At 29.6% G+C, this 144,179-nt stretch overlaps 5 protein-coding genes, 1 long non-coding RNA gene and 1 pseudogene across 6 annotated transcripts; 5 read left to right on the forward strand and 2 right to left on the reverse strand.

Moving 5' to 3' along the window:
- Positions 1 to 5,895: 5,895 nt before the first annotated feature.
- Positions 5,896 to 76,629, forward strand: LOC110626378 (annotated as a pseudogene).
- Positions 38,602 to 39,912, forward strand: LOC122725118 (receptor-like protein 14). The gene is made up of 2 exons (XM_043961805.1): positions 38,602 to 39,004; positions 39,258 to 39,912. The coding sequence occupies exons 1-2, from the start codon at positions 38,602 to 38,604 to the stop codon at positions 39,428 to 39,430; spliced, it is 576 nt and encodes a 191-aa protein (XP_043817740.1). The 3' UTR covers positions 39,431 to 39,912.
- Positions 41,101 to 52,603, forward strand: LOC110625561 (receptor-like protein 56). Its single transcript, XM_043961399.1, has 8 exons — positions 41,101 to 41,104; positions 41,657 to 41,794; positions 43,890 to 44,027; positions 46,763 to 46,900; positions 48,635 to 48,778; positions 48,860 to 48,934; positions 50,306 to 52,346; positions 52,555 to 52,603. Exons 1-8 carry the CDS (start codon positions 41,101 to 41,103, stop codon positions 52,601 to 52,603), a joined length of 2,727 nt encoding a protein of 908 aa, XP_043817334.1.
- LOC110625560 (leucine-rich repeat-containing protein 45-like) lies at positions 57,340 to 58,200 on the reverse strand. The gene is made up of 2 exons (XM_021771195.1): positions 58,189 to 58,200; positions 57,340 to 58,107 (listed from the first exon to the last, which is right to left on the reverse strand). The coding sequence occupies exons 1-2, from the start codon at positions 58,198 to 58,200 to the stop codon at positions 57,340 to 57,342; spliced, it is 780 nt and encodes a 259-aa protein (XP_021626887.1).
- A 13,298-nt stretch (positions 76,630 to 89,927) lies between the features above and the next one.
- LOC110625563 (receptor like protein 21) lies at positions 89,928 to 101,795 on the forward strand. The gene is made up of 8 exons (XM_043961400.1): positions 89,928 to 90,330; positions 93,062 to 93,205; positions 94,175 to 94,312; positions 95,215 to 95,388; positions 95,572 to 95,727; positions 96,109 to 96,246; positions 101,544 to 101,687; positions 101,770 to 101,795. Exons 1-8 carry the CDS (start codon positions 89,928 to 89,930, stop codon positions 101,793 to 101,795), a joined length of 1,323 nt encoding a protein of 440 aa, XP_043817335.1.
- Positions 101,796 to 118,894: 17,099 nt separating this feature from the next.
- Positions 118,895 to 122,689, forward strand: LOC110608031 (receptor like protein 21-like). The gene is made up of 3 exons (XM_021747239.1): positions 118,895 to 118,913; positions 119,003 to 119,089; positions 120,783 to 122,689. The coding sequence occupies exons 1-3, from the start codon at positions 118,895 to 118,897 to the stop codon at positions 122,687 to 122,689; spliced, it is 2,013 nt and encodes a 670-aa protein (XP_021602931.1).
- Positions 122,690 to 123,867: 1,178 nt separating this feature from the next.
- LOC122725176 lies at positions 123,868 to 125,264 on the reverse strand. The gene is made up of 2 exons (XR_006352628.1): positions 124,962 to 125,264; positions 123,868 to 124,336 (listed from the first exon to the last, which is right to left on the reverse strand). It is a non-coding gene; the product is annotated as an uncharacterized LOC122725176 (long non-coding RNA).
- Positions 125,265 to 144,179: the final 18,915 nt, after the last annotated feature.

The raw sequence follows: 144,179 nt of genomic DNA on the forward strand, positions 1-144,179 counted from the left end.
CCGAGGAGATTGATGACATAAATGGAAATTGAGCTGGCATTGAATGATGAGTGATGCGGGGTCAGCGGGAGAGGGGTGGCATTGAAACAAGAAACGAGGGAGACCTTGCAGTTGCAGGCAGCAGCAGGACTTTTCTGGCTGGTCGTCAGACCTTCGAAGGTTTGTGTGCTTTGTTTCTCTTTCTTTCCTTTTCTTGTTTTGTGTATTATGTGTGAGATCTGACCCGATGGACAGTAAAAATTTTCTTTTTCTTTTTCCTTTTCTCGATCTGTCTTTTAATTTTTTTTTTCTCTCTTCTTTTGCGTGACGGAATTTCGCTTTGACATTTGGGAAAGAAAAAAGTCTTTACTAATGGCAGGCCGCGTTTCAGGTCCTTTTTGGCTGTGTTGTTCTTCGTAGTTTCTTTATTTTCTTTCTTTTTGTTTTTCTTTGCTGGGATGGTTTGTTATTCTGATTCCCTTTTGAAAATTATAATCTAACTTGCTTCGCAAAAAATTCCTATTAAATGTTAATTAGTAAAAAATTATGGTCAAGGGTAAAAATTTCACATTAAAATAGATAAATTTAAAAGAAATAAAGCAATTTTTTAGGATTTTAAAATAAAATAAAATAAAATAAAAATCTATATTAATGTGAATGAAGAGAGAAAATTGATAAGTATGATGATATGGGGAATGGTCCCCCACCCACGTATTTCTGTTAAATTGGAGTAACAACCGTCGTAAGTATATAGTGGAAAATAGAGGTGCTGCGCAGAATAGATCCAAGCTATTCACATGTTCAAGAAACACAGATAATAACAAAATGAAATTAAGTTATTTTCTTTATTTTTATTATTCCTAATTCATCTGAAATTAAAATTTAAGAATGTAAACAGTTTTCTGTTATAGATTCAGATTTTAATAGAGAATTTAAACTAGAAAATTCACAAATCTATAAATAATTTTAATATCATTTACTTCAATTCACTTTCGCAAATGTTTTCTTTATTAATTTTGTAGCTTTTAGCTTTTTTTTATATCTATTTTAAAAGTAATATTACTATATTTTAAATAAATTAAAAATATAGTATAAAAATTTATTAATTATAATATTTGGTTAATTATAATTAAAACATTAATTATTGCTAAAATAATTAATATTTTTTTAAAAAAAAACTTTATCGAATATTAGTGCGTGTAAATTAAGAATTTTATATAGGAAAAGGTTACCAGTATTGCTTGCTTTTAGTCACGCAAGCAATGGCAATGTTTGTTGGACATGCCATCAAGACTTGTCAAATATTACATCACTAGTTAATTATTCTTGCATATACCAAAAATTATATGCAATGAAATCATATATCTCCTTAAAATCACAAATTTTATAAAAATTTAATTTAATATTTTTTTTAAAAAAAATTTATTTAAAATAAAAAATTTAAAATCTTTTCATTATATATAAAAATAAAATCATAAATAATTTTTTAATAATTTATTTAAATTATTTTATTATAAAATTATTTATGCTAAATAAATAGATAATAATTTATTCTTTAAGATTTCGTTTCATTAACATATCAGTTCTTATTGTCTATACTTTAAATTTTTTTTAATTAAAAATTTAGAAATTAAGAAAGTAGAACCTCAAATTTACTCAAATACACTTATTATCAAATTAAATTTGTGAATGATCTATACTCTAAATTACTTATTTCTTTTTAATTTCAATAATTTAATTTATTATAAAAATTTTCTTTGTTAAAAAATAATATATCTTTCCTTTTAAGTAAAGATTTAATTTAAGTAAAATCAAACTCATTTTTATTTTCTGAATTTAATTCAAAATTTTTATGCGCTAATTAAAACATTTACATACTTTTAAACAATTTTTATATATTTGAGTGATTATGAGTTTTACATTTAGATAATTGTAATTATAAAACTAATTAGAATAAATATTTAAATAATTTTTAAAATGTATAACTATTTAAACATAAATTCAATAAATAATTATATATAGGATTTGATTGTAAGAACATATTTATAGTAGGGATAAAAAAATTATAGTAGACTAAATTGTTTCAAATTAGTTCTGTCCGCAATTTTAAAACTAATATCTAATGTTTTAAATCACCCAAAATACTATTATTTATAAATTGTAAGAAAAGTTATTTTTTATGACATTTTATTAATTATTATTAAAATAATTAATATTGGTTAGCCTAACATGTTATTTTTATTTTTGTATTTCTTTCTATTTAAATAAAATTGATATTTTAGATTTTAAACTGTGTAGTTTAATTTAAATTAATTATGTTTTTTTCAATACTGGAGAAAAATATTTATATTAATATTATTAAAATTTAATAATATTAAAATTAGTTAATTATGGTCTAATCCAGTGGATAATGACATAATACTTGAATTCCCATATCTTGGTCTCTTACTTAAAAAAATAAAAATATATTTATATATAATGTGTAATTAGCAAAGCAATCATAATATATATAAGTTATGAGTGATTGCAACTGTAAAATTAAGGTTTTGGTTTAAAATAACTTAATTTTAATGAAATTTAAATTTTATATGATTTTATAATTTTTTAAAAAATTTTTTTTTTCTCATTTCAAACAAGAATATTGTAAAAAGACATGTATTGAAATGCTTCTAAAATCTTTAATTTGAAAAGAAGTATAGGAAATCACAAAACTTTCACCCACCCAATGTCGCTAACCAGTCAATAGCTTTCTCTAGTCCTAGACTTTATGGAATAGGAAAAAAAGACAGATTAGGAACTGGACTTCCAAACGGACATATCCAATTCCCTGTAAGCGATTAGAATAAAACTAAATCGAAATAGTAGTTGCCCTTGCTGTTGATCCCGACCCGAAGATGGCTACAGTCCTACAGTTTTTCTTTCCCATAGACAGTATGGAAGAACAGTTCTTGATAAATGAGAATGTTATTCCAACTCCATGATCTCAGGTTCTTCCTCGGCCCCTTTCTTCTGTCTTTTACTTTTTTTGTTCTAGGTAGGCTTATCTTTTCGTTACTCCAATCTAGTGGGAAGGTCTATTAGATTGTGGTGTTATGACTAATTCATATTAATAAATAGCGCATATAATATATCAGTGGTGATATGATGCCCAGGCCAAAAACTACTGTTATTCATATACCAAAATTTTAGCTGTCAATCATGATTTGGTCAGTTGAGATCTAAGGTTTAATGAGTTTTAAAAACTGAAGTAGTTAAAAATATTCAATTTCATCTTTTCTCTTAAGCAAATTAATCATATATTAAGAAAAAAAGGAAAAATATTAAGAAAAAGCCAAGAATGTACAGAACTAATTTTGGTGAGTTGACATTTTCAATATAGAGCAAGGGCGAAGAGGTCATGACACCTAGGGGTGTGCATCGGTCTGTTCGGTTCGGTATCGAATCGATTAAAACCGATTTAATCGAATTTATTTAAATTGCAGACCGAACCGAACCGAATAAGATAGAAAACTGAATCGAACCGAATCGAATTAGTTCGGTTCGGTTCGGTTCGAAATCGGTTTTTAAGCTTTTCTCTAATTAAACTACAAAAATAATTATAATTTACCACATTGTAAGCGTAGATGCAAGCCGCGATGGTAAGCGGAGATGCGAGCCGCGAGCGACGGCCGTCAGGGAGAAATGCGAGCCGCGAGCGATGGTCGTCAGGGAGAGATGCGAGCCATGAGCGACGGCCATAGAGAGAGACTCGAGCCGCGAGGGATGGAAAGAAGACTAGAGGACTGAGGACAACCAAGTTGCTGACGGTGCGAAGAGCAGACGAACTGGAGAGCGACGGGCGACGATTGCGTGGAGAGTGACGACCGACGATTGCGTGGAGAGCGACGGCCGACGCCAACGATTGTGTGGAGAGAGAGACTAGAGAGCGACACTGAGGTGAGGATGAGTTGGAGTTGCTAAGTCGCGCATCTGCAACGTAGTGAAGAGCGACGACCCGAGTTAGCCGGGATGGTTAATCAATCGATGCCGGAAGGAGAGTGGAGGTGGATCGGCCGGAAGTGGTGGAGCTCAGTGCTCAGAGAAGAGGCACAGGCATTGTGTGTGAACTGTGATATGAGGCGGCGTGAAATGGAGACGCTGTGAATTCTACCAAGTGAGATGGCTTTTAGATTTAGGGCAAATAAGGGTACATTTCAAAACGACGTAGTTTAAGTGATTTCGGTTCGGTTCGGTTTAATCGAAATTTTTGAATCTAAAACCGAACCGAACCGAAATTACTGATTTTTTAAAAAATTAAAACCGAACCGAATCGAATAAAAAATAAAACCGAACCAAAATTTCAAAATTAATCGGTTCGGTCGGTTATTTCGGTTTAAACCGATTTTTGCTCAGCCCTAATGACACCTGAAAATTTTTAAATTATTTAGAATTACGTAAATAGTTTTATATTTATATTTTTAGTGGATAACATTTTTTTTTTAAAAAGAAGTGTAGAAATTTTGGTTGATTAAAAAATTCTAAAATACTGAAGTCATAAATTTATGAACGGGAAGAGTAAATAATTATATGATTTAGAATTTTTATAAAAAAATTTGAGATTAATTAAATATTAGTAAAATTATAAAATATTTAATTTTAATACGTATAAAAATAATTCTCACTCATTATTATATTATTAAAAATTTATTGAAAAATTAATTCAATTTAATTTTAGAGATATAGGTAAAAGGTAATCTTATGTTTAATTATAATTAAATAAATTATTAATGATATTTAGATATATACGTAAGAGGTATTCTTAGCTGTCCGAATTCCAGTCCCAACCTCCCAATAAAAAAGGAAAAATGTGTACACATGTCATTCAAATAAAGCTTCAAACCCTTAATTATTTCTCCTCCCCTTCTTTGGATTAGAAAGAGGAACAATATTATAATATCCTTTTTTAAAGAAAAGAAAAGAAAATTTGAATAAAATAAGATCATGGGATATCACACTCTATAAATAGTATGGAGAAAATGAATTTCAAGAATTTAATGAGTATTAGAGAATAATGTCCTTTAACAGGTTTAAAATTTATTTTTATAATATTGGGAAAGGATGATAATTTTTTTTAAAATTTATATATTTAAAAATACTTTTTAAACTATGATATTATTTCTATCAATAATCAATAAAGATTAATTTATTTTTAAGGATTAATTCATTCTATTAAAAACTTAAAAAACAAAGTTAATGTAAAATCAACTTGAAATATTTAATTTAGTAATTCAATTTAATACTATATATTAATTTATAATATATACGAAAATATAAATTTATAATTTTTTATATTATAAACGAAAATATAATATAACCAAAATATTTAATTTAATAATAAAATATAATTAAAAATTATCGTATATGAGACCGTGGAATGAGTGATATATGACAAGAATTTTAGCTTGTCTTTGTACTGTATTTAGCTCTACCCTTTTATTTATCGTTTGTTTGTGAAAAATTATTTATATTTAAAAAATAAAAAATATTTTTTATAAAAAATATTTTTTAATAAGATAAATTATTTTTTATTATTTTATTTTAATTTAAAAAATAAAATTTAGTAATAAATTTATATATAAGTGTGGTATGAAAAATAATTTTCTTTCATCATAAAAGAAAGTTATTTTTTTTAAAAATGATTTATTTTATTCATCGACTATTTACTGTTAATAAGATTATTTAATTATTTAAAATATTAGAAAATATGAAAAATATTTTTTTTAAAAATATTTTTTAAAAATAAATGAAACTTAAAAATTAAAAGATATTGTAAATAAACTAAAGTTGGGCCGTATAGAGAGCTTTTCTGGGCTGGCCTGCGTCCATTTAAAGCCTATATTTCTGCTACTCTTATTCTCTCCCTTGCTCGCTCGCTATGTATGTAAAACAACAGCCTTTTTCTTCATAGCTTTGTTCGTTTCCCTTCCTTTCCTTTCTCCTCCCAATTTATATCTCTTTTATCGGCCATTGTTTTGCCCTATGCTTCCTATTCTCCTTCAATTCCTGCGGTTCAGTTTTACTTCGTTTGATTTGAGAATGCACGTATGCTATTTTCACCATCTCTCTCTTCTCTTTGCTATTTTAATTTTGATGTTAAATTGAGTTGTTTTCTCTTGTGGATTCAACACTTCGGGAACTCTTTTTCCCTTCCAAGTCGGGTGCCATTTATCAGTTGTAAGAATTATGAATTCCTTGGTATGTTTGGCTATTCAGTTACTGATGAACTGGATGCTCTTTTTCTATATTGATTTTTTTGGCTTGCTAATTGTTTGAATTTCTTACTTTCAGTTTCATAATTCATTTAGATTCTGAGTCATTTTGGGCTAAATGCAGTTTAAATGTACTAAGAGTCATTTGGATTTGAGAAATTGATGAAACTGTGAACTGTGTTTTAGGAAGAGCATTGAAAGAGCTCGGTTATGAAGTGAAATCAGATGTAATGTTCATTTAATCAATTTTGTCTTGGATATATAATGTAAATCTTAAAATCAGTATGAGCTAGTATGTTGGAATGCTTTTAGCTCTTCAGAGCTATATCTGGAGCAATTTGTCACAAAAGCTATCATAATAAACTCTTAAAAGGACAAGCGAACTTTGAATTTTTTGTGTTGTATATATGCTTTCTATATTCCATTTACTTTCACTCTCTTGGTTAGTGTGTTCAGTTAACATACATTTTACTATATGTTTATGCATGTTAAGGTATAAATACTATATGTTCTGGTAGGGTTACTTTGTCATTAGGATTAATTATATTTAACTAATATTCATGTGTTATAAATTATAGGTTCTATGCCATGGATGATTGTGCTGTTCAGTTTGGATTTGGAATTCTTTTGAGGATGCTGGCAGCCCTGTGCTTATACTGTCATCTAATTCGGAAATGGGTTAGTACAGATAGTGCCATTCATGCTTCATAAACATCAGTTCCCTTGGTTGCTCCATTATTAGGCGTGATTTATGGTGGAGAGCTGGTGAGTATTTTTCTAATGTTGATGGGTAATTGAGTTTTGTTCTTTCTATGTCTAAGTTTATTTATATTTATGATTTTCATTTTTTTTCTTTTCTATGTCTTGCGGTGATTTATTTTTTGTTTTGATTGGGAGATTCTGCTATGATAGGTAAGTTGAGGATGTAACTAATGCTCCTCTAATTGTTTGCTTATTTTATTTGTTTTGAATGATTTGCATGTTTTTTATCCTTCATTCTGTTGTTTAACTGTGGTTTCGATTATCTTCAATTTTTGTACATTTTAAGTTTTCTTTTGTTTTATTATCTATTTTTTCCTTAGAGGTTCATGGGTTGTTTATTTTCTTATTCTTTTTCATGTTTTCTTCCCTTCCTTTTGTCATCATTTTCTTCTTGGCTTTTGTGGTGTTCTACTGATTAAAATTACAAAATTTCTATTCCATTGTGATCTAGTGTGTCTATGCTTCTGGTCTTTGCTCTTTAGTTTACCTATTGTGGCTTGATTTATCTTTAATTTGCAAAATTTCTGAAAATTTTCTTACAAAACTTTTGTTATATTTGTGTATTTACTCAATTCATTACCATTCTTATTCCTTTTAAAATGCAATGCTGTCTTTTTTTTTTTTTTTGTCATGTATTTTTTGCCTAGACTTTTTGTTGGTCATAAGTTGCTGCTAAATGTGTGCAAGGAGATATTTCAAATACATTTGGTTCTTATGGTATGGTGTATTGGATGCAAGGCTTACCTCTAACAAAATTTTAGATGCTCAATGTCCTTGCTTTTTTTTTTCTTTCAGGATGCTTCTTCTCTAATATGATTATCAGAAAAAGACGAGAAGCATCTTAAATTGAATCATGTCTCCGGAATTATATATGGAGTTATGGACAATATACTGTAAGTTTATTTCCATTAAGATTTATGCTGCTTTATATGTTACATACTGTAGTAACATGATTATAGATCAGAGGAGTTTGAAACACATATTTCATTTTGTACCTTGTATAGGTCTTTTATCATCCTCATTATTTGCAGTTTAAGCTGGCTTCTTATCTTAAGCAATGGGATATAGTACTGTAAATTACTTTGGTTTTTCAGGCGATTGAGCTTCACATATTAATACTTTGCATTTCATATATTGGAGGGTTGTTTTTGCATACGTAAAGGTGCAGCCAATTTTATATGTTCCCCAAATAAAGACAGTTAGAAGATGCTTTTTTGTACATATTTATCAAGTGATATGGCCTTTGCAACTTTTAAATCTGCTTCAGTTAGATATGTTAAACGCATGCAGCTGCTAGCTTTAGAAATTTGTATATTTGTAGTGCACATAGAAGCTCAATGGTCAATGGAATGGGTGCAAGTATGATGTGAAAAAGCCCTTTACAATTTCTGCTTTCTTGCATAATTCAATGCTAACTTTGTAATGAATTTATTTATGTATTTATTTATTTTTGGTATGTAATTTATTAATAAATTCTGAGAAATGTTTATCTTGATAAACCCCCTTTTTGGGTTTAATTTTTAGTGCTCTATTGCTGTAAGAGGATCGCTTACACTCATCAATGGCTTTGAGTTGATTGGATGCCTTCACTTCACTCCACAGGTATGTAATTAATTTCCTTCCTTTGAGCATACTTACCTAATAATACTTGATCTCTCTCACACTTTCTTACATTCTATTTCCACCCGAGCTAATTGACGTTTGATAAATAAACAACGAAATACTGATTGCCTTAAGAATGGTGATACAGGCCCCTGTTTGTGATCTCGTTAGGGGTCTTTGGAAAAGTGGGTCAGGTTTGGAAGAAGAAGAAGGGTGGTTCTTTCTTCTGCCTATGTTTGCAGACTTAGAGAGGATCTGAAATCTCTTGAGTGTAAAGTACTAAAAAACTAGAGAATTAATTTCCTTCCCATTTTATTGAAAAGGAGTATATATACAACTGAGTTTTAACTGTAACTCCTAAAAATAGTGAAGCAACAAATATGAAAATATTCTCAAACAACAAAAATAAAATCACAAATAAAATAAAAAGATTCCATAAAATCAGTAGCTAATAATTGACCAACAGACTTAGTCAATCAGCATTTTCTTTTTCAATCTGTGAGTGTATCTCTTGTAGACCAACTGCTACTGGTTGCTATCATTACTCCCTCCCATTTTGACGTGCTTGTCCTCAAGCACTTGACCAGCCAGGTTACCAGACATGTTTTCATGAAATGGTTTGAGCAAGGAAACATGAAATACTGGATGAATATGAGCATCAGGAGGAAGATCTAACTTGTATGCCGACTGATAAGCGGTTGTCGAAGCCGTCAAAAATAAACCTATTAAACAATCAACAATTAACTTGTAGATAGTGGCAATAGGGTCGAACCACAGGGATTTGACACTACGGATTTTCCTACTAATGACTTGGACAAGTGAATAATAAGAAATTAAAAGAGGGGGGTTTTGTTTTGATGATTAAAACTAAATAGCAAGAGAAAGCGATAATTTAAATAGATGAGAATTTCAATAGGAGAAGAATTCTAGTTGAAAAATGGATCTATTTCAGTTTGTTTAGAATTGATCATTGATCTTTTCGATACTCCTATTTATTTCAATAAATTAGTTTAGGATGTGGAAGACGCTTCTCACAATCCAAATTCCTCCTTAGTTCTAGTTTGATTAGGAAACGTTCGCTAATCAAACACTAATCAACAAGTTGCCAAGGAACGTCCTTGGGGCATTGTAGCATCGAACAACTGTCAACTGCATTAAGACTTAGAGAAACCTAATTCTAACCTTGCCAACCGCGTGGTCAAGTTTAGATTATGCAACTTGATTAAATGTGTGTTTAAATAATCTAAGCAATTACGGACCTAAATTATTCAAACAATTGTTACTTAAGCAATTAAAAGCAATAGGCCTAAATTGATTCTAAAAGCAAAGCAACAATTATAGAAAGATCAAATTGCATAAATATTGAAAATAAATAGAAGTTTAATAATGGAGATTTAAATCTCCCAATTCATCACAAATCTGAAATTCACCAACTTCAACTAGAAAAGGTTGGATTTAGCCACTCATGGTGGACAAAATCACAAAAGGAAGAAGAAAGAAAAGAAGGATAATTTCTGCTGTGTTGCTGGAGAATTTCCGAGGATGGCAGATGCTGAAAGAGATGCTGAGGTGCCTTTGATGCTGCCCTTTTATAGCTGGAGAGTCCCAAGTCCAATTTGATTAGGGTTTTGTAATCTTAATTTGATTTGGTCTTCTTTGTAGTCTTTGATTCCTCTTTGAATTTTGTGTTTGATTGAGAATGGAACTCTCTAAATGAGGGGCGTGGCTCTTGGGACTGATCTTGTGGTGTTTGAAGTGGACTTGGACTTCTTTCCTTTGAATTTGGATTTTCTGCTCTTTTCCCGCCTCTGCTGTATTTTCTGTTATTAAAGTGATTTGGGCAGATTCTGCAAGTGATTTGGGCAAATCACTTGCTCATTTTGCCCCAATCGCTTCCTGGGGTTTAGTCCAGTTTCTGTCTTTGTTTCTGCGAGCGACTTGGCCAGTTCCTGCGAGTGACTTGGGCAAGTCACTTTGACCCAATCACTTTTCCAGCTTTTTCTTCACTTTTTCTCTAACTTTCCAATTTCTTCCTTTTCTGTAAAAACATATCAAAAACACAAATTAAGCTAGAAAAATGTGTAAATAAACAGTAGAAAATATAATAAAAATGTGGCTAAATTATGCTTGATCACCGACGTTCCAATGCGCTTGAGAACAGTGAATGGGCCATGATATTTTGGAAGCAACTTCTGATTTTTCCTAGCAGCAAGAGACTTTTGGCGATAAGGCTAAAGTTTTAGCAAAACCTTGTCTCCATATTTGAACTGAACATCCCGACGACGAGCATCGTAGTAAGCTTTCATTTTCTGTTGAGCACTGAACAAGTTTTCATGCAAAGAAGAAAGTAATGCATCACGAGATTGGAGAGCAATATCTAGTTCATCCAAATGAGTACTTCCCGGTGAATACGAAAGCAATCGCGGTGGCGGCCTGCCATACACAACCTCAAATCGAGTAGCCTTCAATGAAAAATGGAAGCTTGTATTATAGCAATACTCAGCCCAAGCTAACCATTCCATCCATTTGGTAGGACGATCACTTGTGAAATATCGAAGATACATTTCGATAGTACGGTTAACTACCTCAGTTTGACCATCTGATTGAGGGTGATAAGCCGAACTACAGGAAAGTTTAGTGCCACATAAGGTGAATAACTCAGTCCAGAAGTTACTTGTAAAAGTCACATCACGATCACTTACGATACTTTCTGGTAGCCCATGCAACTTAAAAATACAATCGAAGAAGAGTCGGGCAACACTTACTGCTGTGTAAGGGTGAGAGAGAGGCAAAAAATAAGCTTGTTTAGAGAATCTATCCACGACCACCAATAAAACATTTTTTCCTTTAGATGTGGGTAACCCTTCTACAAAGTCGAGAGAGATTTCTGCCCATATTTGAGTGGGAATAGGCAGAGGTTGCATAAGACCCGCAGGATGTAGTGTTTCAGATTTGTGGCGTTGGCAAACAGAGCAAGTGCGGATAAATTCACGAACATTCTTTTTAATGCCAACCCAATGGAAATCTCTTGTGATGCGATACAAGGTTTTCTGATAACCTTCATGGCCTTGATTGTGTAGAGCAGAAATCACAGATTGAATTGATGGGGAATTGTTGGGTAAGAAAACTCGTCCCTTATAAAGTAAAAGCCCCTTCTTAAAACTCCAAGGCAGTGCTGCTGTTCCACTGTTTACAACTGTGATTAATTGCTGAATTTCAGTATTTTGCAGCTGCTCCCTTCGAATTTCATCAAATAAGTTTAGTTGAGGCTTTGAAATGGCCATAAGAGCTGCAACGTCTTCATCGCGACGAGAGAGCGAACCAGCAACTGTATTATGCTTGCCTGCTCTATATTCAACTGAGAAGAGAAAACCCATTAGTTTGCTAAACCAACGTTGTTGGAATGGAGAGCCAATCGTGGTGCGCCCATATCGATATCCTCATATTCAAAAAGAGGAGATCGAAAAACAATGTTCTAATATGTTACAGCAAGGGATAATCCGTCCAACTGAGGCTTTGAAATGGCCATAAGAGCTGCAATGTCTTCATCGCGACGAGAGAGCGAATCAGCAACTGTATTATGCTTGCCTGCTCTATATTCAACTGAGAAGAGAAAACCCATTAGTTTGCTAAACCAACGTTGTTGGAATGGAGAGAGTACCTTTTGCTCCAAAAGGAATTTCAAACTGTAATGATCAGTTCGAATGATGAACTTGCAGCCCCAAAGATAAGATTTCCACTGTTTGACAGCCTTGACAAGCCCAATTAATTCATTCTCATAAGCGGGCAGATTTCGGTGTCTTATTGCCATAGCTTGACTGAAATACGCCACTGGTCTATTGTTTTGCAGTAGGACAGCCCCAATCCAGCCTCTGATGCATCACATTCTATTATAAATGGTTGAGAAAAATTAGGTAGAATTAATACCGGGGTGGTAGTCATTGCGTGCTTCAATGCTTGAAAAGCTGTGCGGGAATTTTCTGTCCAGTGAAAAGAATTCTTTTTGAGCATAGCTGTTAATGGAGCTGCAATGATTCCATACTGAGGAACAAATTTGCGGTAATATCCAGTAAGACCAAGAAACCCCCGGAGGCCTCGAATAGAAGAAGGTTGTGGCCAATCCAACATTGCTGAAATTTTGGTGCGATCCGCTTGTACCCCGGCAGCTGAAATTACATGCCCCAAATATTGTATCTGAGTTTGGGCAAAAGAGCACTTGGATTTTTTTAGGAACAATTGATGTTGAGCCAGCAGCTGAAATACTGTTTTCAAGTGTTGGAGGTGCTCATCCCAAGTCAAAATTAAGATATCGTCAAAAAATACCAAGATGAATTTCTGCAGGTAAGGCCCAAATACCTCATTCATAAGGGCTTGAAAAGTTGAAGGAGCATTGGTGAGGTCGAATGGCATCACTAAAAACTCAAAATGGCCATGGTGCGTGCGGAAAGCAGTCTTTTTAATATCCATAGGGTGCATTCGAACTTGGAAATACCCAGATCGCAAGTCAAGCTTTGTAAAAAATTTTGCTCCCCCTAATTCTTCCAGTAATTCATCAATCACAGGAATCGGGAATTTATCTTTGACAGTCTTGGAGTTCAATTCCTTGTAATCAACACAAAGGTGCCATGATCCATCCGCCTTGGGAACAAAAATCACCGGAGAAGAGAACGGTGATCTACTTGGACGGATTATCCCTTGCTGTAACATATTAGAACATTGCTTTTCGATCTCCTCTTTTTGAATATGAGGATATCGATATGGGCGCACCACGATTGGCTTTGTAAGTGGTTCCAATACAATGCGATGGTCACAATGACAACTTGGGGGCAGCGTTGTGGGCTCAGCAAAAAGATTTGAGTATTCAGTCAGCAATCCAAGCAAGCGATCATCTGAAGTGCGCTCAGATTGGATGGAGCACAATTTTATTGAAGAGGGCTGAATTCCCTGCAATTGAATCTGCTGCTGTTGCTTAAAAAACACCATAGTCATGTGAGAAAAGTGCCATAAAATTGGTCCCAAAGTCCTGAGCCAATTTACTCCCAGAACGATATCAAATCCAGTCAAGGGAAGAATGAGTAGATCAACAGAGAATGAGTACTGACCCAATGTAAGAGGAACATTTCGACAAGTACCTGGGCTAATTATTTGTTCTCTATTAGCTACTGTGACCCGCAACTTATCCCTCTGGTCTGTCTTGTCTTTCAGGTGTGTTGCCGTCTCAGAGTTAACGAAACTGTGAGTACTCCCAGAGTCCACCAGAACCAGTAGTTTCTGTCCATTCAGATTGACCTCCAACTTCATAGATTGTGGGGAACCAATACCTGTGATAGCATTGAGTGAAATTTCTGGGTTTATGTCATGTGGGCAGTCATTGCTAAGGTCCATGTCATCATCTTCCTCCACTAAATCAAGCCAAAATAGCCTTTTGCATTGATGACCACGAACAAATGGTTCTTCACAATTGAAGCAGAGTCCCCTTTGTCTTCGTTCTTCCATCTCAGCCCGTGTTAGCCTTTTCCCCTTCTAGCAGGTAATGAATTTGATATTGATGGTGCACTAGTTCTCTTATTTTCATGAGAACCATACTGTTTCAAAGCTGCCTGCTTTCGTTCATACAATCGGGACATGCTCATTGCCGTTGCCAAATCTGTAGGATGATGCAGTTCTACCTCTACAGTTATGTATTCTTGCAGCTCGCTAATATAGAGTTGAACCTTTTGCATTCGTGTGAGACTTCCTGCCCTTGCAACTAGGATTTCAAATTGATTCTGGTAACCAGTTTGTTTCAATTTGGCTAACTCTCCCAGCTTGTTGGATCAAATCGAAGGTCCAAATCTGATGTTGCATTGCTCTTTGAACTCTGTCCATGTTGGGTCAGGAACATCATCAAGAAACTGCATGTACCAAGGCTGTGCCACTCCTACCAAATTATACGATGCCAGCTGGACTTTCTCTTCTTCTGGTGTTTGTTGATGGCGGAAGAAGTGCTCACATCGACTAATCCACCCAATAGGATCTTCAAGGCCATTGTACTTAGGAAAATCCAATTTAGTAACTTTGGGGAAAATGGAATTTCCTGATTGAGTCTCAGAACCAGTGGAAATGGCTGGTCCCTTTGCCTTTGATGTACGTTCTTGTGTGCTGCTTCCGGTCACTGCTGTGGCTTCCTTAACGCTTGCTAAATCAAGGGTAAGAGCTTCTAATTTTCTGTTTAGTTCATCTTGTCTAGCTTTATTAGCAACCTGTTCGTCAAGGAACATTTTCATCATTCGTTCAAGCTGTTGTTGAGTTTGATCCCCCAGAACAGCTGGCTCTGATACCAAATTGATACAGGCCCCTGTTTGTGATCTAGTTAGGGGTTTGGAAAAGTGGGTCAGGTTTGAAAGAAGAAGAAGGGTGGTTCTTTCTTCTGTCTATGTTTGCAGACTTAGAGAGGATCTGAAATCTAGTGTAAAGTACTCAAAAACTAGAGAATTAATTTCCTTCCCATTTTATTGAAAAGAAGGAGTATATATACAACTGAGTTTTAACTGTAACTCCTAAAAATACTGAAGCAACAAATATGAGAATATTCTCAAACAACAAAAATAGAATCACAAATAAAATAAAAAAATTCCATAAAATCAGTAGCTAATAATTGACCAACAGACTTAGTCAATCAGCATTTTCTTCTTCAATCCGTGAGTGTATCTCTTGTAGACCAACTGCTGCTGGTTGCTATCAAATGGTTTCTTGTCAACAACAAAAAAAATTCTGGAACTGTCCAACTCAGGGCAGGATCAACCAAAGAATATATAATGAAGTGTGTGTATGCAGAGAAGTTATACAATGATAAAGATATAGGGAAAAAAATATAATCTTTAATCATCCTAATCCATTTCTAAGCATGAAAATTATTTACCTGATCGAAATTTTCTAAGATTTCCTTCACATTAGTTACTTCCTTATTTTGATAGGAGTAGGACTAGAAAATACCAATTCCTCAATTTCAAATTTTTACTACTATGTCTTGATCCACTATTTCACTCATACACTAACATCGTACATACTTATTATAATGTTTAATAACCGTAAGTTTTACTCCACAAATCCTATCTTCGTGTTGCAATTGATTTAGGGTTCATTGCTTAGTGTCACAGAAGAAAAGCTAAAAGCTTCTATCCATCTCCCCTTCAATGCTTTGTTGATGCCATTAGATTGCTGAACTGATTTGATTAATCACCAACGTCTTGAGATGACAGATTTTCTTTGATCTATAAATGCACATCTTGAAACTCACCCTACATTAATCTAGCATTTAAATAATGTTAGAGTCAAAAACAGAAGTATACGAAGTAGAAATTTTATATCAAATTGCTAGCACAATATGGACATTTAATGAATGTCTACCTCAACTTTTCTTTCAAAGTGGTGAAATAATGAAAGAGAGTGCGAAGAATCATATTGAAATGATTATCATTTAGGAATTCCTAGTAGTCTCTCACATGTACAATGCCTTACTGTGCCAATTCCATCCACATACAATAAAAGTTATGTTTACCAAACTGTAAGGAAAACTTTGAGAAAAATGATTTAAAAAAATCCATACACTACAAAACCGACAAACGTGAATATATTAGTAATCGGACTACCAAATTCATTGCTAATTTGTAAGAGAAAAATTGGGTTGATTTTACTAATAGATTCATAATCCGTTGGTAAAGTTTGCAATAAAGTCTCAGATTTTGAAATGTTTCAGGCCCACAAAATAAATGTTTCAAGCTCTCTAAAAATTAGTATGAAGTCATATATTAATATTAATAGTTATTCCTTATATTATAGAACATTGAATAACTACATGAGTGGGCCAATTAAATTGAGGTGGGTATCTTAGGATTGTTGGGCTATTGATGATTACATTAGAATATGTAATATGAGACTCTTGTGATAATTCTCCATTTGATTTTCTAAACTTTTCATTAGGAATTCGAACCGAACCTTACCATGGGATCAGCTAAGAGTGGAAATTTGATTAGTAAAACCTATTTTTTAAAAGAATTAAAACACTAAAATAAGTAGTATTAACAATATTATTGATAATTTGAAATTATAATATTTTGAGAGATAAAAATATGGAGAGACGATTGAAAACGATGGGGAGAAAGGAAGAGAGAAAGGAAGAGACGGAAGAGACAGAAGAAAATTGAAAGAAAAAGAATGAATATTATATATGTCAATAATCATTTTCACGGACCATAATATATGGACTATAATTTTAAAAACAATATATTTTCAATTACTTTTTATTCGAAATTATATTAATTTAATTTCTAGATATTTATTTTCCTCTTGAAAAGTTCCTTCATTAGATAAACTATTTTTTTTCTTAAAAAATATATTTTCAGATTTTTTATTGATTCCTTCCGTTTTTTTAAAAAGAATCCGTAGAGAGATATTAAGTTTTCATTAATAAATTTAAAATTAAAAAAATTAATTTTATTTTATTTTAAATTTTAAAAATAAATTTAAGCATAGAAAAATTTTGAAAATAAAAATTCATTAGTTTTTACTTTTTTTTTCAATTTTATATATTCTAATTTTAGAAGTCCTAATAAATTAAAAAATAATAAGTTTACACAGTTTTACAACTAGTAATTAACAAGAAAAAAAGAAAATAATTGTGAGATGAGAAATTTATAAAATGCTTCAATCTCACTAATAATTTTATTCTATGTATTATGAAAAATAATTAACCTCATTTAGATTAAGATTTGGATGTAGAGATGGACTGAATTTTCTAATTGGGTGGGCCACTTAAATTGAAGTTGATTATGAAGTTTGGCCACTGAATGATAAATAGTAATTAGGAAATTTTGAATAAATATGGGACTGCATTTGATGTCTAAACTTAGGTTCTATACTAATAATATTTTAAATTCATTCATAAATTAAATTATTATTTAATTATTTTTTAAAACGGAAATGTTAAATTTAATATGAAAGTATTTTTAAATATATTTTATTAATGTATTTGTTGTATTTTTTTTTAAAAAGTAAATATTAATGCAAAACAATCCTAATTAAAGTTTGGTCACATTTGATACTGATTTATGAAATTAATAAATTATTGGAATTGGTTATCTAAAAAGAAATTTTTAATAATTCGATCAAATGATAGACTAAAATTTTTAAAATTTTATAATATTATTACTTTAGTTAAAAATTTGGAGAGAATATAATAAATCACTTATCTACTATTAACCTATATAATTTAGGTCAAGTCAATACAATTACTTTCTTTTTGGCTCACCAAAATGTCCTTAGAAATTAAAATAAACGGAAGTGGAGAAAATCATTTATATATATATATATATATACATATACACCTTGTAAAGCACGTATATATATATATTATTCTAATGTTAAAAATTTAGTGTTTGAAAATTATTTTTAATTTAATTATACGATTGATAAATCTATAAAAATTTATAAATTTATAAATTTTATTAAATAAAATTTCATCATAAAATGCATCTGTCACCATTGTTGTTTATTTTCTTTTATCTATTTATTAAGTAAAAAATAAAAAAATTTTATCATTATAATTGATTTCTTTATACAACTAATAATATTTTATTAATTTATATTGAAAAATAAAAGTTATCTTCATAAATTAATATTATATTAACAAAATAATTCAGGAAATATATTTACTTTAAATATATAATTATGATATTTTTTGTATTTTTATTATATATGTTAATTTCACAATGAATAATTACAATCAAAATATCTTTTAAATGAAAATATTAATATTAAAATTAAATTATATAAATTATAAATACTTATTATTTTATTGCTCTGATTAAGCAAAACTTAAATATCCTAGTCAATAAATTTAGATAGAATAAAATTCTTAAAATTTAATAATAATAGAAAATTTGAGAGGAATATATATTACACACCCCTAAATAGAAAATTCATAATAAAATAAAGTAATCTACTAAAAATGAAATAGAAATAAAGATGGAGAATGAGATACAAGATGTGCAGTTATTACAACCTAAAATTGTTTAAAATTATTTCAATGATAAATAATAATAATAACATATATTAAATAGTTTAAAGCACTTTGTAATTAAAATAATAACATTAATTTTAATTTCTAGGCAACTTCAACTCATCTTAGGTTTTGGTAACTTTTGATATATATATATATATATATATATATATATATATATATATATATATATATATATATATATCTTAAATTATTTTTTTGTAGTCCCAAAAGTTTACTTAATGAAAATGGGATCAAAGCATTCTAAATTATCTCAAACTAATTAAACTTGCATGTTCACGTGTTTCAAACTTGCTTTCTACAGCAATAAAATATAGTTTAGATTCATTCATAAAGTAAATTATTATTTAATTATTTTTTTAAACGGAAATGTTAAATTTTAATATGAAAATATTTTTAAATATATTTCATTAATATATTTGTTGCATTTTTTTTCATAAAAAAGTAAATATCAATGCAAAACAAATAGTGGTACTAATTAAAGTTTGGTCATAGAATGATAATTAGAAAATTTTGAATGCATACTGAATCACATTTGATTTTGATTTAAGAAATTAATGAATTATTGAATGGTTATATGAAAAGGAATTCCAATCATTATGATTAGATGGAATAAAATTCTTTCAATTTTGATAATATTATCAATTTAATTGGAAATTTTGAGAAAATATAATAAATCACTATATGATATGGTTGTTAAACATTAATAATTTATTGAAACTATTGTCGGTACAGAAAGACTTAAATATCTCGGTCAAAAGTTTGGGTAGAATCTCAAAGATTTTATGATATATAGCTGTCTTGTTGGAAAATTTAAGGAGAATATTACACATTAAAAATATAATAAACTACCGTGTTTTGAAGTACAAAATATTGGCAATAATGCAAGAATAATATTTTAAATTTATTTATGAAGTAAGTTATTTAATTATTTTGATATTTTTATAAACGGAAATGTTAAATTTTAATATGAAACATTTTTAAATATATTTTAGTAATATATTTATTATATATTTTTTTTAAAAAAAGTAAAATATCAATGCAAAACAAATAGCTATCTTAACTAAAGTATAAGGACTATCATATATACTCATTATAAATTATCACTCATGAAAACATAGAAATTTTTTTTTATCAATTGGTTGTATTTCATGCTTTTATTTTATTAGTGATGTTCTGAGATCCAAAGAGACAGGGTTTTCAATATATCTGTGTAAGTTTGAATGGAGAGGAAGGCGTGCTTCCCCTTTATCCTTTTCCCTCTTGTCCCCTTGTGATGTGTAACGACCCTCCTGCTACAGTGCTACCTTTCCTGTCAAACAGGTCTGTACGTACGGATATTTCAGAGGCCCTTCCGTGTCAGACGGCCATTTAATTCCCTTCGGCGCGCAAGTGGGCAGGGCTGCGAAGTGACTGGGCCTGCTGTCTTTCCTCTTGTCAGATCACCGAGCCTAGTCTCAATTTGTCGGGCTTGGATTTTGGGGTGATCCGGCTTGTCCTTTGTGATGGAATCCGAGCCGAAGTTGCTGGGCAGACCTGCCGAGGGGCGTTCCGGGCTCAAGGTCCATCCTGCCTTTATGGGCCTTGGTTCGACCAAGGGGGCGTGACGCCCGACGGTTATCAATTGCCCATTTATCTCATCAGCAGTTATTACATGAGCGATGAGAGGGTAAATATTGAGGATCCATAATGACCGTGTGGCCCGAGGACGGTTCCTTTCAAAACATATTTTCTCCACTTTACTGTTTTCAAATTCAAATTCTCTCAATCTTTCCAGAACTCTTACTCTCCTTCTGCTTTCTGCATGCTCTGTTCGTCCTGTTCTTCTGCCTCGATCGTCTCCAAGGTACGCTTTTCATACTGCCATGGATAGCCCCAAGCTTCCCGATGTTATGAATCCTGAGAGTACCTGGATACCCCTCTCTTTCGTATTCGGGCTCCTTTCCGTAATGAGAGGATCGTTCTTCCCTATCCTCCTCTCTCTGATCTAATCGACCTCAGAAAGACCGCAGTTTGGTTTTCTTTGTTAAACAACGTGAGTATGACTTAACTTTTCCCTTCTCCCTTTTTTTATCGAGGTCTTCCGATATTTCGGAATAACTCCTCGGATGCTTGCTCTCAACTCCATTCTGTTCATGTGCTCTTTTGAGTCTGTTAGTCTGAGCTGGGGGCTTACACCCATAGCACATCTGTTTGTTACCTTTTTCCGGTTGGTTAGGTTAAGTCAGGGTTTTTACTATTTTGCCCCCTGTGGAGGGCTGTCCATTTTTTCGGGTCATAAAGACTCAATCAAAGGCTGGGTAGAGGGATTTGCCGTAATAGAGCTGAAGGAGGACTCCGGGTTGTCCTGGGAGGTGGACTTCCCTTGGGTGGATGTCCCTTTAGGCTGCAATGATCTCCCCTAGCTAAGCCTTTCAGAGCAGGTCGGCTATCTTCGGCTGACTTCTGTTAAGCAGAAGTATGATGTTGAGAAATCCATGTTTGTGTCCAATCTTCAAGACTGCAAGGATGCTGGTATTTTACTCTATTGAATTGCTCTGTTTTTCCTTCTTAATTTTCTTCGACTACTTTTTTGACTCGTTTTGGTTTTTGTTCTCTGCAGCTTCCACAGCTCCCATGGACAAGATTAAGACTCCCAAGAATTTTGCTTTGACTCGGGAGAGCATGAGGGCTGCACTGGACGCCTTCCGGGCTGGGCGATCAGTGGCTGATGCTACTCGGGAAGTGGCCTAGGTCATCTCCCCCAGGTCCGTGGACCGAACCATTCCCCTGGTCCCGGTTTCCTCTCGTGCCCCTAGGCCGAGCTCCCAGGGTTCTAGGGCCTCCAGGCCTTCTAGCTGTGGTAGGTCCAGCTCTTCTCCTCAATCCCCTCAGGCCTTCAGATCCAAACAGGCCTCCGTTCTGACCTCCCTGGGGTCTAAGATGATTGATGAACCGGCTGAGGACTTGCAGCCTGCGAGAATTGAGGTCGCTCCTACTTCTGAGAAAGCTTTCGAGGAGAGGATCAAGGTCGTTCCTACTAGGGAAGGGGCCCTCGAGGGTGAAAAGGAGGTCGTCCTGGCAAGCGAGGGCGTCCCAGAAGCTGATGTTGAGGTCGCGCCTATTGGTAAGGGCACCTCTAAGGAGGGGGCTAAGTCCAAGTCAGTTGCCGCTGCCCCTCGTGGGAATAAGACCTCGGCTGGCAGTTGGGTCGCTGCCAAGGAGGTTGCAAGCAAGCGAGCTCTGTCCTCCGATGCTCCTGATGCGGCTCTTACCCCTAAGAAGTTTCGGACTTCTAAGCAGCCAGCCCCAGCTCTGCCTCCCCTTGAGAAGGAGAAGACTTCTGTGGTGCCATTACTTTCTGCCCCCAATAACGAGATTTTAAACACAGAAGACATCACCCATCAATTTCCCGCGAGCGCTGTTGCCGAGATATTGCGGGAGCGAATGTTCGGTGGGGCTACTGAGGCCTCAGACCCTCGCCTGCTAGCTCTTACCTGCCTCCTGGCGAGCTCTACTTGAGAGCAGGCAACGTTCTGTTCTCGTACTCGAAAGCAGCTCGGTGACAGTACCAGAGAGATGCTCCTTATGGTGATTTACGTTTGTCCCTTTTCTGTTTTTAATTTACTTAATTTACTTCTGTTTTCTTTGTCTTCTGACTTTGTTGATTCTCCTTCTTGCCGGTTGATGGGCGTTTTAATGGAGATTGACGCCCGGGACCGTTCCCTCAGGGACTCTGTGGACCGCCAGATTGAAGAGGCTCGTTTTGAGGAGAATCTGGTGGCCCCCAGTGACGCCCGGGGTCATCTTGCTGCAGCCCAGGAGCATTAGAAAGCCCTCGAGGAGGAGCTGTCCTGGACTCGAGATGCTGTCAAGAGGGCTGATGAAAGGGCAGCTGCAGCAGAGATTCGTCGTGACGAAGCTTTAGAGCAGCTGTCCTCTCTGGAGAACGTTCGTCGCGAAAGGGATGAGGGCGAACGCGAAAGGGATGAGGCTATGGCCCATAGCGAGGAGGTCTGGTGTCAGTATGAGGCAACCAAGGCAGATTATGATGAGGTCCAGGTCCGATGTGAGACGGTGATGGCCCAGAGGGACGAGGCCCGAGCTAGGATTGTCGTCCTCGAGCAGGAGCTCAACAAACGTACTGAGAATCTGAAAGACCTAACCTTGGCAGCAGAAGAGTCAAAGCTTCAACAACAACTTCTCTGTCAAGAAGTTAAGGCGCTAGAAAGAAGATGTTCCGCCCTGCTTGAGGATGCCAGACATGCTGAGGACAGAGTCTAGTTGGCGTGCGAGGAGCGCCTGCAAGAGTTCAAAGAGTCTGCCGAACTGAAAACAGAGATTGATCAGGCCTGCCAGAAGTGCTTGCAAGAATATAAAGGCTCTTTGGAGCTAAAGCCTGAGATCGAGCAGGCCTGTGAGAATTATCTTCAGTGCTACAAGGACTTTCTTGAGCTGAAAGCCAAAATTGAGGAGGCCTGTAGGGCGCGACTTGCGGAATTCAAAGTATCTGACGAGCTGAAGAATGAAATATGGAACAGAGGCTTCAGCATGTTCGCCTCTGGGTTTAATCAAGGTTTGAAAGAAGCCAGGAATCCCCCTCTACCCCACTAGCTCAGCTCCGAGCTCCTGAAGTGGACTCTGATGGCGAGGAGGTGTGCTGTGGGGAGGATGACAATCTCTTGCCCAAAGGGGTTCCTCGCGCAACAACTGGACCTCGGAGGGGATGCTGAGCCTGAAGGAGGAGGTGAAGGAGAGGGCGGCAGGCCTCAGGGGAGTGATGCCAGGCCTAAGGGAGAGATAGTGCCTTTAGTGGGTGTTGGGGAGCAGGAACCAGAGGGTGTTGGACTTTTGGGGGGCAGTAATGTAGACTATAGTGTGAATAATGATAATATAGCTGCTGATGTAAGTCCTTTTAGAACAATCTTGCCCTGTGTAATCTTTGATGATTGAATAAAATGATGTTTTTGTTCCTTTTCATGTTTGTATTGCACTTTGTTTCCTTTGTTCTTTTACTTTGACGCCTGAGTGTGTGACGACATGGAGATGCTTGTTTTGATCTTGGCTTGTACTTTATCTATACTTAGATTATTTTTCATTCATGTTGCTTTATGGCTTTGCCGATCTACCTAAATTCTTGGGGACCTGGAAATCCCCTCTTCTTTTGATTTGTGATGCTTTTCTAATCTTCAACTTAATCACGAAGAATATAGTGCTGTGGGCATATTTAATCAAATTTTAATTCACTTAACTTTACTGAGTGGACTGGGTTGTCTTTGTGTGAGCTCGGATATGTGAGACTTAATGAAATAATTTACTTGTGTGAGCGTTTCATACCTGCCCTGTTTATGAGCTCAGCCGTTTTAATCATTCCTGACTTGGGCGTTTAACAGTTAGAACAGTCTAGGCCATGTGTCTCGTTGAGACGGCGAGCTTGGTCTCTTGACGCTTTTTATTATTTAGTTGATTTTTGTTAAGTCTTTGTCAGCTGAGAGTTGATCCGAGCTGGAAGCAGGGCTACTGTTTTTCTCAGCTCGGTTTTGTGGCGCCGGGGTCATTATTTGAGCACGGTCACCTATCTCACTGAGATCTTGCGCAAGGTTCAGGCTCTTTTGGCCTTACTGTCGCTTCGTCATCTTAGCCGGTTTTGTAGCGCCGGGGTCATTATTTGAGCCCCGTCACCTACCTCACTTAGATCTTGCGCAAGATTTAGAATCTTTGACTTTATTGTCGCTCTTTAACCTTGCTCGAGATTCAGGCTCATTGGCCTTACTATCGCTTCCAGGCTCTTTGGCCTTGCTCGAGATTCAAGCTCACTGGCCTTACTATCGCTTTCAGGCTTTTTAGACTTGCTCGAGATTCAGGCTCATTGGCCTTACTGTCGCTTCCAGACTCTTTGGTCTTGCTCGTGATTCAGGCTCATTGGCCTTACTGTCGCTTCCAGGGTCTTTGGTCTTGCTTGAGATTCAGGCTCATTGGCCTTACTGCCGCTTCCAGTCTCTTTAGCCTTGCTCGGGATTCAGGCTCGCATCCACTGGAGTCTCTTTGAGATAGGCTTATAAGGCCTTCTCCCCTTTAACCTCTTTCCGATGTGTGATACCTTTGATCCACCTGCATAGGGCTTCTACCCCCTTACAGGCCTGAGCGTCCTCGCTCAGCACACCGTACTCATGAGGCCCAGGCTCTGATACCAATTGTAACGTCCTCTGGGTCCACACCAGTGAATATTGTCCGCTTCGGGTCAAGGGATTGAAACCCTTTCTTCCCTCACAGTTTTGTTTCCGGGTCAAGGGATTTACTACTCTTTCTTCCCAAAACGCGTCCACTGGAGTCTCTTTGAGATAGGCTTATAAGGCCTTCTCCCATTGGCTTTACTGTCGCTTCCAGGCTTTTTGGTCTTGCTCGAGATTCAGGCTCATTGGCTTTACTGTCGCTTCCAGGCTCTTTGGTCTTGCTCAAGATTCAGGCTCATTGGCCTTACTGTCGCTTCCAGGCTCTTTAGCCTTGCTCGAGATTCAGGCTCATTGGCCTTACTGTCACTTCCAGGCTCTTTCGTTTTACTCGAGATTCAGGCTCATTGGCCTTACTGTCGCTTCCAGGCTCTTTAGCTTTACTTGGAGATTCAAGCTCATTGGCCTTACTGTCGCTTTCAGGCTCTTTGGCCTTGCTCGGGATTCAGGCTCATTGGCCTTATTGTTGCTTCATCATTTCAGCCGGTCTTGTGGTGCCAGGGTCATTTTGGAGTCCAGTCACTTACCTCGTTGAGGTCTTCTTTTTAATGCATGTTCTTTTATTTTTAATGGAGAGTAAGACAAACAAACAATAATAAAAGTGACATTGTTTGAATCTCGCTGTCTATTTCATTCTGCATGTTCAGAGTACAATTTCTTCATATATTACTTGTATCTTACAGACATTGTTTGTATTTTAAGGGAAATACCTCTTCAGGTGTTGGATATTCCACACATGAGGCTCTGGATTTCCTTGCAAGTTTTCAATTCAGTATACACCTGGTTTAATGACTTTAGTTACTCTGAAAGGCCCTTCCCAGGTCGGTGCTAGCTTTCCTGTTGCAGCTCTCTTCTTTGTGGCTTCCAGCTTCCCTAGTGCTAGATTTCCTATCTTGAAGCTTCTTTCCCTGACTCTTTGATTGTAATATTTAGCCGCCTTTTGCTGATAAGCGGTTGTACGGAAAAAAAGAGATGGGCTTCGTCTCGAATTTCCTCTAGAGTATCCAAGTTGTTTCTTAACTTGTTACTGTTAGTGTCTTCATTGTTGAACTGGACCCGGTGAGTAGGAACTTGCAATTCAATGGGAACTACAACTTCGGTCCCAAATGCCAATGCGAAGGGTGTTTCCTTCGTCGGTGTCCGAGGGGTGGTTCGGAATCCCATAGGATGCTATTGAGTTCGTCTGTTTAGTTCTTCTTTGCTCCATCCAGTCGCTTCTTCAACCCCTAGAGGATTGCTCGGTTGGTGACCTTTGTCTGGTCATTGGTTTGAGGATGAGCTATCGATGAGAATTTGTGCCAAATGCCCATATTTCTTGTGAATTCCTTAAAAGTGTTGCAGTTAAACTGCTTGCCGTTGTCTGATATGAGCACCATTGGTATTCCGAATCTGCAAATGATGTTGCCCTAGATAAAATCTATAATTTTCTTGGCTGTGATGGTGGGGACTGCTTCAGCCTCTGGCCACTTTAAGAAGTATTCCACAGCGACCACTACAAACTTTTTCTGTCTAGTGGTTTTAGAGAAAGGTCCCAGGATGTCAATGCCCTACTGCGAAAACGGCCATGGGCTGGATATGTTGGACTGAGGAGTGGGTGGGACGTTGATTGCGTTGGCAAACCTTTGGCAGACGTCACATTTTCTGACGAACACTTCTGTATCTTTCTTGACTGTTGGCCAGTAGTATCACTGCCTGAAAACTTTGTTTGCCAGCGTCTCTGCTCCTTAATGAGCTCCGCACATTCCCTGATGAATTTCTTCCATGACCCTGGTTGCCTCTTTTGGGCCTACACACCGTAGCCATAGGCTAGATTTTCCCCTTCTATACAGGGTTCCTCTTATCGCTTGGTAGTTTGCAGCCCGGGCTGCAATTTTCCTTGCCTTAACTTTGTCTTCAGGGAGTTTTCCTTTTTCTAAGTATTCCAGGTATGGGGTCATTCAATTCTCTCATTCTCCAATTTCCATTCTCCAATTTCCATTATTGCGACGTGCTTCTCATAGGCAGGGACGCTGATGTGTTGTATATACACTTCGTCCGGAAGTTGTTCCAGTTCTTCAGATAAGCGGCTAAGCAGGTCTGCTTCTTCATTTTCTTCTCTGGGTATTCTCTGGTACTGAACTGTAACTCCTTGTTCGCCAAGCTCTACCTCCAAAGCTTTTACTTTTGTTGGGTACTTTTGCATAGTAGGGTCCCTTACCTGATATGTCTCTGTTGCTGACCACCAGTTGAGAATCACTATTTATTTCGAGGATGGTTGCCCCCACTTCTTTTGTTATCAGCATTTCGTTTATCAGGGCTTCATACTCTGCCACATTATTGGTGGCTCTGAACTCTAGCAGCAAGGCATAACAAACTTTGAACCCTCTAGGTCCCTTCAGCATTACTCCCGCGCCGTTGCCTACAACACTGGATGCCTTATCTACGAACAGACTCCAGCTAAATTTCTGCGAGGGCTGCTCACCATGCCCCTCTTCTGCGGCCTCTGTTGGCTTTTCTCTGAGTTCTGCTTGCTCCTCATTGAAGGAACACTCCGCGATGAAGTCGGCCAAGGCCTGGGATTTGATGGCAGTCCAAGGTCGGTACTCTAGGCAGTAGGGCTGAACTCAACTGACCAGGCTAGCATTCGTCCTGACGTTTCTGGTCTGTGGAGGATCTTCTTCAAAGGCTGGTCTGTCACTACTACTCCTTGGTGACCCTCTAGGTACACCTTGAACTTTCTTGCTGCCAATAATAAAGCGTATGCCAACTCCTCTCCTGCTACTGGGCTGCTGAGCACGTGCAGTGAGCTGAGGTATTGCTTGAGAACTTTGAAAGCTTGTTGACAGTCCTCGGTCCACTTGAAGTTTGAGACTTTCTTCAGTTTTTTGAAGAATGGCAGGCACCTCTCCGCCGACTTGGACATGAAGCGGTTAAGTGCCACCACTCTCCCAGTAAGTCTTTGCACGTCTCTCACGCAGGTTGGCTCGGGCATTTTCATTATGGCTTCCATCTTTTTCGGATTTGGCTCTATGCCTTTTCCACTGACCATTTATCCCAATAATTTTTCACCCCTGATGAAGAAAGCGCATTTAGCCGGGTTCAACCTCATCTTGTATTTTTCTAGTACTCCGAACACTTCTTTCAGGTCTTCCACGTGTTGTTGGAAGGTCTGGCTTTTCACCATTATATCATCAACATATACTTCCACGTTTCTTTCGATCTGCCTCTTGAAGATTTTGTCCATTAACCTTTGATATGTTGCTCTAGCATTTTTTAATCCAAAGGGCATGGCCCTGAATCAATAAGTTTCGTCTTCTGTTGTGAACGAGGTTGGCATGACCCTGTAACAATAAGTTCCGTCTTCTGTTGTGAACGAGGTTTTCTCCTCATCCGACCTATCCATTGGTATTTGGTGATAGCAAGACATAGCATCTAAAGATGACATATAATCAAAGCCGGCCGTTGAATCTACCATTTTATTAATATCAGGGAGGGGGTAACAATCTTTGGGACAAGCCTGATTCAGGTCGGTGAAGTCTATACACATCCTATACTTGCCATTAGCTTTTTTTTTTACTAGTACAAAATTTACTAACCACTGGGGATACATAACCTCCCTAATGAACCCTGCTTCCTCCTGTTTGTGCACCTCTTCCTTTGTGGCCTGCTATTTTTCTTTTCCTACCACTCTTTTTCTTCTGCTTGATCAGTTTTGCCCCAGGAAGGACGTTCAGTTTGTGAGTCATTACCTCGGGGTCTATTCCGGGCATGTCGGATGGCTTCCAGGCGAAGTTGAAGCATGGCCTCGGATCAGAGCCCTTGCCTCTGCTTTCTGTTCCTCAGCTAGATTGGCGTTGATATTGAAGACCTTGTCCGCTTCTGCTTCTGAAAAGGGAAAGGTTTCTAGCTCTCCTACAGGCTTTATTTTGGCTTCTTTCTTTTCATCTCTGACCTCCATGACCTCGGCGTCGACTCCCTCACTCGCTGAGCTCGGTCCTGCTATTGTGGCTCGGTATATAGCGCTTGCCTCTTCTTGGCGTCCCTGGACTACTCCCACTCCAGCTTCAATTGGGAATTTCATGGTCAAATACCTTATGCTGGTTACTGCCTCGAAGTCGTACAACATAGGTCTTCCCAAGATCGCATTGTAGCTTAAAGGGAGATTTACCACTAAGAACACCGCGTAGTGAGTTCAAGCTAGGGGTGGCTCGCCCAAAGTCAAGGCTATTTTTATCTTCCCTTCCACTGCTACTGGAGTTCCCCCTATTCCCTTCACTGGAGCCTGATCCCTTACTAATTATTCTTCTGGTATCCCCATCTGCTGGAAGACCCTGTATGGTAATAGATTCACCTTGCTTCTGTCGTAAACCAGGATCTTCCGAACTTGGAAATTGTGGATAATGGCTTCAATGACCAGTGCATCGTCATGAGGCATCTGGATGCCATGGGCATCCTCTGGAGAGAAGGAGATGGTGGTCGAGGAGTGTTTTACCACTTGCAAAACTTTGTTGCTGCTTCCCTTCCCATCTCGGCTTCTTTTCTTTCCCCTTCTGCTCATCCGGCCTCCCGTTCCACCTACGATCATATTGATGATTCCATTGGAACCATCATTCACTGGTCCGGCCCTCGACCTTCTGGCCTCTCTGCTGCAGGGTTTTGTGGAGGCCTCTCTCCTTCGGGTTTCTTTACAAAATTTTGAAAGTGTTCCTTTTTTATCAGCCTTTCAATTTCACTGATCAGCTGGTAACAGTTATTGGTGTCGTGGCCATGTGTGCGGTGGTATTGGCAGTATTTGTCAGGATCTCTCTGGCTCACATAAGCTCTCATGGGTTTGGGCCACTGGAGAAACTCCTTGTCTTGGACTGCCATGAGCACTTCGGCTCGAGAGGCATTGAGAGGGCTCAGAGCTTCAGGGACTCGAGGTGGAAATGGTCTTTGCTCCCTCCGGTCCCAGGGCTGTTTGTACGCTTCGGGTTTTTTATTCTGCCTTTTTTCGTGTCTTTTTGACCTCCTTTCTTCTAGAGCTTTTCCTCTATCTGCTGTCTCTTTGGCAAATTTGCTTGTCATCAAGGCATCATTCTGCATTTTGTATTTTTCTGCTCTCTTCATCAGCTCTGCCAACGAGGTGGGGGGTTTTCTACACAATGAGCCAAAGAACTTGGGGGAGGTAGTTCCTTTCTGCATGGCCTCTACCGCTCTGCTCTCGTCCAGCTCTGGGATCTGCAGGGCCTCTGTATTGAAACGAGCTACGTATTCTCTCAAGGATTCGCTCCTCCTTTGCCTTACTGTTTTCAGATAGCTGGTTTTTCTGTTAGCCGGTACCCCTGCTATGAATCGACTGATGAAAATGTTGGCGAGGTTGCCGAAACTCCTTATGCTTCCTACTTCCAGATTGTTAAACCAGGCCCTGGCTGGTCCTGTAAGTGTAGTAGGAAATACCTTGCACATCAAGGCATTCGATAGGGTCTGCAGCTCCATAAAAGTCTTGTAGTTGAGGACTTGTTCCCTCGGGTTTCATGCTCCATCATACATCGCCATAGGTGGCATCATGAATTTTTTGGGGATAGTCTCCTGTTGGATCTAACCCGAGAAAGGTGAGGACGTGGGCAAAAGAGTCTGGCTGTGATCTTTTGCCCCTAACTCGGCTAGGAGATGTTCTCTCATCTTTTTTAGCTTTTGATCTACATCCTCTTCTTCTTGTCTAGGTCTTTTCTCCATGCGATACCCTTTCCTCCCTTCATTGCTCTCTGTCCTTCTGGCTGTCTCAGCAAAGTAACTTTCTGCCTCATCATTTTCTATCAACTCCCTTATCCATGGACTTTAGTCGCCGGTTCTTCCTCTCCACCGGCCCTTCTGCCTCTTTCGCCAGTTTCTCTGCTGCTCTGCTAGGGGATTGAGTGGTTGAAGGTGGGCTGAGGTTCATTGGTTTGAATCCCTTATGCCACTGGCGACACATTCAACGGTATTTGAGTCTCCTCTGCTGCATTATTTGCCCCAGCCAGTGAGCAGTATTTTGTAACTGGAGGGCCATGGTCTGAAGGTATTGGTTAGATAAGGTGGCTCCGGGTAAGTTCCCTGTCGAGCTCGGTGAGGGATTGAAAAGCATCGGTGGTTGATTAATGGGGATTGTAGGACTAGAAAAAGAGAACTGCTGCCCTTCTTGAGCAGAGTTCAGGTCGTTGGGAGTGTTGGTTGTGTGGTTTTCACCATGGTTCGTCATTATGGATCTCAGTGGATTTAGTGAAAGTGGAACTCCAGTGACGAAAATATATCCTTCGTTCCCATAGATGACGCCAATTGATATTCTGAGATTCAGAGAGATAGGGTTTTCAATATATCTGTGTAAGCTTAAATGGAGAGGAAGGCATGCTTCCCCTTTATCCTTTTCCCTATTGTCCCCTTTATCCTTTTCCCTCTTGTCCCCTTTTGATGTGTAACGGCTCCCCTGCTACAGTGCCACCTCTCCTGTCAAACAGGTCCGTACCTACGGATATTTCAGAGGCCCTCTCCGTGTCAGACGGCCATTTAATTCCTTCGGCGCGCAAGTGGGCAAGGCTGCGAAGTGACTGGGCCTGCTGTCTTTCCTCTTGTTAGATCACTGAGTCTAGTCTCAATTTGTCGGGCTTGGGTTTCAGGGTGACCCGGCCTGTCCTTTGTGATGGAATCCGGACCGAAGTTGCTGGGTAGACCTGCCGAGGGGCGTGAGCCTGACTGTTATCAATTAGTAACAGAGTTCTTCCAAAAATGTGAGATTTTGAATTGAAATATTAATTAAAGTCAATTATTAAAAAATATAATATAATAAAAAATATAAAATATAATTTAAATATTTTTTTATTAATGCACCATGTATTCTATTTAATCAAGATTCATATGGCTATATATAGGAGAGTTATTGAATAGTATCCAAAAGTTAAAATTCCAGTATAAATTTAACCAAATTAAAATCTAAAGATAGAATAAATCAAACCAACTAGACAATAAGTAAACCAAATCAAAAAATAAATAGTCATGACTAAGCATTGACTTTGCCAAACTCCATCTCCACAGCAGTGATGACTCCTATCGATATTCCATTGTTGTCGACTAATATGGAAGCGAGCACAACAACAAACAAAGAACAAAGAACGCAATCAACACCAAATTGAGAAAAAAATAAAACAAACATAATAAGAAAATAAAATAACTAGGATGCAGTAAATTGGAGAAAGTTTTTGAAATAAAACAAAAGTGTTGATCATCCAAGCACTCTTATAAAAGGGAGGCATTCAGAGCTAAGCTAAATAATGATATACGGGAGCGGAAATTGCCGGAACGTAACAGTGTGGTTTCGAGAATTCAATATTACTGAAATCAAACCCTCCTTGAAGTCATATAAAAACCCTTAAGTAAATTAAATTTATCGAGCAAATCTCTCATCAGAAAAGACTAAAATATGCAAAATAGAAACCGTTCACAATTGGCAAGAAAAATTAGAGATAGAGGTTAAAAAAATAATTATAAATCTAATAAAATAATAAAATATTTAAAATCACCAATTACAAAATAACTCGGCAAATTGTAGGCGAAATCGAAGATCTTATCGAATTCAATTTTGACGACTAGTGATAATTTACATAATATTAAAATAAAATAAATAAATAAAAAGAAGTCGATGAATCAAGTCATTTGATTACAAGTCTAAATCATTTCAAATACTGAATTTCAAAATGAAAGTGATTGTGGTCCATATACCACACTAAATTGCGCTCCTTTCTATCTCATTCTCTTCTATTTTCGTTTTCCAAGTCCATCATGGCGATGATTTATGATTTATGATTTTTTTTTTCTTTTATGTTCTTAACTTCTTATATTTTTTTGACTTTTCATTCGAAATTATATTAATTTAATTTTTATTTTTTTTTTTCTCTTCGAAAGTCCCTTCATTAGATAAACTACTTTTTCTCTTAAAAAATATATTTTTAGATTTTTTATTGATTCCTTCCGTTTTTTTTTAAATTATTGTAAAGAATTGTTAAGATATATTAAGTTTCCATTAATAAATTTAATTTTTAAAAAATTAAATTGAGATGGGTATCTTAGGATTGTTGGGCCATTGATGATTACATTAGAATATGTAATATGGGATTCTTTTCATAATTCTCTATTTGATTTTTCAAACTTTCATTAGGAATTCGAACCTTAAAATATTAAAATAAGTAGTATTACTAAAATTATTGATGATTTGAAATTATAATATTTTGAGGGAGATAAAAATACAGAAAAATGACCGAAAATATTGGAGAGAGAGAAAGAAACTCAAGGAAATTGAAAGAAAAAGAACTATATAAATTATTATATATCTTAATAATTATTCTCATGCACTACAATTTTAAAAACCTTACAGTTGAAGAAAATAAATTTATATAAAATTTTAAGTCTACTGCTATAATTTTTTTTTTCCTTTTACGTTCTCAACTTCTAGTATTTTTAGAAATTTTTAATAATTCGGTCAATACGTTTAAATAGACTAAAATTTTTAAAATTTTATAATATTATTATTTTGAGAGAATAATCCAGTCAATACGTTTCAATAAATTAATATTCTTGAAATTTTATAATAATATTATTTTGATAAAATATAATAAATCACTTACCTATTGTTTACCTACTGTTGACCTATAATATTGACATCAAGTCAATTACTTTCTTCTTTTTTTTTTTTTTTTTTTTTTTTTTTTTTTTTATGGCTTGCCAAAATATCTTCTTCTAAACGTTTTTAATAGCCTACAATATATAAAGAACAATCATATAACCTTTTAAATTTTATAATATTATTATTTTGATAAAATATAATAAATCATTTACCTACCATTTACCTACTGTTGATCTATAATATTGGCATCAAGTCAATATAATTACTTTCTTTTTTTTTAAAAAACAATCATATAACTTTTTAAATTTTATAATATTATTATTTTGATAAAATATAATAAATCACTTTCCTACCATTTATTTTTCATTGACCTATAATATTGACATCAAGTCAATATAATTACTTTCTTTTTTTTAAAAACAATCATATAACTTTTTAAATTTTATAATATTATTATTTTAATAAAATATAATAAATCACTTACCTATCATTTCACTACCTATTGTTGACGTATAATATTGACATCAAGTCAATATAATTACTTTCTTTTTTCTAAAACCAATCATATAACTTTTAAAATTTTATAATATTATTATTTTAATAAAATATAATAAATCACTTACCTACCATTTACCTCCCTACTGTTGACCTATAATATTGACATCAAGTCAATATAATTACTTTCTTTTTTTTAATGGCTTACCAAAATATCTTCTTTTAAACGTCCTTAATCACCTACAATACATAAAAAATAATCATATAACTTTTTAAATTTTATAATATTATTATTTTGATAAAATATAATAAATCACTTACCTACCATTTACTTTCCGCTGACCTATAATATTGACATCAAGTCAATATAATTATTTTCTTTTTACTAATGACTTACCAAAATATCTTCTTCTAAACGTCCTTAATCGTCTACAATATATGAAAAAAAAAATCATAACTTTTTAATCAAATTTTTAACAAAATATTTAGTAAATCATTGTAATTTAAATTTTACTAATTTAAATTTTACTAATTATACTATAAATTAAATAGATTTTTCACGTCCTTTATCATTTGGAGAAAAAGAAAATCTCTTTATTGGATATTGATTCAAAATTTTTTTAAAAAATATTATTGTAAAGATTCTGCAAAGAGATATTAAATTTTTATTAATAAATTTAATTTTTTAAAAATGTTAATTTTATTTATTATAAATTTTAAAAATAAAATATAAATTTTACTTTTGTTTTTCTATTTTTTTATATATTCTAATTTTAAAAGTACTAATAAATGAAAATATAAGAAGTTCACAAGTTTTACAACTAATTAACAAGAAAAAAAAGGTTTTATACTCATATATATTTTACGGTTATTCCATATATTATAGAATATAATTAACTTTATTTAGATTAAGACTTGCATATAGAGATGGTTTGAATTTTCTCATATGGAGTTGGGTGGACAACTTAAATTAAAGTGATTATGAATAATTTGGCCATTGAATGATAATTAGGAAATTTCTTTTTTTTTTTAAAAAAATTTAATGATAGATTACAACAAGAGGTATATTTTATTCTAATAGCTCATAAAATATTTATTTCTAAGCGTTTTTAGTAGGCCGGTAAATTAAATCAAATTAGTATTAATATTAATGATTCTGTTAAAATTATTGATTCCAGTAAAAAAAAATTAAAATATCCCGGTCAATAAATTTAGATAAAATAAAATAGTATAATCTATTAAAATAAAACCGGAATAAAAATAGAGAATGAGATAAAGATGTGCAGTTATTACAGTGTAAAATTGTTTAAAATTATTTCAATGATAAATAATAATAATAACAGTAATTTTAATTTTTAGCCAAACTCGAACTCATTTAATTTTTGATAACCTTTTAAATATATATCTTTTTTTTTTATTATGTCGAATTTGAGACTTGAAAATCAAGTGAGATGTTTTTAACTTGAACAGATTAAGCATTCTAAACTATCTTAAACTACCCGACGTTTCAAATTTTTAAACTTGCATTACAATAATAATAATAATTTAGATTTATTCATAAAGTAAATTATTATTTAATTATTTTTTAAAATGAAAATGTTAAATTTTAATATGAAAATATTTTTAAATATATTTCATTAATATATTTGTTGCATTTATTTTTTTAAAAAATAAATATCAATGCCAAACGTAGGAATTAAAGTTTAATCACATAATAGTAATTTTGAATGGATGCTCAACCATATTTGATATTGATTTAAGAAATTAATAAATTATTGAGATGGTTACCTGAAAATGAAATTTTGATGATCTCGGTCAATACTTTTAAGTAGAATAAAATTATTATCTGTACCGTAAGACTTAAAATCCCAGTGAACAAGTTTGGATAGAATAAAATTTATCCCAGTCAACAAAGATTTTATGATATAATAGTTGTCTCGATGGAAAATTTGAGAAAAATATCACACATTATTAAAAATATAACAAATTACTATATTGTGAAGTACAAAATATTGGCAATAACATGATTTCAGAGTAATATTTTGAATGTATTTATAAAATAAATTGTTATTTAATTATTTTTAAATTTTTATAAACGAAAATATTAAATTTTAATATGAAATATTTTTAAATATATTTTAGTAATATATTTATTGTATTTAAAAAAAAGTAAAAAATCAATGAAAAAAAATAGCAATCGTAACTAAAGTATATGGACTATCATATATACTCATAGTAAATTATCACTCGTTATTTTTTTATCAATTGGTTGTATTTCATATCTTTATTTTATTAGTAACAGATCTTCCAAACATGTGAGATTTTGAATTTAACTAATAAATTTGAATATTAGTTAAAGTTAATTAATAAAAAAATAAAATATAATAAAAGAATAAAAAATATAATTTACATATTTTTTTATTTATGCACCATATATTTTATTTAATAAGGTTTATATGGCTATAGAGGAGAGAGTTATTCCAAAATTTCAAAATTCAATATAAATTCAATCAAAATTAAGCACTGATTTTACTAAACTCCACTGCTACAACATCGATGACTCCCATCAACATCTCGTTGTTGTCGACCAACACGAAAGCAAGGAAAGAAGGCAATTAATACTAAATTCAAAAAAAAAAATAAAAGAAATATAATAAGAAAATAAAATAATTAATATGCAGTGATTTGAAGAAGACCTTTGAAATAAAATAAGAGCATCGATTATCCAAACAGTACTATAATAGAGAGGCGTTTAACATTCAATCTTCAGCTAAATAATAATATACGGGAGTGGAGATTGCCGGACATAACAGCGCAGTCTCGAGAGTTCAATGTTATTGAAATCAGACTCCTTTTAGAGTTATATAAAAATTTTCAAGCAAATCAAATTTATTGAATATATCTCCAATCGAAGAAAATTAGAACATGCACAATAAGGGATTGAAAATATAAAATAGAAAAATTAAAAATAAAAATTAAAAAAATAACTATAAATTTAATAAAATCACAAAATATAAAAAATTATTAATCACAAAATAACTCAAACTTTAAACAAAGTTGAAAATTCTATCCAATTCAATCCTTACAATTAATGATAATTTGCACAAAGCTAAAGTAAAATAAATAAATAAAACAAACGAAGACAATGAACCAAGTCACGACAAAGTCTAAATCATTCCAAATCCTCAATTTGAAAGTGGCTGTGGTCCCACAATTCACACCAAATGGCACTCCTTTCCATTTCCTTATCTTCAAAGTCCATCTGGATACAGACCATTAACCCAATTAAGGAAATCTATTAATGATTTTTAACTCAATTTGAGATTAGAACTATGCAATCCTAAACCTTTTCTCTCAAATTTTTATTGAAAATATTGAAATTGACAATATAATCTCTACAATTTGATATGCTTTCAACTATGAATTCAAAAAAATAAAAATTATATAAAGTTAAACTGAATCAAAATTAAGCAAAAATCATAAAAATTTGATCCACAGTTAATTTGAAATATGAATTAATCATCAAAGAAAGTTAATCTCATATATAAAAAAAAAAAAAAAGAAAAGAAAGTAAAAACTTATTGATCAACTTTAAAAATTTAAATATATTATTCTTATTTGATTTATTTTTTAAAATTTATTTGATATTTTTTTAAAATTTAATAGTTTTATAAAAAAAGTAAAACATCAATGCAAAACGTTAAAATAATTTGCACAAAGTTAAAATAACAAAAGAAAAAAAAATAAAAATAAAAAAGAAGTCAATGAATCAAGTCATTTGATGACAAAATCTAAATCATTCCACATCTTTAATTTCAAAGTGGAAGTGATTGTAGTTCCACAATTCACACCAAATTGTACTCCTTTTCATATTTTATTCTCTTAAAAGTCCATCGAGGTATGATTAAGTTTGAAATTAAACCATAATTCAAATCCTCAATTTCAAAGCGCGTTCCGACAATTTACACCAAATTACATTCTTTTTCATTTCGTTTTCTTCGAAGTCCATCTGAATACGGTTAAATTTAAAATTAGACCATTAGCTCAATTAAATCGAGATAGAAATCGATTAATAATTTTTAACTCAATTTAAAATTGGAATTATCTAAGATGGCAATCCTAAACCCTTTCTCTCAATTTTTTATTAAAAATATTAAAATTGGTAATATAATTGATATGTTCCAACTATAAATTCAAAAAAATAAAAATTATATGAATTTAAACTGAATCAAAATTAAGCAGAAATTATTAAAAATTGATCCACAGTGAGTTTAAAATATGAATTAATTATCAAAGAAAGTTAATCTCATAGATAAAAAAGAAAAAAAAGAATAGAAAGTAAGAACTTATTGATCAATTTTAAAAATTTGAATATGTTATTTTGCTTTAAAGGTTTATTTAATATATTTTTTAAAATTTATTGAATATTTTTTTAAAAAAATTGATAATTCTATTTATTACACATTTAAAAATTAAAATGACTTATTAATTTATTTATTGATCTAGACTTTAAAAGTTACCTTTTGTTAAAAAGAAAAAATCCAATATTTGTGATTAGGGATGTGATGGGAGACTAATAGTTATGAATGAATATAAATAAAGGAGTGGTGGATGGGAGTATCACATTTCCAAATGGAGTTGGCTAACATAGCAAAATGCTTATTGTTGGGTGTTGTGATTCTGTGGATTCAAATCCATGGAAACAAAGGTTGCTTTGAAGAAGAGAGATTGACTCTCTTAGATTTCAAGGCATTTGTTGGATCAAATGGGTTTGACGCAGACCATCTTCTTCCTTCATGGATTGATGATCCAACTAGCAATTGTTGTAAATGGGAGCGTGTCATGTGCAACTCAACTACAGGTCACGTGACTGATCTCTCGCTCAACAATACCCGACAATATGATCTAGAGAGTGTTATGTTTTGTGCTGATGAAAATAGTTGGTATGTAAACTTGTCAATTTTCCAGCAACTGAAAGAGCTCAAAACTCTTAATTTATCCTACAACTATTTCGATTGTTCCATTGATGACCAAGGTATTACGCTATACTCTTCTAATTCTATTTTTCTTTTCACCTTTATATTTATTTTTTAAATATAAAAATATTTAAATATAGTTTCCATGATATGTTTAGATAAAATTTTCTACTATTAATAACATGATATGAAAATGTCTAGGAATCCATAGACTTGAAATTCAATTATTATCTCAAATAACATGAAAGATGTATGATATCAAAATTTTGATTATTATGGTTTATATATATATTAATTTCCAAAGATATGCAAGTTGTGAAAAATTATCAAAACTGAAGAAGCTTGAAGTTTTGGACCTTACTTGGAATAGATTCAATAATAACATCTTACCATCATTGGGTGCTCTTATATCACTTAAAACTTTGATTCTTGGCAACAATGAAATGGAAGGTTGTTTTCCTCTGCAAGGTATGTTTGATCTTTAAAAATCATTCAATCTTAAAATCCAATTAAACTCACTCAACCATGCTCTCTGTTTTCAAATTTTATTTTCCATTATATTTTTAAAATTGTTTTTTCAGCTTATGCTGTAAGTGCTATTTTTAATTATATAAATTATAGGTAAACTTTAAATTCCTACAGATGAATTGTCTTTACATTTATAAAATAATTATTTTTTTATAAAAAATTAATTGGAATTGTCAAATGATACTTCTGCAAAATCAAATTGTCAAATTAGAGGAGTTGGAATAGTTTTAGCATCTTATCATCATTAGCTGCTCTTCCATCACTAATACTTTGATTCTGGATAATAATTACATGGAAGGTTCATATGCAACTTTATTGTTTATTATTGATTGAATCACTACCATACTCTTGATCTTATTCTCAATTTTTTAAAATTATCCTTAAAATTTTATTTAATAAAATAAAATGGAACAACTCTATATTTAAATAAATATTTCATTCCTCTCATGCTTTGCTTTTTTATATATATTAAAAAGGATAAAAAAGATTTTATTAACTTTTCAATTATATCCATCTTAAAATATTAAATTTTATTAAACACTAAAAGATATTTTAAAAAAAATTTTAAAAATAGAATTATAAGAGCCAATTTATATGTTATTATAGTGTAAAAAAAATAATAATTTTAAAACAATCAAAAAAGAAAAACATAAATAAAAATTATGAGGGGATAGAGTATATGTTATATTTATATTTAAAATATATATAGATATAATATGTCTAAATACAATAAATATAATATTTTTACTATTATGTTGTTTATGTATTGCATTCTAATTTTTTTAGCTATTTTAAAATTATTATTTAATTTTTTTAAATTGTAGTAATATATAAATTAATTATTATAATTTTATTTTATTTTTAATAAACCTCTTAAAATATTTTTTAATATTTAATAAAATTTAATATATTTAAAATGAGGGTAATTAAAAAGTGAATAAAAAATTATATTTTTTAATATATATAAAAAAATAAAATATAAAAAATTATGAAATGGAAGGAATATATATTTTTTTTATTTATAAGTTATATATCTATTGAATATATCCGGTCTGTGAAATAAAATACATTTTAAATAAAAGTGTTAAAATAATTTTATTAAAATTTTCATTATTTATTGTAAAAATCTTCACCAAATTTATTAATGCATTAGTTAATTTGATTTTTTTTACTTCTTTGTACAATTTGATAATTTTTTTTATTTAATTTTTAAGAAAATAAGCAGTAATCTATTGTTTAAGAAAATAAGCATTTATAAATTGATTTCTTTTATACAAAATAAATGGTTTTCTCTGTTTTTATATATGATTTTACAAAATCGTATATTTCTCTTTATTATTTTTAAGATTTTATTATATATATTATGTATATACATAAATTCATATTTTGCATTAAAATAATATAATTGAAATCAAAATTTAAGATAAATAAAATATAAATCATAATTTTATTAAAATATTTTTAACTGAAATAAGTGTCTAACTATGAAATAATTAAAACTTATGCTAAAATGAAAAGTATTTTTTTTTTTTAAATCGTCCATCATCACTATTTTAAAATTTTTGATCTATATACATCAAGTTAAATTAAGAATATTAAAATCAATAAATACTTAATTATATAAATTATGGGTAAATTTTAAATGCTTATAGATGAATTGACTTTTCATTTGTAAAGTAATTAATTTTTATGAAAAATAAGTGGAATTATCAAATGTTTTTAATAGTTCTGCAAAATCATAATAACTAAAAAAATAAAAAATAAAAATAACTGAAAGATAATTATAAACATGTCAAAATAATACAATATATAAGTGTAATATTTATTATAATTGAATATATATAATTAAAAAACATAAGAATATATAAAGTAGATAATTATAATTTGCTTAATATATAAAGTATAATATTTATTATACAATTTGATATTTTTTATTTATTTTTTATGAAAATTTAAGATAATAAAAATATTATATTTAGTATACTCTCGGCTAATATATATTATATTTTTAAATTAATTAAAAATTTTAATTAAAAAGTCCTTTTATTAATAAAATAAAATTTGAGAGATAATTAAGATTACTTTTTATTTCAACATATTTATTTTTTTGCAATTTAATTATGTAAAAGTGATAAATTAATTAATTGTATTATAAAATAACATATAAGTTGTATAATATACAGGTTTTCAAAGATTAGAGGAGTTGGACCTTAGTAGGAATTGTTTCAATAATAGCATCTTATCATCATTAGCTGCTCTTCCATCACTCAACACTTTGATTCTCAGTTACAATGTCATGGAAGGTTCATTTCCTAATCAAGGTATATTTGATTATTGAAATTATTTTCTTCACACTCAAATTTAATATATCACCAAATTAATAATTATTATTAATTTCTTTTATTTAAAGTGAAACAAATTAATTATTAAAGTTCATCATAATATTACTATCGTATTTTATTTTATTTTAATTTTTTTATTAAAATCATGAGAAATTTTAAATATCATTTTAGTTCAAAGGGATACAAATTAGCCATTAAAGTTTGATTTTATTAATAAAATAATAATTTCATCTGCAATTTATTATTAATAAAATAATAATTTCATACTTTTGATCTTATTTTCAATTTTTTAAAATCATTTTTAAAATCGCAATCTAATTTTTAAGAATTTTTTTAAAAAATGTTTATGTTGTACATTATAAATACTCTATTCGTCTCACAATTTTTATTTATTTTTTTAACTATTTCAAAATTATTATTTATTTTTCTTTTTTAAATTATAATAATATATAAATTAATTATTATAGTCCTATTTTATTTTATTTTATTTCAATAAATCTCTCAAAATATTTTTTAATATTTAATAAAATTTAATGTGTTTAAAATAGATATAATTAAAAAATTAATAAAAAAATTATATTTTTTAATATATATATAAAAGTAAATTAAAAAAAAATAGAACGAAAAGAGTATATTTTTTCTCATTTACAATTTATATATTGAATATATGCGAATATGTGAAATAAAATATATTTTAAATAAGAGTGATAAAATTTTTATTATTTATTAAAAAAAAATCTTCATCAAATTAATTAATACATTAGTTAATTTGATTTTTTTACTTGTTTGTACAATTTGATAAATTTTTTATTTTTATTTAATTTTTAAGAAAATAAGCAGTAATCTATTGTTTAAGAAAGTAAACATTTATAAATTGAACTTTTATACAAAATAAATGCTTTTCTCTGTTTTTTATATATGATTTTACAAAATCATGTATTTCACTTTATTATTTTTAAGATTTTATTATAAATATTATGTATATATATAAATTCATATTTTGCTTTAAAATAATATAATTGAAATCAAATTTTAATATAAATAAAATATAAATCATAATTTTATTAAAATATTTTTAACTGAAATAAGTGTCTAGCTATGAAATAATTAAAATTTATGCTAAAATGAAAAGTATTTTTTTTATAATTAAAAAATATAATATCGAGCAACATTATTTTTTTTAAAATCGTCCATCATTACTATTCTAAAATTTTTTATCTATATACATATATAAAACAAGTTAAATTAAGAATATTAAAATTAATAAATATTAAAATTTTTTATCTATATATATATAAAGCAAGTTAAATTAAAAATATTAAAATTGATAAATACTTAATTATATAAAATACGGATAAACTTTAAATCCCTGTAGATAAATTGTCTTTTCTAAAGCAATAATTTTTTATGAAAAATAAGTGGAGTTGTCAAATGTTTTTAATAGTTCTGCAAAATCATAATAACTAAAAAAATAAAAATTAAAAATAATTGAAAGATAATTACAAACATGTCAAAATAATACAATATATAAGTGTAATACTTATTATAATTGAATATATATAATTAAAAAAACATAAGAATATATAAAGTAGATAATTATAATTTACTTAATATATAAAGTATAATATCTATTATACAATTTCATATTTTTTTATTTATTTACATAAATAAGTAATATGAAGTACTAATTATTTTATTTAAAAGTATGAAAATTTAAGATAAATTATTCAATTCATCTCATTTTACTTATGTCTTATTCCATTAAAATATATTTAATAAATGAATTATATATTATAAATATTTTAATAGAATTATTCTTACAAATTGAATGTGTAACTCATATCGAAAAATAATAAAAATATTATATTTAGTATATTCTGGGTTAATATATGTTATATTTTTAAATTAATTAAAATTTTAATTAAAAGGCCCTTTTATTAAGAAAATAAAATTTGAGAGATAATTAAGATTATTTTTTATTTCAAGATATTTATTTTTTTGCAACTTAATTATGTGAAAATGATTAATTAATTAATTGTGTTATGAAATAACATACAAGTCCTATGGTATACAGGGTTTCAAAGATTAGAGGAGTTGGACCTTAGTTGGAATATTTTCAATAATAGCATCTTATCATCATTGGCTGCTCTTCCATCACTCAACACTTTAATTCTTAGAGACAATGACATGAAAGGTTCATTTCCTAATCAAGGTATATTTGATTATTGAAATTATTTTCTTCACACTCAAATTTAATATATCACCAAATTAATGACTATTATTAGTTCCTTTTTGTTTAAAGTGAAACAAATTAGTTATTAAAGTTCATCATAATATTACTATCTCATATTTTATTTTAATTTTTTTAATTAAAATCATGAGAAATTTTAAATATCATCATAATATTACTATCTCAAATTTAATGCACAGCGTATCTAAACTTAGATATGTTTTACTACACTTAATAAATATTTAATAAATAAATTATAAATATAAATATTTAATTGATTTAATGCACCACTTTTATGGGAAGTAATTATAAAAAATTATATTTATCGTACTCTATGCATATTATGTTTTAAATATAAATATATAATTATTTAACAAAATAAAATTTTGAGACAGTTAATTACAATTAATAATAAATTTCAACAAAATATCATTATATTGACGTAATCTATTAATTAGTTTAATAGAAGAAATTTCTATAAAATTAAAAATAATCGAAAGATAATTATAAACATGTAAAAATAATACAATACATATGTATAATATTTATTATTAATTGAATATATATAATTAAGAAATATGAGAATATATAAAGTAGATATTTATAATTTGCTATGTGAAATTAAAAAATACACATAATTAAAAATGATCTAAAATTTTTAAATATGTTTTCAGTGTTTTATCATAAAAATAAAAGTAAACTAAGAATTGCATGATATATATATTTATTTTAAAATTAAAATTAAATAATAAAAAATAAATTATTATGTAAAAAATATTTTTTAAAAATACAAATTATTTTCCGAAAGCCGTAGTTTTATAATTTTTTACTTCTATAATTTTTGTTTATTTTATTTTTTCACACGTATTTAAAAAATAATTTTTTATAAATTTTCTAATTATACACTCTTATATATATTAAATTTTATTATTTTCTACACATATTAAAAAAATAATTTTTTATAAGTTTTCTAATTATATTCTCTTAAATATATTAATTTTATAAAATATTAAAAAATATTGACATAATTAAAAAGTACATATAATTAAAAATAACTTAAAATTTTATATATATATATTTTCTATCTGTTATCATAAAAATAAAAGTAATTTTGGAATTGCATGATATATATACATATATTCAGTGATTTTTTTTGTTAGATTAGAATTAGATAATAAAAAATAAATTATTATGTGAAAAATATTTTTTTTTAAAAATAAAAATTATTTTCCAGAAGCTCTAATCTGATAATTTTTCATTTATTTTATATAATTTAATATTTTTTATTTATTTACACAAATAAATAATGCGAAACCCATAATGAGAAATAATAAAAATATTATATTTATTATATTCTAGGCATAATATATATTGTATTTTTAAATTAAATAAAATTATAATTAAAGAGAAAATAAAATTTGTGAGATAACTAGGATGATTTTTTATCATTTAAATTACCGTTAATAATAAATTTACATAAAGTTTTGATATGAAATAACATTTTTGGATATAAGTTATAGTAATTTTAATGGATAAATTTTAAATTTCTTATATTTACATTTATAAATTATTTAATTTTATAAAAAATAAATGAATTTCTTAAATATTTTTATATATGATTTTACAAAATCATATAGAAACTAAAATATTTCTCTTCATTATTTTTAAGATTTATTATATACATAAATTCATATTTTGTGTTAAAATAATATAATTGAAATTAAATTTTAAGATAAATAAAATATAAATTATAATTTTATTAAAATATTTGTAACTGAAATAAGTGTTTAGTTATATTTATTATATATATTATAGATATACATAAATTTATATTTTGCAGTAAAGTAATATAATTAAAATTAAATTTTAAAATAAATAAAATATAAATTATAATTTTATTAAAATATTTTTAATTGAAATAAGTGTTTAATTACGAAATAACTAAAATTTATGTTTAAAAAGGTATTTTTCTTTTATAATTGAGAAATATAATATCAAGCAACATTAATTTTTTTTTTAACATTGTCCATCATCGCTATTTTAAAATTTTTGATATATATATAAAGAAAGTTAAATTAAAAATATTAAAATTAATAAATACTTAATTATATAAAATGCGGGCAAACTTTAAATCCTCTAGATGAATTGTCTTTTCTAAAGTAATTATTTTTTATGAAAAATAAGTGGAGTTGCCATATGTTTTTAATAGTTCTGCAAAATCATGATAACTAAAAAAATAAAAATTAAAAATAACTGAAAGATAATTATAAACATGTCAAAATAATACAATATATAAAGTATAATATTTATTATAATTGAATATATATAATTAAGAAACATAAGAATATATAAAGTATAATATTTATTATACAATTTGATATGTTTTATTTATTTTTTATAAAAATTTAAGATAAATTATTTAATTGAATGTGCAACTCATATAAAAAAAATAATAAAAATATTATATATAGTATACTTTAGGTTAATATATATTATATTTTAAAATTAATTAAAAATTTTAATTAAAAAGCCCTTTTATTAACAAAATAAAATTTAAGAGATAATTAAGATTATTTTTTTTTGTGATTTAATTTAAATCACAGTTAATAATAAATTTAAATAAAATGTTTATCACATTAATTAATTATGTGAAAATGATTAATTAATTAATTAATTAATTGTATTATGAAATAACATACAAATTATGTGGTATACAGGCTTTCAAAGATTAGAGGAGTTGGACATTAGTGGAAATAGTTTCAATAATAACATTTTATCATCATTGGCTGCTCTTCCATCACTCAATACTTTGATTCTCAGTTACAATCTCATGGAAGGTTCATTTCCTAATCAAGGTATATTTGATTATTGGAATTATTTTCTTCACACTCAAATTTAATGACTATTATTAGTTCCTTTTGTTTAAAGTGAAATAAATTAGTTATTAAAGTTCATCATAATATTATTATCTCATATTTCATTTTAAATTTTTTTATTTTTTATTAAAATTATGAGAAATTTCAAAAACCATTAGCTCTTTTAATTTAAAGCGAAACAAATTAGCCATTAAAATTTGATTTTATTAATAAAATGATAGTTTCATATGCAACGTTATTGTTTGTTACTGATTGAATCATTACTATATACTCTTGATCTTATTTTCAATTTTTTAAAATTATCCTTAAAATTTTATTTAATAAAATAAAATAAAATAACTTTATATTTAAATAAATATTTCATTTGTCACATACTTTGCTTTTTATATATATTAAAAAAATAAAAAAATTTATTAATTTTTCAATTATATGTCTCTTAAAATATTAAATTTTATTAAATACTAAAAGATATTTTAAAAAATTTTTTAAAAATAAAATAAAATAAAATAGAATTATAATAGTGAATTTATATGTTATTATAGTAAAAAATAAATAATAATTTTAAAATAATTAAAAAAGAAAAATATAAATAAAAATTATGAGGGAATGGAGTATATGTTATATTTATATTTAAAATATATATAGATATAATACGTCTAAATACAATAAATATAAATTTTTTACTCTATATATCACATTCTAATTTTTTTAGCTATCTTAAAATTATTATTTAATTTCTAATTTTTTTAGCTATCTTAAAATTATTATTTAATTTTTTATACTGTAGTAATATATAAATTGATTACTGTAATCTTATTTTATTTTATTTTATTTTTAATAAACTTTTCAAAATATTTTTTTAATATTAAATAAAATTTAATATATTTAAAATGAGTGTAATTGAAAAGTTAATAAAAAAATTATATTTTTTAATATATATAAAAAAATAAAATATAAAAAATTATAAAACAGAATGAGTATATATTTTTTTAGATTTATAATTTATATATCTATTGAATATATGCTGGTCCTTAAAATAAAATACATTTTAAATAAGAGTGTTAAAATAATTTTATTAAAATTTTCATTATTTATTATAAAAATCTTCACCAAATTAATTAATACATTAGTTAATTTGATTTTTTTTACTTGTTTGTACAATTTGATAAATTTTTTATTTTTATTTAATTATTAAGAAAATAAACAGTAATCTATTATTTATAATGCGAAGCACACTATTTGTTTATATATAAATTATGAAAATGATGATTAATTATTTAATTCACCTAAACTTACATATGTCTTGTTACACATAACAAATATTTAATGAATAAATTATAAATATGAATATTTATAACTCATATTGGAAAAAAATAAAAATATTATATTTATTATACTCTACGCATAATATATATTATATTTTTAAATTAAATAAAAATTTAATTGAAATACCATTTTATTGATAAAATAAAATTTGAGAGATAATTAAAATTATTTTTTATCATTTAAATTACAGTTAATAATAAATTTAAATAAATATCACCGAAAATAATATAAGAAATTACTATACATATAATATTTATTAGGATTGAATATATAAATAAGAAATATATATATGTATGACAATCAAAACTATTAAATTAAATTGTAATTTTGATAAAAAATTTGATTTTTTTTTTCATTACCCTTACTTAAATGCGAAATATTTTACAGGTTTTGAAAGATTGGAGAAATTAGACATTAGTAGGAATGGATTCAATAAAAGCATATTATCATCATTGGGAGCTCTTACATCACTCAACACTTTAATTTTTAGTGGCATGTTTTATTCAATGGATGGTTCATTCCCTATCCAAGGTATGTTTGATTAATCTTATATTTGTTTTCCTTACATTCATTATATTACAACATTCTATTTCATTCTACAATATTTTGCAGAATTAAAGAATTTGAAGAATTTAACATCCTTGGATATAAGTAATAACCGTTTCAACGGCATCCTATCATTTAAAGGTAAACTTTAAATCTCTTATTTTTGTATTTATAAATTCATTTCTTTTTTAAAAAGTTAAATGAATTTATCAAATGTTTTTATATATGATTTTACAAAACTATGTGTAAACTAAAATATTTCTCTATGTTATTATATATATTATGTATATACATAAATTCATACTTTGCATTAAAATAATATAATTAAAATCAAATTTTAAGATAAATAAAATGTAAATCATAATTTTATTAAAATATTTTTGAATAAAATAAGTGTTTAGCTACAAAATAACTAAAGTTTATACTTAAAAAGAAAAGTATTTTTTATATATATATATGATTGAGAAATATAATCTTTAGTAACATTTTTTTTAATCTTGTTCATCATCATTATTAATTTATACGTTAAGATTTCAAATTAATATAAATATATAAAACAGATTAAATTAAAATAATTAAAATCGATGAATATTTATTATTTGTTATGTGAATTAAAAAAATACACATAATTAAAAATTACATAAAATTTTAAATATATTTTTAAAGTTTTTTCTTACTATCATTCGGTACTTTTACATCACTTAAGACTTTTATTCTTGGCTGCAATAGTATGAAAGATTTTTAATGAATGAAACTATATGTATGAATGTATATATATGACAATCAAAACTATTAGATTAAATAATAATTTTGATAAAAAATTTGACTTTTTTTTTCATTATCTTTATTTAAATGCAGAATATTTTATAAGTTTTGAAAGATTGGTAAAGTTAGATATAAGTGGAAATAGATTCAATAAAAGCATATTATTATCATTAGAAGCTCCTTAGTACCATGTTAAATTCAATGGAAGGTTCATTTGGTTTGATTAATCTTGAATTTACTTTCCTTACCTTCATTTTATCACAATTTATAATTAAAAATTATAATTAAATATTATTCTTTTACTAATATTACTTATAAAACTCGAGATTTATTAGAATAATTATATTTAAAATAAATTAATTAAATAATTTTAATGAATTAAAATTATAATATAATTATGATTATATACTATTTAGTGCTATTATTTTGTACTTTTTTTTAAAAATTAAGATAGTTGTAGAGTTTTATGATCACATTATAAATTTTTTAAAATCAAATTTTATGTATATGGTTTAAAAAATGAGCTTCGTTAATATATATATATAGAGCACTCATAAATAGATATATAAAAAAAGTACTTATTTATATTCAGTTAGGTCAGCTAATAATAGCATAATTAAATATAATATAATAACATTTTGAATGATATCATACACAAAATAATAGTTAAATACATTTTGGACACTAATTAAATTCTAAATTTTTCTTAAAATTTTTTTTCATTTGATTAATATTTTTCTATCTTAGGATTATGCGGACTGAAAAGTTTGGTCGAGTTGCATCTCCAAGGAAATCATTTTTCTGGCCCTCTTCCAGAATGTATTGGCAACTTGACCAACCTCCAATTTCTTGATCTGTCATTCAATCAGTTGAGTGGAAACATTCAATCTATTGTTTCTGAACTCACATCCCTCAAGTATTTGCTTCTTCATGGCAATGAGTTTGAAGGCTCATTCTCATTTAGCGCTTTGGCCAACCACTCAAAACTTGAAGCATTTATACTCTCTCCTGGAAATAGCAGGCTAGAAGTGGAAACAGAAAATCCAACATGGTTTCCTGCATTTCAACTCAAGTACATTCAATTATCAAATTGCAGCTTAAACGTGAGAACTAGAGCTATTCCTAGCTTTCTTCATTACCAGTATGACATACGCTTTATTGATCTTTCTCATAATACGTTGGTTGGAACGTTCCCCACTTGGATCTTACAAAATAATTCCAAGTTAGTAGTTATGAATTTGAGAAACAACTCATTCACAGGAACATTTCAGCTGCCCAATTTCAAGCATGATCTCGTTGAGTTAGATATTTCGAGCAATAATCTCACTGGTATGCTGCCGAAGGAGTTTGGAGAGGTCCTCCCAAGACTGGAATATATAAACATGTCGAGGAATAATTTCGGTGGTAATGTTCCTTCTTCAATCAGTGAGACGACATCACTATCTATTTTGGATTTATCCCATAATAATTTCTCGGGAGAATTGCCAAGAAGTCTGTTCGCAAATTGTACCATGAATTGTGCACTGATTCTATCAAACAACAATTTTCAAGGGAACGTTTTTCCTCAGGGTATGAACTTGAGAAGCATGACGGTGTTGGATATGAAAAACAACAACTTCAGTGCGATGGTAGGTGCAGACTTGTTGAATAGCCGCAGCCTATCAAGCCTCAAATTTTTTGACATATCCAATAACAAGGTATCCGGTCCAATTCCCAGACTTCTATGTAATCTGACCGATCTTGTCTTTTTAGATCTCTCAAAAAATAGGTTGTATGGGTCTATGCCTTCCTGCTTCAATTCTTCATCATTGCTCTTTCTGTTTTTACAAAAGAACAATCTAAGTGGACCCATACCCCATGAGCTTCTTAGAAGTCCTAATTTAGTGGCACTTGATCTGAGGGATAACAATTTTTCTGGAAATATTCCATCTTGGATAGGTCAGTTCTGTGAATTGCAAGTGCTTTCATTGGGAGGGAATGCATTACACGGCCGTATTCCTAATCAGTTGTGTGAATTAAGAAATGCGAATATAATGGATCTTTCACGCAACTTACTTTTTGGTTCCGTACCTGCATGCTTTAGTAACATTTCTTTTGGCAATAACATACCATTTGGGATGATGGAAGTATTTGATATTCCATATTTTGTGGGTTTCCTTTTGAGTAATCCCGATGAAATCGCTTATCTCAATTTGCCATGGGTAGATTGGTATTCTTCAGAAATTGTGGAAGTGGAATTTGCAACGAAATATAGATACAACTCCTACAAGGGTGATATTATCAACTCAATGGCAGGAATAGATCTATCATGCAATGAGTTAAGTGGCAGCATTCCTCAAGAAATTGGAGACCTGCATGAAATTCGATCATTGAATTTGTCTCACAATCATATAATAGGATCTATACCAGTCAGTTTTTCAAATCTAAGGAGTTTAGAGAGCTTAGATCTTGGCAACAATAATTTGAGTGGTGAAATCCCGAGTGAACTAGTTGCGCTGACCTTTTTGGAAACTTTCAATGTTTCATACAACAATTTGTCAGGTAGAGTTCCTAATGGAGCCCAATTTGGAACTTTCGATGAAAACAATTACAGAGGTAATCCTGGTCTCTGTGGAGAACGCATTCATAAGAGCTGCAAAAGTGATGAAGCTCCACAAACACCGCCACCATCTGCTGATGTAGAAGAGGAAGATGAAGGGAGTATTGATATGGTGTGGTTCTATTGGAGTTTTAGTGGAGCCTATGTCACAATCCTATTGGTGTTGGCAGTAATCCTCCGCATCAACAGGTATTGGCGCATGTTGTGGTTTTATTATGTTGATGTTTGTATTTATTCAATTTCCATTTGGGTTTGTCGGAACTGATTTCAAGCAATAGTCTGACGGAAAGACACATTGTAATACAATATATATATATATATATATATATATATATAGATATATATATATATATATTTGGTTTTAATGTTGATGTTGCCCTTATTTTGATTGTGGTAGAATTCTGGTTTCTAAGGATGTTGGTCTAGTGGAAATGGAAGAACCTTAGGGCAATATGGATACTGGTTTCTAGTGTTTAGGAAGGAAAAGAACTCTAGATTGATGCAATTTTAAAGGACTGGTTCTTGGGTTTACTTTGCTGCAAGAATGCTAGGGCCATGAGGTGCTTTCATGGCTTCTGAATCACGGAGTGATGAGCAAATAAAAAGGTTCTGTACCAGATATGTTATTTCAAGCCGAATATCTTATCTTTTAGCTGTATTTTTTTTTTATATTTAACTATTGTTCTAATTTTTGAAAATCTTTATTGTCGTTTGGATAGTGTTGTTAGTACTTTGTGTTTCTTGGAGTTTGCTGCTTGATTTTCTAACATGTACTCTAAATGTTTCCTCTTAATTTATGCAACTTGAAAAACTTGGAATTGCTGTTTCAATGTATTTGATAGCAATCTAATTTTGTTATTTTATTTTTTAAAAATTATTTTAGATGTAATAATTTTTTAATTTCTCTAAAATTAAAATTAGTCATATTTATGAAAAAATTAAATTAATATGTATAATTTGTGTAAAATTTTAAAAAGTCATATTTTAAAAAAAATTAAAATAATGTGTAAAATATATTTTATTTTTTAATTTTTATAAAATTAAATTAGTCGCATTTCTGAAAATAATTAAAATAATATGTAAAATATTTTATTATTTTATTTTATTTTTTAATTTCTAAAAAAATTAAAATTAAAATTTTTATTTTAAAATTAAACTTTTTCTAAAATTTAGAAGATTTAAAAGTGTATAATTTATAAAATTAATTAAATATTTTTTACTTCATTATTATTATTTGAAATTTAATATTTAAATTTAATTATTTTATTTTCATTTAATTTTTTATGATACTTTATGATTTATATTTTTTAATTATGCTTTTATTATATTAATAAATTTATCGTTGAAACTTTGATGATCTTTAATTGTATTTCATAATTAATATATCATTAACTAATATATTGATTTTAATGGTTGATAGAGTGCGAAAATGATAGATGATTTAAATAGTTAATCATTAGTTAACCAATAAAGTAATATATGGTTTGAATTGAATTTAATTATAAAATTATATATATTATAATGAATGAAAATGGTTTGGATTCAAATTTGATAATAAGCAATTAACTCTGATGACCGCTGGATTTTTTTGCCCAGTCTAAGGCCAGGCCCATTAGGACAGCCCATAATCTGAAGGCTTCTAAGTCTCCTCCAAGAGCCAGGTCCAGCCCACTCAGCTCAAAGACCGGGCTCCAGTCAGATTCTTCAATCAGGCCGGCCCAGCTCTTCCGGCCCAATGAATTGATCCCCTTTGGGCCTAGTATTAACCTTATCTTTCGGCCCAACTAGGAATCAGGAAGGAGTTCAGCCCATTCGCCTTGTGGGACCATCCGCATGCGTGTCCGGGGAGAATCAAGGGCCGTTACGCATGGGGCAGCAATCTGATTTCCTCGTACGTCCATATCAACGTGACAGGGACAGGTGGCCCAATGACATACATTATGTTACACGTCACTAGCGGACAAAAGAAAACATATAAAAGGAGAAATACTCTCCTCTAGGTCTAAGCTTTTTTCAGTCTTACAGAACCCATTGTAAAACCCTATTTTCGGGATCTCAGATCATCAAGTGGTGCCATCTGTGGGGACGAAGGAGATCTTTTCATCAGACACTCTCGGGGCCCGCGCGGGCATGGTTTAATAAACTTGAGGCCGGAAGTATCAGCAGCTTTGGAGATCTGGCCATTCGCTTCATCAGTCGATTTATCGTCGGGGTGCCCGCAGATAGAAAGATGAGCTACCTGGAGATGATCAGGCAGAGGAGAGACGAATCACTCAGGGAGTACGTCGCCCGTTTCAATACGGAGGCCCTACAGATTCCCAAGCTCGATGAGGGAAGGGCAGTGGAAGCCATGCAGAAGGGGATGACCTCTGCCGAGTTCTTTGGCTCATTGAGCAGGAAGCCTCCGACCTCACTGGCCGAGCTGATGAAGCGGGCTGAAAAATACATAAGGCAGGATGATGCCTTGGTGACAAGCAGGTTCGCCGGGGGAGCGACAGATAAGGGGAAAGCACTAGAGGAAGGAAGGCCGGAGAGACACGAGAAAAAGCATGACAAGAGGCCTGAGCCTTACAGGCAACCCTGGGAGCGAAGGGACCAAAGACCTCTCCCTTCTCGGGTCTCAAAACAGAGGCCACTCCCTTCGTGGGTTCCAGAAAAGCCGACCCCTCTTAATGCCTCTAAAGCCGAAGTGCTCATGGCCATCCAGGATAAGGAGTTCCTCCAATGGCCCAGACAGATGAAAACGGAAGCAAACCAGCGAGATCCTGATAAATATTGTCAGTACCATCGCACGCACGGCCACGATACCAATAACTGCTTCCAGTTGATTGTTGAGATCAAGAGGCTGATAAAGAGGGGACACCTCAAGAACTTTATAAAGAAACCGGAAGGACAAAGGCCTTAGCCGAACCCAGCAGCGCAGACACTCAGGAGAATGGGAGTAGGGCCAGTGAATGATGGGTCCAGTGGAACCATCAACATGATCGTTGGAGGAACAAAAGGTTGAATAAGCTGGTGAAGCAGAAGAGGTACTTTCCTTAGAATATTTGTGAAAAGAAATTCTTGTACTATGAAAACATGAATAAATGAAATAACACCATCTTATAATAATGCAATGATTATCTCTATTATTGTGAGTATTAACTCTCTCAGGAAAAGAAAAGAACAGATGTCAGAAGACCTCCTTGAGACATAGAGACCTCTTGGAGGTAGAAGACCAGGATCCCGTAAGATCTCCTGGAGCAAAAACGGCCGGCGGGATCACCAAGATCTCCCTGGAGCAAAAACGGCCAGGATCCCGTAAGATCTCCTGGAGCAAAAACGGCCGGCGGGATCACCAAGATCTCCCCGGAGCAAAAACGGCCAGGATCCCGTAAGATCTCCTGGAGCAAAAACGGCCGGCGGGATCCCCAAGATCTCCCCGGAGCAAAAACGGCCAGGATCCCGTAAGATCTGCTGGAGCAAAAACGGCCGGCGGGATCCCCAAGATCTCTCCGGAGGAAAAACGGCCAGGATCCTGTAAGATCTCCTGGAGCAAAAACGGCCAGGATCCCGTGAGATCTCCTGGAGCAAAAACGGCCGGCGAGATCTCCAAGATCGGAACAAAAAACGGCCAGGATCCCGTAAGATCTCCTGGAGCAAAAATACAGCCCGTATAAGGCTCAACAAGAAAGCAAGAAATTAAGTATTGACGTCACAATGAGGAGGACAAAATTCTGAACTCCTGAGCCCGTCACACAGATAGTGCAAAAGCCTAAGCAAAGAACAAAAATCTGAGCTCCTTAATCCGCTGAATGAACGGACTCATGACAAAAGCAAGAGACCTTGCCCACAGCTCGGATTAACTCACAGTGAACAAACACTTGGCAAAAATGACCTTGGGAGGGGAAAACGACAAAAAAAAAAAAAAAAAAGCTGAACTCCCCATCCCAGTGGAGCATACAGCCCAGACCGCACCTACTGGCAATGGGTCACTTCAAGAGGGACCAGATGTCCGAGCTCATAAACCGAAAGAGAGGTAAATTGGTCTAAAATGGAGCCGCACAGTTACAAATAAAGTCTAGGGATTTACCCCCTCACCACTCATGTAATAAATGCTGAGGAGGTAAAGGGGCAATCTGAGGAGAAATCCAATAGGCGTGAGCAGATGACCCCAGCTTCAGTTCTTGTCAGAACAGAACTAAAAACAAGGAGGCCAATCCTGCTCACCATTTTAAAAGGTACGTGATACATCTTGCTTTGGTTATAAAGGGCTACACGCCCAAGCTCGTATATGTGAAATAATGGAAAGAAAAGTTGAAGACATTAAGTCAGTTGTTCAAAACCGAGCTCATAGTAAAAACCTAAAGAGGTCGAAATCTATAAAAGTACAGCCTGAAGATCTTGGCCTTAAGGCAAATCCAGCTCGGAGAAAATTTATAGATAAGAATGCCCTTGTGAAATTAGAAAAGATTATAAGTCAGAGACTAAGTCTCTTGCTAAGTCTTCAGCCCTGATTGACTGAGGGGCAAGGAATGAAAGGCGATGTAGTCAATTCCTTACCAAGTTTATTAGGCACAGTTTATGTGTCTCATTCTCAAATCTTTAAAATTAAACAAGTCAGACTATCTAAACAGAATAAGTAGCCCGATAAGGAGGGAAGAACAAGCAGAGGTAGGAACAGCTCAAGTACGAATAAAGCTAGAGAAATAAATAACAATCAAAATAACTCAAAATACCAACACAATTTGAAAATTAAATTTCATTAAAAAGAAAAAGTAATTACAACCTACTTTACAGCCTATTCTACTGAGGGAAAAACAGTCCTTAAAGGACTTACATGCCTAGGGGCATTATCATCTACATTACCCTCTGTACTATCTACACTTACATTATTTACATTACTATCTATGGGAGGCCCAACATCCTCCTGTCCAGACCCCCCAGTGCCCACGAAAGGCACGATCTCCTGCCCTTGAGGCCCAGCATCGTCATTCCCCAGCTCGGGTTCTGCCTCAGAAGGCCCAGCTGCAGTGCGAGAAGCTCTTTTGGGCAGAGGTCTGTCATTCTCCCCGTAAAGCACCGCCTCGCCATCAGAGTCTTCCTCTGCAGCTTGAAGTTCAGCCAACGGGGTGGAGGGAGCGTAACTGGCTGTCCTTAGGCCCCGGTTGTATCCAGAGACGAACATGCGAAAGCCCTTGTTTCATATGGCTGTCTTCATCTCATCAGAGCCTTGGAACTCCACAAGTCGCTTCTCACAGGCCTCAGCTATCTTGGCTTTAAATTCAGAAGAACTTTTATAATCCTGGAGGCGAGCTTCACAGGCCTGCTTGATCTCTTTTTTCAGCTCGGGAGACTCTTTGTACTCCACCAGGCGCCTCTCACACTCCAGCTGGACTTTGTCTTCAGCTAATCTGGCATCCTCGAGCAAGGCCGAGCATTTATGCTCCAAAGTCCTGACCTCATGGCAGAGCTTTTGATTATGAAGTTTAAACTCCTCTGCCGCTGAAGCCAGGTCTCTGATACGATTTGAACTCTTACTCAACTCCTGCTCGAGAACCTCGACCCGAGCTAGTGCCCCCTCCTTCTGGACCTCCACCTTGTTAAGAAGAGCCTGGACTCCTTCAAAATCAGCCTTCAAGGCCTCATACTGACGCTGGGCCTCATCCCTCTGAATCATAGCCTCGTCCCTTTCACGAAGGGCATCTACCGTGGAGGACAGCTGCTTCAGGACTTCTTCACAGCGGACTTCAGCAGCAGTTGCCCTATCGTCAGACTCTTTAAGAACCCTCCGAGCGTGAGACAACTCCGCCTCTAGAGACCTAGCATGCTCTCGAGCTGCCGCGAGGTTGCTATTGGCATCACTGGTCGCAGACAGGTTCTCCTCCAGACGCGCCTCCTCGATCCGGCGATCAACAGATTCTCGGAGAAAGAGGTCACGAGCGTCCACCTCCATGAAAAGGCCCATCACCTAGTACAAAAAGAGAAAGCTGTCAGAACAAAGAAACAAAGAAAATTGGAATACGAGCAGAAATTGAAACGAACAACTTACCATCAGGAGCATCTCCCTAATCCTATCTCCAAGCTCCCCTCGAGGTAGAGACCGGAAGGCTGCTTGCTCTCATGTGAAGCCAGCCAAATGGCCGGTCAAAGCAAGCAGACGAGAGTCCGAAGCATCCGTGATTCCCCCGAACATTCGCTCCCGCAAGATCTTTGCTACAACGCTCGCCGAAGTCTGATGAGTGATGTCCTCAGCGTTCAAAATGTCGTTGTCAGGAGCAGACAACAGCGGTACAAAAGGAACATCTTTCTTCTTTTCAAGAGGGGGGAGAGCTGGAGCTAATCCCTTGGAAGCTTCTTTTTTATTTCCAATAGGAGGGAGAGTTGGAGCTGATCCCTTGGAGGCCCTGGATTTCTTCCGAGCAGGAGCTGGGGCAGACGTTTTGGGGATGGTAGGACGCTTATCCCCAGACTTTTCTATGACTCCTCCGTCATTAGCAGGACTAGATCCAACATCCCCGGTAGGAGCCTCCTGGACATCTTCGTCTACGAGAATAACCTCCCTACTATTCCCTGGAGCTTCCTCTTCAGTAATGGGGGCCTCGAGCCCCACCTTGGGGACCTCCTCCTTAGCAACAGCGGGAACTTCAAGCCCCACATCAGAAGCATCCACAGGAGGAAGGGCGGGATCCGTCCTCGCCAGCCCGGCGTCCTCAGCCACTTCAGAAATAATTCTTGGAGTCTTTTCCGCCCTCTCAGTAGAAGAGCGTCGATGTAATACCCGGCTAGAGTACGGCATCGGAATTCCCATTGTCCGGTGGAATTCGGATGTCGGAATGCCCAGAAGGGGTGTCGGGTTATGTTTTAATGTTTTAAGTATGTTTTTAAAGAGTTTTAATGTTTTAAAGTGTATAAAGGAAGAGTTTTTGAATGAAAAGCAACAAGGGAGAAATGCAAAGGTTCGGCCGCCGAAGGGCACTTTCGGCCGCCGAACATTGCATGGTTTCGGCTTCACGTTCGGCTGCCGAAGGTGGTTTGGCCAGCCACCTATAAAAGGGCCATTGGTCGGTGAGAGGAGGATATTTCTCTTTCACCAGCAGCCAGAGGTGAGCCAAGACCCCCTCATGTTGACTTTGATGTTTTCCATGATTTTTCACCAAATCTTCCAAAGTTTTAAGAGTTTTGGGATGTTTTGAAGGTTTTGAGCAAAATAATCAAGTTTGGAAGCTTGGAGCTTTGGGAGAGATTTTCTTCATAACTCCACGTTAGGATCCTTCAACCTTGAGTTCTTCAAAAGGTAAGTGAAGATCCTAAGCTTCTAGTATGCTTTTTGAAGGTTTTAAGAAGTTTGTATGGGTAGTATGCATGATTAGGTTTAAGGGAGGTTTTGGTGATCTTGGCATGTTCATGTATGCTTAAGTGTTATTTGTGATGTTTGTTGAGGTTATAGGTTAGTTTTGGACCTCTTTTATGCATGATATATGGTATGTGCTAGTTGGGAGTAGTTGTTTTGCATGTTGGGTAAGTTTTGGGGGAAGTTTGCATGAAGCAGAGCAAGTCTCTGCCCTTTTGGCAAAGCCAGGTTCGGCCGCCGAAGGAAGGTTCGGCCGCTGAACCCCTTGTGGAGGCAGTTTCGGCTGCCAAAGCTTGCTTCCGAAAGTTTGGACTTTTGTCTCTGGAGGCAAGGTTCGGCCGCCGAAAGTGCCGCCGAAGGTTGAGTTTCGTCTCTGGACGAGACATTCGGCTGCCAAAGGTGCCCCCGAAGATTAGTAAGAGGACTTTCGGCCGCCGAAGGTAGAGGATTCGGCTGCCAAAAGTATGTGAGTTTCGTCTCTGGACGGGACTTTCGGCCGCCGAACCTGCCGCCGAAAGTGCCCTGTCCAGCCTTCTTTTGCATGCTATATGTGTTTGTTTTAGGATCTTTTAGAGGGCTTTTGGGGGAGTTTATAGAGATGTTCTAGAGTTGGTTTGGTCCCTCATATGTGTCCATCTGTGTAGGAACAGATCAGAGGAACCAGAGTGGTCAGCAGTGAGCACTGCTACAGAACCTGCAGAGTTTATACAAAGTCAGCCAGAGGTGAGTGGAACTAAACTAAATCTTTTAAATTGAGAAATTAAATGTTTTATCATGTTTCATGCATCATGAATATGTATAGGTTGTTGCACTAGACCCACGAAGATGTTGCATTGCATTTATATTTGTTGATGTGGGTAAATGCTGAGTGATCCAAGCTAGGTCCAGACAGGAAGACCAGGACCCCATTCTACGGCCTGGCAAATGACAGGAAGCCCAGGTGCCTGCCGTGCCCTGGCAATGGTAAGTTAACAGGTGTTATATACACATATATATATATGACAGGAAGACCAGGACCCCAGTCTACGGCCTGGCACGGAATACTGTGACTAGTTGGTGACAGGTTTACCCTTAATGTGGACTATTTGAGTTATGACGCATTTCATGAGATCATGGTTTTATCACCTGTTTTATAGTTCTGCTCACTGGACTAGTATAGCTCATCCCTCTCCCTTAATCCCAGTTTTGCAGGTTCAGAGTCCAGAAAAGGGTGTCAGCAGGGTACAGAGAAAAAGAAGAGTTATGTAATAGTTTAGCTGGACATGTAAATACAAAGAGATAGCTTATGATGTATAGTGAATAGAATTGTGCTTGACTATTATGGAGAGTTGTAGTCCTTTGAGTACATGATCTTTTTATGATGTAAATGATTTTATTGTATATGTATGGAAAAACCAGGCTTAACATTATATGAGATGACCCACCTAGAGCATTGATGAGAGCTCTAGCAAGGGTTTTACAATATAGAAATAGTGCATGCACAGGTTAAGCCTTGGTAGAAGAAAAGTTTTAATTTTTACAGGAAATGTATGATCATGTACAGGATTTCACAGGTACACAGAGTTCACATCAGGCTTACTACGGGTCTAGGCGGCCTTAAGCCGATCTGGATCCTAGTGCCGGTAGCAGTTCAGTTTCCGGGCTGTTACAGAGTGGTATCAGAGCAGTTAGGTTCACATGGTCGGACCTATATAGATAGAGATTGGCTCATAGAGTTTTGAGTAGGTCAAGCACAATAGGGAAAACATGTCCATTAGGATAGGATGTCAGTCCTGTCTTTGTAATGATGTGAAATGCCATGATTTATGCATGTTCATTGTTTTATTATGTGATGTATGCTGGTATGTTGCTGATATGTTATGTTATGTGTTGTGTTTCAGAGAGTTATAATGAGAGGAACTCATCGATCCACAAGATTGACTGGAGTCCCACCAGAAAGAGAAGGTACAGCTGCTCGTCCTCCTGCAATGCCAAGGGAAAGGGCACACAGGTCAAGCAGGGAGGGAACGTCAAGAGACCCTAGAAGGTCTTCTGACGAGAGCAGAATGGGAGTGAATAGAGGAGGAAGAATGGAGGAAGTAAGAGAGGCTATGGAGGTGGACCCGAGAGGAGATGAAAGCATGAGTGTGGGAGGGACGGAGGAAGGTATGGGGGAATCCCAGGGAGGAGCACAAGGCTACGGGTATCCGATGGAGGGTGCGTCGGATTATTCCAGCTATGCCCCATATCCACCATATATGCCCTACATGCCTTATCCTACTTTTTATCCACCCTATCATATGTATCCACCCTCACCTTTCTATCAAAGTCCAGCACACCCTGAACCTCAAGAAACAGCACCTCCACCACCACCCCCTGAACCAGTAGCTCCTGCTATGGAAGTACAGCAACCCAGTTCTTCAGGGGGGAGTAAGGTAAAGATGACAGAGTACTTGAAGCTGGATGCTCCTAAGTTTAATACGGGAGATGATCCATTTGAGTATCTCAGTGCGGTCAGAATGATCACAAGTGAGCTGGGAGCAGATGATTGTAGAGCCATTGAGATGGCAGGGTTTACCCTAAAGTGTAAGAAGGCCAGGGCATGGTTTAAGAGTTATGTAGAGCCCAGGATAGACAGTATGTCTTGGGAAGTGTTTGCTAATGAGTTCGCCGGTTGGGCGTTTCCTGACAGTTCCAGGGAAATGAAAGTGGTTGAGTTTGAGCAGCTCAGGCAAACAGACGAGATGAGCGTGGATGAGTATACGGACAAATTCCTAGATCTGTTGAGATATGTGGGTCAGGCATATGATACTGACCAGAAGAAGGCGAGGAGATATGCCACAAGGCTTCACCCCAGGTATTTCTCCTTGATTCTTCCAGCTGAGAAGGAGAGTTTTCACTCGATAGTGGATGCAGCCAGGAAAATGGAGGCGAGTGCCATTATTCAAGGAATAGTTAAACAGCCCAAGGCACAGTCTTCAGGTTCTAAGATGGAAACTTCTTCTCAGAGTACCGCAGCCACAGGCAAGAAAAGATGGGATAAACCAAGAGGGAAAAGGGGCAAGTTCTGGAGCAGGGTTAAATCAGGTCTGGGAATGGGGAGTAGTTCAAGTTCAGATGCAAGTAGTGCAATGTGCAAGAGATGTGAGAAAATGCATAAAGGAGCTTGTTTGTTGGGATCTACAGCTTGCTATAAGTGTGGGAAAGAAGGGCATTATGCACGAGAATGTCCTCAGGCGACTGGGGTTGCCCCTAGCAGATGACATCTGGCAGTGTAGCACAGCCAGCGGCTCCGACCGTACCCCAGAGTAGTGGCAGAGGAAGAGGAAGAGGGTCAGCCTCTTCATCAGGGATGGGTTCCCGAGGTGCAGGTCCGTCAGCCCCAGCACAGATTTTCACCATGACTCAACAGGAGGCAGACGCTTCGAACACAGTGGTGTCAGGTAATCTCATCATTGGGTGTTCAGAGGTGTATGCTTTGATGGACCCCGGTGCTTCTCACTCTTTTATTTCTTTGAGGGCCGCAGAGAGATTGGGTTTGATAGTCTCTGAGTTAGAGTGTCCTCTTTGGGTTAGTGGACCCAGATGTGACCCATCATTGGCAGAGTCAGTCTGTCGGTTCAGTCCAGTCTGTATAGAGAGTAGATACCTTCCAGCTGACCTGGTGGTTCTAGAGTTGACAGATTTTGATGTCATTCTAGGGATGGATTGGTTATCTACGTATGATGCTACCTTGAACTGCAGAGACAAGGTAGTTAGTTTCAGAGACCAGGATGGGTTTGAGTGTGTCTTCAGAGGCGATAGGAGGGGGACACCTAAAGGGATGATATCGGCCCTTCAGGCTCGTGGGTTGTTGAGGAGAGGTTGTCAGGGGTTCCTAGCTCATGTGAGAGAGCTAGACAGACAGATTAGGGAACCATCCTCAGTACCAGTTGTTAGAGAGTTCCCAGACGTGTTTCCTGAAGATCTTCCAGGGCTACCACCTGATAGGGAAATAGAGTTCGAGATTGAGTTGATGCCTGGTACCAGACCGATCTCTATTCCTCCCTACAGGATGGCACCAGCAGAGCTAAAAGAGCTAAAAGAACAGTTACAGGAGTTGGTAGACAAGGGTTTCATCCGCCCGAGTACCTCACCCTGGGGTGCTCCAGTACTGTTTGTCAAGAAGAAGGATGGATCTATTAGACTTTGTATCGACTACAGACAGTTGAACAAAGTTACTACCAAGAATAAGTATCCTTTACCCAGGATTGATGATCTATTCGACCAGCTGGCAGGAGCAGGTTGTTTTTCTAAGATAGATCTGAGGTCCGGGTACCATCAGTTAAAGATCAGGGAAGAGGATGTACCGAAGACTGCTTTCAGGACTAGATATGGGCACTATGAGTTCCTGGTAATGCCGTTCGGGTTTACTAACGCCCCTGCAGCATTTATGGATCTCATGAACAGGGTTTTCAGGGAGTACCTGGATCACTTTGTGATTATTTTCATAGATGATATTCTAGTGTACTCCAAGAATGCAGAGGAACATGCCCAACATCTGAGAATAGTCCTGCAGACGTTGAGAGAGCATGGCTTGTATGCCAAGTTCTCTAAGTGCGAGTTCTGGCTAAGGAGCATTTCCTTTTTGGGACATGTAGTATCAGATGAAGGTATAGCAGTGGATCCCAAGAAGGTAGAGGCAGTAGCTAACTGGCCTACACCCACTACAGTGACAGAGATCAAGAGTTTTCTAGGTTTGGCAGGCTACTATCGGAGGTTCATACAGGACTTCTCAAAGATAGCTGCTCCTATGACCAGACTGACCAGAAAGAATCAGAAGTTTGTATGGTCAGAAGAATGTGATAATAGTTTTGAAAAGTTGAAGAGACGGTTGACTTCAGCACCGGTATTAGCTCTGCCAGTCAGTGATGAAAATTTCACAGTGTTCTGTGATGCATCCCGAGTGGGATTGGGTTGTGTGTTGATGCAGAAAGACAGAGTGATAGCTTATGCTTCTAGACAGCTGAAGAAGCACGAGCTGAACTACCCGACACACGATCTGGAGATGGCAGCTGTTGTTTTTGCACTTAAGATGTGGAGGCATTACCTCTATGGGGTGAAATGTGAGATCTTTACGGATCATAAAAGCCTGCAACACATCTTGAGTCAGAAGGAGTTAAACTTGAGGCAGAGACGATGGGTGGAGTTGCTCAGTGATTATGATTGCAAAATACAGTATCATCCGGGAAAGGCTAATGTTGTAGCTGATGCCTTAAGCCAGAAATCACTTGGCAGTCTGTCTCACATCAGAGCAGAGAGAAGGCCGGGGGTGAAGGAGTCCTACAAGCTAATGGATGAAGGGCTACAGTTAGAGTTATCTGGTACAGGTGCTTTAATTGCACAGATGAGAGTTACTCCTGTGTTTCTAGAGCAAGTGGCTCTGAAACAGCACGAGGATCCTGAGTTGGTAAAAATTGCCAGGACTGTTCAGTCAGGCAACAATACAGAGTTCAGATTTGACAGTGAGGGGATTCTTCGGCACGGGAAAAGGTTATGTGTACCAGATGACAGCGGGCTAAAGGAAGACATTATGAGGGAAGCTCATAATGCGAGGTATAGTGTTCACCCTGGAGCCACCGAGATGTATCAAGATCTGAGGAGAGTGTATTGGTGGCCAGCGATGAAGAGAGAAGTGGCACAGTTTGTGTCAGCCTGCGAAACATGTCAAAGGGTGAAGCTAGAGCACCAGAAGCCGGCTGGAATGCTTAACCCACTGCCGATTCCAGAGTGGAAATGGGAGAACATAGCCATGGATTTTGTAGTGGGGTTACCGGCGACGTCTAACAGACTAGACTCCATCTGGGTGATTGTGGATAGACTTACTAAATCTGCTCACTTCATTCCAGTCAAGAGTAGCTACTCTGTGGACAAGTTAGCGCAGGTATATGTGGAAGAGATAGTGAGGTTGCATGGAGTTCCAGTGTCGATAGTTTCAGATAGAGGACCTCAGTTCACCTCCAGGTTTTGGCGGAGTCTGCAAGCTGAAATGGGCATAAGATTAGATTTCAGTACTGCTTTCCATCCACAGACGGACGGTCAGTCAGAGAGGACCATCCAAACCATAGAAGATATGTTGAGAATGTGTGTGTTAGACTTTGGCGGTTCTTGGAGGCAGCATCTACCTCTGGTGGAGTTTGCCTACAATAACAGCCATCATGCTAGCATAGGGATGGCTCCTTATGAAGCTCTGTATGGAAGGAAGTGCAGAACACCAGTTTGCTGGGAAGAAGTAGGAGAGAAGGCTCTTGTAGGGCCAGAGATTGTAGAAATTACCAGCAGGTTAGTGCCTATTATCAGAGAGAGGATCAGAACAGCTGTTAGCAGACAAAAGAGTTATGCAGACATCCGTATGAAACAGATAGAGTTCCAGGAGGGGGATATGGTATTGCTGAAAGTGTCTCCGATGAAAGGAGTGGTTCGCTTTGGAAAGAAGGGTAAACTAGCTCCACGATACATTGGTCCCTTCGAGATCTTGCAAAAGGTCAGAAATGTATCGTATAAGCTGGATTTACCTGCTTCTATGGAAAGGATTCATCCGGTATTCCATGTTTCTATGCTACGGAAATATGTGTCAGATCCGGGTAAGGTTCTCAGTGAGCTTGATGTGGAGATCCTAGGAGATCTCACCTATGTAGAGCAACCAGTACGGATCGTCGACACCCAGATCAGAAGATTAAGGAACAAGGAGATACCGATGGTGAAAGTTTTGTGGAACCACCACAATATAGAGGAGTGCACTTGGGAGACACGAGAATCCATGCTTCAGCAATATCCCTATCTGTTTTGAGGTTAGTTTTCCCCTTTTCTTATATGCCTATGTGTTTTATGTTATGTTAGGAACATTCGGGGACGAATGTTCTTAAGGGGGGGAGAATGTAATACCCGGCTAGAGTACGGTATCGGAATTCCCGTTGTCCGGTGGAATTCGGATGTCGGAATACCCAGAAGGGGTGTTGGGTTATGTTTTAATGTTTTAAGTATGTTTTTAAAGAGTTTTAATGTTTTAAAGTGTATAAAGGAAGAGTTTTTGAATGAAAAGCAACAAGGGAGAAATGCAAAGGTTCGGCCGCCGAAGGGCACTTTCGGCCGCCGAACATTGCATGGTTTCGGCTTCACGTTCGGCTGCAGAAGGTGGTCTGGCCAGCCACCTATAAAAGGGCCATTGGTCGGTGAGAGGAGGATATTTCTCCTTCACCAGCAGCCAGAGGTGAGCCAAGACCCCCTCATGTTGACTTTGATGTTTTCCATGATTTTTCACCAAATCTTCCAAAGTTTTAAGAGTTTTGAGATGTTTTGAAGGTTTTGAGCAAAATAATCAAGTTTGGAAGCTTGGAGCTTTGGGAGAGATTTTCTTCATAACTCCACGTTAGGATCCTTCAACCTTGAGTTCTTCAAGAGGTAAGTGAAGATCCTAAGCTTCTAGTATGCTTTTTGAAGGTTTTAAGAAGTTTGTATGGGTAGTATGCATGATTAGGTTTAAGGGAGGTTTTGGTGATCTTGGCATGTTCATGTATGTTTAAGTGTTATTTGTGATGTTTGTTGAGGTTATAGGTTAGTTTTGGACCTCTTTATGCATGATATATGGTATGTGCTAGTTGGGAGTAGTTGTTTTGCATGTTGGGTAAGTTTTGGGGGAAGTTTGCATGAAGCAGAGCAAGTCTCTGCCCTTTTGGCAAAGCCAGGTTCGGCCGCCGAAGGAAGGTTCGGCCGCCGAACCCCTGGTGGAGGCAGTTTCGGCTGCCAAAGCTTGCTTCCGAAAGTTTGGACTTTCGTCTCTGGAGGCAAGGTTTGGCCGCCGAAAGTGCCGCCGAAGGTTGAGTTTCGTCTCTGGACGAGACATTCGACTGCCAAAGGTGCCCCCGAAGGTTAGTAAGAGGACTTTCGGCCGCCGAAGGTAGAGGATTCGGCCGCCGAAAGTATGTGAGTTTCGTCTCTGGACGGGACTTTCGGCCGCCGAACCTGCCGCCGAAAGTGCCCTGTCCAGCCTTCTTTTGCATGCTATATGTGTTTGTTTTAGGATCTTTTAGAGGGCTTTTGGGGGAGTTTATAGAGATGTTCTAGAGTTGGTTTGGTCCCTCATATGTGTCCATCTGTGTAGGAACAGATCAGAGGAACCAGAGTGGTCAGCAGGTGAGCACTGCTACAGAACCTACAGAGTTTATACAGAGTCAGCTAGAGGTGAGTGGAACTAAACTAAATCTTTTAAATTGAGAAATTAAATGTTTTATCATGTTTCATGCATCATGAATATGTATAGGTTGTTGCACTAGACCCACGAAGATGTTGCATTGCATTTATATTTGTTGATGTGGGTAAATGCTGAGTGATCCAAGCTAGGTCCAGACAGGAAGACCAGGACCCCATTCTACGGCCTGGCAAATGACAGGAAGCCTAGGTGCCTGCCGTGCCCTAGCAATGGTAAGTTAACAGGTGTTATATACACATATATATATATATATATAATAGGAAGACTAGGACCCCAGTCTACGGCCTGGCACGGAATACTGTGACTAGTTGGTGACAGGTTTACCCTTAATGTGGACTGTTTGAGTTATGACGCATTTCATGAGATCATGGTTTTGTCACCTGTTTTATAGTTCTGCTCACTGGGCTAGTATAACTCATCCCTCTCCCTTAATCCCAGTTTTGCAGGTTCAGAGTCCAGAGAAGGGTGTCAACAGGGTACAGAGAAAAAGAAGAGTTATGTAATAGTTTAGCTGGACATGTAAATACAAAGAGATAGCTTATGATGTATAGTGAATAGAATTGTGCTTGACTATTATGGAGAGTTGTAGTCCTTTGAGTACATGATCTTTTTATGATGTAAATGATTTTATTGTATATGTATGGAAAAACCAGGCTTAACATTATATGAGATGACCCACCTAGAGCATTGATGAGAGCTCTAGCAGGGGTTTTACAATATAGAAATAGTGCATGCACAGGTTAAGCCTTGGTAGAAGAAAAGTTTTAATTTTTACAGGAAATGTATGATCATGTACAGGATTTCACAGGTACACAGAGTTCACAGTAGGCTTACTACGGGTCTAGGCGGCCTTAAGCCGATCTGGATCCTAGTGCCGGTAGCAGTTCGGTTTCCGGGCTGTTACAGTCGAGGTCGGGGGGCTTGAGAGGACTGGAGAGCCGGGCTCGATCTGCTGCAACTAGAGGGCCGAGATGACTTACTAAGTCGGGAGCTTGGCCTAAGAGCTTGTGAGGAGACCGGAGGAGGAGGAGGTCGGGTAACCGATCCGAAAGAAATAACCTCGGCCACCCTTTGAGTAGCCTCCCTTACGGACTGCCCAGCCAGGAGGGCATCCAAAGTAGCGTCCAAGCTCTTCCGGGACAGTATGAGATTCTTGGGAGGCTTGATCTGATCCATTTTTACCTCGGAAGCTACAAAATTAAAAATCAAAGCAAATCAGAACAGTTCTGAGCAAAGGTCGCGTAAGCAAAAACTAACACAGGCAGATAGAATAAGATACCCGCGTCCTTAATATCCCTAAGGTTGGACGCGTACAAGCACTTTTCGACGTCATACTTTCTATCCACAGAAGTCAGTCGAAGGAATCCGACCTGCTCGGTAAGACCCAACTGGGGCAGGTTGTTGCAACCCAGAGAGACATCCTCCCAGTCAAGACCGAGCTCCCAAGCCAACCCCGTATTCTTGTTCAACTCCACCACCAGAAACCCCTCTACCCAGCCCTTGATGGAGTCTTATAACCCGTGAAAATGGACAACCCTCCGCGAAGGGCAGAGTAATAAAATTTATGGCTCGCTTTGACTAGCCTGAAGAAGCTGACGAACAGGTGAACCGTGGGTGTAAACCCCCAGCTCAGACACACAGATTCAAAGCAAGACATGAAAAGAATGGAGTTAGGGGTTAGCATTCGAGGGGTAATCTCGAAATACTAGAAGACCTCTTTGAAGAAAGGAGAAAAGGGGAAGGACAGACCGTACTCCCTCTGTTTGATGAAGAAGACTAGACTGACGTCCCTTTAATCGGCCGGGGGGAGAAGGATAAGGAAGAACGATCCTCTCATTTCGGTAAGGAGCCCGGATGTGATAAAGAGGGGTATCCAAGTATTCCCTAGAAATGAAACTCCTAATGTTAGACAAGGTGATGCTAGACTCCTGGTTGACGACATCGGGGAGACTAGAACTATCCATGGTAAAAGAAGAGGCGTACCTAGAAAGTGATTAGGGCAAATGAGCAGAGGAAAGCAAAGAGAGCAGTAGAACAGAGAAGAGCCAACGTTCTGGGGAGACTGACGGGAAGTGAAATTTGAAACAATAAAGAGCCGAAAAGATGTTTTGAACAGTTTTGTCCTTGGGCGGCGCAGTCATGATGACTCTCGGTATTTACCCCCTCTTCAGTCGGGCAATAACTGACGAGGAGGTAAAGGGGCAATTGATGACCGCTGGATTTCTTCACCCCGGTCTAAGGCCAGGCCCATTAGGACAGCCCATAATCTGAAGGCTTCTAAATCTCCTCCAAGACCCAGGCCCAGCCCGCTCAGCTCAAAGACCAGGCTCCAGTCAGATTCTTCAATCAGGCTGTCCCAGCTCTTCCGGCCCAATGAACAGATCCCCTTTGGGTGTAGTCTTAACCTTATCTTTCGGCCCAGGTCGGAATCAGGAAGGAGTTCAACCCATTCGCCTTGTGGGACCATCCGCATGCGTGTCCGGGGAGAATCAAGGGTCGTTACGCATGGGACAGCGATCTGATTTCCTCGTACGTCCATATCAACGTGACAGGGGTAGGTTGCCCAATGACATAACATTCTGTTACACCACTAGCGGACAAAAAATTGTTATTTAATATTTTTTTAAAAAAATTTAATAATTTTATTTATTACACATTAAAAAATTAAAATGGCTTATTAATTTATTTATTGATCTAGACTTTAAAAGTTAGCTTTCGTTTAAAAAAAAAAAACCCAATATTTGTCATTAGGGATGGGATGGGAGACTAATAGTTATGAATGTATATAAATAAGGGGAAGGAGTGGTGGATGGGAGCATCGCATTTCCAAATGGAGTTGGCTAACATAGCAAAGTGCTTATTGTTGGGTGTTGTGATTCTGTGGATTCAAATCCATGGAAACAAAGGTTGCTTTGAAGAAGAGAGATTGGCTCTCTTAGATTTCAAGGTATTTGTTGGATCAAATGGGTTTGACGCAGACTATCTTCTTCCTTCATGGATTGATGATCCAACCAGCAATTGTTGTGAATGGGAGCGTGTCATGTGCAACTCAACCACCGGTCACGTGATTGAGCTCTCGCTCAACAATACACGACAATATGATCTAGAGAGTGATTCATTTTATACTGATAAAAATAGTTGGTATGTAAACTTGTCAATGTTTCAGCAACTGATGAAAGAGCTCAAAACTCTTAATTTATCCTACAATCATTTCGATTGTTCCATCGATGACCAAGGTAATATACTATGCTCTTCTAATTCTATTTTTATTTTCACCTTTCTATTTATTTTCTAAATATAAAAATATTTAAATATAATTTTCATGATATGTTTAGATAAAATTTTCTACTATTAATAACATGATATAAAAATGTCTACTTGAAATTCAATTATTATCTCAAATAACATGGAAGATGTATGATATCAAAATTTTGATTATTATGGTTTGATTAATATATATGTATATATATTAATTTCCAAACATATGCAGGTTGTGAAAGATTATCAAAACTGAAGAAGCTTGAAGTTTTGGACCTTACTTGGAATAGATTCAATAATATCTTTTTACCATCATTGGGTGCTCTTATATCACTTAAAACTTTGATTTTTGGCTACAACATTATGGAAAGTTCTTTTCCTATACAAGGTACGTTTGATTTTTAAAAATCATTCGATCTTAAAATCCAATTAAATTCAATCAACCATTCTCTCTGTTTTCAAGTTTTATTTCTCATTATTTTTTTTTTCTGCGCATGCTGTAAGTCATTTTTTAATTATATAAATTATGGGTAAACTTTAAATTCCTATAGATGAATTGTCTTTGCATTTGTAAAATAATTAACTTTTTTTATAAAAAATTAACTGGAATTATCAAATGATAGTTCTGCAAAATTAAATTGTCAAAAGGTCTTTAGGCAACTTAGAATTATGGATTTGAACTTTAATGAATTCGCTTCTTGCAAGTGATTAATTAATTAATTGTGTTGAACGATGAAATCTATGAATGATTCAGTTGTATTGTATTCTTTTCCGGAAAGGAGATTATATATAAATATATTTACAACATAAAATCAAGAGAAAAAAATGAAACAATCATATTTTAAGAAAACAAGATAAGGCTGTACAGGAAACAATATATATCAGATTTATTAATTGTGTAAATCTCTATGATCACGTAATTTACTCCTAATTAGACAGTTTATTTCAATAAATTGTGACATGAAATAACATACAAATAGTATGGTATATCGATTTTCAAAAATTAAAGGAGTTGGATTTAAGTGTTAAAAGATTCAATAATAGCATTTTATTATCATTACTCTTCCATCACTCAGCACTTTGATATTCAATTACATTAAAGGTTCATTCCCTAATTAATAAAATGGATCTTATTTTAAATTTTTTAAATTGTTCCTAAAATTTTATTTAATAAAATGGAGCCCTTTATATTTAAATAAATACTATATTCGTCTCATAATTTTAATTCACTCTACTTTTTTACACATATAAAAAAATAAATTTTTTTTATTAATTTTTTAACTATACCATCTTAAAAATATTAAATTTTCGAAATAAATGATCACCATTGAGAGTTCTTACATCACTCAACACTTTAATTCTTAATCACATGTATGATGCTATGGATGGTTCATTCTCTATCTAAGGTATGTTTGATTAATCTTGGATTTGTTTTCCTTACATTCATTTTACCATAACATTCTGTTTTTAATCCTGCTATTTCTGCAGAATTAGAGAACTTGAACTATTTCTGCAGATAAACTTTAAATTCCTTATTTTTGTATTTATAAATTAATTTCTTTTGCAAAAAATAAATGAGTTTCTCAACTATTTTTATATATGATTTTACAAAATCATGTATAAACTAAAATATTTCTCTTCTTAAAATATTTCTCTTCTTATACGTTTTGAAAGATTGAAAAAATTAGATATTAGTGAAAATAAATTTAATTAAAATACCATTTTATTGACAAAATAAAATTTAAGAGATAATTAAAACTATTTTTTATTATTTAAATTACAATTAATAATAAATTTGAATAAAGAGATCATCACATTAACTTTAATTATAATTTATAAAATATTTTTTTAATTGGAGAAGTTTCGATAAAATTAAATATCATTATCACTTAAGATAATATAAAAAGTTACTATACATAATATTTATTTGGATTTAATATATAAATAAGAAATATATATATGTATGACAATTTAAATTATTAGATTAAATTGTAATTTTAATAAAAGAGATTGAAAAAATTAGACATTTATGAGAATAAATTCAATAAAAGTATATTATCATCATTGGGAGCTCTTATATCACTCAACACTTTAATTCTTAGTTACATGTATTAGACAATGAATGGTTCATTTCTTATTCAAGATATGTTTGATTAATCTTAGATTTTCTTTTCTTACATTCATTTTATCACAATTCGTTCTACCACAACATTTTATTATTTGTCCTGTTATTTCTCCAGAGTTAAAGAACTTGAATAACTTACAATTTGATTATTTTTATGAAAAATAAATGAATTTCTCAAATGTTTTTATATATGGTTTTACAAAATTATGTATAAACTAAAAAATTTATCTTCATAAGTAATATTATTTATATATCATAAATTTCATATTTGATGTTATATATGATGTAATTTAAATAAAATATTAAAATAAATAAAATATAAATCACAATTTTATTAAATGTTTTTTAATAGAACAAGTGTAGCTACAAAATAAGTGAAAAAGATTATAATTTAATAATATTAAAAATAATTTAATTTAGAGATTTATATTTAGATAATATTTATTCTTAAGTTATCTTATACATATAAAAGTATAAAAGTATTAAACAATGCCCATAAATATATACTCAAAATACAAAATAATCAGGGAAGCCAGCCCCACTGATAAGATTTATGGGTTTAAAATATATTAAACCAATAATAAAATGCAAAAATGCAAAACAAAACATATAATAGGTAATTGTCCTATTTTGATTCTCGTATGATTTTTTACTAAGAAACAGAATCGCTCTTTCATTTAATATTAACATTTAAACAAATAGAAAATAAATATAAAAATTATTTGAGACAATTTAAATTGAAGTATTATAATTAATATTAAAATTATTTTAAATAAAAAATTATTCAGAGTTAATGAATTGTACAAAAAATATTAGCGATTATTTTTAATTCAACACGGTACGATTGTGTGATGAGTACCTTATAAAATTATTTAGATTATTTTTTGAATAAACTGTTATAATTCAATAAAAATTGAAAGTAAATTTTTTATTTTTTCATTTAATATTAATATTTAGATAATAATGATATTAATATTAAAATATATTATATATTTAGAAGCACAGTTGCACCATGAAATGGCACAAAATTATTTTAGTTAGTTTTAACTGGGCTGTTATAGTGGGTTATAATTTTAATACGATTTTTGTTAAGAAATAGAATTAAAATTAAATCTTAGTTCTTTCATTTAATATTAACATTTAAATAATATTAATATTAATATTAAAATGTATTATATACAATTCTTAGTAAAAATATTATATTATTTTATATATAGGTATTAATTATATAATTTTAATTAAAAGGTGCATGTGTATTTAATATATAAAAATATCTTACATGATTAATATATAATTCACTCGCATAATTAAAAATTTTAATTAAATATTATTCTTTTATTAATATTACTTATAAAATTCGAGATTTATTAGAACAATTATGTTTAAAATAAAAAAATTAAATAATTTTAATGAATTAAAAATATAATATAATTGTAATTATATACTATTTAGTGCTATTATTTTGTACATTTTCAATGATATCATACACAAAATAATAGTTAAATACATTTTGGGCACTAATTAAATTCTAAATTTTTCTTCAAAAGAAATTTTCATTTGCTTAATATTTTTCTATCTTAGGATTATGCGGACTGAAAAGTTTGGTTGAGTGTTGAATCTCCGAGGAAATCAATTTTCTGGCCCTCTTCCAGAATGTATTGGCAACTTGACCAACCTCCAATTTCTTGATCTGTCATTCAATCAGTTGAGTGGCAACATTCAATCTATTGTTTCTGAACTCACCTCCCTCAAGTATTTGCTTCTTTCTGGCAATGAGTTTGAAGGCTCATTCTCATTTAGCGCTTTGGCTAACCACTCAAAACTTGAATTATTTATACTCTCTCCTGGAAGTAGCAGGCTAGAACTGGAAACAGAAAATCCAACATGGTTTCCTGCATTTCAACTCAAGAACATTCAATTATCAAATTGCAACTTAAATGTGAGAACTAGAGCAATTCCTAGCTTTCTTCGTTACCAGCATGACATACGCTTTATTGATCTTTCTCATAATACGTTGGTTGGAACGTTCCCCACTTGGATCTTACAAAATAATTCCAAGTTAGTAGTTATGAATTTGAGAAACAACTCATTCACAGGAACATTTCAGCTGCCCAATTTCAAGCATGATCTGGTTCAGTTAGATATTTCGAGCAATAATCTCACTGGTATGCTGCCGAAGGAGTTTGGCTTGGTCCGCCCAAGACTAGAATATATAAACATGTCGAGGAATAATTTCGGTGGTAATGTTCCTTCTTCAATCAGTGAGACGCCAACACTATCTACTCTGGATTTATTCCATAATAATTTCTCGGGAGAGTTGCCAGGAAGTCTGTTTGCTAATTGTACCATGTTTTGTGCACTGATTCTATCAAACAACAATTTTCAAGGTAACGTTCTTCCTCAGGATATGGACTTGAGAAGCATGAGGGTATTGGATATGAAAAACAACAACTTCAGTGCGATGGTAGGGGCAGACTTGTTGAATAGCCGCAGCCTATCAAGCCTCAATTTTTTTGACATATCCAATAACAAGGTATCCGGTCCAATTCCCAGACTTCTATGTAATCTGACCGATCTTGTCTTTTTAGATCTCTCAAAAAATAGGTTGTATGGGTCTAGGCCTTCCTGCTTCAATTCTTCATATTTGCACTTTCTGTTTTTACAAAAGAACAATCTAAGTGGACCCATACCCCATGAGCTTCTCAGAAGTCCTAATTTAGTGGCACTTGATCTGAGGGATAACAATTTTTCTGGAAATATTCCATCTTGGATCGGTCAGTTCTCTGAATTGCAAGTGCTTTCATTGGGAGGGAATGCATTACACGGCCGTATTCCTAATCAGTTGTGTGAATTAAGAAATGCGAATATAATGGATCTTTCACGCAACTTACTTTTTGGTTCCGTACCTGCATGCTTTAGTAACATTTCTTTTGGCAATGATATATCATTTGAGATGATAGAAGTAGTTGATATTCCGAATTTTATGATTATCTATTTGAATAATCCCGATCAAATCGCTCTTAATCTCCATTTGCCATGGGTAGATTGGGATTATTCAGAACTTGTGGAAGTGGAATTTGCAACGAAATATAGATACAACTCCTACAAGGGTGATATTATCAACTCAATGGCAGGAATAGATCTATCATGCAATGAGTTAAGTGGCAGCATTCCTCAAGAAATTGGAGACCTGCATGAAATTCGATCATTGAATTTGTCTCACAATCATATAACAGGATCTATACCAGTCGGTTTTTCAAATCTAAGGAGTTTAGAGAGCTTAGATCTTGGCAACAATAATTTGAGTGGTGAAATCCCCAATGAACTAGTTGCGCTGACCTTTTTGGGAACTTTCAATGTTTCATACAACAATTTATCAGGTAGAGTTCCTAATGGAGCGCAATTTGCAACTTTCGATGAAAACAATTACAGAGGTAATCCTGGTCTCTGTGGAGAACCCATTCATAAGACTTGTGGTTTTATAGGTTTTGAAAAATTGAATAAATTAGACATTAGTCTGATGAATTAATTGTTAGGAGCTCTTACAAGTTACATTATTTAAAATTTTAATTTTTAATAACATATTTACTATAATGGAAAGTTTATTCCCTATTCAAGGTATGTGTTAATTTTTAAAATTGATTTTTTTACACAGGAGTGTTAATCAATTCAAACCAATAAATTTAATTAAATGATTATATTGAATTGATTTGAATATTTCATCTTAATTTTTTTTATTGATTTGATTGGTTAATCAATAAATAATTATTTTATATTTAATTACACATCCTACATTTTAATTTTATCTTCTCTTTTTAGTTTTTGTGTTTAATTTGAATATAATACTAATTAGATTTTTTTTATCTTTATTATTAGAAATGTAATATCTCAATTCAATTTTTTTATTTTTATTTTTTAATTTTTAAATAATTAAAATTTTCCATATTTTTACACTTGCAGTATATTTTATTATTTTTTTTTGTTATTTTAAATATATTTTATTAATATATTTGATGACTAAGTCTAAATCATTTGATGACTAAAAAAAAATAAAAAGAAAAATAAATCATTTAATGACTAAGTCTAAATCAAAATAAATATAAAGAAGTCATTTGATGACTAAGTCTAAATCATTCCAAATCCTGAATTTTAAATTCCAAAATGCAAGTAACTGTGGTCCATATAGCACACTAAATTGCACTCATTGCCATGTCATTCTCTTCTATTTTCGTTTTCTAAGTCATCTGCTATGATTTATGATTTATGATTTTTTTTTATGTTCTTAATTTATATTTTTTTTATGAGTTTTCATAAGAAATTATATTAATTTAATTTTTAAGTATTTTTTTCCTCTTAAAAATCTCTTCATTAAATAAACTATTTTTTCTCTAAAAAAATATATTTTTAAATTTTTTATTGATTCTTTCTTTTTTTCTAAAAAAGAATCATTATAAAGAATATGTAAAGAGATATTAAGTTTCCATTAATAAATTTAATTTTTAAAAAATTAATTTTATTTTGTTTTAAATTTTAAAAATAAAATTAAGCATAGAAAAATTTAAAAATTCATTATATTTTACTTTTGTTTTTCAATTTTATATATTCTAATTTTAGAAGTCCTAATAAATTAAAAAATAATAAGTTTACGAAGTTTTACAACTACTAATTAACAAGAAAAAAAAAAATCGTGAGATGAGAAATTTAAAAATGCTTCAATCTCATTTTACTGTTATTCAATGTTTTATGGAACATAATTAACCTCATTTAGATTAAGATTTGGATGCAGATATAGACTGAATTTTTTCATATGCAATTGGATGGGCCACCTAAATTAAAGTTGATTATGAAGTTTGGTCGGTAAATGATAATTAGGGAATCTTGAATAAATATGGGACCGTATTTGATGTTTCAAACTTGTTTTCTATATTAATAATATTTTAGATTATTTATAAAGTAAATTATTATTTAATTATTTTTTTAAAACAGAAATGTTAAATTTTAATATGAAAACATTTTTAAATATATTTTATTAATATATTTATTGTATTTTTTTAAAAAAAGTAAATAAAATCATAATTAAAGTTAGTCACGAAATTGTGAATGAATAGTAGACCACATTTGATACTGAAATTAATAAATTATTGGAATGGTTATCTAAAAAGAAATTTTTAATGTTACAGTTAATATGTTTGAATGGATTAAAATTTTTGAAATTTTATAATATTATTATTTTAATTGAATATTTTAAGAGAATATAATAAACCACTTATCTACCATTAACTTATATAATTACTTTCTTTTTTTTAGTGGCTTACCAAAATATCTCCTTCTAAACGTCCTTAATCTCCTACAATATATGAAAAAAAATCATACTAACTTTTTAACACAACCAACCTTTTTACAAAATATTTAGGAAAATAAATAAACATTAGTAAGTAAAAATTGATCACTGTACTTTAAATTTTACTAATTATACTATAAATTAAATGGATTTTTCACGTCCTTGATTCAAAATTTTTTTAAAAAAATATTATTGTAAAGATTCTGTGAAGAGATATTAAATTTCCATTAATAAATTTAATGTTTTAAAAAAGTTAATTTTATTTATAGTAAATTTTAAAATAAAACAAAAATTTTACTTTTATTTTTTTATTTTATATATTCTAATTTTAAAAATACTAATAAATGAAAATATATTTTACCGTTATTCCATACATTATGAAACACAATTAACCTCTTTTGGATTAAGATTTGCATACAAAGATAGTTGGAATTTTATGATATGGAATTGGGTGGACCACTTAAATTAAAGTTATTATGAAGTTTGGCCATTGAATGATAATTATGATTTTTCTTTTTTTTTTAAAAAAAAATTACAGTCAATACGTTTAGAAAGAATAAAAATTTTGAAAATTTTATATACATTACCAAGACAAAGCAAAATTTAGCATTTAAATAATGTTACAGTTAGAAACAAAAGTATACAAATTAAAAATTTTATATCAAATGGCTAGCACAATATCTTTTTACTCAAGCGATCTTAGTTTTCCACTATCTTTTTTCAAAAGAATATTTTACATTTTTAACATTTAAGTCAATAAAAAATAGTTAAAGAAAAATATTTTTGTTATTAAAATAAAAATATATTATTTTTTATATTTTGAAAATTTTATTAAAATATTAATATATAAAATTATTAATATATTTTAATTTTTAATTGAAAATTAAATAAAAAAATAAATTATTTATTATAAAATATTTTATTTGATTGATATTTTTTAAATATAAATTATTTTTCATAAATAAATAAAATTTAAATCACTCAAATAAATATAAATAATAATATATAAAATGATTTATAATTATAATATTTAGAGAGAGATAAAGGCATGGAGAGATAAATGGAAATGATGGTGAGAGAGACCGAAAGAAAAAAACCATATAGACCATTAATAGTCATTCTCTGGACCACAATTTTAAAAACATCACAATCCAAGAAAATTCTAAGTCCCTTGCTATTGTATTTTTTTTAGTGTTCTTAACTTTTTGTATTTTTTTCTTTTTTAATGATCTTTTATCTGAAATTATGTTAATTTAATTTCTAATTAGTTAGTTCTTCCATTAATTTTAACAGTTAAGTATTATTAAAAAAATTTAAAATATCTCTAATACAAAAGGACTAATAAGTATATTTTTTAAAAATTTAAGGGATTAATTAATAAATTTTTTAAAATTATAAAAACTATTTAATAAAATATTTAATGACTAAAATTAATAAAGGGACTAACTAATAAAATTTTAAAATGTTAATAATATTTTAATATATTTTTTAAAATTAAGAGATCTGAATTTTTCCATATCACGGAGATGAAATAGTAACATTTCCTTTTTACTAATAAATTATTAATATATTTTAATTTTTAAATGAAAATTAAATAATAAAAATAAATTATTTATTATAAAATATTTTATTTGATTGATATTTTTTAAATATAAATTATTTTTTATAAATAAATAAAATCTAAATCACTCAAATAAATATTAGTAATCATATATGAAATGATTTATAATTATAATATTTGGAGAGAGATAAAGACACGGAGAGATAAGTGAAAATGATGGTGAAAGAGAAACCGAAAGGAAATTAAAAGAAAAAAATTATATAGATTATTATATACTTTAATAGTCATTTTTCGAACCACAATTTAAAAAAATCAGTGTTTGATAAAATAAATTTATAAAGACTTAATAAAATTCTAAGTCCACTACTGTGATTTTTCTTTTTTTTTTAGCATTTTTAATTTTTTATAATTTTTTTAAATAATCTTTTATCTGAAATTATATTAATTTAATTTCTAGGTAATTTGATAATTCATCTATGATTTAATCCATTTTATTTCAAATAATAGAAATAAAAGTAAAGTTATATAATTTTTTTAATTTTCAGTGAATCCGTAACTGTATCAATTACTTCATCACTTTAACTATATGTAAATAATAATAATAAATAAAAATATAAATTTTTAATAGAATCAGTTATTTTATTTTATAAAGAAAAAATTATTATTTAATTCTTATGATAAAGAGAAAATTTATTAATTGATCTCTCAATTTTAAAAAATATATTAAAATATTTTTAATATTTTAAAAAATTCTACTAATTAGTCATTCTATTAATTTTAACAGTTAAATATTATAAAAAATCTAAAATATCTATAATATAAAAAATTAATTAATATATTTTTAAAAAATTTAAGGGATTAATAAATAAATTTTTTAAAATTATAAGAACTATTTAGTAAAATACTTAACGTTAAAAACTAATAAAAGAACTAATTATTAAACTTTTTTAAACGTTCTTAATATTTTAATATATATTTTAAAATAAAAAAATTAATTAATAATTTCTTTATATCATAAAAACTGAATAATGTATTATTGCATTGGAATGGAACATAATTAAGCTCATTTAGATTAAGACTAATAGAGATATCTGAATTTTCTCTTTTGGAATTGGGTGGGCCACTTAAATTAAAGTGATTATGAAGTTTGGAATAGGATATTTTTTTTTTCTTTTATGAAAAAAATCCCAATCAATAGGATAAAATTTTTGAAAATTTGATAATATTATCAATTTAATTAGAAATTTTGAAAAAATACAATAATGATTCATTGAAATTATTGTCTGTACAGAATGTCAACAAGTTTGAATATAATAAAATATCAAAGTTGGAAATATTTCAGACTTAGAAAATGCTTCAAGTTCACTAAAAATTAGTATGTAATATGAGATTGAAATTTATATGCAGACGGGCTAAATTTTCATTTTTGGAATTGAGGTGGGTATCTTAGTATATGTAATATGAGATTTCTTGGCATAATTCTCCATTTGATTTTCCAAACTTTCTTCTTAAGTTCCAAATATCTCCTTTTCATTAGGAATCCAATCAAAATTTTATGGCAAAATTAATGTAAAAATCAACTTGAAATAATCAATTTAGTTGCTTAATGTAACCCTATATATAATATATAATTATAAAATATTAGTTTATAAAGTTATAATATAAACGAAAATCTAATTATATATTATTAAAAAAAATATTATACTTTAGTGTTATTGATAAAAATATAAATAATATTTAGTTGGAGTATCTATGTTAATTAAAGAAATTAAATTAATTCCATTATTAATTAAATTACATATTATAAAAAATAATTAAAATGAATTGATGAAAACATACACTCATCCGAAGCATGAAAGTTATCTTCTAGGACCAGAATTTACTTTGTCCGCAAAGAGTTAACAAAAAATTATATTTTTATAATAAAATTATCTTCTAGGACCAGAATTACATATTTAGTTGGAGTATCTATGTTAATTAAAAACACGATACTCAAAGAGTTAACAAAAAAATTATATTAATTTACTTTGTCCGCAAGCGATCTTAATTTTCCACAATTTTTCTAAAAAAAAAAATTTATATTTTTAACATTTAAATCAATAAAAAAAAAAGTTAACAAAAAAAATTTTTTTTATGAAAATAAAAATATATTATTTTCTATATTTTAAAATTTTATTAAAATATTAATATATTTTAATATTTAAATCAAAATTAAATAATAAAAATAAATAATTTTATTATAAAATATTTTCTTTGATTGATATTTTTTAAATATAAATTATTCTTTACAAATAAATAAAATTTAAATTAATGAAATAAGTATTAATAATAATATATAAAATGATTTATAATTATAATATTTAAAGAGAGAAAGACATGAAAAAATGAATGGAAATGGTGGTGAGAGAGACGGAAAGAAAAGGAACTGTGTAAACTATTAAACATTAATAGTCATTTTCCATACTATAATTTTAAAAACATCACAGTTCGAGAAAATAAGTTTGTAAAAACTTAATAAAATTCTAAGTTTGTTGCTATCAATTTTTTTTTTAGCGTTCTTAATATTTTCTATTTTTTTCCTTTTTAATAATCTTTCATCTGAAATTATATTAATTTAATTTTTAATTAATTTTTTTGTTAATTTTAACCGTTAAGTGTTATTAAAAAAATTAAAATGCCCCTAATATAGAAGAATTAATTAGTATATTTTTTGAAAATCTAAAGGATTAATTAATAAATTTTTTAAAATAATAAAGGCTATTTAGTAAAATATTTAACGGCTATAATTAATAGAGGGATTAACTAATAAAATTTTTAAAATGTTAAGAATATTTTAATATATTTTTAAAATTAAAAAAATCAACCAGTAAGTTTTTTTACCATGAAAATTAAAAATTAGATTGTGACTTACGAAAGATCCCTTAAATGAGTTTTTTACGTCCATTATCATTTCTTTCTCTTCATTGGATAATTTTTTTTTTTAAGAAAATATATTGATTCGAAAAAATTTTAAAAAAATATTATTGTAAAGAAATATTAAGCTTCCATTAATAAATTTAATTTTTTAAAAAATTTAATTGTAAATTTTAAAAATAAAACTAACTATAGTAAAATTTTGAAAATAAAAACTAATTAAATTTTACTTTTATTTTTCTATTTTATATGTTCTAATTTTAAAATTACTAATAAATAAAAATATATATTACAGTTATTCCATATATTATAGAACATAATTAATCTCATTTAGATTAAGACTTGCATACAGAGATGGTCTGAATTTTTTCATACGGAATTGGGTGGGCCACTTAAATTAAAGTGATCATGAAGTTTGGCCATTGAATGGTAATGAGGAATTTTCTTTTTTCTTCTCTGAAAAAAATCCCAGTCAATACGTTTAGATAGAAATTTTGAGAAAAATACAATAATAATTATTAAAATTATTGTCTGCACAGAAAGACTTAAATATCCCAGTCAACAAGTTTTGATACAATAAAATTAATTTTCAAAATAAAAAATTTAAGAGAAATATCACACTGTCACTAAAATAGAAAATTCATAATAAATACTGTAATCTACTAAATTACGAAACAAATAGTTTATTATAAATTAAAATAGCTGAATATATAATTATATTTTATATTAATTGTGATTAATCTGCATTAATATTTTAATTTATTCAACATTAAAACTTATAAAACCATAATAATTAAACACAAATTAATTATATTATTTTTATAAATAAATAATTATATTATTAATAATTTATTAAAAAAGTAAAAATTGATCATATATTACTAACCGTATTTTAAATTTTGCTATGCTATGAATTATTATAAATTGATTATAATTTTATTATTTTATAAAAATTTAAAATTTAATCAATAAAATTTTAAATACAGTTAATAATAAATTAAATATTGGCAATGACATGATTTTCAAAAGTAATAACAAATCACTCCATTTTGAAATACAAAATATTGACAATAACATGATTTTCAGAGTAATATTGTAATTTATTCATAAAGTATTATTATTTAATTATTTTTAAATTTTTATAAACGGAAATATTATTTTTTAAAAAAGAAAAAGTAAAATATCAATACAAAGCAAATAGTAATCCTAATTAAAGTTAATTATTAAAAAAAATAAAATATATATACTCATTGTAAATGATGACAACAGAGGGAAAAAAAAAAAAAAAAGAAACTTATAAATTATCACTCATGGAAACATAAAAGTTATTTTTTTTATCAATTTTATTTCATGCCTTTATTTTATTAGTATCAGACTTCTTCCAAAGATGTGAGATTTTGAACTTAAATATTAGTTAAAGTCAATTATTAAAAAAAATAAAATATAATAAAAAATATAAAATATAATTTGAATATTTTTTTTATCAATGCATTATATAATTTGAAAACTCTGTCCAACTCAATCTCAATCTTACAACTAATGATAATTTACACGACATCAAAAAAAAAAAAAAAATTAAAAAAATCAATATTTTAATCCTATCAAACACAAATCTGATGACTAACAATAATTTACACAATATCAAAATAAAAAATAAATAAAAAAAGTCAATGAACTAAGTCCTTTGCATGACAAAATCTAAATTATTCCAAACCTCAAATTTCAAATTGAAAGTGATTGTGATCCACATACCACACCAAATTTTTTCTACAATTTAATTCTTATAATGAGAAAAAATTTATTAATTAGTCTCTCAATTTTAAAAAATGTATTAAAATGTCTCTAATATTTTAAAAATCTACTAATTAATTTTTCTATTAATTTTAACCATTAAATATTATAAAAAAATCTAAAATATCTCTAATATAAAAGAACTAATTAATATATTTTTTAAAAATTTAAGGGATCAATAAATAAAATTTTTAAAATTATAAGAACTATTTAGTAAAATATTTAACGGTTAAAATTAATAAAAAAATTAATTAATAAATTTTTTTAAATGTTTAGAATATTTTAATATATTTTTTAAAATAAAAAAATTAATTAATAAGTTTCTTTATATCATAAAAACTGAATAATAATTTTTCCAACCCCTATTATTGCATTGGAAATTAGATTATGACTTGGCCACATTAAATCAAAGATTTTTGACGTCCTTTGTCATTTGCGGAAAAAAATCCTTCATTACATATTGATTCGAAAATTATTTTAAAAATATTATTGTAAAGATTCTCTAAAAAGATATTAAGTTTTCATTAATAAATTTAATGTTTTAAAAAAGTTAATTTTATTTATTATAAATTTTAAAAATAAAACAAAAATTTTACTTTTGTTTTTCTATTTTATAAATTTTAATTTTAAAAGTATAATAAATAAAAATATATTTTATAGTTATTCCATACATTATGAAACATAATTAATCTCATTTTAGATAAAGACTTGTATATAGAGATGGTCTGAATTTTCTTATAGAAAATTGGGTGGGCCACTTAAATTAAAGTGATTATGAAATTTGGCCATTGAAGGGTAATTAGATTTTTTTTTTTAAAAATTTTGATGATATTATCAAAAAGTAAATTATTTTTTAAATGGAAATGTTAAATTTTAATATGAAAATATTTTTAAATATATTTCATTAATATATTGTTGCATTTTTTTTAAAGAAAATGTAAATATCAATGCCAAATAAATAGTGGTACCAATTAAAATTTGGTCATAGAATGGTAATTAGGAAATTTTGAATTCATATGGGACCATTTGACATTAATTTAAGAAATTAATAAATTATTGGGATGGTTATCTGAAAAGGAAATTTTAATGATCCAATCAATACGTTCAGATAAAATAAAATTCTTAAAATTTTAATAATATTATTAATTTAATAGAAAATTTTGAGAAAATACAATAAATCACTCATCTATCATCGACTATAATTGTTAAACATTAATGATTCATTGAAATTATTGTGCAAGACTTAAATATCCCCGTCAATAAGTTTGAATAGAATAAAATTCTCAAAATTTTTTTAATATATAGCTGTTTTGATGAAATATTTAAGTGGAATATGACATATCATTAAAAATATTGGCAACAACATGGTCCCAGAGTAATATTTTAAATTTATTCATAAAGTAAATTGTTATTTAATTATTTTTAAAGTTTTATAAACCAAAATAAAATAAGTACATTTATCATTTAAGCACTATTATAAAAAGGAGGCATTTAGAGTTCAGCTAAATAATGATATACCGAAGCAGAGATCGCCAGACGTAACAGCGCGGTCTCGAGAATTCAATATCGCTAAAATCAAATTCTTTTTGGAGTCATATAAAAATCCTCACGTAAATTAAATTTATCGAGCAAATCCCTCGTTGGAGAAGACTAGAACATACAAAATAGAAGCCGTCCACAATCGGCAAGGAAAATTAAAGATAGAGTTAAAAAAAAAAAACTATAAATCTAATACAACTACAAAAATGTAAAAAATCACTAATCACAAAGTAATTCGATAAACTACATGCGAAGTCGAAAACCTTATCGAACTCAATCCTGACGACTAATGATAATTTGTACAATATTAAAATAAAAAAAAAGAAAAAATAAATAAAAAGTAGTGGATAAATTAAGTCATTTGATGACAAAGTCTAAATTATTTCAAATCCGGAATTCCAAAATGGAAGTGCCTGTGGTCCATATATCACACCAAATTACACTCCTTTCCATCTCACACCAAAATACACTCCTTTCCATCTATGTCTCTTCTATTTTCGTTTTCCATCTCTGTCTCACACCAAGTCCTCTTAAAAGTCCTTCATTAGATAAACTATTTTTTCTCTTAAAAAATATAGTTTTAGATTTTTTTATTGATTCCTACCGTTTTTTAAAAAAGACTTATTGTAAAGAGATATTAAGTTTCTATTAATAAATTTAATTTTTAAAAAATTAATTTAATTTTATTGTAAATTTTAGAAATAAAATTAAGAATAGAAAAATTTTGAAAATAAAAATTCATTAGGTTTTACTTTTGTTTTTTAATTTTATATATTCTAATTTTAGAAGTCCTAATAAATTAAAAAATAATAAGTTTACGAGTTTTACCACTAGTAATTAACAAGAAAAAAAAAGAAAATAATTGTGAAATGTGAAATTTATAAAATGTTTCAATCTCACTAATAATTAGTATTTTTTTATACTCATATATTTTACAGTTATTCCATGTCTTATGCAATTGGGTGGACCACTTAAATTGAAGTTGATTATGAAATTTGGCCACTCAATGGTAAATTATTATTTAATTTAGATTCATTCATAAAGTAAATTATTATTTAATTATTTTTTAAAACGGAAATGTTAAATTTGAATATGAAAATATTTTTAAATATATTTCATTAATATATTTGTTGCATTTTTTTAAAAAGTAAATAAATTTATAATTAAAGTTTGGTCACATAATGGTAATTAGAAAATTTTAAATGAATAATAGATCACAGATACTGATTTATAAAATTATAAAATTATTGAGATGATTATTTAAAAAGAAATTTAATAATTTCAGTCAATACGTTTGGATAGACTAAAATTTATGAAATTATTAAATTATTGAGATGTTGCATTTATTTTTTTAAAAAAAAGTAAATATCAATACCAAACAAATAGTAGTAATAATTAAAATTTCATCACAAAATGATAATTAGGAAATTTTGAATGCATACTGGACCATATTTGATATTGATTTAAGAAATTAATAAATTATTGAGATGGTTATTTGAAAAAAAAAATTTAATGATTCCGGTCAATATGTTTAAATAAAAGAAAATTCTTGAAATTTTGATATTATATTATTAATTTAATTAGAAATTTTGAGAAAATACAATAAACCACTTATTTATCATTGACCTATATATGATGTGGTTGTTAAACATTAATGATTTATTAAAATTATTATTTGTATAGGAAGACTTAAAATTCCGGCCAACAAGTTTGGATAGAATAAAATTCTCAAAGATTTTATGATATATAGCTGTCTTGATGGAAAATTTGAGAGAAATATCACACCATAACTAAAAATATAACAAATTACAATGTTTTAAAATATAAAATATTGGCAATAACATGATTCCATAGTAATATTTTAAATTTATTCATAAAATAAATTGTTATTTAATTATTTTTAAATTTTTATAAACGGAAATATTAAATTTTAATATGAAAGATTTTTAAATATATTTCAGTAATATATTTATTGTATTTAAAAAAAAGTAAAATATAAATGCAAAACAAATAGCAATCCTAACTAAAGTATATGGATTATCATATATATTCATAGTAAATTATCACTTATGAAACATAAAAGTTATTTTTTTATCAATTGGTTGTATTTCATACCTTTATTTTATTAGTAACAGATCTTCCAAACATGTGAGATTTTGAATTTAACTAATAAATTTGAATATTAGTTAAAGTTAATTAATAAAAAAAAATATAAAATAAAAAATATAACTTACATATTTTTTTATTAATATACCATATATTTTATTTAATCAAGGTTCATATGGCTATACATGAGAGAGTTCCTTAATGGTATCCAAAAGTTCAAAATTCAATATAAATCGAATCAAACTAAAATCTAAAAATAGTAATAAATCAAACCAACTCCACAACAAACAAACCAAATTAAAAAATAAATAGTCACGACTAAGTACTGATTTTACTAAACTCCACTGTTATAACACCGATAACTCCCATCAACATCCCATTATTGTCGATCAACACGGAAGCGAGCGCAACAATAAGTCAAGAATGCAATTAATACCAAATACAGAAAAAACAAAAGAAATATAATAAGAAAATAAAACAACTAACATGCAGTAAATTGGAGAAAACCTTTGAAACAAAGTAAGAGCGTTGATCATTCAAGCACTACTATAATTGAGAGGTGTTCAACGCTCAGCTAAATAATGATACACGAGAGCGGAGATCGCCGGATATAACAGCGCGGTCTCTAGAGTCCAATGTTACTAAAATCAAACTCTTTTTAGAGTCATATAAAAACTCTCAAGCAAATCAAATTTATGGAACAAATCTCTCATCGAATAAGATTAGAACATGCAAAATAGAAGCCGTCCACAAATGGCGAGGAAAATTAAAAATAGAAATTAGAAAAAAATAATTATAAATCTAATAAAATCATAAAATATAAAAAATCATCGATCACAAAGTAACTCGCAAACTGTCAGCAAAGTCGAAAATCCTACATAACTCAATCTATACGACTAATAATAATTTGTACAACTTCAAAATAAAAAAAAAATAAATAAAAAGAAGTCAATGAATCAAGTCATTTGATGACAAAGTCTAAATCATTCCAAATCCTCAATTTCAAAGTGGAAGTGATTGTGGTCCCACAATTCACCCCAAATTGCACTCTTTTCTATTTTGTTCTCTTCAAATCTATCTACTACGCTTAAATTTGAAATTAAACCATTAGCTCAATTAAACTCAAGATGGAAATCAATTAATGACTTTTAACTCAATTTAAGATTGGAACTATAAGATGGCAATTCTAAATCTTTTCTCTCAAATTTTTATCGAAAATATTGAAATTGGAAATACAATTTGATATGCTTCCAATTATAAATTTAAAAAAATAAAAATTATATAAATTTAAACTGAATTAAAATTAAGCAGAAACCATTAAAAATTGACTTACAGTTAGTTTAAAATATGAATTAATCATCAAAGAAAATTAATTCCATAGATAAAAAAATTTGATAATTTTATTAATTACACATTAAAAAATTAAAATGGCTTATTAATTTATTTATTGATCTAGACTTTAAAAGTTACCTTTTGTTAAAAAAAAATCCAATATTTGTGATTAGGGACACTAATAGAGTTATGAATGAATATAAATAAGGGGAAGGAGTGGTGGATGGGAGCATCGCATTTCCAAATGGAGTTGGCTAACATAGCAAAGTGCTTATTGTTGGGTGTTGTGATTCTGTGGATTCAAATCCATGGAAACAAATGTTGCTTTGAAGAAGAGAGATTGGCTCTCTTAGATTTCAAGGCATTTGTTGGATCAAATGGGTTTGACGCAGACCATCTTCTTCCTTCATGGATTGATGATCCAACCAGCAATTGTTGTAAATGGGAGCGTGTCATGTGCAACTCAACCATCGATCACGTGACTGAGCTGTCGCTCAACAATACACGACAATATGATATAGGGAGTGATTCGTTTTATTATGATGAAAATAGTTGGTATGTAAACTTGTCAATGTTTCAGCAACTGAAAGAGCTCAAAACTCTTAATTTATCCTACAATAATTTCGATTGTTCTATTGATGACCAAGGTAATATACTATGCTCTTCTAATTCTATTTTTATTTTCACTTTTCTATTTATTTTCTAAATATAAAAATATTTAAATATAATTTCTACTATTAATAACATGATATGAAAATGTCTAGGAATTATTATCTCAAATAACATGGAAGATGTATGATATCAAAACTTGGATTATTATGGTTTATATATATATATTAATTTCCAAACATATGCAGGTTGTGAAAGTTTATCAAAACTGAAGAAACTTGAAGTTTTGGATTGGGTGCTCTTATATCACTTAAGACTTTAATTCTTAGCGATAATAGAATGGAAGGTTCTTTTCCTATACAAGGTATGTTTGATCTTTAAAAATCATTCAATCTTAAAATTCAATTAAACTCAATCAACCATTCTCTCTGTTTTCAAGTTTTATTTCACATTATTTTTTTTTTCTGCTCCTACTGTAAGTGCTGTTTTTAATTATATAAACTATAGGTAAACTTTAAATTCCTATAGATGAATTGTCTTTACATTTGTAAAATAAATATTTTTTTATAAAAAATTAACTGGAATTGTCAAATGATAGTTCTGCAAAATCAAATTCAAATGTTTTTTAGGCAACTTAGAATTATGGATTTGAAATTCAATGAATTGACTTCTTGCAAGTGATTAATTAATTAATTGTGACATAAAATAACATACAAATTGTATGGTATACAAGTTTTCTAAAATTAAAGGAGTTGGATTTAAGTGTTAACAAATTCAATTATAGCATTTTATTATCATCTTAAAAATATTAAATTTTATTAAATACTAAAAAATATTTTGAAAAATTTTTTAAAAATAAAATGAAATTAAATTAAATATGGCTATTAATAGTCAAATAAATGAAAAAAAAGGCAATAATTTTAGAACAACTAAAAGAAAAATAAATAAAAATTATAAAATGAAAGGAATATATATTACATTTATATTAAAAAATATTGACATAATTAAAAAATACATATAATTAAAAATACTCTAAAATTTTTTAAATATATTTTCTATGTGTTATCATAAAAATAAAAGTAATTTTGGAATTGCATGACATATATATATATATATTCAGTGATTTTTTATTAGATTAGAATTAAATAATAAAAAATAAATTATTATGTGAAAAATATTTTTTTAAAAAAAATATACATTATTTTCCAGAAGCTCTAATTTAATATTTTTTTTATTTATTTACGTAAAACAAATAATGCAAAGCACGTTAATTTATTTATTTAAAATATAAAAATTTAAACTAAATTATACGATTTATCTCATGTTATATATGTATTATTATATTAAGACATATTTAATAAATAATTTGTATATATAAATATTTTAATAGAATTATTCTTACAAATTGAATGTGTAATTTATATCAAAAAATAATAAAAATATTATATTTAGTATACTCTGGGCTAATATATATTATATTTTTAAATTAATTAAAAATTTTAATTAAGAAGCCCTTTTATTAACAAAATAAAATTTGAGAGATAATTAAGATTACTTTTTATTTCAAGACATTTATTTTTAGGTAACTTAATTATGTGAAAGTGATTAATTCATTAATTGTGTTATGAAATAACATATAAGTTGTTATATGGTATACAGGCTTTCAAAGATTAGCGGATTTGGACATTAATTGTGTTATGAAATAGTTTCAATAATAGCATCTTATCATCATTGGCTGCTCTTCCATCCTTTTGTTTAAAGTGAAACAAATTAGTTATTAAAATTCATCATAATATTATTATCTCATATTTTATTTATTAAAATTATGAGAAATTTCAAAAACTATTAGCTCCTTTAGTTAAAGTAATATATAAATTAATTATTATAGTACTATTTAATTTATCTTATTTTCAGTAAATCTCTTAAAATATCTCTTAATATTTAATAAAATTTAATGTATTTAAAATGGATACAATTAAAAAATTAATAAAAAATTATATTTTTTAATATTTGTGTAAAAGCACATTAAAAAAAATTGAAACGGAGAGAATATATTTTTTTTCTTATTTACAATTTATATATTGAATATATGCGAGTCAGTAAAACAAAATATATTTTAAATAGGAGTGTTAAAATTTTCATTATTTATTGTAAAAAAAATCTTCATCAAATTAATTAATACATTAGTTAATTTGATTTTTTATTTTTGATAAATTTTGATAAATTTTTTATTTTTATTTAATTATTAAGAAAATAAACAATAATATATTGTTTATAATGTGAAGCACACTATTTTTTTTATATATAAATTATGAAAATGATGATAAATTATTTAATTCTCCTAAACTTACATATCTTATTACACTTAACAAATATTTAATAAATAAATTATAAATATGAATATTTATAACTCATATTGAAAAATAATAAAAAGGTTATATTTATTATATTCTACGCATAATATATATTATATTTTTAAATTAAATAAAAATTTTAATAAAAATGTCATTTTATTGATAAAATAAAATTTGAGAGATAATTAAAATTATTTTTTATCATTTAAATTACAGTTAATAATAAATTTAAATAAATATCACCGAAAATAATATAAGAAATTACTATATATATATATAATATTTATTAGGATTGAATATATAAATAAAAAATATATATATGTATGACAATCAAAACTATTAGATTAAATTATAATTTTGATAAAAAATATGATTTTTTTTCATTACCCTTACTTAAATGCAGAATATTTTACAGGTTTTGAAAGATTGAAGAAGTTAGACATTAATGGAAATAGATTCAATAAAAACATATTATCATCATTGGGAGCTCTTACATCACTCAACACTTTAACTCTTAGTCACATGTATGATGCAATGGATAGTTCATTCCCTATCCAAGGTAAGTTTAATTAATTTTAGATTTATTTTCCTTACATTCATTGTATTACAACATTCTGTTTCATTCTACCACAATATTCTGCAGAATAAAAGAATTTGAAGAATTTAACATTCTTGGATATAAGTGGTAACAATTTCAATGGCACCCTATCATTTAAAAAAAAAATAAATTGATTTTTTTAAAAAAAAAATAAATGAATTTCTCAAATGTTTTTATATATGATTTTACAAAACTATGTATAAACTAAAACATTTCTCTTCGTTATTATATATATTATGTATATACATAAATTCATATTTTACATTAAAATAATATAATTAAAATCAAATTTTAAGATAAATAAAATGTAAATCATAATTTTATTAAAATATTTTTAAATAAAATAAGTGTTTAGCTAATAACTAAAGTTTATACTTAAAAAGGAAAAGTATTTTTTATATATATATAATTGAGAAATATAATTTCCGGTGATATTTTTTTAATATTATTCATCATCACTATTAATTTATACGTTAAAATTTCAAATTAATATAAATATATAAAGCAGACTAAATTAAAAATATTAAAATCGATGAATATTTATTATTGATTATGTGAATTAAAAAATATATATAATTAAAAAATACATAAAATTTTAAATATATTTTCAAAGTTTTTTCTTACTATCATTGGGTGATTTTACATCACTTGAGACTCTCACTCTTGGCTACAATAGTATGAAAGATTTTTTCCTATACAAGGTATGTTTGATCTTTAAAATCCAATTAAACTCACTCAACCATACTCTCCGTATTATATTTAATAAATAAATTATATATATAAATATTTTAATAGAATTATGCTTATAAAAAATTAATAAAAATATTATATTGATTACACTCTAGACATAATTTGTGCAACTTAATTATGTGAAAGTGATTAATTAATTAATTGTGACGTAAAATAACATACAAGTTGTATGATATACAGATTTTCAAAGATTAGAGGAGTTGGATTTAAGTGGCAATAGATTCAATAATAGCATCTTATTATCATTGGCTGCTCTTCCATCACTTAATACTTTGATTCTCAATGACAATTATATGGAAGGTTCATTCCCTAACCAAGGTATATTTGATTACTGATTGAATGACCACTATACTCTTAAATCTTATTTTTAATTTTTTAAAATTATTTTTAAAATTTATTTAATAAAATGTAGCCACTTTGTATTTAAACAAATACTCCATTCGTAAAATAAAATAAAATTAAATATGGTTATAAGAGTCAATTTATATGTTATTATAGTGAAAAAAATGACAATAATTTTAGAACAACTAAAAGAAATATAAATAAAAATTATAAAATAAGAGGAATATATATTACATTTATATTAAAAAATATTGACATAATTAAAAAAATATATAATTAAAAATAATCTAAATTTTTTAAATATATTTTCTATGTTTTATCATAAAAATAAAAGTAATTTTGGAATTGTATGAATATATATATATATATATATATATATATATATATTCAGTGATTTTTTTAGATTATAATTAAATAATAAAAAATAATTTATTATGTGAATTTTTTAAAAAAAATACAAATTATTTTCTAAAAGCCCTAATTTAATAATTTTTTATTTATTTTATACAATTTAATATTTTTTATTTATTTTCACATATAAATAATGCCAAACACGCTAATTTTTTTATTTAAAATATAAAAATTTAAAATAAATTATTTAATTCACTTCAATTTTTATATGTCTTATTACACCAAGACATATATAATGAATAATTTATATATATAAATATTTTAATAGAATTATTCTTACAAATTTAATGTGTAATTCATATGGGAAATAATAAAAATATTATATTTATCATTCTCTAAACATAATATATATTATATTTTTAAATTAAATAATATAACTGAAATTAAATTTTAAAATAAATAAAATATTTTAAAATAGAATTATAATTATGATAAGAGTTATTCGTTCAACTACAACTCAACTGCAGGTCACGTGACTGAGCTCTCGCTCAACAATACACGACAATATGATATGGAGAGTTATTCGTTTTATTATGATGAGAATATTTGGTATGTAAATTTATCAATGTTCCAGCAACTGAAAGAGCTCAAAACTCTTAATTTATCCTATAATCATTTCGATTGTTCTATTGATGATCAAGGTAATATACTATGCTCTTCTAATTCTATTTTTATTTTCACTTTTCTATTTATTTTCTAAATATAAAAATAGTTAAATATAGTTTCCATGATATGTTTAGATAAAATTTTCTACTATTAATAACATGATATCAAAATGTCTAGAAATTGATGGACTTGAAATTCAATTATTATTTCATATGCAGGTTGTGAAAGATTATTAAAAGTGAAGAAGCTTGAAGTTTTAGACCTGACTTCGAATAGATTTAGTAATATCATTTTATCATCATTGGGTGCTCTTATATCACTTAAAACTTTAATTCTTAGCAGCAATAGAATGGAAGGTTCTTTTCCTATACAAGGTATGTTTGATCTTTAAAAATCATTCGATCTTAAAATCCAATTAAACTCATTCAACTATGCTCTCTGTTTTCAAGTTTTATTTTCTTTTTTTTTTTTTTTTCTGCTCCTACTGTAAGTGCTGTTTTTAATTATATAAACTATAGGTAAACTTTAAATTCCTATAGATGAATTGTCTTTGCATTTATAAAATAATTATTTTTTTTATAAAAAATTTACTGGAATTGTCAAATAATAGTCTGCAAAATCAAATTGTCAAATATTTTTTTAGGCAACTTAGAATTATTGGATTTGAAATTCAATGAATTGACTTCTTGCAAGTGATTAGTGATTAATTAATTAATTGTAACAATGAGATAACATACAATTTGTATGGTATTCAGGTTTTCAAAAATTAGAGGAGTTGGACATTAGTTTGAATAGTTTCAATAATAGCATTTTATCATCATTGACTGTTCTTCCATCACTCAAGACTTTGATTCTCATAAGCAATCTCATGGAAGGTTCATTCCCTAATCAAGGTATATTTAATTATTGAAATTGTTTTCTTCACATTTAAGTTTAATATATCACCTAATTAATGATCATTAGTTCCTTTTGTTTAATAATATTACTATCTCCATGAGATTGTAAAATGATAAAATGATTGTAAAATTAGCCATTAAAATTTGATTTTATTAATAAAATGATAATTTTATATTTAAATGCTTTATATTTAAATAAATACTTCACTACTCGTCTCATACTTTGCTTTTTTATATATATTAAAAAAAATAATTTTTATAATAATTTTTTAATTATATCTATTTTAAAAATATTAAATATTAAAAAATATTTTAAAAATAAAATAAAATTAAAGGAGGCTATAATAGTTAATTTATATGTTATTATAATAAAATAAATAAATAATAATTTTAAAATAATAAAAAAAATAAAAATTATGAAACAAAAAGGAGTATGTATTATACTTATATTTAAAATATATATAGATATAATATGTTTAAATATAATAAATATAATTTTTTTACTATTATATTCCCTATGTATCGCATTCTAATTTTTAAGATTTTTTTTTAAATGTTTATATCGTATATTATAAATACTTTATCCGTTTTATAATTTTTATCAATTTTTTATCTATTTTAAAATTATTATTCAATTTTTTTAGATTATATAGTAATATATAAATTAATTATTATAATTTTATTTTATTTTAATAAATTTCTTAAAATATTTTTTAATATTTAATAATATTTAATATATTTAAGTTGAATATAATTAAAAAGTTAATGAAGAAAATTATATTTTTTAATATGTGTAAAAAAATAAAATATAAAAATATTATGAAATGGGGGAGTATTTTTTTCTCATTTATAATTTATATATTTATTGAATATATACGATTCCGTCAAATAAAATAACTCTTAAAATAATTTTGTTAAAATTTTCATTATTTATCGTAAAAATCTTCACCAAATTAATTAATACATTAGTTAATTTGATTTTTTTTACTTGTTTGTACAATTTGATAAATTTTTTATTTTATTTAATTTTAAAGAAAATAAGCAGTAATCTATTGTTTGTAATGCGAAGCACACTATTTTTATATAAATTATGAAAAATGACGATAAATTATTTAATTCACCTAAATTTACATGTTATTACACTTAACAAATATTTAATGAATAAATTATAAATATGAATATTTAATTGAATTATTCTTAAAAATTTAATGCGTGACTCTTAGCTTCTAATTATAAAAAAAATATATATATATTTATTATACACTAGACATATTCTTAAAAAAAATTATTGACTTTAATTTTAATTTTATTAAATATTTTTTAATCAAAGAAGTTTCAATAAAATTAAATATTATTAAAAATAATATAAAAAATTATTATATATAATATTTGTTAGTATTGAATATATAAATAAGAAATATATATGTATGAGAATTAAAACTATTAGATTATAAAATGGTCAAACTCATTTATAAAGTCTAAAAGTTAAATGACGCAACCCCTATTTCAAAAAAAAATGACGCATTTGTTTGTAGTAATATAAGGAAGTAGTTTATAAATACCAAAAAAATAAGATGGTACTAACTTATATCCCTTTTAATCATTTTCATAATAAATATATTTTTTTTTTGAAATAGGGATCGGGAGTTGGGAGAGTAAAATCCGAAATCTCTCAGATTTACTCATATACATTTACGATTGGATTAAATCTATGAGTGTTTATAGTAAATATATTTATAAGTTATTTTTAACTAAACACATCGAATTTCATTTACCACTTATAAGCACTTATATCAAACTTAATGACTTCAAATTTAAAAGTATTTATAAGTTTAAATTAATTTTATTAGCATCCTATAAAATTAAATTGGGTTATAATAGTTGATTTATATTTTATTTTAATATGAAAAAATAGATAATAATTTTAAAATAATTAAAAATAAAAGATAAATAAAAATTATTGTAAAAACGAATATTTATTTTATATAATTTAATATTTTTTATTTATTTACACAAATAAATAATGTGAAGCACGCTAATTTTCTTATTTAAAATATCAAATTCATCTCTTTTTTCCTGTGTTTTATTACATTAAAACATATTTAATGAATAAATTATATATATAAATATTTTAATAAAATTATTTTTATAAATTTAATGTACAACTCATATCAAAATATAATAAAAATATTATATTTATTATAATCTAGGCATAATATATATTATATTTTTAAACTAATTAAAATTTTTAATTAAAACGCCCTTTTATTGACAAAATAAAATTTGAGAGATAATTAAGATTATTTTTTATCATTTAAATCACAATTAATAATAAATTTAAATAAATTTTAATCATAATATTTCAAGGCATTTATTTTTTTGCAACCTTATTATGTGAAATTGATTAATTAATTAATTGTGACATAAAATAAAATACAAGTTATATGGTATACAGGTTTCCAAAAATTAGAGGAGTTGGACATTAATTGGAATAATTTCAATAATAGCATCTTATCATCATTGGTTGTTCTTCCATCGCTCAAGACTTTGATTCTCATACGCAATAATATGGAAGGTTCATTCCCTAATCAAGGTATATTTGATTACTAATTGAATGATCACTGTACTCTTAAATCTTATTTTTACTTTTTTAAAATTGTTTCTAAAATTTTATTTAATAAAATGGAGTCATTTTATATTAAAATAAATATTCCATTCGTTTTATAATTTTAATTTATTTTACTTTTTTATATATATTTTTATTAACTTTTCAATTATATCATCCTAAAAATATTAAATTTTATTAAATATTAAGAGATATTTTTAAAAAATTAAAAATAAATTAAAATAGAATACGGCAAAAAAAGAATAAGTAATAATTTTGAAACAATTAAAAAATATATAAATAAAAATTATGAGAAGAAAGGAATATATATTACATTTATACTAAAAAATATTGACATAATTAAAAAATATATGTAATTAAAATAATGTAAAATTTTTTAAATATATTTTCTATGTTTTATCATAAAAATAAAAGTAATTTTGGAATTGCATGAATATATATATATATATATATATTCAGTGACTTTTTTTCAGATTAGAATTAAATAATAAAAAATAAATTATTATGTGAAAAATATTCTTTTAAAATAATACAAATTATTTTCCAAAACTCTAATTTGATAATTTTTTTTATTTATTTTATATAATTTAATATTTTTTTATTTATTTGCACAAATAAATAATGTGAATCACGCTAATTATTTTATTTAAAGTATGAAAATTTAAGATAAATTATTCAATTTACCTCATTTTACCTTACTTATTACACTAAGATATATTTAATGAATAATTTATATATATAAATATTTTAATAGAATTACTCTTACAAATTTAATTTGTAATTCATATCAAAAATAATAAAAATATTATATTTATCATTTTCTAAACACAATATATATTATATTTTTAAATTAAATAAAAAATTTAATGAAAATATCATTTTATTGATAAAATAAATTTAAAAAATAATTAAATTATTTTTTATCATTTAAATTACAGTTAATAATAAATTTGAATAAAGTGATCATCACATTATCTTTAATTGTAATTTTATAAAATATTTTTTAATGGAAAAAATTTTGATAAAATAGTTTATATATATATAATATTTATTAGAATTGAATATATAAATAAGAAATATATATATATATGACAATCAAAATTATTAAATTAAATTGTAATTTTGATAAAAAAAATTAAATTTTTTTTTTATTATCCATACATAAATACGAAATATTTTGCAGGTTTTGAAAAATTGGAGAAATTAGATATTGGTGGAATAGATTGAATAAAAACATGTTATCATCATTGGGAGCTCTTACATCACTTAAAACTTTAATTCTTACGAATATGTATGATACAATGAATGGTTCATTCCCTATTCAAGGTATGTTTAATTAATCCTGAATTTGTTTTCCTTACATTTATTTTATCGCAATATTCTCTTTTTTATCCTACTATTTCTGCAGAATTAAAGAATTTGAACAACTTACAATTCTTAGATATAAGTTATAACAATTTGAACAGGACCCTATCATTTAAGGGTAAACTTTTATTAATTTTACTTTTTTAAGATAAATTTTTTATTAATGTTTTAATTATATATATATTAAAAATATTAAATTTTATAAAATATTAAGAGATATTTTGAGAGATTTTTTAAAAATAAGATAAAATTAAATATAATTATAATAATTAATTTATATATTATTATAGTAAAAAATAAATAATAATTTTAAAATAATTAAAAAAATAAATAAAAATTATAAAACAAAAAATATATATATTACATTTAGACGTATAATATGTCTAAATACAATAAATATAATTTTTTTTACTAATATGTTCCTCATGTGTCTCATTCTAATTTTTAGGAAATATTTATAATAGTTTTAGGACAATAAAAAAAAAGTGCATAATAGTTTTAAGATCATAAAAAAATAAATAAAAATTATAGGATGAAGATAATATTTATTTTATATAATTTAATATTTTTTTATTTATTTACATAAATAAGTAATATGAAACATGTTAATTTTTTATTTAAAAAATAAAAATTTAAGAGAAATTATTCAATTCACCTTATTTTACATATGTTTTATTACACTAAGACATATTTAATAAATAAATTATGTATATGAATATTTTAATAAAATTATTTTTACAAATTTAATGTGTAACTCATATCAGAAAATAATATATTTATTATACTATGGACATAATATATATTGTATTTTTAAATTAAATAAAATTGTAATTAAAAGGCCATTTTATTGAGAGAATAAAATTCGGAAGATAATTAAGATTTTTTATTATTTAAATTATAGTTAATAATAAATTTGAATAAAATGTTCATCACATTAATTTTAATTATAATTTTATAAAATATTTTTTGATAAAAAAATTTTAATAAAATTAAATATCATTGAAGATAATTTAATAAAATTAAATATCATTGAAGATAATTTAATAAGTTACTATATATAATATTTATTAGAATTGAATATATAAATAAGAAATATATGCACTCATAAGTTTAGCCGATAAGTGCATCTAAATAAGAGAGATCTCAGGTTCTACTCTCCCAATTCCCAATTTACATTTTAAAAGAAAAAAAAAAGAAAAAAAGAAATATATATATATATGATAATCAAAATTATTAGATTAAATTATAATTTTGATATAAAGTTTTTTTTATTACCCTTATATAAATGCAGAATATTTTGCAGGTTTTGAAAGATTAAAGAAGTTAGACATTAGTAGGAATAGATTTAATAAAAACATATTACCATCATTGAGAGCGCTTATATCACTCAACGCTTTAATTCTTAGTGGCATGTATGATGCAATGGATGGTTCATTCCCTATCCAAGGTATGTTTAATTAATCTTGAATTTGTTTTCCTTACATTTATTATATTATAACATTCTGCTTTTTGTCCGGCTATTTCTGCAGAATTAAAGAACTCGAACAACTTATAATTCTTGGATATAAGTTATAGCAATTTCAACGGCAACCTATCATTTAAAAGTAAAGTTTAAATTTCTTATCTTTGCATTTATAAATTGATTATTTTTTAAAAAATAAATGAGTTTCTCAAATGTTTTTTATATAATTCTATAAAATTATGTATAAACTAAAATATTTCTCTTCATTAAATTCATATTTTACGTTAAAATGATATAATTACAATAAATTTTTAAAATAAATAAAATGTAAATCATAATTTTATTAAAATGTTTTTGAATGGAATAAATATCTAACTATAAAATAATTAAAATTTATGCTAAAAAAAAATTATAATCAAGAAATATAATCTGGAACGACATTTTTTTTTTAAATTGTTCATCATTGCTATTAATTTATATTGAAATTTTTAATCTAAACATGCTAAATTAAGGATATTAAAATCGATTGAGACTTATTATATGCTATGTGAATTAAAAATATATATATAATTAAAAAATTATATTAAATTTTAAAATATACTTTCAAAGGTTTATCATAAAATAAAAGTAATCTTAGAATTACATCATATTATACTAATGTATATATCACTATTGGTTAAACCGATTCAACCATGCCTTCTATATATATAAAAATATAAAAAAAAAATATTTACTTACATAGAACCGCTTTGTATTTAGATAAATATTTGATTCGTTTTATAATTTTTATTTATTTTATTTTTTTTAAATAAAATTTTTATTAATTTTTAATTATATTTATCTTAGAAATATTAAATTTTATTAAATATTAAGAGATGTTTTGAGAAATTTTTTAAAAATAAGATAAAATTAAATAAAATTATAATAATTAATTTATATATTATTATAATAAATAATAAATAATAATTTTAAAATAATTAAAAATAAATAAATAAAAATTATAAAATGAAAAAAAATATATATTACATTTAAACATATAATGTGTCTAAATACAATAAATATAATTTTTTTACTAGTATGTTCCTTATGTGTCACATTCTAATTTTTAAGAAATATTTTTTAAAAATATTTATATTTTATATTATAAATATATTTTTTCCTATTTATAATTTATATATCTATTGAATATATGCGACTCTGTGAAATAAAATATATTTTAAATAGGAGTATTAAAATAATTGTTAAAATTTTCATTATTTATTGTAAAAATCTTCACCAAATTAATTAATACATTAGTTAATTTGATTTTTTTTAGTTGTTTGTACAATTTGATAAATTTTTTATTTTTATTTAATTATTAAGAAAATAAGCAGTAATCTATTGTTTATAATGCGAAGCACACTAATTTTTTTTATATAAATTATGAAAAAGATGATAAATTATTTAATTCACCTAAATTTAGGTATGTTTTATTACACTTAATAAATATTTAATGAATAAATTATAAATATGAATATTTAATTGAATTATTCTTAAAAATTTAATGCGTGACTTTTAGTGGAATTAATTATAAAAAAATATTTATTGTACTCTAGACATAATATATATTTTGTTTTAAATATAAATATATAATTACTTAATAAAATATAATTTTGAGAGATAATTAAGTGTATTTTGATCATTTAACTTACAATTAATAATAAATTTGAACAAAGTGATCATTATATTGATGTAAATAATTAATCAGATAGTTTAATAGAAGAAGTTCCTACAAAATTAAAAATAACTAAAAGATAATTATAAAAAAGTCAAAATAATACAATATATATATGTATAATATTTATTATAATTGAATATATATAATTAAGAAACATAAGAATATATAAAGTAGATACTTATAATTTGCTATGTGAAATTAAAAATTATACATAATTAAAAATAATCTAAAATTTTTAAATATATTTTCAATGTTTTATCATAAAAATAAAAGTAATCTTGGAATTGCATGATATATATATATATATATATATATATATATATATATATATATATATTCAGTGATTTATTTTTAGATTAGAATTAAAAAATAAAAAATATATTTTTAGAAAAATATAGATTATTTTTCAGAAGGCTTTGATAATTTTTTACTACTATAACTTTTATTCACTTTACTTTTTCATACATATTAAAAAAAATAATTTTCTAGTTATATCCTTTTAAATATATTAAATTTTATTATTTTTTATACATATTAAAAAAATATTTTTTTATAAATTTTTTAATTATATCCTCTTATATTAAATTTTATTAAATATTAAGAGATATTTTAAAAGATTTTTTAAAAATAAAATAAAATAAAATAGAGTTATAATAGTTTATTTATATTTTATTATAGACAAAAAAGTAAATAATAATATTAGCATAATTAAAAATAAAAAATAGATAAAAATTATAAAACAAAAAGAGTATTTATTTTATACAATTTGATATTTTTTATTTATTTATACAAATAGTAATGCGGATTACGCTAATGTTTTTATTTAAAATATGAAAATTTAAGATAAATTATTTAATTCACCTTATTTTACATATGTCTTATTACACTAAAACATATTTAAAGACTAAATTATATATATGAATATTTTAATAAAATTATTCTTATAAATTTAATATGTAACTTGATGACCGCTGGATTCCTTCACTCCAGATCAGGGGCTTGACCACAGCCCAAGACCCATGACATAGAGGCCCTCACATCTGACATACACAACAAGCCTGGCCCATCCAACCTTCAAGGCCGGGCTCGACCCATCTTCCTCACTCAAGCCGGCCCGGCCCATACGAAGCAGGCCCTCTCCACTCAGGCTCAGCGCCTGGCCCAACTCTCAGCTCAGCCCAGGATCCAGAATAATGTTCACCAGACAGCCTGGCAGATCCGCTCGAACGTACGTACGAGGAGAATCAGAGGCCGTTACGCATGGAGCAGGCGGCTGATACCCTAGTACCTCCGAATCCGCATGGCAGAGACGCGTGGCCCAATCCTGGAGAGACCTTTACACGTCACTAGCAAGCAAGACAATGTATAAAAGAGGAGTCCCCTCCTCAGAAAAAAAAAAGCCTTATTCAGTAACATAAAACCCTTGTAAAACCCTATTCTATTGGATCTCAGATCATCAATTGGCGCCGTCTGTGGGAAACGAAGGAGATCTTTTCATCACCGGAGTTTTCACTTTCAAAACCCACTGAGATCCACGATGGCAAACCACCAAGACAGTAACCTTAATATTCCAAATGACCTGAGCTCTGCCCAAGATGGGCAGCAGTTCTCCTTTTCTAGTCCTACAATGGTGAATAACCAAACACCTATTTCTCTTAATCCCTCGCCAAGCCTGGCAGGGAATACTCCCACCATGACCCTGTCTAACCAAGACATTCAAACCATGGCTCTCCAGCTACAAACCACTGCTCACTGGTTGGGCCAGATAATGCAACAAAGGGGACTTAGCACCCCAGCAAACGCACTCCCAGTAGTGGAGGAACCCAGAACCGATGAACCTCAACCTACCTCTGCCCGCCTCCGAACTAACAACCACGATACCGGAGAAGAGGAAGAACCGGAGGCCCGAATTCATGGGCGCAGGACAAGAGAGTTGATAGAAAATGAAGAGGTGAACGACTATTCTGCCGAAACAACCAGAGAAACGGGAACTGAAACAGAGGAGGAAGAATGCAGTTTGGGCAAAAGATCCAACCCGGAAGACGAGAAAATGAACCAAAGGCTGAAAAGGTTGAAGGAGCAGCTCCTAGCCGAGCTAGGTAAGAACGATCAGAGTCAAACCTCCTTGCCTACTTCTTCTCCCTTCTCAAAGTTAATGCAGCAGGAGACCGTTCCCAAAAAGTTTATGATGCCACCGATGGCGGCCTATAATGGAGCTGGTAACCCGAGAGAGCACGTCATGAACTACAAGACCTTCATGGAGTTGCAAACTCTGTCAGATGCTCTGATGTGCAAGGTGTTCCCAACAACGCTCTCGGGACCAGCGAGGGCATGGTTCAACAGCCTGGAGGCCGGAAGCATTAAAAGTTTCGGAGATCTTGCCACCCGCTTCATCAGCCGGTTCGTAGCCGGGGTGCCAGCAGATAGGAAGACGAGCTATCTGGAAACAGTGAGACAAAAAGCTGGTGAATCCCTCAGAGAGTATGTCGTCCGTTTCAATACGGAGGCCCTGCAGATTCCCGAACTTGACGAAGGACGGGCGGTAGAGGCCATGCAAAAGAGAACAACCTCTGCCGAGTTCTTTGGTTCTCTGAGCAGGAAACCTCCGACCTCACTGGCCGAGTTGATGAAGAGGGCGTAAAAGTATATAAGGCAGGATGACGCCTTAGTAACGAGTAGATTCGCCAAAAGGACGGAAGGAAAAGAAAAAGCCCCGGAGGAGGGGAGGTCAGAGAAACACGAGAAGAAGCATGGAAAGAGGCCTGAACCGTACAAGCAGGCCTGGGAAAGAAGGGATCACAGGCCTCCTCCCCCTCGGATTCTCGAACCAAGAACGCTCCCTCCTTGGGTTCCGGAGAAACCAACTCCATTGAATGCGTCTAGAGCCGAGGTGCTCCTGGCTGTCCAAAATAAAGAGTTTCTCCAGTGGCCCCAACCTTTGAAGTCGGAAGCAGATCAGAGAAATCCTGATAAGTATTGTCAGTATCACCGAACGCATGGCCACGACACAAATAACTGTTTTCAGTTAATTGCAGAGATCGAAAGATTGATAAAAAGGGGGCATCTCAAAAATTTTGTGAAGAAACCGGAGGGGCAGAGGCCTCAACCCGGTCCGGCAGCCCAGATGCCCAGGAGAACTGGAACGGGGCCAGTGAATGATGGGTCCAGTGGGACTATTAATATGATCGTTGGAGGAACTGGAGGACGGATGAACCGTCGAGGAAAGAAGAGAAACCGGGAAGGGGAGACCAGCAAGGGCGAGGTCATGCAGATCGTTGAACACTCTCCCATGACCATCGCTTTCTCTTCGGAGGATGCACAGGGCATTCAGATGCCCCATGATGACGCGCTTGTCATTGAAGCAGTCATTCATAATTTTCGGGTGAAGAAGGTTCTGGTGGATGATGGAAGTAAGGTTAACTTATTGCCATATCGGGTTTTCCAGCAGATGGGAATCCCAGAGGAACAGCTGGTTCGGGACCAGTCGCCCATCAAAGGGATCGGAGGAGCACCGGTACTTGTAGAAGGGAAGGTGAAGCTGGCCCTCACCTTGGGAGAAGCACCCAAAGCTCGCACCCATTATGAGGTGTTCTTGGTGGTCAAACTCCCACTGAGCTACAACGCGATTTTGGGGAGGCCGGCGTTGTTCAGTTTCGAAGCTGTCACTAGCATCAGGTATCTGGCACTCAAGTTCCCAACGGAAGGAGGAGTGGGAATGGTCCGGGGAAGCCAGGAGGAAGCAAGGGCAGTATACTTGGCTACAGTGACGGAACCGAACTCAACCAGAGAAGCGCTTGATTCGGAAGTTTTGGAGGTCAGGGATGAGACAAAGGAAGCCCGGACAGAGCCCGTTGGAGAGCTGGAGACTTTCTCCCTATCAGAAGAAGAAACGAGTAAGGTCTTCAGTCTCAATGCCGGCCTCACCAAAGAACAAAAAGGTGAAGCCATGGCCCTGATCCGAAGTCACTCACCGACCTTCGCATGGAAGCCCTCAGACATGCCGGGAATTGACCCCAAAGTAATGACACACCAATTGAATGTCCTCCCCGAGGCCAGACCAGTAAAGCAAAAGAAGAGAGTAGTGGGAAGAGAGAAGCAGCAGGCTACCCAGGAAGAGGTGCAGAAGCTAGAAGAGGCAGGCTTTATTAGGGAGGTTATGTACCCACAGTGGTTGGCAAATCCTGTGTTAGTCAAAAAAGCCAATGGCAAATACAGGATGTGTATAGATTTTACCGACCTGAATAAGGCCTGCCCTAAAGATTGTTACCCCCTTCCCGATATTAATAAGATGGTCGACTCAACGGCTGGCTTTGATTATATGTCTTCTTTGGATGCTATGTCTGGTTACCACCAAATCCCAATGGAAAAAACGGATGAGGAGAAGACCTCATTTATAACTGAAGACGGGACTTACTGCTACAGAGCTATGCCTTTCGGATTAAGAAACGCCGGGGCAACTTACCAACGATTAATGAATAAAATCTTTAAAAACCAGATCGGCAGGAATGTAGAAGTCTATGTGGATGACATGGTGGTTAAAAGTTCAACTTTTCAACAACATATAACGGATTTAAGGGAGATATTTGGGGTGCTAGATCAATACAGGATGAAGCTGAATCCAGCAAAGTGTGCTTTCTTCATCAGGGGAGGAAAATTCTTAGGGTACATGGTGAGTGGAAAAGGCATTGAGCCCAATCCGGAGAAAGTAGAAGCCATACTGAATATGCCAGAGCCGACCTGTATAAGGGACGTCCAGAGATTAACTGGGAGAGTAGTGGCACTCCATCGATTTATGTCAAGGTCGGCAGAAAAATGTTTGCCATTCTTCAAAAAATTGAGGAAGGTCCCGAATTTTGAATGGACAGAAGACTGCCAAAAAGCCTTCACAGAGCTTAAGGAATACCTCAGCTCGCCTCACGTGCTCAGCAGCCCCATAAAAGGAGAAGAACTCTTGATATACTTGGCAGCCTCAGAACAAGCAGTCAGCACAGTACTAGTAAGAGTGGAAGAAGGGGAGCAGAAACCTGTTTTCTACGTCAGCAAGGTGCTCAGAGACACTGAGGTCAGATACTCGAATATTGAAAAATTGGCGTATGCCTTGTTGTTAGCAGTCCGAAAATTCAAAGTTTATCTGGAAGACCACCAAGGAGTTGTGATGACGGACCAACCGTTAAAGAAGATCCTACGTAGGCCGGAAACCTCAGGACGGATGTTAGCATGGTCCGTGGAAATCAGCCCTTACTGCCTGGAGTACCGACCTCGGACAGCTATAAAATCTCAAGCGCTGGCTGACTTCATAGCAGAATGCTCATTCAACAAGGAGAAGGAAGGATCATCCTCGGAGATACCAAGCAAAGAAGGAGAGGGAGAGCTTTCCCAAGAGTCCAGCTGGAAGCTATATGTAGACGGAGCATCAGGCTCTGAGGGCAGTGGCGCTGGGATAATACTTAAGGGGCCGGAGGGCTTTAAAGTATGTTATGCCTTACGGCTAGAATTCAAAGCTTCTAATAATGTGGCCGAATATGAAGCCTTGGTGAACGGAATGTTGGTAGCTTTGGAAATAGGGGTAACCGACCTCGAAGTAAATAGTGACTCTCAGCTGGTGATCAACCAGGTGACGGGAGTATATCAGGCCAGAGATCCCATCATGCAGAGTTATCTTGATAAAGTAAAAACTGTGGAAGCCGACCTCACGAGCCGAGGAGTTATTACGAGATTTCAGAGGATACCTCGAGATGAAAATGAGGAGGCAGACCTGCTTAGTCGGCTGACCAAAGAAGAGTTAGAGCAGCTCCCTGATGAAGTATACATACAGCATGTCAGCACACCTGCTTTCAAGAAGACAAACACAGTACTGCAGGTGGAGCAGAGCCCAACTTGGATGACTCCATACCTGAGATACTTGGAAAAGGGCGAACTCCCCGAAGATAAAGTTGAAGCCAAAAAGATAGCAGCTCGAGCTGCCAATTACCAAGTAATAAGGGGAACTTTATACAGAAAAGGGAAGTCCAGCCCATGGCTCCGGTGTGTGAGTCCGGAAGAAGCTGCAAAGGTAATGGAGGAAATACATAGAGGCCTATGTGGGGCTCACGAGGGAGCAGGGACATTAGCTAACAAAATATTCAGGCAAGGATACTACTGGCCCACTGTTAAAAAAGAAGCAGAAGAGTTTGTCAGGAGGTGTGACGTATGTCAGAGATTTGCTAACGCCATCAGGACCCCTGCCACTCCTCAAGCAAGCATATCCAGTCCATGGCCTTTCTCACAATGGGGAATTGACATCCTGGGACCTTTCCCCAAGACTACGGGGCAAAGGAAATTCGTAGTGGTGGCTGTGGAATATTTTTCGAAATGGCCAGAGGCAGAAGCAATAGCCACAATCACAGCTCGCAAGATGATAGACTTCGTATGGGGACATATCATCTGCAGATTTGGCATACCAAGAGTACTTATCTCAGACAACGGCAGACAATTTGACTGCAGCACTTTCAGAGCCTTCACGACGAACATGGGCATATGGCATAAGTTCTCCTCCGTGGCTCATCCTCAGACTAATGGCCAAACGGAAGTCACTAATAGAGCTATCCTTCAAGGATTAAAGAAACGGCTGAATGGCGCAAAGGAGAATTGGGCAGAAGAGCTCAATAGCATTCTATGGGCACTCCGAACCACTCCCAGAGCGCCCACTCAAGAAACCCCGTTTGCACTTGCTTATGGCACAGAGGCAGTAGTCCCAGTTGAATTGCAGATCTCCACTCATCAGTTCAATTCGTTAGTGAAAACGCTAATGGGGACAAATTAAGGAGCAACCTAGATGCTCTTGAAGAAGTTAGGGAAGAAGCCCAAGTCCGAACTGCTGCTTATCAACAACGAGCAGCAAGATATTACAATCAAAAGGTCAGAGAAAGAGGCTTAAAGGTGGGAGACCTGACTTTAAGAAACCTGGAAGCTACTGGAAAAAGAGCAGCTGCAGGCAAACTAGCACCGACCTGGGAAGGTCCATTCAAGGTGACAAAAGTGGTTAAGCCCGGGGTATACCGAATTGAAGATATGCAAGGAAACCCCGAGCCCCATGCTTGGAACATCCAGCACTTAAAAAGGTATTTTCCTTGAAATATTTGTAAAGAAAAAACATCGTACTTTGACAAATGTAAATAAATGAAAATTGTTTATACAATGTGATCATCTTTTTAATGTTCTACATGAAACAAGGCCTCAGTTAGGCACCAAACCAGCTGAGATAACGAAGCGACAGTAAGGCCAATAAGCCTGAATTTTGCAAAAACCGGCGAGGCCCCGAGGTCGTCCCGGATATTCAAAGAAAAACAGGATCCCGTAAGATCTCCTGTAGACGAAAACAACCGGCGAGGCCCCGAGGTCGTCCCGGATATTCAAAGAAAAACAGGATCCCGTAAGATCTCCTGTAGACGAAAACAACCGGCGAGGCCCCGAGGTCGTCCCGGATATTCAAAGAAAAACAGGATCCCGTAAGATCTCCTGTAGACGAAAACAACCGGCGAGGCCCCGAGGTCGTCCCGGATATTCAAAGAAAAACAGGATCCCGTAAGATCTCCTGTAGACGAAAACAACCGGCGAGGCCCCGAGGTCGTCCCGGATATTCAAAGAAAAACAGGATCCCGTAAGATCTCCTGTAGACAAAAACAACCGGCGAGGCCCCGAGGTCGTCCCGGAAATTCAAAGCAAAACAGGATCCCGTAAGATCTCCTGAAGTCAAAAACAACCGGCGAGGCCCCGAGGTCGTCCCGGATATTCAAAGAAAAACAGGATCCCGTAAGATCTCCTGTAGACAAAAACAACCGGCGAGGCCCCGAGGTCGTCCCGGAAATTCAAAGCAAAACAGGATCCCGTAAGATCTCCTGAAGTCAAAAACAACCGGCGAGGCCCCGAGGTCGTCCCGGAAATTCAAAGCAAAACAGGACCCCGTAAGATCTCCTGAAGTCAAAAACAACCGGCGAGGCCCCGAGGTCGTCCCGGAAATTCAAAGCAAAACAGGACCCCGTAAGATCTCCTGAAGTCAAAAACAACCGGCGAGGCCCCGAGGTCGTCCCAGAATTACAAGACCGGGATCCCCAAGATCTCCTGGAAAAAAGAAAACCTCCCTAAGACATAGAGACCTCAGTAAAGAAGAAGACCGGGATCCCGTAGAACTCCCGGAAAAACAAAATAAAGGATAGCCGGTGAGGCCCCAAGGTCACCCCGGCACAGCCAGGATCTCGTAAGACCTCTTGAAAGTAAAAATAGTTGGTGAAGGACTTAAGGGCCTCCCAAAAAACGAAAGTTTCCCATAACTTTATGCAGGAACAACTTACAAAACTATATTTCCGACCTCACCAACACAGAGAGGTCCGGAGCTCCCAAGAAAAATTAAGGCACCGACCTACTAAAGAGGCGTAAAAGCTAAAGAAGTGCCTAAGACGAGCTCCTAGCTCGGAAAAACTTATCTCAAAAACTCAAGATACAGAAGAAGAGGTCGAGCTCCCAGCTCAGACCAATATCCTTGAAAGCCCAAAACCGAGCTCCCAGCTAGGATAAATTCATATCCTCAAAAGATCAAGATACAAAGACCAAAGAGAAGGGCCGAGCTCCCTCCATAGAAGAACTCATAAATCCTTAGGAAGATACTAAGGCTATAATCAAAAGCCTAAATCAGTTTATTTAAAATAAATATACAAAGTCACAACGAAGAAAGAAGGACTGGAAGTCAAAAATTAGCATGACAGTTGCCATCAAATGGGTACGAGATTTGATCTCTCAGACGACAGCTAAGAGCTGAACTCACAACTTAAGATTAATTTAGAGCTTCTGAATAAAAATATGAAGTTTACATTACAAATACGAAGAGTAAAGATAAATGTCAAAGAATATGAAAAACAAAAAGGAAACTAATATTCCATTAATAACTATTACAATTTATTTCTCCGGTGAGGAAGGAGGATGAATAGTCCTTAAAGGACTTACATCAATAAGCACACCCTCACTATCTCTATTTACAGCCACCCCTGAAGGAAGCTCGGTGTCCTTTGGACCAGAGCTCTCAACATTAATAGTAGGGGCAATTTCTGACCCAGGGTGAAGGCCTTCTTTCACAGAATCAGGATCGTCTTCCTCCGACCCTAGCTCGGATCCCTCTGAAGAAGACTCAGCTGGCCGATCTCGGTCCCTCCGGCAATCTCCTCGGGGCAAAGGGAAATCATCCTCCCCGTATAGCACTGACTCGCCATCTGAGTCCACTTCGCGCCTACGAAGCTTGGCCAAAGGAATATCAGGAGCCTGTCTAGCTTCTCTTAAACCGCGATTGTAGCCAGTTACATACATGCGGTAGGCCTTATCAAAGATAGCCTGTTTCATTTCACTAGAAGCTTTATACTCATCAAGATGTTCTTCACAAGCCTCGGCTACAAATTCCTCAAACTCAGAAGAATCTTTGTAGTCCTGAAGATGAGCTTCACAGGCCTGATCAATTTTAACCTTTAGCTCATCAGACTCCTGATACTCCGCTATATACTGATCGCGCTTCAGCTGAGCCTTCCCCTCGGCATACTTTACCACCTCAAGCAGGGCTAAACATTTACGTTCTAAAACTCTGACTTCATTTTTCAGCTGTTGATGGCGAAGGTCGAACTCTTCAGCCGAGGAAGTCAAGTCTCTGATACGGTCAGAGCTTGTGCTCAACTTCTGCTCAAGGACCTGCACCCGAGCTAAGGCCATCTCTCTCTGAGCCTTTACTTCCTCCAGATGAGTCTGAAGTCCTTCGAGATCAGCCTTTACGGCATCAAATTGACGCTGGACTTCAGCTTTCTGGCTAACGGCCTCATCTCTCTCCTTGAGAGCCTCTGTCATAGAGGACAGCTGCTCTAGAACTCCTCTACAGCGAACCTCCAAGGTAGCTGCCCTCTCATCAGACTCCTGGAGAACATCGCGAGTCCGAGACAGCTCATCTTCTAAGGACGAGGTATGCTTTGCTGTCTCGGCTGTTTTCTCTTCAGCCTTTTTGAGGGCCTCCAGCGCAGAATGCAATTCCACCTGGAGGGACTGGATCTGCTCCCGAGCAGCTACCAAATTGCCCCTCGCATCACTGGTGGCAGATATATTCTCTTCCACACGTGCCTCTTCAATTCGGCGATCTACGGACTCCCGGAGGGAGCGATCACAGACATCCACCTCCATAAAGAGGCCCGTCACCTAACATGAAAAAGCAACCGTCAAGAAAAAGAAACAAAGCAAACTGAAAGGAGGGGGAAAAATGACTTACCATTAGAAGCATCTCCCTAATGGACGATCCGAGCTCCTCACGAGAGCGAGACTGGAAGGATGCTTGCTCCTTGGTAGAGCTGGCTAAAAGGCCGGTCAGAGCAAGAAGGCGTGGATCCGAGGCCTCTGTGGCTCCACCAAACATTTGCTCCCTAAGAAGGTCGGCAACAGCACTGGCCGGAGACTCGGATGTAATACCCGACGTCTTTAGAGAATTGCCAGGAGAAGGCAATGAAGGGTCAGCAGCAACACCTTTCCCTTTCCCAATGGGAGGAAGAGCTGGAGAAGATCCTGTTGCAACCCTGGACTTCTTCCGGACAGGAGAGGAGGCAGATTTTCCAGAAGAGGCTGGGCGCTTGCCTCCGGTCTTTGCTGGAATGCCCTCAGAACCCTCAGGTTCAGTCCTCACAGGGGCAGGGGCATTTTCACCAGAAACCTCTGGACTTTGATCCCCTAGGAGGATGATCTCCATCCCCGTCCCAGAGGTCTCCTTGTCTTCAGCAGGGGACTTAAACTTTCCCCTTGACACCCCCTCAGTAGAATGGGCAGCACCCTGTCCCACTTGTTCAGTAGACTTTGAGCTCAACCCACCACGGCTAGATGGCCGAGCTGATTTAGTGCTGTGAGAGCTCGGCTTGGAAGCTCTAGAAGAAGCTTTAACAGGAGGCCGGCTGACCTTCTCGGAGGAAGCGACCTGAGCTAGCTCTATAGCAATCTCAGTTACAGAACGCCCATCCCCGAAGGCGTCAAAAATTGCGTGCATATTCTCCCGAGACAGGTCAAGGTTCTTGGGGAATTTGATGCCGTCCATTTTAACCTCAGAAGCTGCAAAAAACAAGAAGTTATACAGAATCAGCATATTATCTGATATTCTTCGCAACGAAGAAACAGAATAGCCGGACAAAGCACTATACCCGTGTCCTGGATATCCCTAAGGTTGGACGCAAACATACACTTCTCGACATCATACTTCCTCTCAACGGAAGTCAGTCGAAGCAACCCAACCTGCTCAATAAGACTCAATTCGGGCAGATCGTTACAGCCCGGAAAGATCTCCCCCCAACTTAGGTCCACATCCCATGATCGGCAGGACCCTAGTTTCAGCTCCGCCACAAGGAAATTCTCTATCCACCCCTTTATAGAATCCTTGTAGCCCGTAAGAAGAGATAGCCCATTGCGGGGGGAAAAATAATAGAAGTTCTGCTTCGCCCTAACCAGGCGGAAAAAAGTAACAAACAGACAGGCCGTAGGTGTGAAACCCCAACACAGACAGATAGACTCGAAACAGGACATGAATAAAATGGAATTTGGGGATAACATTCGAGGAGTTACCCCAAAGTATTCAAAGACCTCAACAAAGAAAGGGGAAAAAGGAAACGGTAGACCAAATTCTCTCTGCTTTAGGAAAAACACTATGCTACGACCCTCTTGGGGATCCACTAAACCAGGAGGGGGAGGGTAGGGAAGAACTATCCTCTCATTTGGACGAGGTGCTCGAATAAAATACAACGGAGTATCTAAAAGCCTCCGGGAGATGTGATCAGTTATATTGGAAGACGTAATACGTGACTCAAGGTTAACAACATCAGGAAGCTTTGAACTTGCCATTGAAGAACAAGGGAGCGTACCTGAGAACACAATAAGGTGAAAAACGCAAAAGGAGTTGCAGGAAGACAGAGAGCAGAAGAGAGCTAATTTCTTCGGAAGACAGAAAGAATTCAACACGAAAGGCAATGATGAGACGGAACGTTGATCTGAACGGTTTTGTCTTGGAGCGGCGCGATCATTAATTGCTCTCGAAGTTTACCCTCTCAACGGTTAAGTAATAACCGGAGAGAAGGTAAAGGGGCAAAAAGATGATCGCTGGGCTTGTCTACATCCACCAAGGGCCAGGTCCACAATGATAGCCCATCACTTAAAAGCCCAGGCAAGCCCAACTTGTTCGAACCTGATTTCCAGCCAAGACAAACTCGCAAGGCTCACCACTTCACCTCCATGGTAAATACCAAAGAAACGAAGGGGCAAGTTCTGGAAAAACTCAAGAAGAACTAACAGATGTGAGCATGATTAAGGTCAGCTTATTATTCAAAAAAGTTATAAGTTTTTATCTACTATTATCAAACAGGGGTTATGAGATCAGAACACCTCGGCGTCACACAGTAATAAGAGCTCAGAACTCAACTCATGATTAAAAGACAGAGCCCACAGGTCGGCACTCCAGAAAAAGTATAGTAGGATCGGGCTCGCAGATCGGATAGCCTAGGGGGGCTCAAAGCCCGAGAAGAGACCGAACTCAAAGGTCGGTATTTTAGCTTGGAAAAAGTAAACCAAAATAAAGTTCATAGGTCGGATTAGTCCAGCTCGGACAACATGACTTGAAGCTCGGCCAGCTAAAGGAAACTCATAGCTCGTTTCACTAAGCAAAAGACAAAGCTCTCAGGTCGGATAGTCCAGCTCGGACAACATGACATGAGAGCCCGGCCGAATGAAGGAGACTCGAAGCTCAATTCATCGAAGTGAAGACCGATCTCACAGGTCGGTCAGACAGTCCAGAAATTTGAAAGCCCAGTTGACTAAGTGGATCCGGAGTTCAACTCATCAGAGCTCGCAGATATGGTTAGGTCAGCTCGGCAAAAAGCAGGACAGAGCTCAGTTGGTTAAAATTATAAGGCGAGCAATTTAAAATATTTCACGCAGGATAAAGGAAGAACAGCTTGAGTATGAGCAGAACAAGAACTTCATTAAAAGAAAAGCACATTACAGCACGTTACAAAGGCCTACACTACGGGATGAAAGACTATCCTTAAAGGATTTACATATCCAGATACTTCCTCATCTACGACTAATCACCTACCCTACTATTCTAGTCTTCAGCTCGGAGGACTTCTCGTGGCTCGGAATGAGAGTTTTTCAGAAAAGGCCAAGATCTGTCTCGCTATTACAGGGGAACTGAACAAGTTGATTCCCATAAGCATTTCTCACTGTTCCCCTGGGCGAACGTCTGGTTACCCAAATGTGATGCACGGTACATTCGAACAAGCTCAGATATGGTATGCCGGCCGTGCACCACACATGAAAAACATAAGTCTTCGAGGCTATGGCCCCGAAGAGATCGTGAAGTACACATTCAAAAAAATCGCTGGAGACCTGACTAAGTGCAGCAGATCCCAGCCTCACGTAATACTGGTACTTCACACCAAAGGGAATAATAATACTGGTACTTCACACCAAAAAGAACAACAAGCTGAACGCCGGCGCCACTCCCCTTTATATCAAAAGAGGACAACAGGGGCATCGAAGAAACTTCTCTCTGATCTTTCTCGCCACTTCCATTTATCTCAAAAGAAAATAACGGGGGCATCGGAGAAATTTCTTTCTCTCTCAGGAGGGAAGGCAGAGTTAGAGCGAACCCCTCAACAGCCCAGAACTTCTTTGGAGCCCGGACAACAGACAGAGGAGGAGGCCGGCCAGACGACCTGGGTAAAGCAGTTGCAGCAGCCTGTCGAATGGTCCCGCCCATTGGCTGCCATACCAGAAGGATCTCCCATGCACCATCCAGACGCCATAGAGGTAACATCAAATTCTCAAGAATTCTGAACTGACCCATTTTTATCTCAGGAACTGCAAAAAGTTTCAAAACAGGGACAAGTCAGAAACAGTTCTCCCTTAAAATGATAAGAGCAAAATCAAAGCAAACCTCTGGGGCACAAGGTGATCTGTTTGAAGAAGGCGTCGAATAGACCTGCCACAGGTAAAACAAGAATTTCTCGCTTCAACAGAAGGCTCAAGAACGAAGAAAAGCTGGCGCTGATATATACTCGGAGTCTGAGGACTTAGCAAGGGGCAGAGCTACACTAGGCTCTAAGCTAGTGGTGTCAGATTTTAAAAGATATTCACAGAAAAGGAAAGAAAGGAGACGCCCAGATAATGACGACAGGAAAGCGGAGGCGGCAGAGGACAAGAAGAATAGAGAAAAGACAGAAGAATAGAGAAAAGACAGAAAGAGGAAAGAACAGATAGAATTCAGAAACTGCGCAACAACTGAAAGATGAAAGGATGTTATTAAGGCACCTGAACCCGAACAGACGCGATCATAATGGTTCTTGATATTCACCCCCTCGGCAGCTGGGGCAATAACTACCGAGAAGGTGAAGGGGCAATTGATGACCGCTGGATTCCTTCACCCCAGACCAGGGGCTTGACCACAGCTCAAGGCCCATGACATAGAGGCCCTCACATCTGACATACACAACAAGCCTGGCCCATCCAACCTTCAAGGCCGGGCTCGACCCATCTTCCTCACTCAAGCCGGCCCGGCCCATACGAAGCAGGCCCTCTCCACTCAGGCTCAGCGCCTGGCCCAACTCTTAGCTCAGCCCAGGATCCAGAATAATGTTCACCAGACAGCCTGGCAGATCCGCTCGAACGTACGTACGAGGAGAATCAGAGGCCGTTACGCATGGAGCAGGCGGCTGATACCCTAGTACCTCCGAATCCGCATGGCAGAGACGCGTGGCCCAATCCTGGAGAGACCTTTACACGTCACTAGCAAGCAAGACAATGTATAAAAGAGGAGTCCCCTCCTCAGAAGAAAAAAAGCCTTATTCAGTAATATAAAACCCTTGTAAAACCCTATTCTATTGGATCTCAGATCATCATAACTCATATCAGGAAATAATAAAAACATTATATTTATTATACTCTGGACATAGTATATATTGTATTTTTAAATTAAATAAAATTATAGTTAAAAGGCCTGAGAAAATATTGGAGATAATTAAGATTTTTTTTATCATTTAAATTACTGTTAATAATAAATTTAAATAAAATATTTTAATTTTATAAGATATTTTTTTAATTGAAAAAATTTTTAAAAAATTAAGTATCACTGAAAATAATTTAAGAAGTTACTATATATATATAATATTTATTAGTAATATATAAATAAAATATATATATATATATATATATATATATATATATATATATATATAACAATTAAAACTATTAGATTAAATTGTAATTTTAATAAAAAATTTGACTTTTTTTTCATTACCCTTATCCTTACCTTTATTTAAATATGAAATATTTTGCAGGTTTTGAAAAATCGGAGAAATTAGATATTAGTGGGAATAGATTCAATAAAAGTATATTATCATCGTTGAGAGCTCTTATATCACTCAACACTTTAATTCTTACGAACATGTACTATACCATGGATGGTTTATTTCCTATCCAATGTATGTTTGATTAATCTTGGATTTATTTTTTTTTACATTCATTTTATCATAATATTCTGTTTTTTGTCCAGTTATTTCTGTAGAATTAAAGAATTTAAAGAACTTAACATTATTGGATATAAGTGATAATGGTTTCAATGGCACCCTATTATTTAAAGGTAAATTTTAAATTTCTTATTTTTGTATTTATTTTTTAAAAAATAAATGAGTTTTTCAAATATTTTTATATACAATTCTACAAAATCATGTATAAATTAAAATATTTCTCTTTATTATTTTAAAGATTTATTATATATTATGTATATTCATAAATTCATATTTTACTTTAAAAATGATATAATTGAAATAAATTTTTAAAATAAATAAAATGTAAATCATAATTTTATTAAAATGTTTTTGAATGGAATAAGTATCTACCTACAAAATAATTAAAATTTATGCTAAAAAAATTATTTTTATTATTTTTTAGATTTTTTGAAAATAAAATAAAATAAAATAAAATTATAATAATTAATTTATATATTATTATAATAAAAAATAATTTTAAAATAATTAAAAAAAATAAATAAAAATTATGAAAAGAAAAAAATATATATATTACATTTATATTTAAAAATATAGATATATAATATGTCTAAATACAATTATAATTTTTTTACTAATATGTTCTTTATTAGTCGCATTCTTCTAATTTTTAAGAATTTTTTTTGAAATGTTTATATTTTATATTATAAATATATTTTTTCTATATTTATAATTCATATATCTATTGAATATATGCCGATCCGTGAAATAAAATAAATTTTAAATAGGAGTGTTAAAATTTTTATTATTTATTGTAAAAATCTTCACCAAATTAATTAATACATTAGTTAATTTAAATTTTTTTTACCTGTTTGTACAATTTGATAAATTTTTTATTTTTATTTAATTTTTAAGAAAATAAGCAGTAATCTATTGTTTATAATGGGAAGCATACTATTTTTTTTATATATAAATTATGAAAATGATGATAAATTATTTAATTCACCTAAACTTACATATGTCCTATTACACTTAATAAATATTTAATGAATAAATTATAAATATGAATATTTAATTGAATTATTCTTAAAAATTTAATGCCTGACTCTTAATGGAATTAATTATAAAAAAAAATATATTTATTGTACTCTAGACATAATATATATTATCTTTCAAATATAGATATATAATTATTTAATAAAATATAATTTTGAGAGATAATTAAGAGTATTTTGATCATTTAACTTACAATATTATATTGATGTAAATAATTAATCAGATAGTTTAATAGAAGAAGTTCCTACAAATGTTATATAATTTATACCAGCAAATGAATTAAGTCAGTCTAGTGCTGCAATAAAAATTAATATTGCAATTTAAAATTTAATTCCTCTAAAATAATATAATTTTAATCTTATAATAGTTATGAAAATAATATATAAGTGAAATCAAATATTAAGATAAACAAAATTTTGTTATTAATATATAATAACATAGGTTAATTACATAAACTTTTAATTTATTACAAAAATTAATATCTATATCAATAAATTAGTCGATTTAATTTTTTTTGTTATACAAAGTTTTCGACTTTCAAAAGGTTAGAGATTTTGAATTTGACAAACAACGCTTTCACGGGATGTATTCCGGAAGATACGTGAACTCCACCTTCTCTGAAAGTATTATATTTATATGGTAACAAATTCAGTGGCTCTTTAACAAAGCAAAGTAAGTTTACATGAAATGCAGCTAAATTTCAATTTTGTGATAATCATTTGCAGAGAGAAGATGTTAATGTTATTAATCCTTTTATTTGTTATAATATAGGTTTGTGTGGTTTAAAAGGTCTTCAACTTTTAGATCTCAGCTATAATGAATTTGGAAGCACTCTTCCTCCATGCCTTGGCAATTTGACATCTCTCACATTCCTAGATCTGTCTGGAAACCACTTAACAGGGCGTCTTCCTTCATTTTGGCCACCTAAGCTCCAATATGTTGATCTTAGCCATAATCATCTCCAGGGCGTATTCTCTTTTAATTATTCCAGCCTTGAGAATGGTTGGATTCCATCATTTCAGTTAAGGGCTCTTATAATGCAAGATTGTGGTCTCGAAAGTATTCCTGAGTTTCTGTTTCACCTATTCAAATTGGAAGTACTTGACCTTTCTCACAACAAACTAAAAGGAAGATTTCCTTATTGGTTACTTCAAAACAATGGAGGACTTAAGATCCTAGATCTCAGGAATAATTCTTTCAATGGCCAGCTTGAAATTGGGGCAAAGATGCTTCCGAGCATGACATATCTTAATTTAGCCAAAAATCATTTTAAAGGAGATCTTCTTTTTTCTGCCGGTGATGACTGTAAATTGGTCGTTTTAGATTTGTCTCATAACTACTTTTCAGGGGAAGTTCCAGAGAGACTGCTTTCAAATTGCATTTCTGTGAGCTATTTGAGGTTATCTCATAATAATTTTCATGGTCAAATAGCATTGTTTAACTTGACTCGAATTGCTGATTTGCAATTGAATGACAACCAATTCGAAGGAACCCTATCAAGTTTACTCACCAATTTTAGTCATCAAAGCTCTGGCCCAGTGGTGTTACATTTGAGCAATAATCAATTGCACGGTGAGATTCCACACAGGATGGGTAACTTCACAGGATTGAAATATCTCAACTTGCGCGATAATCTTTTTCAAGGTCAGATTTCATGCCAACTTCTTTCAACAGGAATAGAGTATCTAGACTTTTCTTATAATTCTCTTTCTGGGTTGTTACCTTCTTACTTTAATGGAAATTCTTTGCGACAAATAAATTTGCAAGGTAATAGATTCAGTGGCTCAATACCTGAAGCTTTGCTCAATATCTCAACACTGAACTCATTAGACTTAAGCGACAATGAGTTGTCGGACACCATTCTTAATAAATCTGGTGAGAATTTAAGTGGTTTACGAGTTATTTTATTACGAGAAAATCATTTCAATGGCTTCATTCCAAATTGGTTGTGTCAGCTGAATAATGTCAACTTATTCGATCTCTCAAGGAACTCCTTTTCTGGGTCTATACCCTATTGCTTATATAATCTCTCATTTGCAAGGGAAGGAGAAGGACATCTCTATGATCCTCCATTCAGTGATAAACTTTTTGAATGGGTGATAGAATATAGGGGTAGCAGCAAAACTCTCTTTGATAACAGAGTTTCTTTTGATGCCGAGGTTGATGAAGAAAGTGAGTTTGTTACAAAATATAAAGCCCACACATATAAGAATAAGGCTCTTAATTTAATGTCTGGATTAGATTTGTCAGTAACGGGTGAAATTCCATATGAACTTGGAGCGCTATCTGAGATTCATGAATTAAACCTATCACACAATCAATTGACAGGATCTATTCCGAGATCTTTTTCAAATTTATCCCAAATAGAAAGTTTGGATCTCTCTTACAACATTTTAAGTGGACAAATTCCAGTGGAATTGATCGATCTAAACTTTCTAGAGGCATTTAGCGTGGCCCACAATAATTTATCCGGTAGAATTCTAGACATGAAAGGACAATTCAGTACATTTGAGAGTAAAAGTTACGAAGGGAACCCATTTCTTTGCGGAACTCAAGTGAGAAGAAAATGCCACGATGATAATGATGAACCATCTCCATCACAAATGGAGTCACCACAAGAAGAAGTGGGAAATGGTATGAAATTGATTGCGAGATTTTTCTTACAAGTTTTTCAGTAACTTTTATAATGTTCTTTTTGTCTGTCATCACCATTTTATATGTCAATCCTTATTGGCAACAGAGATTGATCTATCATACTAAACAATATCTATTTTCATGTTATTACTTTTTGTATGATAATTTAGTGAAGTTATTTGTCTAATTTTCATACCATTAATTAATGGAATCAGTTCTTAGATCATTTAGAGCTAATAGTGCTTGGACTGGTAATGTGAATTTACAATTGTTGTATTTATAACAATTTTGAGTATTAATTACCAAATTAATTTTAAATTGGATATGTAAAATTGATTGTGATTTAATTTATATTAGAATTTTTAATTATAAATAGTCTAATTAAAAGAAAAATTGAACAAGCTAAAGCATCTAGACTTGAGCTGGAACTTGCTTATTACTCTCTCACCCAGTTTTATAGACTTTTTTACAACTATTTGACAGGATTAATACCTACTTGCTTGAAATTACAAAATACATGGGGTTTGCACTAAAATCTGTACTCAACTCTTCAATACTAACAACATTGGATATCAGAGACAATAATCTATCCAGCAAGATTCTTGATTCAATAACTTCACTTCCAATTTATAAGGTTTTTTGCTGAAAAGAAATCATTTGGCTGGTACTATTCCAATTCAGTTATGTCAACTTATCGCATAATACGAGAGGAAAAATTTAAGTCAGATTCATGCATTGATTTTTTATTTTTGTTACTTGTACTTTGTCGCCAAATTACATTGGCTAGTTAAATTTCCTTTGTACTATTGAAAAGTAAAAATTGAGGATTCACTAGGTTAGTGTACTCCCTCATCAAAACTCTTCAATGAGCAAATACTTGATAAGTTTAAATCTGAGTAACTATTTCCTAAGATTAGGTCAGAATTACACATACTAACGAGTCACTTGTTTGAAAATTGAATTAACCGATCCTGACATTGATTTAGTGAAATAGTTTCTCTATTCACTTTTCACTAAACTAAACAAGTTGTTGCCTTTCATAATTAAGAAATTAAAATATCCTTTGTTCACCTTCTGAATCAGCGACAATCAAGGATTCAGAACAGAAAATCTCCCATGATCATAAGCCAAAAAGGCAGAGAGCTGGCAGAAAAAATCTTTGGTGGCCAAGCATTAACAAAACAGAAAGTTTCAATACAATAAATTTACCAAGAGGGACGACACATTAACATGTGATTTCTAATTTAGTAAATAATGCATCAGTTTGAAGATGTGCAGAATATCAGCAGGTAAAACAACTGGCTAATCAAATTTATTATTTCAGAATCCACATCAATATTAACATAGGAATTAACAATTTATCTATTAAGGATTTATCTTAGTCATTTAAATGGAAAGCCAAGGGGAAAGAAAAGGGGCATACAGCAGCACCACCATGAAGTTTTTCATATTGAAAGATCAGCCAAGCTAAAAGTCCTTTCCACGGGTTTGAACCAAGAATCCGCCCTCTTCTTCCTTAGCTCTTCATCTATTAAGGGGCGAAAAATGGTATCCGTCTTAGCCTTTTCTCTAGAAGCAAATATCTCCTCCTCTTTCTAAATCCCCACAGCCAAACCAGCAGCATAGGCCGCTCCAAGAGCGGTTGTCTCTATATCAGCAGGTCTCACAACTGGGGATCCCAACAAGTCCGCCTACAAACCATTATGAATGCAAACAACTAAGACTGCGCTCCAGAAAATAGGCAAGAAATTTAGATAAATATAATACATAATTATTGTGAAATCTTTTCATAAAGAAAATTTTATTAAAAATCCAGGAAAAACTTAGCATGTCACACGCCACTAAGATCCAAACTTAGAACAAAATTAGCCCCAACATGCTAAGTGAAAAAATCTGGAAAATCTCGATGCAATAAACAAACAACGGTAACAAATTAAACCAGCAGCACTAGTTACTTCAAGAAACCAATACACATCACAAAGATGCAACAAAACCTCCTAAAAACCAGCTATAAAAAAGATACCAAAGGTTACTCAAAACAATGAAAACAAACCAAAATCAAAACAACAAAACCCAGGCATTCATAAAGAGCAGCAAGGAACCAAGTGAAGCCTCCACAAAACAGCAGCCGAGAAGCGACGAAGCAAATACAGAAAAGCAGAGAACAACAGACCATCAACATGGAGCCGAAATGCAATTCAACTTAGTAGAAACCAACCAAACCATGAACTCCTTTTCTAGGCATAGCCACAAGTTATTCACATTACTGATATCATAGTTTAAAAAAAATTATTAAAGAATGCACAAAAGTCAAACCTGCAATTGCATCAGAAGGTTGTTAACAGTTGCACCACCATCCACTCTAAGCAAAAACTCTCCCTTTTCATTCCTGTTTTCACCCTTTTCCCCTGCATCTTTGTGCATTGAGTCCAATACATCTTTAACTTGAAAACATATGCTTTCAAGTACTGCACGAGCAATATCAGACTTATTTGTAAATCTTGTGATCCCAATGCAAACCCCACGAGCATCATCACGCCACCATGGAGCAAACAGTCCATTATTAATTCCATTATTAATTAAATTACATATTATCAAAAATAATTAAAATAAATTGATGAAAACACACACTCATCCGAAGCATGAAAGTTCTCTTCTAGGACCAGAATTTTAAAAATACGATGCTCAAACAAGGCTTAACTTAATTTTTCGTTGCAAAGACTCAAAAATAAAAAATAAAAAAAAATCCAAGTTTCACTATCATGATTTTAATTGTATTTTTTTTAGTACTTCAATCATAAAAAATTATATTAATTTACTTTTTACGCAAGGGATCTTAGTTTTCCACAATTTTAAAAAAAAAAAAAATTTACATTTTTAATATTTAAGTCAATAAAAAAATAATTAGCAAAAATTTTTTTTTATTAAAATATTAATATATAAAATTATTAATATATTTTAATTTTTAAATTAAAATTAAATAATAAAAATAAATTATTTTATTATAAAATATTTTATTTAATTGATTTTTTTAAATATAGATTATTTTTCATAAATAAATAAAATTTAAATAACTGCAGTAAATATTAATAAGGATATATGAAATGATTTATAATTATAATATTTGGAGAAAGATAAAGACACGGAGAGACGAATAGAAATAATGGTGAGAGAGATCGAAAGAAAAAAAATCATATATAGTAATAGTCATTCTTTGGACTACAATTTTAAAAACATCAAAATAAGTTTGTAAAGATTTAATAAAATTCTAAGTGCACTGCTATAATTCTTTTTTAGCGTTTTTAACTTTTTATATTTTTTTTAATGATTTTTTATTCGAAATTATATTAATTTAATTCTAGGCAATTTGGTAATTTATTTATATTTTATATTTTTTTTTAAAAATATTATTTAGTCTTTATAGTGTGAGAAAATTTATTAGTTAATTTTTCAATTTTAAAAAATACATTCAAATATTCTTGATATTTTAAAAAGTCTATTAATTATTTTTCCATTAATTTTAACCGTTAAATATTATTAAAAAAATAAAATATCTCTAATATAAAGGAATTAATTAATATATTTTTTAAAAATTTAAAGAACAATTAATAAGTTTTTTAAAATCATAAAGACTATTTAGTAAAATATTTAGCTATTAAAATTAATGAGTTTCTCCATAGTATGGATCAAGTAATAATTTTTTCTTTTTGAATCAATATAGATTGTGACTTGGCACATTAAACCAAAAATCCCTTAACGTTATCATTTCTTTCCTTTCATTGGATAAACTATTTTTTTTCTTAAAATATATATTGATTCAAAAAAATTTTGAAAAATATTATTGTAGAGATATTAAGTTTTCATTAATAAATTTATTTTTGTAAAAAAGTTAATTTTATTTATTGTAAATTTTAAAAATAAAGCTAAGCATAGAATTAAATTTTACTTTTATTTTTCTATTTTATAATTTTAATTTTAAAAATATTAATAAATGAAAATATATATTACGGTTATTCCATGTATTATAAAATATAATTAATCTCATTTAGATTAAGAATTGTATATAGAGGTGATCTGAATTTTCTCATATAAAATTGGGTGGGCCACTTAAACTAAAGTGATTATGAAGTTTGGTCATTGAATAATAATTAGAAACATAATAAAATTTTTGAAAATTTGATAATATTATTAATTTAATTAAAAATTTTGAGAAAATATAATTATATATTGATGTGGTTGTTAAATATTAATTGTTCATTGAAATTATTATCCGTATAAGAAGATTTAAATATTCCAGTCAACAAATTTAAATACAATAAAATTAATTTTAAAAAATTTTATGAAAATTTTAGAATAATATCACACATCACTAAAATAGAAAATTCATAATAAAATAATGTAATCCACTAAATTATGAAACAAAAATACAGAATAAAGAGCTTATTATAAATTAAAATAGCTGAATATATAATTATATTTTATTTACATTAAAATTTTAATTTATTCAACACTAAAATTTATAAAAATCATAACAATTAAACACAAATTAGTCATATTACTTTTTATAAATAATTAATTATATTATTAATAATTTATTGAAAAGTAAAAATTATCATATATTACTAATTGTATTTTAAATGAATTATTATAAGTTAACAAAATTATATGAATATAATTTTATCATTTTATAAAAATTTAAAATTCAATGAGTAAAATTATAAATAAAGTTAATAATCAATTCAACTATTTATAACTTATTTTTATAAATTATCAATATTATAATTAATATGTTTGATTGGTATAAATTTTATAAATTATGGTATTCAATAAATTATAATTTTTTATTAATATTGTTAGCTCTGTTAATTAAAATTAATTTTTTTTAATTTAATAATTTTTATATTTTATAAATATCTTAAATTTATTTAATTTAAATAATAAGCGAAGAAAAAGAAGAATTTTAAAACAAAAAAAGAAAAAAAAAATTTAAAAACACAATGCTCAAAGAAAGTTTAACTTAATTCTTCATTGCAAAGACTCAAAAATAAAAAATAAAAAAAATCCAAGTCTCACTATCATTATTTTTATTGTATTTTTTTATTATTTCAATCATAAAAAATTATATTAATTTACTTTGTACGCAAGTGATCTTAGTTTTCCACAATCTTTTTTCAAAAAATATATTTTTATTTTTAACATTTAAATCAATAAAAAAATAGTTAACAAAAAATATTTTTTATCAAAATAAAAATATATTATTTTCTATATTTAAAATTGTATTAAAATATTAATATATTTTAATATTTAAATAAAAATTAAATAATAAAAATAAATAATTTTATTATAAAATATTTTCTTTGATTGATATTTTTTAAATATAAATTATATTTTTCATAAATCAATAAAATTTAAATCAATGAAATAAGTATTAATAATAATATATGAAATTATTTATAATTATGATATTTAAAGAGAGAGAAAGACATGGAAAAATAAATGGAAATGATGGTGAGAGATACGGAAAGAAAAAGAACTATGTGGAGTATTAAACATTAATAGTCATTCTCCATACTACAATTTTAAAAACATCACAATTCGAGAAAATAAATTTATAAAGACTTAATAAAATTTTAAGTCTGCTGCTATCATTTTTTCTTTTTTTAGCGTTCTTAACATTTTGTATTTTTTTTAATAATTTTTCATATGAAATTATATTAATTTAATTTTTAATTAGTTCTTCCGTTAATTTTAACTATTAAGTATTATTAAAAAAAATTAAAATGCCCCTAATATAGAAGAATTAATTAGTATATTTTTTGAAAATCTAAAGGATTAATTAATAAATGTTTTAAAATCATAAAGACTATTTAGTAAAATATTTAACGGCTAAAATTAATAGAGGGATTAATTAATAAAATTTTTAAAATATTAAAAATATTTTAATATATTTTTTAAAATTAAAAAATCAACCAATAAATTTTTTACCATGAAAATTAAATAGTAACTTTTCCTTTTTACTAATAAAGCCCCTACTGTTGCATTGGAAATTAGATTGTGACTTACGAAAGATCCCTTAAATGGATTTTTTTACGTCCGTTATCATTTCTCTACCTTCATTGGATAAACTTTTTTTTTTTTCTTAAGAAAATATATTGATTCGAAAAAATTTTAAAAATTATTATTGTAAAGGAATATTAAGCTTCTATTAATAAATTTAATTTTTTAAAAATATTAATTGTAAATTTTAAAAATAAAACTAAGCATAGAAAAATTTTGAAAATAAAAGCTAATTAAATTTCACTTTTGCTTTTCTATTTTATATGTTCTAATTTTAAAAGTACTAATAAATAAAAATAAATAAAAATATACATTACAGTTATTTCATATACTATAGAACATAATTAAGCTCATTTAGATTAAGGCTTGTATACAGAGATGGTCTGAATTTTTTCATACGGAATTGGGTGGGCCACTTAAATTAAAGTGATCATGAAGTTTGGCCATTGAATGGTAATGAGAAATTTTCCTTTTTCTTCTCTGAAAAAATTCCCAGTTAATACGTTTAGATAGAAATTTTGAGAAAAATACAATAATGATTTGTTAAAATTATTGTCTGTACATAAAAGACTTAAATATTTTAGTCAACAAGTTTAGATACAATAAAATTAATTTTCAAAATAGAAAATTTAAGAGAAATATCACACTGTCACTAAAATAGAAAATTTATAATAAAATACTGTAATCTACTAAATTATGAAACAAATAATTTATTATAAATTAAAATAGCTGAATATATAATTATATTTTATATTAATTGTGATTAATCTGCATTAATATTTTAAGTTATTCAACATTAAAACTTATAAAATCATAATAATTAAACACAATTAATTATATTATTAATAATTTATTAAAAAAGTAAAAATTGATCACATATTACTAACCGTATTTTAAATTTTGCTATGCTATGAATTATTATAAATTGATTATAATTTTATTATTTTATAAAAATTTAAAATTTAATCAATAATTTTAAATACAGTGAATAATAAATTAAATATTGGCAATGACATGATTTTTAAAGTAATAACAGATCACTCCATTTTGAAATACAAAATATTGACAATAACATGATTTACAGAGTAATATTGTAATTTATTCATAAAGTAAATTATTATTTAATTATTTTTAAATTTTTATAAATGGAAATGTTATATTTTAAAAAAGAAAAAGTAAAATATCAATGCAACGCAAATAGTAATCCTAATTAAAGTATGCAGATTATCATATATATACTCATTGTAAATGATGACAACAGAGGGAAAAAAAAAAAAAGAAACGTATAAATTATTTTATTTTTTATCAATTTTATCAATTTTGTTTCATGCCTTTATTTTATTAGTAACAGACTTCTTCCAAAGATGTGAGATTTTGAATTTAAATATTAGTTAAAGTCAATTATTTAAAAAAAATAAAATATAATTTGAATATTTTTTTTATTAATACATTATATAATTTGAAAACTCTGTCGAACTCAATCTCAATCTTACAACTAATGATAATTTATACAAACTCAAAATAAAAAAATAAATTAAAAAAATCAATGATTTAATCCTATCAAACACAAGTCTGATGACTAACAATAATTTACACAATATCAAAATAAAAAATAAATAAAAAGAAGTCAATGAACTAAGTCATTTGATAATAAAATCTAAATTATCCCAAACCTCAAATTTCAAATTGAAAGTGATTGTGGTCCACATACCACACCAAATTGTACTCCTTTTCATTTTGTTTTCTTCTATTTTCGTTTTCAAAGTACATTCAAGATACGGTTATATTTAAAATTATATCATTAACTCAATTAAATTTGAAATGGAAATCGATTAATAATTTTTAACTCAAATTTAAGATTGAAAATATCTAAGATGACCGTTCTAAACACTTCCTTTCAAATTTTTATTAAAAATATTGAAATTGGCAATATAATCTCTAGAATTTGATATGCTTTCAACTGCGAATTCTAAAAAGTAAAAGTTATATATGAAAAAAGTAAAAGTTATATATTAAAAAATAAGAGTGATGGATGGTAGCATCGCATTTTATGTGTGAAATAAAATTTAATGTATTTTAGAATGTATGATTGAAAAGTTAATAAAAAAAATTTAATAAATGTGAAAAAGTGGATAAAAATTATAGAAAAGAGAATATTTTGCTTCAAAAGTTTATTTGATTTATTTTTTAAAATTTATTTGATATTTTTTTTAAAATTTAATAGTTTTATTAATTACACTTCAAAAAATTAAATGTCTTATTAATTTATTTATTGATCTAGATTTTAAAGGTTGCCTTTTTGTTAAAAGAAAAAAAAAAATTGGCTCTCTTAGATTTCATGGAAACAAAGGTTGCTTTGAAGAAGATAGATTGGCTCTCTTAGATTTCAAGGCATTCCTTGGTTCCAGGCAGACCATCTTCTTCCTTCATGGATTGATGATCCAATCAGCAATTATTGTGAATGGGAGCGTGTCCTTTGCAACTCAACCATTGGTTTGGTCATGTAACTGAGCCCTCGCTCAACAATACACGAAAATATGATATTGATGATCTCAGTTAATACGTTTAGATATAATAAAAATTTTTAAAAATTTAATAATATTATCAATTTAATTAAAATATCAATATATAAAATTATTAATATATTTTAATTTTTAAATCAAAATTTATTAATAAAAAATAAATTATTTTGTTATAAAATATTTTCTTTGATTAATATTTTTTAAATATAAATTATTTTTTATAAACAAATAAAATCTAAATCACTGGAATAAGTATTAATAATAATATATGAAGTGATTTATAATTATAATATTTAGAGAGATAAATACAAATTAATTATATAATTTTTTTATAAATAATTAATTATATTATTGATAATTTATTGAAAAAGTGAAAAATTATCACAGATTACTAACTAACTGTATTTTAAATGAATTATTATAAATTGAAAAAGTTATATGAATATAGTTTTATCATTTTATAAATATTTAAAATTTAATCAATAAAATTTTACAGTTAGTAATAAATTAAATTATTTATGACTTATTTTTATAAATTATCAATATTATAATTAATGTGTTTAATTGATATAATTTTTTGTAAATTTTGGTATTCAATAAATTATCATTTTAATTTAAATTTTTAATGAGTTAACATGAAATAGTAAAGTGTTATAAGTATATATTTAGAATTATTTCAATAAGAATAATAATAAATATTTTAAAACACTTGAACTTAAAATAAAGGGAATTGGAGAAAATTTTATATATATATAAAGTAAACAAAATTCTGGAAAAAAAAATTAAATTAAAAAAAAGGTAAGGTGAGGATGTAATTTTGTTGTTATTAAAGAATATTAATATATTAATTATATAAAATTTATAAATATATAACGAATAAAGCTCGTAAAAAAAATTAAAATATATAGTAAATTTCATAAAGTTGATTTAATATATTAAAATAAGGAATTGTTATTATCTTTAATAATGAAAATAAAATATAATAATATGATTCTAAGTCCACTATTATGATTTTTTGTTTTAGCATTCTTAACTTCTAGGTAATTTTTTTAAGATCTTTCATCCAAAATTATATTAATTTAATTTCTAGGTAATTTAATAATCCATCTATAATTTAACTCATTTTACTTTCAATAATAGAAATAAAGGAAAAGTTACGTATTTTTTTCAATTCTCAGCAAGTTGGTAACTACATCCATCACTTCACCACTTTAACTATACGTAAATAATAATAATAAATAAAAATATAAATTTTAATAGAATCAGTTAATTTTTTTCTATAATTTAATTCTTATAATGAGAAAAAATTTATTAATTAGTCTCTCAATTTTAAAAAAATATATTAAAATGCCTCTAATATTTTAAAAATCTACTAATTAATTTTTCTATTAATTTTAACCATTAAATATTATAAAAAAATCTAAAATATCTCTAATATAAAAGAACTAATTAATATATTTTTTAAAAATTTAAGGGATCAATAAATAAAATTTTTAAAATTATAAGAACTATTTAGTAAAATATTTAACGGTTAAAATTAATAAAAAATTAATTAATAATTTTTTTTAAATGTTTAGAATATTTTAATATATTTTTTAAAATAAAAAAATTAATTAATGAGTTTTTTAATCATAAAAAATGAATAATAATTTTTTCAAGCCCCTATTGCATTGGAAATTAGATTATGACTTGGCCACATTAAATCAAAGATCCCTTAAATGGATTTTTGATGTCCTTTGCCATTTGCAGAAAAAAATCCTTCATTAGATATTGATTCGAAAATTGTTTTAAAAATATTATTGTAAAGATTTTGTAAAGAGATATTAAGTTTCCATTAATAAATTTAATATTTTAAAAAGTTAATTTTATTTATTATAAATTTTAAAAATAAAACAAAAATTTTACTTTTGTTTTTCTATTTTATAAATTTTAATTTTAAAAGTATAATAAATGAAAATATATTTTACAGTTATTTCATGCATTATGAAACATAATTAACCTCATTTTAGATTAGGACTTGCATATAGAGATAGTATGAATTTTCTCATAGAGAATTGAGTGGGCCACTTAAATTAAAGTGATTATGAAATCTGGCAATTAAATGGTAATTAGGAATTTTTTTTTTGAAATTTAGATGATATTACCAAAAAGTAAATTATTTTTTAAATAGAAATGTTAAATTTTAATATGAAAATATTTTTAAATATATTTCATTAATATATTGTTGCTTTTTTTTTAAAAGAAAAAGTAAATATCAATGCCAAATAAATAGTGGTACCAATTAAAATTTGGTCATAGAATGGTAATTAGGAAATTTTGAATTCATATGGGACTATTTGATATTAATTTAAGAAATTAATAAATTATTGGGATGGTTATCTGAAAAGGAAATTTTAATGATCCAATCAATATGTTCAAATAAAATAAAATTCTTGAAATTTTAATAATATTATTAATTTAATAGAAAATTTATTAATTAGTCTCTCAATTTTAAAAAATACATTAAAACGTCTCTAATATTTTAAAAAATCTACTAATTAGTCCTTTTATTAATTTTAACCGTTAAATATTGTAAAAAAATTTAAAAAATTTCTAATATGAAAGAACTAATTAATATATTTTTAAAAAATTTAAGAGATCAATTAATAAATTTTTTTAAATTATAAGGACTATTTAATAAAATGTTTAACGATTAAAATTAATAAAAGAACTAATTAATAGATTTTTTAAATGTTTAGAATATTTTAATATATTTTTCAAAATCAAAAAATTAATTAGGGAGTTTTTTTATATTATAAAAACTGAATAATAATTTTTTCCTTTTACTAATGAAGCTCCTATTATTGCATTGGAAATTAGATTGTGACTTGGGCACAATAAACCAAAGATACCTTAAATGGATTTTTCATGGCCTTTGTCATTTTGGGGAAAAAATCCATTCATTGGATATTGATTTAAAAATTTTTAAAAAAATATTATTGTAAAGATAGTGTAAAGAGATATTAAGTTTTCATTAACAAATTTAATTTTTTTAAAAAGTTAATTTTATTTATTGTAAATTTTAAAAATAAAACAAAAATTATACTTTTGTTTTTTCTATTTTATATATTCTAATTTTAAAAGTACTAATAAATAAAAATATTAGAAATTCACGAACTTTATAACTACTGATTAAAAAAGAAAAAAAATTTTATACTCATATATATTTTACGGTTGTTCCATATATTATGGAACGCAATTAACCTCATTTAGATTAAGACTCGCATCTCTCCAAATTTCTCATCTCTCTGAATTTTCTCATAGGATGGGCCATTTAAATTAAAGTGAGTATGAAGTTTGGTCATTGGTAATTAGGATTTTTTTTTTTGAAATTTTGATGATTTTATAAAAATAAATTATTTTTTAAACGGAAATGTTAAATTTTAATATGAAAATATTTTTAAATATATTTTATTAATATATTTGATGACTAAGTCTAAATCATTTGATGACTAAAAAAGAAAAAAAAACATAAATCATTTGATGACTAAGTCTAAATCAAAATAAATAAAAAGAAGTCAATAAATCAAGTTATTTGATGACTAAGTCTAAATCATTCCAAATCCTGAATTCCAAAATGAAAATAACTGTGGTCCATATACCACACCAAATTGCACTCCTTTCCATCTCATTCTCTTCTATTTTCATTTTTCAAGTCCATCTGCTATGATTTATGATTTATGATTTTTTTTATGTTCTTAACTTCTTATATTTTTTTATGCATTTTCATCCGAAATTATATTAATTTAATTTTTAAGTATTTTTTTCCTCTTAAAAAGTCTCTTCATTAAATAAACTATTTTTTCTCTTAAAAAATAGTTTTTTAGATTTTTTTATTGATTCCTTCCTTTTTTAAAAAAATTATTGTAAAGAATATGTAAAGAGATATTAAGTTTCATTAATAAATTTAATTTTTAAAAAATTAATTTTATTTTGTTTTAAATTTTAAAAATAAAATTAAGCATAGAAAAATTTTGAAAATAAAAATTCATTAGATTTTACTTTTGTTTTTCAATTTTATATATTCTAATTTTAGAAGTCCTAATAAATTAAAAAATCATAAGTTTACGAGTTTTACAATTACTAATTAACAAGAAAAAAAATAATCGTGAGATGAGAAATTTATAAATGCTTTAATCTCACTAATAATTAGATTAAAATTTGGATGTACTGAATTTTTTCATATGCAATTGGATGGGCCACTTAACTTAAAGTTGATTATGAAGTTTGGCCGGTAAATGGTAATTAGAAAATCTTGAATAAATATGGGACCGTATTTGATGTCTCAAACTTGCTTTCTATACTAATAATATTTTAGATTTATTCATAAAGTAAATTATTATTTAATTATTTTTTAAAACAGAAATGTTAAATTTTAATATGAAAACATTTTTAAATATATTTCATTAATATATTTATTGTATTTTTTTAAAAAAAAGTAAATGAAATCATAATTAAAGTTTAGTCACGAAATTGTGAATGAATCGTAAACCACATTTTATACTGAAATTAATAAATTATTGGGATGATTATCTAAAAGGAAATTTTTAATGTTACCGTCAATACGTTTGGATAGATTAAAATTTTTAAAATTTTATAATATTATTATTTTAATTAGATATTTTTAGAGAATATAATAAACCACTTATCTACCATTGACCTATATAATTACTTTCTTTTTTCTAGTGGCTTACCAAAATATCTCTTTCTAAACGTCCTTAGTCGCCTACAATATATGAAAAAAAAATCATACTAACTTTTTAACACGACCAACCTTTTTACAAAATATTTAGGAAAATAAATAAACATTAGTAAGTAAAAAATGATCACTGTACTTTAAATTTTACTAATTATACTATAAATTAAATGGATTTTTCACGTCCTTGATTCAAAATTTTTTTTTTAAAATATTATTGTAAAGATTCTGTGAAAAGATATTAAATTTTCATTAATAAATTTAATATTTTAAAAAAGTTAATTTTATTTATAGTAAATTTTAAAAATAAAACAAAAATTTTACTTTTATTTTTTTATTTTATATATTTTAAATTTAAAAATACTAATAAATGAAAATATATTTTACCGTTATTCCATGCATTATGAAACATAATTAATCTCATTTAAATTAAGACTTGCATACAAAGATAGTCTAAATTTTCTCATATGAAATTGGGTGGACCACTTAAATTAAAGTTGTTATGAAGTTTGACCATGGTAATTAGGATTTTTTTTAAAATTTTGAAAATTTTATATACATTACCATTTAAGTATACAAATGAATGTCTATCTTTTTAAATAATGTTATAGTTGGAAACAAAAGTATACAAATTAGAAACATTTAAGTATACAAATGAATGTCTATCTTTTTACTCAAGCGATCTTAGTTTTCCACTATCTTTTTTCAAAAGAATATTTTACATTTTTAACATTTAAGTCAATAAAAAAATAGTTAAAGAAACATATTTTTGTTATTAAAATAAAAATATATTATTTTTTTATATTTTGAAAATTTTATTAAACTATTAATATATTTTAATTTTTAAATCAAAATTAAATAATAAAAATAAATTATTTATTATAAAATATTTTATTTGATTGATATTTTTAAATATAAATTATTTTTCATAAATAAATAAAATCTAAATCACTTAAATAAATATTAATAATAATATATGAAATTATTTATAATTATAATATTTAGAGAGAGATAAAGGCATGGAGAGATGAATGAAAATGATGGTGAGAGAGACCGAAAGAAAAAAACCATATAGACTATTAATAGTTCTTATCTGGACCACAATTTTAAAAACATCACAATCCAAGAAAATTCTAAGTCCTCTGCTATTGTATTTTTTTAGTGTTCTTAACTTTTTGTATTTTTTCTTTTTTAATGATCTTTTATCTGAAATTATGTTAGTTTAATTTCTAATTAGTTAGTTCTTTCATTAATTTTAACAGTTAATTATTATTAAAAAAATTTAAAATATCTCTAATATAAAAGGACTAATTAGTATATTTTTTAAAAATTTAAGGGATCAATTAATAAATTTTTAAAAATTATAAAAACTATTTAATAAAATATTTAATGACTAAAATTAATAAAGGGACTAACTAATAAAATTTTAAAATGTTAATAATATTTTAATGTATTTTTTAAAATTAAGAGATTTGAATTTTTTCATATCATGAAGATCAAATAGTAACATTTCCTTTTTACTAATAAATTATTAATGTATTTTAATTTTTAAATGAAAATTAAATAATAAAAATAAATTATTTATTATAAAATATTTTATTTGATTGATATTTTTTAAATATAAATTATTTTTCATAAATAAATAAAATTTAAATCACTCAAATAAATATTAGTAATCATATATGAAATGATTTATAATTATAATATTTGGAGAGAGATAAAAACACGGAGAAATAAGTGAAAATGATGGTGAAAGAGAAATCGAAAGGAAATTAAAAGAAAAAAATTATATAGATTATTATATACTTTAATAGTCATTTTCTGACCACAATTTAAAAAAATCAGTGTTTGATAAAATAAATTTATAAAGACTTAATAAAATTTTAAGTCTACTACTGTGATTTTTCTTTTTTTTCAGCATTTTAAATTTTTTATAATTTTTTTAAATAATCTTTTATCTAAAATTATATTAATTTAATTTCTAGCTAATTTGATAATTCATCTATGATTTAATCCATTTTATTTCAAATAATAGAAATAAAAGTAAAGTTATATAATTTTTTTAATTTTCAGTGAATCTGTAACTGCATCAATTACTTCATCACTTTAACTATATGTAAATAATAATAATAAATAAAAATATAAATTTTTAATAGAATCAGTTATTTTATTTTATAAAGAAAAAATTATTATTTAATTCTTATGATAAAGAGAAAATTTATTAATTGATCTCTCAATTTTAAAAAATATATTAAAATATTTCTAATATTTTAAAAAATTCTACTAATTTGTCCTATTAATTTTAACAGTTAAATATTATAAAAAATCTAAAATATTTATAATATAAAAAAATTAATTAATATATTTTTAAAAAATTTAAGGGATTAATAAATAAATTTTTTAAATTATAAGAACTATTTAGTAAAATACTTAACATTAAAAACTAATAAAAGAACTAATTAGTAAACTTTTTTTAAACGTTCTTAATAATTTAATATATATTTTAAAATAAAAAAATTAATTAATAATTTCTTTATATCATAAAAACTTAATAATGATTTTCTTCAAGCTCCTATTATTGCATTGGAATGGAACATAATTAAGCTCATTTAGATTAAGACTAATAGAGATATTTGAATTTTCTCGTGTGAAATTGGGTGGACCACTTAAATTAAAGTGATTATGAAGTTTGGCCATTAAACGGTAATTAGGATTTTTTTTTTATGAAAAAATCCCAATCAATACGATAAAATTTTTGAAAATTTATAATATTATCAATTTAATTAGAAATTTTGAGAAAATACAATAATGATTCATTGAAAATACAAGTTTGAATACAATAAAATATCAAAGTTGGAAATATTTCAGACTTAGAAAATGCTTTAAGTTCACTAAAAATTAATATGTAATGTGAGATTGAAATTTAGATGCAGACGAGCTAAATTTTCATTTTTGGAATTGAGGTGGGTATCTTAGAATATGTAATATGAGATTTCTTGGCATAATTCTCCATTTGATTTTCCAGACTTTCTTCTTTTAAGTTCCAAATTTCTCCTTTTCATTAGGAATCCAATCAAAATTTTATGGCAAAGTTAATGTAAAATTCAACTTGAAATAATCAATTTAGTTGCTTAATGTAACCCTATATATAATATATAATTTATAAAATATTAGTTTATAAAAGTTATAATATAAACGAAAATCTAATTATATATTATTAAAAAAATATTATACTTTAGTATTATTGATAAAAATATAAATAATATTTAGTTTGGGTATATATGTTAATTAAAGAAATTAAATTAATTCCATTATTAATTAAATTACATATGATAAAAAATAATTAAAATGAATTGATGAAAACATACACTCATCCGAAGCATGAAAGTTCTCTTCTAGGACCAGAATTTTAAAAACACGATACTCAAAGAAAGCTTAACTTATTTTTTCATTGCAAAAATTCAAAAAAATACAAATCAAAGTCTTACTGTCGTTATTTTTATTGTATTTTTTTTATTACTTCAATCATAAAAAATTATATTAATTTACTTTGTCCGCAAGCGATCTTAATTTTCCACAATCTTTTTTCTAAAAAAAAAAAATTATATTTTTAACATTTAAATCAATAAAAAAATAGTTAACAAAAAAATTTTTTTTTATCAAAATAAAAATATATTATTTTCTATATTTTAAAATTTTATTAAAATATTAATATATTTTAATATTTAAATCAAAATTAAATAATAAAAATAAATAATTTTATTATAAAATATTTTCTTTGATTGATATTTTTTAAATATAAATTATTCTTCACAAATAAATAAAATTTAAATCAATGAAATAAGTATTCATAATAACATATGAAATGATTTATAATTATAATATTTAAAGAGAGAGGAAGACATGAGAAATGAATGGAAATGGTGGTGAGAGAGACGAAAAGAAAAGGAACTGTGTAAACTATTAAACATTAATAGTCATTCTCCATACTATAATTTTAAAAACATCACAGTTCGAGAAAATAAGTTTATAAAAACTTAATAAAATTTTAAGTTTGCTGCTATTAATTTTTTTTAGCGTTCTTAATATTTTGTATTTTTCTTTTTTAATAATCTTTCATCTGAAATTATATTAATTTAATTTTTAATTAGTTTTTCTGTTAATTTTAACCGTTAAGTATTATTAAAAAAAATTTAAAATGCCCCTAATATAGAAGAACTAATTAGTATATTTTTTGAAAATCTAAAGGATCAATTAATAAATTTTTTAAAATAATAAAGACTATTTAGTAAAATATTTAATGGCTAAAATTAATAGAGGGATTAACTAATAAAATTTTTAAAATGTTAAGAATATTTTAATATATTTTTTAAAATTAAAAAAATCAACCAATAAGTTTTTTACCATGAAAAATAAAAATTAGATTTTGACTTACGAAAGATCCCTTAAATGGATTTTTTACGTCCATTATCATTTCTTTCTCTTCATCGGATAAATGTTTTTTTTCTTAAGAAAATATATTGATTTGAAAAAATTTTAAAAAAATATTATTGTAAAGGAATATTAAGCTTCCATTAATAAATTTAATTTTTTAAAAATGTTAATTGTAAATTTTAAAAATAAAACTAACCATAGTAAAATTTTGAAAATAAAAGCTAATTAAATTTTACTTTTATTTTTCTATTTTATATGTTCTATTTTTAAAAGTACTAATAAATAAAAATATATATTACAGTTATTCCATATATTATAGAACATAATTAAAATTCCATATATTATAGAACATAATTAATCTCATTTAGATTAAGACTTGCATACATGGTCTGAATTTTTTCATACAGAATTGGGTGGGCCATTTAAATTAAAGTGATCATGAAGTTTGGCCATTGAATGGTAATGAGGAATTTTCTTTTTTTTTTTCTCTGAAAAAAATCCCAGTCAATGCGTTTAGATAGAAATTTTGGGAAAAATACAATAGTGATTCATTAAAATTATTGTCTGTACAGAAAGACTTAAATATCCCAATCAACAAGTTTTGATACAATAAAATTAATTTTCAAAATAGAAAATTTAAGAGAAATATCACACTGTCACTAAAATAGAAAATTCATAATAAAATATTGTAATCTACTAAATTATGAAACAAATAGTTTATTATAAATTAAAATAGCTGAATATATAATTATATTTTATATTAATTGTGATTAATCTGCATTAATATTTTAATTTATTTAACATTAAAACTTATAAAATCATAATAATTAAACACAAATTAATTATATTATTTTTTATAAATAATTAATTATATTATTAATAATTTATTAAAAAAGTAAAAATTGATCATATATTACTAACCGTATTTTAAATTTTGCTATGCTATGAATTATTATAAATTGATTATAATTTTATTATTTTATAAAAATTTAAAATTTAATCAATAAAATTTCAAATACAGTTAATAATAAATTAAATATTGGCAATGACATGATTTTCAAAAGTAATAACAAATCACTCCATTTTGAAATACAAAATATTGACAATAACATGATTTCCAGAGTAATATTGTAATTTATTCATAATTTATTGAAAAAATAAAAATTATCACATATTACTAACTACCTGTATTTTAAATGAATTATTATAAATTCAAAAAGTTATATGAATATAGTTTTATTATTTTATAAATATTTAAAATTTAATCAATAAAATTTTACAGTGAGTAATAAATTAAATTATTTATGACTTATTTTTATAAATTATTAATATTATAATTAATGTGTTTAATTGATATAATTTTTGTAAATTTTGATATTCAATAAATTATAATTTAAATTTAAATTTTTAATGAGTTAACATGAAATAGTAAAGTGGTATAAGTATATATTTAGAATTATTTCAATAAGAATAATAATAAATATTTTAAAACACTTGAACTTAAAATAAAGGGAATTGGAGAAAATTTTATATATATATAAAGTAAACAAAATTCTGGAAAAAAAAATTAAATTAAAAAAAAGGTAAGGTGAGAATGAAATTTTGTTGTTATTAAAGAATATTAATATATTAATTATATAAAATTTATAAATATATAACGAATAAAGCTCGTAAAAAAAATTAAAATATATAGTAAATTTCATAAAGTTGATTTAATATATTAAAATAAGGAATTGTTATTATCTTTAATAATGAAAATAAAATATAATAATATGATTCTCATAGTAATATTTTAAATTTATTTATCTAGTAAATTATTATTTATTTTTTATAAAGGGAAATATTAAATTTTAACATGAAATATTCTTAAATATATTTATTTTATTTTACTTTTTAAATTTCATAAATATATATCAAAATATCAACTATATAAAATTTTATCAAAATAAAAATGTATTGTTTTCTGTATTTTAAAAATTTTATTAAAATATCAACTATATAAAATTATTAATATATTTTAATTTTTAAATCAAAATTAATTAATAAAAAATAAATTATTTTGTTATAAAATATTTTCTTTAATTGATATTTTTTAAATATAAATTTTTTATAAATAAATAAAATTTAAATCACTAAAATAAGTATTAGTAATAATATATGAAATTATTTATAAATATAATATTTCATGAGAGATAAATACATGGAGAGACGAATGAAAATGATGGTAAAAGAAAGACTCAAAAAATTGAAAGAAAAAAAATCATATAAAATAAGTTTGTGAAGACTTAATAAAATTCTAAGTCCACTAATATGATTTTTTTAATATTTTTAATTTCTTGTAATTTTTTAAAGATTTTTCATGGAAAATTATATTAATTTAAATTTTAGGTAATTTGATAATCCATCTATGATTTAACTCATTTGACTTTCAATAATAGAAATAAAGGTAAAGTTACGTAATGTTTTCAATTCTCAGCAAGTTGGTAACTACATTCATCACTTCACCATTTTAATTATATGTAAATAATAATAATAAATAAAAATATAAATTTTTAATAGAATCAGTTATTTTATTCTATATAAAGAAAAGATTACTATTTAATTTTTAAGATGAGAGAAACTTTATTAATTAATCTCTTAATTTTAAAAAATGTATTAAAATGTCTTTAATATTTAAAAAATCTACTAATGAATTTTTTTATTAATTTTAACCGTTAAATATTATAAAAAAATTTAAAATATCTCTAATATAAAAGAACTAATTAATATATTTTTTAAAAAATTTAAGAGATCAATAAATAAATTTTTTAAAATTATAAAAACTATTTAGTAAATTTTTTTAAATGTTCAAAATATTTTAGTTTATTTTTTAAAATAAAAAAATTAATTAATAAGTTTCTTTATATCATAAAAACTGAATAATAATTTTTCAACCCCTATTATTGCATTGGAAATTAGATAATGACTTGGCCACATTAAATCAAAGATCCCTTAAATGGATTAAATGGATTTTTGACGTCCTTTGTCATTTGCGGAAAAAAAAATCCTTCATTACATATTGATTCGAAAATTATTTTAAAAATATTATTGTTAAGATTCTGTAAAAAGATATTAAGTTTTCATTAATAAATTTAATGTCTTAAAAAAGTTAATTTTATTTATTGTAAATTTTAAAAATAAAATAAAAATTTTACTTTTGTTTTTCTATTTTATAAATTTTAATTTTAAAAGTATAATAAATGAAAATATATTTTACGGTTATTCTATGCATTATGAAACATAATTAATCTCATTTTAGATTAAAATTTGCATATAGAGATGGTTTGAATTTTCTCATAGAGAATTGGATGGGCCACTTAAATTAAAGTGATTATAAAGTTTGGCATGGTAATTAGAATTTTTTTTTTCTAAATTTTGATGATATTACCAAAAAGTAAATTATTTTTAAATGGAAATGTTAAATTTTAATATGAAAATATTTTTAAATATATTTCATTAATATATTGTTGCAATTTTTTTAAAGAAAAAGTAAATATCAATGCCAAATAAATAGTGGTACCAATTAAAATTTGGAATGGTAATTAGGAAATTTTGAATTCATATGGGACCATTTGATATTAATTTAAGAAATTAATAAAAGTTAATGATCCAATCAATACGTTCAGATAAAATAAAATTTTTGAAATTTTAATAATATTATTAATTTAATAGAAAATTTTGAAAAATACAATAAATCACTCATCTATCATCGACTATAATTGTTAAACATTAATGATTCATTGAAAT

This window comes from Manihot esculenta, chromosome 11, assembly GCF_001659605.2.
Source record: "Manihot esculenta cultivar AM560-2 chromosome 11, M.esculenta_v8, whole genome shotgun sequence".
Lineage (NCBI taxonomy): Eukaryota > Viridiplantae > Streptophyta > Magnoliopsida > Malpighiales > Euphorbiaceae > Manihot > Manihot esculenta.

Excerpts from the sequence above, each read along its gene's own strand:
- LOC110625561 (XM_043961399.1), top strand. Across the intron at positions 41,795-43,889 it reads AGGTTCATTTCCTAATCAAG|GGTTTCAAAGATTAGAGGAG; the intron begins GTATATTTGATT and ends TATGGTATACAG. Across the intron at positions 46,901-48,634 it reads AGGTTCATTTCCTAATCAAG|GTTTTGAAAGATTGGAGAAA; the intron begins GTATATTTGATT and ends AATATTTTACAG.
- LOC110625563 (XM_043961400.1), top strand. The coding sequence starts at position 89,928 with ATGGAGTTGGCTAACATAGCAAAGTGCTTATTGTTGGGTGTTGTGATT. Across the intron at positions 93,206-94,174 it reads TAGTTCATTCCCTATCCAAG|ATTTTCAAAGATTAGAGGAG; the intron begins GTAAGTTTAATT and ends TATGATATACAG. Across the intron at positions 101,688-101,769 it reads TGGTTCATTCCCTATCCAAG|AATTAAAGAACTCGAACAAC; the intron begins GTATGTTTAATT and ends CTATTTCTGCAG.
- LOC122725118 (XM_043961805.1), top strand. The coding sequence starts at position 38,602 with ATGGAGTTGGCTAACATAGCAAAATGCTTATTGTTGGGTGTTGTGATT. Across the intron at positions 39,005-39,257 it reads TTGTTCCATTGATGACCAAG|GTTGTGAAAAATTATCAAAA; the intron begins GTATTACGCTAT and ends AAAGATATGCAA.
- LOC110608031 (XM_021747239.1), top strand. Across the intron at positions 119,090-120,782 it reads TGGCACCCTATTATTTAAAG|GTTTGTGTGGTTTAAAAGGT; the intron begins GTAAATTTTAAA and ends GTTATAATATAG.